Here is a 125,205-nt window from a genome sequence, read left to right as displayed (position 1 = left end):
TTATTTGGACTAGAATTACTAATTAAAAATATAATTTTTTTTTTTTATTTAGAATGACAATTTCGAGCCATTTGATAACTATATGAATATATTCGAGACCAATTTTTCACTATGGATAACGTTTTTTACTTTCATGTAGTTCATGAACAATTTTGATCTTTTATTGATCATGGGTTTGAGAAAAAAAGAGAGGATAATTTTGTTTTCTAATGCATAATCGATGGATTAACTAATTCATTTATTGTTATTTCAAGTTATATACGACATAAAGTTATATGACATAGAATGATATATACTTTTTTGTATTAATTCAAAAGACAAATTAAATACTAAACAAAATAATACTATTTTTTATTGTAAAAATCATTTGATTTATAGGCAACATTTCAATATAATATTAGTTAGAAAATATATGAAGTTTTACTTGTGGAGATGAGTCGATTACAGTTATGATCATATTGAAAATATAAATTTTTCTTTATCTATAACACTAGATACATATTGTGATACAATGAAGTAATAATCCTAACCGTCTCTTTTTATTCACAAGAAACATTTGAAAAAGCTTGTATTCATAGATCATAACTATGTATTAATTGTAGATCACAAAATAGAGTTTTAGAAAAAAGCTAATGAATTTATAGAATAATTAACATCATTACAGATGTAGCCAATCTAAGTTAGCGTTTGACCACAAATTTTTAAGTATTTTTGATAAGTAAATTTTGAATGAAGTTTTGGGTGAAGTTCTACCATGCTTTTGACCATAAATTTTGGGAGAAATGTTTTTTTTTTAAAATAATAATTTATACCCATAAGTTACAAAACAATATTAAAATTACCTATAAGTTTGTATTATCATTTTATAATGAACTTGTTCCATTAACAAATAACCTTATAATATAATTGATGACAATCAATAACAACAAAAATAACAATAAGAGCAAGAGCAGTACAATAATCACATACTAAAACTTCTCTCTGATTCGAGATACATTATAACCCATTAATAACAAGTTATTCTTTTTAATGGAGTTAGTTGTAGATATATATTAATTGAAATTAATAAATTATGAGTGTTTTTATAAAATATAAAAATTTGAAATAATTTTTAAATTTTAAAAAAATTCCAAATACTAGAACTTGGCCTAAATTCTATTTTTTTTATTGAACTTGAGAATTTAGAATGTTTGCAAAATATATTTGGCAAGTAATAACAAATTATATGACCAAATATTAATTCTCAATTTTTTTTAAATTTTTTTTCCCAAATATATTTATTGCCAAATACCACCTAATAATATTTTTCCAATACCATCAAATCAAATGTTTCCAAAGGTGCTTATACCTTCAATCTTTTTGCACTTTCTTGGATCTTTGTTGTACTTAAAAAAACATACACCAACCTCTCTGTGCTATTTTTAATTTCATAAATATCTTTGCTATGAATTATGATTATTTTTTTAACTCTTTCGAAATGTATGCATATTTATACATTCATAATATTTGTTTTTCTTTCTCGGTTTACCTATTTCTATAAAATAACAAACTATTATATAAAAATTCAAACTTATTATAAGTGTATTATATTGTGAAATGTGAATGTCCATTAAGTCATACAACTTTTTGAAGAAAATTGCAATCAAGTAGCTTATTTAGGCAATTTAGTAAAAAATCTTATAATATTTTTTTAGGCTTGCAATCAAAAAAATAACTTCAAATAATTTAAGTAATTTTTTTATCGAATGTCACCAAAAGGACAAATAATTTTAGTTAGCCTACAAACAATTCTTGAAAAAACTTGTAACATTTTTTTTTAGAAAGCCTTGCAACATGTGAGCCCTTTTTTTTTTATAAATACGAAGCATAGGAGTTGTTTAAACATGTGATGTAAAATTATGATTTGAAATTATAAATTAATTTGAAGTTGAAGTTTTGTTTGAATATGTCATTTAAATTTTTTAAGTTTTATTTTTTCTCATAAATAAAAAAAAATCAACAAGTTATAAAAACTATCAAAATTTCCTTAATTATTGCTTCATATTCCCTTTTACTTGTCAAAAATTTTCAAATTTGATTTTTTTTTATTTGTCAAATCAAGAAAATATATTTTTTTTACCTATTATACCCTCAATTTATTGAGAGAATTAATATCTTTGGAATCAAGATATTTGAAATTTGGATTATGGCTTTAGTGGTTAATAAGGATAAAATGATAAATTTACCATATCAATAATTAATTTCTTAATAGGTGTGTCAAGTGAAAATTTGACAAGTAAAAAGAAGCAGAGGGAGTACATATTTTTACAAAATGAGCAAATCACGTCTTGTGACTACTATGAACCCGTTTGGATGGCTTAAAGTTAGTCAAAAATGAAAAATTAATATTTCTAACTTTTTTTCCTCATTCTCAAAGATGTACTCTTTTTTAAGAATAGTTTTGAAATATCACAATATCTTTTTATATTTTTTAAATTTTATATAAATATTGAGAATGAGGGAATATATTTTTCTTTTTCAATATCACTCAATTAATGTCAAAAAACTCTATGTATGACCATGTTGTAAGATTAGTCAAACATCTCTAAAGACTCCCTACTCTAGCTTCTGTTTTCCAGTTTGTTTCTTATGCTTGTAGGTTATTATTACAGTAGCTTTGGTTTCTTCTGTGTGCTCTATGCATAAAGGTACTTTCTCTCTCTCTCTCTCTTCAACTTCATTGTCTCATAAATTCTCGAGATTGGCGTCAAAGGGCAGGGACCTCTGTTCTTTCTTTTCATTACTTAATTCTCTACTGGGGTTTACTGTTTTTTCACTTCAAAAAACAACTCCTCCCACTTTGTGATATATATCTGAGAGCAAGAAACAAAGAAAGGGGTATTAGAGATAGCTGAGGAGAAGGGTTTTTCTATTTATTAAAAAAAAAACGCAGTCTTGATGAGTTTGAGAGGAGGCTCTCTTGGAGTAGAGAGCCTACCTGTTCATTCAAGAACCAGTACCATCATTTCTTGTTGATACATAAAGGGTTTTTTGTATTTCTTGTTTTTTTTTCTGTAATAGATTTTGTGATTGGGGTTTGTGATTGTAGTAACAAAGAGATGGATAGTAGCAAGTATGTGAGGTATACACCAGAACAAGTGGAGGCTTTGGAGAGGGTTTATGCAGAATGTCCAAAGCCAACTTCTTTGAAGAGGCATCAGCTCATTAGGGAATGCTCCATTCTTTCAAATATTGACCCTAAACAGATCAAAGTCTGGTTTCAGAACAGAAGGTATAAATCATCATCCCATTCTAGAAGTAGTAAATGTTGTATGCATCTATTTGAAGCTATTTTCAAGAATCTGTCTTTTGATAATTTTTTTGCTATTTTCAAGAATCTGTCTTTTGATAATTTTTAGTAGAGAGATTGCTAGGAAGTTTGAAAATTTTCCTTTTTACCCCAAATGGGATAGTGTTGTCTTGAAGAAAAAAGTGTTCTTTTTTTCAAATATGTCTGGATGTGAGTTAAACCTTTTCCTTTTCAAGCTTTTCCCCCCTTTTTGAAATTGGGGTCAGATGTGATAAAAGGGCCTTTACAATTTCTAGTTTCATGCTTTTGAATGAATTTCTGTCTATTTGTTCATTTTTTCTCTCTTGTCTTTCTGTGATGGAAGATAAAGTGTGCAACTGCTGACTGTGAATCTTGAGGGAAACTTTTGCCATTGTATATTACTTGGTTAAAGGGCCTTTTTTTTTTTAATAACTTACTTTTTTTGTCAATTTTAGCAAGGCTAGGGGCTGAATAGTTTTGTGCATTTTTTGTTTTTAACCATCTGCATCTTTGATATCTATTTGTATTTATGGAGTGCTGAGTAATTTAGTGCATTTGGTATGTTTTTCACCATCTGCTTCTGTAACTTAAAATGTTTTCTAATTTAATGAGAAGAAAGATGTGGACAGGTTTGATTCCTTCCTGAAAATGGTGTTCCTTTTTTGACCATCCATATATATGCTGCTACTTTTGATGAAGTAACAAGAATTAACTTGATGAAAGAAACTTTGATTTTCTCCTCCTGATCAAGCTGCTCTTTTTTTGGTCTTAGTGTTTTTTTTTGGTAACTCTCGTGGAATCATTTACTTTTTCAAAGCTGGTGTCAGTCCATGAGCACCTTCTCAGTGGTGACCCTTTATACTGTACTCACGTATATTTAGGCTTTGGGTAGCCATGAGCTCTATTTTGTTCCCAGTATTTTGATTACCAAGTTTCAGGAAGTGGTTTAGGTGTAAAGGAAAGTAAAGACTGGATCTTGAACTTACTTTTTGGGTTATCCCTCCACTTATAGACATTGCCTTAATCATTACATAAAGGTAACAATTTGTAATTCTTAGTGTAAGTGAAGTTGAAATTAAAATTCAGTTCCAAGGAATTCCCGTTCAGCTTTGCTTGTTTCTTTCAAGTGAGATGAGAAATCATAAATTACAAGCTTCTGCCTGAAATATATATGGGTCTGTTTATAGTGCAGACATGTTAACCAATTTCTTCTCCCAACTCACACAAGGTAAATATGCATATTCTAATATATTTTGTAGCTATGAAGCTAAAGGGATCCTTCTCCTTTTGGTTTTGTTTCTCTTCGATAAACTAGAAGAGCAAGTTTGAAACAACAGGTGCAATATCTTCTTTTATATTTGTTTTACTAGGTAAAGACAGAAAATTTTATCTGATTTAATTGCCTTATTTAACATTTGTAAGTACAGTGTTCTTTTCAGAGTTGACTTGCTATCTTCAATATCTAAGAAATTGTTTTTAGGACTGGTTGAGATGGCCCATGATGCGAAAGATGCTTTAATGTGATTGACCATTTGCAGATATCCTAAGAGAATAGGTGGTTCTGAAAGTGTTCTTGGTTGCTTGAGTAGGGTCTTTGTTTTTTTTATATCCAAGTCTTTCTAATCTGTTTTCACTAAGAGAGTGGTAGATATGTGTATGCCCCTACTTTTCAGTATTTCTTTTGGCAAAATGTTAAAGTTTCTGTTCACCATTCTCATATTGTCAATACTCTGTTTAAGGCTTTCTTCATTTGGAGCACATGTATAGCTCAGAAGGGTAAATAGCGTAAATCAGTATTTCCTTTACCTTCTGTAGATGTCGTGAGAAGCAGAGGAAGGAGGCATCTCATCTCCAGACTGTTAACAGAAAGCTTACTGCTATGAACAAACTGTTGATGGAAGAGAATGACCGATTGCAGAAGCACGTTTCACATCTTGTGTATGATAATGGCTACATGCGACAGCAGTTGCATACTGTGAGTTCTCTACATGCTTTACAACCTTCACATTTGGTGGAGATTCCAGTGCTTTGAGAAAATTGGTTTTCACAGGGCTTGATTAAAAAATTTAAATTAAACAAAATTTTGTCGTTAGGGGTTTTAATGGACCATATTTCAAATTCTTATGTTTAAATCTGCCATCCTTTGTCGAAACTGTAACTTACAAAGTTGTCCTGCTAAAACTTGTACGAGCTGCATTCAATTCTGTTCCTTTATCCTTCCATAAATCATGTCCTACACTCCGTGCCGTATATTGTACCTTTTTTTTGGTAATGAAACTCAAGATGCATTGTAGCAGGTTAACAGTACGGCCACGGATACCTGCTGTGAGTCTGTGGTCGTGAGTGGTCAGCAGCAGCAACAAAACCCAATGCCTCAGCATCCTCAAAGGGATGCTACCAGCCCAGCTGGGTAATCAGACTTTATCCTTCCATCCATCTGAATTATTATTATTATTTATGGTCGAACAACTAATTTATTTCCTTTTTCAATGTCTTCTTTTTGAAGTCTTCTAGCAATAGCTGAAAAGACCCTGGCAGAGTTCCTTAGTAAAGCTACTGGAACTGCTGTCGACTGGGTGCAGATGATTGGGATGAAGGCAAGACTTCTCTTTGATTCTCCATCTCTAGCCTTTGTATCATTGATTCATTTCATATGTGTTAATTCCCCTCCTCCTTTCCTTTTCTGATTTAGCCTGGTCCGGAATCTATTGGCATCGTCGCTGTTTCCCGCAACTGTAATGGTGTTGCAGCACGAGCTTGCGGCCTTGTGAGTCTAGAGCCCATGAAGGTACTTCCTGTTACTCCCTTTCTGATTGATATTAATTTTCACAGATAATTGCTGTCTTCCTTAGTGTGTCTTGTTTTAGCCTTGTCTTTGAGTTGTAGAAAGTGTTGTTTCAGGTTGCTGAGATCCTTAAAGATCGTCCTTCTTGGCATCGCGATTGCCGTTGCCTTGATATACTGAGTGTAATACCTACTGGAAATGGAGGGACTATAGAGCTCATATACCTGCAGGTTTGTGGTGTTTCCGTGCTTAATGTTTGGTTACTTGAGGCAAAGTGAATCTGAGAATTAAGTTAATTCAGCACTCAAGCATTGGTTGTTGCTATGTTACTTCACTAGACTTATGCACCAACTACATTGGCACCGGCTCGTGACTTTTGGACATTGAGATACACTAGAAGTTTAGACGATGGAAGTCTTGTGGTATGTTTTAGGCATAATCCAAAAACTTGTATTAGAACTTTCCCAATCCAAGTACTTGTCTCCATATAAGCAATGTATGTACCAAGTATTTTCTTGCATTCATGTTTCTGGGCTTTAATTTGCAGGTATGTGAAAGATCTTTGACGTCTACCACTGGAGGCCCTGTTGGGCCTCCTGCTACTAGTTCTGTTAGGGCAGAAATGCTACCAAGTGGTTTCCTCATACGGCCTTGTGAGGGCGGGGGCTCAATCATCCACATTGTTGACCATATTGATCTCAATGTGAGTAAATTTAATTGGTCAATTATTGAGCATGTTTTTACCTGGATTCCTTCTTTCTGAACAAACATTTTTGGTGCACAGGCTTGCAGTGTTCCCGAAGTCCTCAGACCACTTTATGAATCGTCCAAGATCCTTGCTCAGAAAATGACAGTGGCTGTAAGAAATTTCTAATGTTTCTGTCTCGACAACTGGCTATTTTAAGAAGTCAACTTACCTTAAGATATCCATGCAGGCCTTCCGATACATAAGGCAGATAGCACAAGAAACCAGCGGAGAAATTCAATATGCTGGAGGTCGGCAACCTGCCGTTTTGAGGGCATTTAGTCAGAGATTATGCAGGTAAAAGCTCAGATAGCTGTTAGAGATGAATGTACTACACTGCGCTAACAGTCTGAATCAATCTTTTGAGTACTCATGATTAAAAATAGGCACTCTATCTATACGAATATATTAACTATGCACCATTCTCTGTGGTGATTTTCAGATTACAAATAGTTGAGCACTCGTGATTAAAAAATCCTGGAACTTCCACCATCTCAGACCAACAAAAGCTTTTGGCTTTGATTTTTTTATATTAGTTTTGCGTACAATTCTTGTGAGTCGCTTGCTACAGGATATTTTTCATTCTCAATATTTACTGCAGGGGATTCAATAATGCGGTTAGTGGATTTATTGATGATGGTTGGACAATTATGGGTAGTGATGGTGTGGAGGATGTAACAATTGCTGTAAACTCATCACCAAGTAAGTTCCTTGATGCACAATACAACACCTTGTCAATTCTCCCCACTTTTGGAGGAGTCTTGTGTGCAAGAGCATCAATGCTTCTTCAGGTATGTTAAGTTCAAGTACTTATAAGACATATTACTGTAATAGTATCACATGATTCTAATTGCTGGATGTGGTGTTATTCTATTTTTTGCTTCCCTTTTGTAGAATGTTTGCCCTGCTTTGCTTGTCCGGTTCCTTAGGGAGCACCGTTCGGAGTGGGCTGACTATGGAGTTGATGCTTACTCTTCTGCATCTCTTAAAGCCAGTCCCTATGCTGTCCCTTGTGCCAGACCTGGGGTCTTCCCCAGTAGCCAGGTCATTTTACCTCTTGCTCAGACTGTGGAGCATGAGGAGGTAAGTAGGTCTTATGCCATATTTTGTGGTTGCAACTGTTGCAGAAGTTGTCTATGGTCTCTGACCGATCATATAACTGTGTTTTAATCTGAATTTACTATGTTCCTAGTTTCTTGAGGTTGTTCGGCTAGAGGGTAATGCTTTCTCTCCAGAGGACATAGCTTTATCACGGGATATGTATTTGTTACAGGTTGGTAGTTCTGCCCTGCTTAAGATTCACTTTGTTTTTTATGAGGGTTTTTGGTTTCTTATGCTCTTGCTATAAAAATGCAGCTATGCAGTGGAATTGAGGAGAGTGCCACAGGTGCCTGTGCTCAGCTTGTTTTTGCACATATTGATGAATCTTTTGGTGATGATGCTCCGTTGCTTCCATCTGGTTTCTCTGTCATTCCACTGGAGCCTAAATCAGTTAAGTGACGCCTATTATGTATTGTACAAGTTCAATTTGTAATGAATTTTGGCCGAATGCGAAACTTACAAATGCAGAAACTTCAAGCTTTTAGTCACAAGCTTTTTCTGCCTTTCATCTTTTAGAGAATTTAAGATTATTTTTGAAATTTTTGAAAAGTTTATTAGCATCTGAAGGCTCAATTTGGTATTTTGAGAAGTCACCTAGCATCTGAAAACTGCCATAGGATGTGTGGATTAGTTTCTTACCTTATTCTCATAGTTTATTACTGTTACTGTTTATGATGCAGGATTCTCCCAGTGCTGCTCGGACTTTGGATTTAGCTTCAACTCTTGAAGCTAGAACTGGTGGGACACGACCAGCTGGTGAAGTTGAAGGAAGCAATTACAACCATCGTTCAGTCTTGACAATTGCATTCCAGTTTGCTTTTGAAAATCACTATCGAGAAAATGTAGCTGCTATGGCTCGCCAATATGTGCGAAGCATTGTAGGCTCTGTTCAGAGAGTTGCTATGGCTATTGCACCCTCTCAACTCTGCTCTCAGTTGACACCTAAATCCTTCCCTGGCTCACCAGAAGCTGTCACTTTGGCGAGATGGATTTGCAGGAGCTATAAGTATGGGTTCTAAAGGTCTTTGCAGTGTTTTTGCTGTAATTTATAGTTATCTGAGTTTTGCATTACCAAATAGCAATTCCTGACATACTCAGATAAATGTGGTAGTTTGTGTGTAGCAGTTTAAATGAAAGGTTAACCATAAATATCCAAAACTGAGGCCCACTCTGGTCATTTGCACCCTTGGATTAACAAATACTGGAGGGCTTATCCCTTAACTTGCAACCTGATGTACTCATGGAACACTTTGAATTTGTTCCCAGTTTCTCCACCTGGTTTTACTGATTCAATATGTGTTTTCAGGGATCATACTGGAGGAGAATTGCTACAGGTAGATTCACAAGCTGCCGGTGATGCTGTTCTGAAACAACTATGGCACCATACCGACTCAATAATGTGTTGCTCTGTCAAAATGAATGTCAGTAACTTTGCCTCCCGTTATACTGACTTTAAGCTTTTCTGATAGGAAAGGTTTCTCCATGATTCCTTTTCAAGAGAAATGTGATGATAACTAAATGATTTATCTACTTAATGCAGGATTCTGCAGTTTTTTCATTTGCAAACCAAGCAGGACTTGACATGCTTGAAACCACTCTAATAGCTCTTCAGGATATAATGCTTGATAAGATCCTAGATGAAGCTGGTCGAAAGGTCCTCCTTTCAGAGTTCCCCAAGATTATGCAGCAGGTTGGACTACCATCTTACATTTAATTAAGTCAGATTATCTTGAGGAGATTTATCAACACTTGGAAATAGGTTATTCGAGTTCTAATCTTATGGTGCAATGTGTACCTAACCTTCATGTTTCACAAGACGAGGTGTTTGAGATTATTAGCAAACAATTTGGTCATTTCTGATACCCTTTGTGCTTGTAGGGCTTTGCCTATCTGCCGGCAGGGTTATGTGTATCGAGCATGGGGAGGCCAGTGTCGTATGAGCAAGCTGTTGCATGGAAGGTCCTTACTGATGACAACTCCAATTACTGCCTTGCTTTCATGTTTTTAAACTGGTCTTTCGTTTAAGTTTAAAACATATGATCTGTGTAAGGCTGTGGCATTAGCTATCTGACTCGTTACAAGTTATTTTGTACTAAACAATGTCTTACTCCAGTGGCGGAGACAGAAATCCTTGAGGATTCCAACATGTATATGATGAATGAAAACATTGTTTTTATCTTATTTGCGCAGCATAATTTTTCGACAAGGGAATTCAATTAACCTTTCTTTGGTTTTCTTGGATGCATTTGGAAAGTTGGTTGGGTTGCCAACCATGAATGATTTTGTTTTTGCCTAAATATGTGGTCCATCTAATACTAAGTAGGCTGTTAGCCTATTATGGTTTTACTTCTTGTTGGTTGTTAAGTTTCTGTTGTTTTTCATTGGTTTCTTGGAGGGGACAAAATTATTACTAACATCAAGCATCTTTTGTAAAAGATGTTTCATCAAATGTCAAACTAAAGTTGGAAAAATGTTGATTTTTTTGCAACTTTGATAGTGTCATTTGGCCAACTTGTTTGTGTATGATGTGTTTTTCTTAAAGACTAGGAAGAGAATTGTGGAATGTCTACAAGATGCTATTATCCTTTTTCTTTCTGTTGAAAATTTATTGCAAGTGGATTGAATTGATTTTGTAGCTCTTTACAAATTTATTTTTAATTTTAAATAAAATATAAATAACACACTATTTTTGTAGGATCGTTTTCTTTCCTTGAAATTACACATCCGTTTCCTCACAAAAAAATTATGTGCAAAATTCTTTATTGTAATCAACACTTCAAATTACTCTAATTACCCTTGATTCCTCAAATTTCCTCATCAATAAAATCCCATTAAATAAGGTTTGAGAAAGATAAGATGTACGCAAATTTTATCACTACCTCATATTTTATCATTGATCAAAAATCTAAAATTTGAGAATGTTAGCAATGTCTAAAGTTGAAAGTTGAAATTTCAGGAGTACACTTTTTTTTCCCTGAAAATCAGACAATATATATTTTGGAATAAGCAAATTTTAGAATTATGCTTTTTGGATGATAAGTGTAATTTTGCAAACTAGAGAGGCTAGACTTGCAATTCGTCCAAGAAGAAAACTAGAAAGACATGTTTATACAAAATACTAGTAATCGTCTAAAGTAGTTACCCCCACAGAGAAAAAAAATGGAGGAAAGAGAGAAAGAATCCATCAAATCTGCATCCGAAGAGATTTCCAAAGAATTCAAAACCCTAATCAATGCTCAAGATTTGGATTCTTTGAAGCAATTACAAAACCTCATGTACTTCTCTTTGCTACTCGTTATTCTTTTTATTATCTTTTGGAAACTATCTGTTGATAGAAACTTTTCTGAGTAATTTCTACTGCAACACCGATCCTGAATGTGCAATGAATTAAAGGGTTAATTGGGTTTCTTGAATGCTATTTTGTGGTGTATTTGAAGTTGTATTCATTTTTTTTTAATCTGTTCAGTTCTTCCTGAGTAGTATAGTTTTCTGCTACTTGGGCATTGCCCCATCAGGTTATACAGTTTTGGGTGGACCCATTTCTTCTTGTTTTAGATATAATTATTGGTTTATTATGGTAATTTACGATACTGAATGAGTTGGTAGTTCAGAAAATGTTTAATTGAATAAAGCAGCCTTCAATCACAAAAAAGAGTTCTAGCTGTTGTTGGGAAAGAACCCCAAATTTGGCCTTTTTTTTACCTTGATTTTAAATTGTGGGGTTCCTTTATTTTTGCTGAATAAAACTAGTTTGGATAATTAAGATAAGAAGTGTTAAGTTTAAGCAGGAAATGAGAGGATATGTTGTTTGGCTATGTGATTGGCTGATGGATGTGTGCTTTCTCTTTAATTTTTGGAAATTAGAATTTGAATGCATGTATGAGATCTAATATTAGTTTCATAACTTAATTCATGTTGGGACTAAATGATGAAATTTCGTTTTTAGATTTCATTGGCCTCGCCTGATAGCGAATATTTTTGATTATGTTTAGCTCCCTTTGTTTTGTTTAGAGTATGCTGTAATGGAGCTAACAACTTTCCTTTTGTAATCTTTGCATCTTCTTGATGCCAGCAATACAACATCTTACTTTTATCCCAAAAAAATAGCATTTCCAAATTACTTTGTCACCCTATGGGCAAATGTCAGTGGATGCAGTCAGCATTTCCCAAAGGCAAACTTTTATCCCCCAAAAAATCATGTTAGCATTTCCAAATTACTTTGGCACCCTATGGGCAAATGTCAGGTGGATCGGGTAGCATTTCCCAAAGGCAAAGTTTCCTTTGTTGCAAAAAATGAACTATCTTTCTTGGTTGTTGAGTCTAGATGTAAAGCAATTGTTTTATTACGTAAGCACTTAAACCGGGCATGCCCAAGTCTCTCTCCTTCTATGATTAGACAAGCTGTTAGAATTAGGATTGGAGAGCTGTAAAGTGAATTAGTGATACCAATGTTTGAATGCACTTAAGAGTTTAGACTGTCTGTTGTATCTGATTCAGGTTCAAGATCAAATGGTCCGTGTTTTTGTTTGTCAAAGCTCTTCGTGCATCAAGAGTTTAGATTATGGAAGTGTCTTTTGAGATATATTGGCTAACAATTAGCAGGTCTCGAAACATTCAGTATGCAATGTGAGACTGCTTTGGGTTTTGTATGTTAAAAGTATCAAACTTGTACCATCCCCTCTATGAGTATGTAAAATTTCTTGCGATCTATCCATTACAACAACATAAATCATCAAAAAGTTCATGCCTATCATGTGGTGGGGTCTTTACCCCTCAGATTAGAAAGAAAGTTCCAAAAAGCAGTATTGGAATTTAGCAACCTGTTGATTAAGAATTAGAAAATATATGGGAACCAAAAGATCACCTCCTTTGTGATCTCTTATAGTATTTTCATTTGATTGGAGAGATTTTCCTTAAGAAGCTTTATTTCAGTCATTTGTCGGGAAAAAAAGAAGAAGAAAACGAATTTGAGAGAATGCTTATTGGCGTAATGTTCACATGGGGAACCCCTGAAAAGTTGCTTCCTGGAAGATCGTAAAGCATCTAATGTCTTGTTTGGGGCTCTGATTTTTGGTTGAGTCTCGGTTGTTTCTCTATGAAGTCACCCATATGCTACATTCAGAACTTGCTCAAAGCATTTGAAATCATGATTTTTCTTCTGAGCTGTAAAGAAATTTTGTTATTATAGTACTTTCTACTGTTTCCAATTAGAATGTGGTCATGAATATCAGCCCGTTCCTGAACTTTTTGAAGCTGCCACCTCCTTTAAACTTAACTTTCTGCCACCCTTGTGATATCTATTTGTCATAATTCTGGAAGAGGTTTTTTACTATGTGATACATAGGTTCGTTCAGTCCATTTGTTCATTGTCTTATTGTCATTCTTGGTGCCTTTTTCATGATTACCCTATGTCTTGTATGCTCAAAATGCAGATTGGGACGGTTGCAGGACAGCAATGCAGTTCTTTCTCACTTCAATGAATATTCAGAACATTGTTTCGCAGAGGTCTCGGCAGATTTCTCTAGAAATACACGTCTCTTAAAATCTATGAAGTCAGACCTTGATTACATATTTCTGAAGTTGAGGTATGATATTTCTTTTCTTCCCTCATGTAATTCTCCTCTTTCTGAATTTCAATATCAGTTTTCAATAATTTCCGAAAGTAGCGGGATTTGCTTGACCTTTCTGTATGATTGCACCTAATAAATCATCTGTATTAATTTGCTAGAGATAAACTACTCAGTTCATTAGTTGAACTTTTTACTAGAATCTACTCAACCTTTTTACCCAGGAATTCTGTGGAACACAAAAGTAAATGTTACTTTCTTTGGATTCTTCTAAAAGATGCATTTTTCGATCAAAGCCATCATCTTCATTTATTCAATTGTTTCGGTGTGATACTTTGTGCTACCATTCCTGCAGTTTCATCAACCTCATAGTCCTTGAGTGAGCATTTTTGATGATATTGTTATGTTACATAAAGATAACCGTACATTCTTAGGCTATTGTCTCTAATCCCAAAATCAGGGAACTTCTTTGTTTAGTGGTTACTCAATTATTTCCTATTACTTTTAAATGTTTGTTTTATCTATAAGGAACATGAAGGCAAAAATCACGTCAACATACCCAGATGCTCTTCCAGATAATACAACAATTCAGGCACTTGATCAAAGGCCTGATCTTGAAATGCCACAATAAGTAAGTTTGGTAATGTAAATGTTGGGGAAATGTTGGTTATCCTATTTTCTCCATTGTCGATATGGAAAAGTTTGTTTAGGGTGGATAGAGCTCAACTGTTTTTAACTGATAGTTCTGCAGCTGTATATTTCAAGACGTGTTCTGATAAGTTGTGGTCTCTCCTGAACAGTAGTTCTATTTTGATTTGTGCTTTGCATGTACCTTTTCGGGGACAAGGCACTAATCTGTCTATCGTAAAGATTCTGAGTTTCATTAAACTTTGATTGATGACATGAACGAGCAGATATTTGTTTTTGGAATGAAAATGTATGCCTTGTTATTATGTAATGACAATTTTCTCATGCTTATGGCATTTTTCATCTGCTGCACTCTTTTGCCAATGGAGTTAAATGAACATAGAGAGAAAACTAGTTGGCAATGTTAAATCCAGTGCTGATAGAGCTTAGAATAGTGTTGGTTCAAAAGAGCATAGGACAAGATTATCTGATTAAAGTTCCTAGCTTTTAATTTGATTAGTCGAAATTTTTAGTAAATACTATAACAATCATTGTATTTAAAGTAACAATTCTTTTCGCGATTCTAAATCATATTCCACCAGAAGAACTCATTTGAACAGACTTGGCAAGAAGATCAATGGGAACTTTGTTGATTAGCTACATAATTTGTCATCGCTAATTTCTGTTTTTTATTAGATAGTATGTATATATCCATATATTGTCATTAACTTTGCATATAATCTATAGTGAATAGTCGTAATCTTAATTTGTTCACCGTAATTTTCTAATGTGTCTTACAAATGACAAAACACTGCGGTGATGACTGATGAGTGACATATTATAACTTAGTTCCAAAAAATTTGGTCCTTCCTATTATTTGTACACTGAACAATTCGCACACAATTTAGATATTTGGAAATACTCAATTATTTTTTATTCAATGAACCACAATTTCATAACTTTAGCATGATAATGTGTAGAGTATAGATTCTAAAATATTGCAATTAAAATTTAACATTAATTAATCAATTGATATATTTATAATTTCAATAGGATCAGAAGTGTATTAAATACTTTATATCATAGATTGCAATAAATTTAATAACGTAATGTAATTATTGCAACGATTATGGTGGGGGAATAAGTTCACTAAGTTAGCGTTAATTTATCTGTTGACTTGGTCTATCTCCTAAGAAAACTTTTATTAGGAGCATATTTTACTAAATTAATATTATTAATGATATTTTGATACTTTAAATTTGACTTTTACTGTTATTTAATATCAAGAGTAGAAAGAAAAATATAATGAATTTCTCTTGATTTTTGTAAAATTGGACCCCAGAAAAAAAAGGCTCTCACTAGAATGTCTCTCCATTTAATTTTAGGGAGGCGATTCATTCTTGTTCAATTGGCAAATCACCTCTCTTAAATTTAGGAGAAACATGACCTTTGAATTCTTAACTTGTTTGAGAACTTTCTTATAAGGGAAAGCTAGCGTTGTCGAACAAGGTATTTCTCCACTCTCCTTTAAAGTGGAGATTCATTTTTATTCTATCAGTAACTCACATGCTTGAAAAGGGGAAGAGATGTTGGGGGAGGAAACACCACAACTAAAGTTTGATATGATGATAAATAATGAAAATAAATTAAACACGGGAATTTTACGTGGAAACCCTCAAATAAATAGAGGAGAAAAACCACGGGGTAAAAGGATTTTTCTATTATGATATGGAGTACACCGCTCTCAAATACAAGGAGAAAACAACAATTAACACTTCTCTCTTGTAAAAGGAATAACTCACTAAAGAGGACACTCAAGACGAGACCCTCTATTTATGATAGAACGAAAAACGCATAAAGGAAAATTTTTATGCGTTTTCGTGTTGAAAACGCGTAAGCTTGGTTGCCAACCAACCTTTACTTTTCCTTCTTTCAGCTGTCCCCTTTTTTGACTTTTCTTTTTTCTTGCAAGAGAAACTTTGAATTCTTAGCGCACTTAAAAATTTTCTCATAGGAAAAAACTCTTCCTATTAGAGTGTTTCTCCATTCTCGGATTCGAACCCAAAACATTAATTTTGGTTAAAAGTTGAAAAATTATATGCATCTCACCATCTCACGTTTAAGAGAAAATAATAGTCATGGTGATTTATACCAACGCAACTGCATCTCAAATTTGTGCTAAATATTCCTCATATTGTGTCACTACTAGTTTTATCAATTTGATCAGGTTCATCGAAGAAAAAGTTAACTTTGACAATACAATGATAAACAGAAAATATATACATAATCATGTATTGTCAATAATTTTACATGTAATAGTGAAGTGGTAAAATCAGTGGCGGATCCAGAAATTCAAGTTAGGGATTCGATTTTTGGGATTGTTTTTTTTTTGGGATTAAATCCACTATGTCAACACTTGTTTATTTTTAAAAAATAACTAGTATACGTATCCGCACGATGCGCGGATAATATTAAATTAATATTTTTGATCATTTCATATTAAAATATCTCGTTTGAGCATGTTAAAATCATATACCTTTAAAAAAAAATCAATTATCATCATAAATACAAGAAAGAATATGTCTACGCTCACCCCTACACCCAACCCTCCACCCATCATTTTTTTAAAAAAAAAATATTCTACTCGCCTCACACCTCCACCCCCACGACCCCTCCACCACCCCATGATTCTAATGCCATAACCTCTAATCCAATTTATACGAAAAAATATTCATGTAATCGTAAAAAGAAAAGACTTTTATTTTTTATATTTTTTAATTATATTATTCAAAATCTAAAGATATTAGATTGTTAATATCTCCCCCCCCCCCCCTCCTCCTATCTCTAATCAAAATCTCTATGAGTGAAAATAATTATGTAATCAACAATAAAGCTTTTGCGTTTAATATTTTTTCTTATTATATTTTTTACAATATAAAGATTTTTGATCGTCAAAACAATTTAAATTCTTATTTTTCGTTTCTCCCATTTCTTTCATTTAAAATTTATAAATAATACTATGTGCATTATCTAATTACATCGTTATACTATCAAAAATAGTTCACCCCCCTCCCCCAACCCCCTGTTTATATTTTCTATTGTATTTTAATTACTTTACTTTTCTCTAATTTAACTTTGAATTAAATTATTTTTTTGTGTTCAAAGGATATGCAGTTGAGTTTTTCAAATATAATGTATTTATCTTATAATCTATATATTTGAATCAAGATAAATATTTAACAACAATGAAATACTATTAAGAATAATTTTTTAAACAATTATTATTATAATTATTATATTACTACTACTCATATCAGTGAAAGTATTTAGATATCATTTTCTATTATATTTTTCTCTTTTAATATGTATAATGGACTTATCTATATTTACAGAAAAATAAATTTATTTATTAAATAAATATGAGATAATTTTCAAACACACGTAACATCAGAAAAATAAAATAATTGAGCACAATATTTTTTTAATTTAAAAAATAAATTATTATTAACCACATTACAAATTACTTTTTTTATTGTTATTATATATAAATATATGTTTATCTTTTATAAAAATTTAAATTAAATATATTAAATTATATTGATTGAATAAAGTAAATAGAAAAGGAAGTATTTTTAATGTCAGAACTTAAGGTTACTAATTTTCTTCAAACTAAGTTGGTTAAAGAAATTGCATTGTCTTTTGTTGTCTAGAACATAATACCCAAACAACTGAAGCTACCAAAGTCCAAGTTATCTTTCTCTCTAGTTGCTACTTTTCTTTTATTTTTAGATGCATTTGTGAATATTTTAATCAATTGCTATTAGAGAAGGAATATGTTCCAAGAACTTGGATAACAGAGAACCAATTACATAATCGAAAAGGAGCTAACAATATCATTTTTTTGAATTTGATACTTAGGATGCAGTATAAATATTATCGCCTGCTTGGTTATTGTAAATGATTGCACATCATAAGTTTTTTCTTTAAAGTCTTTTATCGCCTGCTTGGTTATTGTAAATAATTGCACATCATAAATTCATTATGTAAAAGACTTTAAAGAAAAAACCTTAAACAGTTCAATAGATGAAAAATAAATAAAAATATTTTTCATTAAAATAAAAGTTATTGAGTTTAGCAGTTGCTCAATCTTAAATTCAATTCAAATATCACATCAATATATTAAAAAAATCAGTTTATTACTCTTCTTTATTTAAATTTTTTAAAATACAATTCAAATATTTTTTTTATAATTAACAATAACTGAATAAAAAGAGGACTTTCCCACATTTTCTCCCCCTTTTTCTCGTTTCTTCTTCCTTTTTTTTCTCTTTTTATTTTTTTTATTTTTTTATTATTATTACTAGTATACGCATCCTCGCGATGCACAGATAATATTAAAGTATTATTTTTAATCATGTAAAATTGTGATATTTTGTTCGAGAATGCTAAATCATATTATCTTACAAAAATTCCTCAATGTACCCCTCCCCCCCCCCCCCTTTTTTTTTTTTCTATTCCTCAGAATCAAACGTATATGAATATAGACAACAAATTATGTAATTATCAAATAACTTTTATTTTTATATTTGTCTTCATTACTTCAAAATATTATCTTTGCACAAATGATAAATCTCCTTCATATACTTCAATTATTTATTGTATTTATTTATTTTTCAAAGATTGAATTCAACCTTTTGAGATATTTATATAAATCACACCTATAATTTTATTTTTTGACATCCGTGACAGAAGATAAATATAATGTCAATTATAGATAATAATAAATAAATAAGCACGAACAACATATCATGAAAATTATTCAAAAAATTTTGTTGTGCGCGTGACCTATAAGGAACTACTCAAGAAGGAACAAAAAAATACCACTTGTTGATATAAGATAAAGGACACGCATAATCAGTAAAAATAAAAGAAAAATTAATATATTATTGTAGATTTTCAAGTAAAATGAAGAAATAAATAAAACAATTGAATATCTAAATGCATGAAAATCTGTTTTATTGTGCTCCTAAAATAGAGGAGATATATGAATATGATGTAGAGCTCATTTGGATGAACTTAAAAAAAATAACTTTTATGTATGGAGTGCTTTTAGAACTTTAAAGTGCTGAAAGTTATTTTTATAAATAAGCAGTGTGTTTGGATAAAAGTGCTTAAATGAGGAAAATGATGTGAATTTTAGAGTTAAAAGAATAAAAAAGGTAGTTTGGGAATTTAGTTAAAATATAAGGGATATAAAAGTAATTTCTATGGTCAAAGAAAATGACTTTAAGCACTTAAAAAAAAAGTTAGGAATCCTAACTTTTCATTTTTGACTGACTTTAAGAACTTTATGGCTTAAAGTTAGCATTAGACAAACACGTCCAAAAGCTAAAAAGGGGCTTTAAGTTGGTTTTGACCAACTTAAAGCCCATCCAAACGGGCTCGTAGTACTACTCCAGAAAATTTTGTTCCTGCTTAAGAGAAATATATTATCACTAAAAAATGTGATATAATAATATTGGTCCAGCATTCACAAAACTACTCTCAAAGAACAAATAAACAAAATTAGAATGAAGTATATTACCTACTCTAATTAAAGCTTTTATATAGTAGAAAAAATTAGCATGTAATGCGATCATTACTCACTTGCATATAATAAATGAAAATATCGAATCAAAAAAAGATTTATAGAAAATGAACAGTAAACAAATTCATTAATAAAGTGTAACGACCCATTAGGTCGTTTTGAGAACTATAGTTTTTTATTTCATAAAAGACTCATTCCGTAATTATTTTTTTATGAATATTTTGGACTATTCGAGAACTATGTTTTAAAATAAGTTAGTAGGGCTTATCTTTACTTTAGCTCATAACTAATTAGAAAAAAAAAAAAAGGGATTGGGCGAGAATACCTCCGCGGACAAACGAGAGGAGCAGGCCACAGGTTAGATGCAATTTGAAGTTTTTTTTGGTCTTTATATAAGTATACAATAATGAATGGATGATTAAGAATTGGTATTGGCAAGTGATTAGAAGGGTAAGTTTTGGATGGGAAAGGAATAAAGAAATTAAAATATTTCTTTGGAGTTCTTGGCTTTTGAATTATTGGTGGCTGCAATGTGGGTTTTGAGGGGATGGATAGATTAGTTAATTAGGAGCAGCAATCATTAAGTTGTAACGATTGGCTCATCATTATAAAATATTTTGATAAGTTTTTTTTTTAGTTTCTGTTGAGATTCTTGCAACCATTAAATATTAAGTATATTAAAAAGGGCAGCCCGGTGCACTAAAGCTCCCGCTATGCGCAGGGTCCGGGGAAGGGCCCAACCACAAGGGTCTATTGTACGCAGCCTTACCTTGCATTTCTGCCAGAGGCTGTTTCCAGGCTTGAACCCGTGACCTCCTGGTCACATGGCAGCAATTTTACCAGTTACTCCAAGGCTCCCCTTCTTAAGTATATTGTATTATATAATTATTATTAGAGTTGTATTATTTGGGTAAATTAAGACTTACCCTTAGGCTTGAGGTTTAGGAATATGATTATAGATTTGGATGGGTTATTGAGTCTAGGCTAGATACATAGTAATATGAGTGTATATAGACTCGTGTATTTATGAATATTATGTACTTGATAGATTGGAAACGTTCTGAGGCATCGAAGAAAGGAAAAACATTGGCGGATTAGCTTGCTTGGCTTCTATTCTTCAGTTGAGGTAAGTTCTGGTTTATTCTATATCATAGATAAACTCTTAACAACAATTGATAGTCGTTAAGTAATGTGTGAAGTTTACTGTGCATTTAATTATTGTGGTTTGAATGGTTGATATATTGTTGTGATTGGTCTGCAATCCCAAGACCATAAATTCCATAATCTTGAACTTGTCCTATCAAAATTGATCTCTTGAATAAAGAATGCTTGATGAAATATTATTAATGAAGTGAAAGGCGATAATAAAGAATGATAAATTAATTATATTTGGATCGGGTGTCACGTCCAACACGGTATATTGGGATCAGGTATCACGTTCGGACACGTTATATTTGAATCGAGTGTCACGTTCTGACGCTGTAAATTTGGATCGATTGTCACGTTCTAACACGATATTATTGGATGGAGTGTCACGTCCGACACGATAATATTAAAGAAAAATATATTAAAATGACTTAATAATACCCAATCTCAAATAACTTATTTACCAAAAGACCATGGTGTGGAGGCCTGGGTCCTCATGTATATTTTTGATATTGGTGACTGATTGTGTGATGGTTCATTGTGTTGTCACTTGATATTGATCTTGTTGGTTGCCACTTGTTAAGTGTTATATATGGTTGATTTTCCGCTATTACTTTATGCATATTGATTTTTATTTTGAGTCGGCCGATGATACCTACTCATTAGATGTTGTACTATACTAACTCCTACTTGTATTCTTCTTTGTTTTATTTTGTGGAGTGCAGCGAGTGTTTCATCGACTTCGACTCGATCTCAGCTATAGCCAGTGTTCAGCACATCAGGTTCCAAGGTGAGCTGTTCCTTCTAGCTCGTGTTGGATTCTCTCGATTATGGCATAATGTTCTTAGTTTTCGAACACATTATGTTATTTATTTATTCTGGTGTTTGATATTTTCAGACTTAGTATTTTAGAATTAGATGTCCTTAAAGTGATGACTTTCAGATTTTGGGGAATGCTATGTAATAGACTTTGGTGGATTGTGTTATTTCTTATTTCCGTAAGTTTGAGCTTCTGCATTTATTATCGTATTTGATAAGTTGAATAGCTAATGTAAGTTGGGGTTTGTGTCATTGGTTTTTTCACCTCGAAGTTTAAGTGTAGATGTCAATCATGACCCATTTTGGGTTGTGACATAAAGCTAATGATCAATATAAGAAAAAAAGAGAATAAGTTTAACATTATAAATTACTTTAGGAGGTATATATAAGATAAGCTAAGAAGTTAAAATTCAATAACAATTCAAATTTCAAATTTAAATTCAAACATATATATCTATTTTTTATATGAAGATCTTGTTGTTATTCTTCTTTAATCTTAATATTTTATATATAATGATATTTTAATTTTCTTATAAGGTATATATTTAGATTGAGAGAAATATTTGAAATCAATAAAATTATAATAATAATAATAATAATTATTATTATTATTATTATTATTGTTGCTACTATTACTATTATTGTTATTATTAATATTATTCTTGCTACTATTCTATTGCCATTAATGATTATTATTATTATTTTATCTTTTATTTTAATATTTAAATCAAATGTACTTAAATTTATTTTACAATATCTGAAAATGATAATTTTATGATATAGTAAGAGTTCATTTAGAAGTTTTTGGCCTAAAAATTTCTATTTTTAAGCTAATAAAAAATATTTTTTATTTAAATTTGAATTCCAATATCATATTTTTTTAATGAACATCATTTGTTATTCTTCCTTATCCTTAGTTTTTTAAATAGGATAATATTTTTCTTATATGCTATATATTTAAATTGAGAGAAGTATTTGAAGTTAATAAGATCCCCCCTCCCCCTCACGTTCTCTCTTATTCCCCATTTGTTTCCTCTTTTTCCTCATTAATCTTCTTTTCTTTTCTTTGTTTGTTATTTTTCTATTTTTAATTATTAATTTTACTGCTAATACTACAACTATTATTATTATTATATTATTATTGTTGTTGTTGCTGCTACTACTATTATTATTACCGTTATAATTATTAATAATATTACTCCTGCTACTATTACAATAGCTATTACTAATGATTATTATTATTTATTTATTTATTTATTATATTTTTATTTTAATCTAATTTTTAAATTAAATATAATTAAATTTATTTTACGAATATCTGAAAATGATAAGTTTATATAACACTGAGAGTTCATTTAGAATTCTTTTGCCTATGGATTTTTATTTTTAAGCTATTAAATATAATGATATTCTTTTATAAGCTATATAATTGAATAAAGAGAAATATTCAGAATCAATAAAATAGTTGATTTTTACCCTTACATTCTTTTTTTTCTCATTTATCTTCATTTCTTTTTTCCTTTGTTTTTTTTTTATTATTATTATAATAATAATTATTATTCAGTTCAAAATTTTTATTATAATATTTATTAGTTTTGTCCTAAAATTATAAACGATTTTTTATTGCCTGCGCATCAATTTCGCATTTTTACTATCTTATTGCCTTTATAATTATTATTATCTTTTGTAATGAATAGATACATATATCATCACCAAGTATAACTTATTTTCACCAAAACAATATAGTAGCAAGAAAATTAGCCCGTGATACGATCATTACTCATCTGCACGTAAAAAATGAAAATATTTAAACAAAAAAATTCTTGAAAATGAACAATACACTATACAGTAAATAAATTCATCATTAAAGTTAATGATCAATAGAAGAAAAAAAGAGAATGAAGATTAATATTATATATAAGAGAGGTTAAGAAGATAGAATCCTATTCCAACTCAAATTTCTTTCTTTCTTTTTTTTGTTTGTTATTTTTCTATTTTTAATTATTAAATTTACTGCTACTACTACAACTATTATAATTATTATTTATTTATTTATTACATTTTTATTTTAATTTAATTTTTAAATTGAATATAATTAAATTTATTTTGTGAATATCTGAAAATGATAAGTTTATGTGATAGGGAGAGTTCATTTAGAATTCTTTTGCCTATGGTTTTTTATTTTTAAGCTATTAAATATAATGATATTTTTTTTATAAGCTATATAATTGAATGAATACAAATATTTGGAATAAATAAAATAGTTAGATTTTTACCCTTACATTCTTTTTTCCCTCCTTTATCTTCATTTTTTTCTTTCTTTTGTTTTATTATTATTATTACTTAGTTCACAATTTCTATTATAATATTTATTAATTTTGTCCTAAAATTATAAATAATTTTTTATTGCCTGCGCATCAATTTCACATTTTCACTATCTTATTGCCCTTGTAATTATTATTATCTTTTGTGATGAATAGACACATATATCATCACCAAGCATAACTTATTTTCATCAGAAAAATATATCTTTCATCTACATGTCACAAAGTTTATTATAAAAAGTTTGATATTAAAAGGCAGTACGAAATTTGTCACCTGCTTGGTTATTGTAAATGGTTACATCAAAAAACTAATTATAATAAACTCATAAAATCCCATATCTTTTAAACTACCTCACTAGATATAAAAAAGTTATACATGCATGTAAAACTATTTTTAAAAAGTATATAATCGATAACCTTCCATTATACATGAAAATTCATATACATAAATGTAAAAAAATAATTTTAATTGTATGATTATATTTGTATGTCGTAGAAAAAATAAAACACAAATAATGCAGGTAGAACTAATTATTTAATTCTACCTTCAAAGGAATATAGGTGCTTCATGCATGAAGCTTATTCCTCATCACCAGTTCCCCAATCATTTTATAAGCAGCAAAAGCACATGAGGGGATCCTTCCATCTTATAAAATGCTTGACTAAAATTCTCAATAAAAGGTGATTTTCATTTTTTATTTAGGTAATTGAATATCTTTGATTTTATCAAAAACAAACAAACAAAATTAGAACAAAAATTATTACTTACTTCAATTCAAGACGGTATATAGTAGCAAGAAAATTAGCTTGTGATATGATCATCACTTATCTACACATAAAAAATGAAAATTTTAAAACAAAAATTTCTTGAAAATGAAGAATACACTATACAGTAAATAAATTCATCAACAAAGCTAATGATCAATTAAAAAAAAAGAGAGAATGAAGATTAATATTATATATAAGAGAGGTTAAGAAGATAGAATCCTATTCCAACTCAAATTTTATTTAAATTTGAATTTAAATATCATATCATTTTTAAAAAGAAGATCTTTTTATTTTTACTTTTTTGATAGTAAAGATCTTTTTATTACTCTTCCTTATCCTTGATTTTTAAAATAGAATATATATTTTTCTTATAACTATAGATTTGGGTTGAGAAAAATATTTGAAAACCAATGAAACATTTTCTTCCTAAAACCAATCAAACATTTTTTTCCTACGTTTTTTTCTCTTTTGATCATTTATCTTCTTTTCTTTTTCTTTTCTTTCTTCTTTTTTTTTTTGTGTGAAAATTATTAGTGAAAATAATATACTACTACTATTATTTAGTACTATTACTATAATTATTATCATTGTGTTGTTGTTCTTCTTATTAATATTAATAATAATAATAATAATAATAATAATAAAAAGAAAATATTTGAAAACCAATGAAACATTTTTTCTTCCTAAAACCAATGAAACATTTTTTTCCTACGGTTTTTTCTCTTTTGATCATTTATCATCTTTTCTTTTCTTTCTTCCTTTTTTGTTTTATTATTTTTCTCAAAAAATAATTAACATTAATTAAAAAGTTGACACGTAAAAACCTAAATTCAAAAAACATGATTTTGAAGATAAATTTAGAGCCCGTTTGGATGGGCTTAAAAAAAGTAACTTTTATGTATGAAGTGCTTTTAGAACTTTGAAGTGCTGAAAGTTATTTTTATAAATAAGCAGTTGAGTTTTTGGATAAAAGTGCTTAAATGAGGAAAATGATGTGAATTTTAGGGTTAAAAGAATAAAAAGGGTAGTTTGGGAATTTAGTTAAAATATAAGGGATAGAAAAGTAATTTTCATGATCAAAGAAAATGACTTTAAGCACTTAGAAAAAAAAAAGGTTAGGAATCCTAACTTTTCATTTTTGATTGACTTTAAGAACTTTATGGCTTAAAATTAACATTAGACAAACACGTTCAAAAGCTAAAAAGGGGCTTTAAGTTGGTCAAACAGATTCTTATTATTAGTGAAAATAATCTACTACTACTATTATATATTACTATTACTATAATTATTATTATTGTGTTGTTCTTCTTCTTGATAATCATAATAATAATATATTTTATTTAATATTCAAATCAAATATATTATATAATATCTGAAAAGATAAGTTTATGAAAAAATTGGAGTTCATTTAGAACTCTACAACTGTAGATTTTTAGTTTTAGTTAAGCTAATGAATATTTTTTTCTACATAAAAGCCTAGTAGTTTCAAATTTAAATAATTTAAACTTTTCAATTCAAAATTTCTATTACCATATTAGTTTTGTCCTAACATTGCCAAGTGGCTTTTTAATAGCTTATCACTTGGCTTAATCACATTGCAAATTACTCTCCTGTATAATATATATAGATTATTATTATTATTAATAATAATTTTTTTTCTATTAATATTATTATTATTTTGATATTTTTTAATCTTTTAATTTAATATTTAAATAAAATGTTTAAATTTAATTTACAATATCCGAAAAATTATAAGTTTATGAAATAGTAAGAGTTCACTTAGAATTCTTCGATCTATGATTTTCTATTTTTAATCTAATAAAATAAATCTTTCTTTTTAAAATCTAGTATGTTTTCAAATTCGAATACTTTTAATCTTTCAATTAAATTTTTTTATTATAATATTTATTAACTCTGTCTTAAAATTGCCAAGTAGCTTTTCATTAACTTGCCACTTGGCTTGTAGTTGTTCGAAATAATAGAAGCTAAAATTAAAATACATACTATGAGATTCAAACATTGAACACAAGGATTCATTTGAAAGACACTATTCACTAGGCTATACTTTGTCTCTTATTCAAGGTGTTCGAAATTAATATATATATACATAAATATAAAAAAATTTACCTTGTATATATTGTGTAATCGCCCCTAGAAAATTTTCTTCGTTCACCATAATTTTTAAGCTGAAATTTACAAAGTGACAAAACATGAGCGACAAAAATTAGGTCTTCTTGTCATTGATACTCTTTGAACAATTCATACACAATTTAACTATTTCATAGCGATAAAAAACAGTTTCATAATTATTATAATAAAAAATTCTCAATTAATTTAATATGATAAAATATAATTTTATGAATTTAACATATAATGTATAGAATTAAGAAGTAGTCTAACAAAAAAAAACATATTAATTATCTAAGAGTCATAAAATAAGATAATGATAAATTGTATGCCTATTGCACGGCGTAAGTTGTATGAGTTTTTTGAATGATAAGATTCAGAAAAATTAATACTACTAACTGATTTCGTAAGATTGTCTCTGCTCTAAGTGTATATATATGTTTTATCCTTTTCACACAATTATTTTACAGTGAGTTCTAGTAAGAGAATTAACATTATATATATTTTTATATAAAAATTAGCTCAGTTAAGGAAAAACATAATCATGATATATAGCTTATGCTAATGTAATTACATGTCGAATTAGTGGAATTATCTCATATTATGTCAGAACTTTATTGTTTGAAAAGTTGTACTTTAACAATACAACGAAATGTAAGATTGTAAAAGAAAAAAAATAATATTTTTTGACACGTTGTAGAAATCGAAATTTTTTGAAACTTTACAAGACGAGTTCAATTTTAATTAGGGTTCTTGAAAATTAATCTACCAAAAATCCTAGCTCATATGATGAAAGACAATTATTTAAAGCCGTATTCACCTCATCTTAACCCATGCAAGCTTTGGCGAGGTTGAACATTGACCCATCAATTAATATAACCCATCTTATTTTGTCCAACTTCGATCCAAATGACCTATTTGGCTTTGCTTCTCGCCCCTACAATAATCCCCGTTATTAATTACCACTACATATGGTCAATCACTCACTATTAACTATTATTATCATATGTCACAATTGACACTAGCCAACTCCACCCCAAATCGATGCCCACAACTGACATTGTATAATTGTTTTAAAATATTTTATTATATATTTAAATATTAAAAAAAAGTCTTAAAAAATTAATTATCATAATTCTTTAAAATATATAAACGAGAAACACAACAAATAATTCAAAAACGGAGAGGGTAAAATTGATCGGAGAGAGTAGAGTAATTAAGGGAGCACACAGTGTTGTGTGCATGATCTAATAATTGTATTAGTAGGAGAGTGATGCCTAATGCTAATCACCACTCCTCCAGTAATTACTCCTTTTACTCTATTCTTTTTATATTAGATGGACATCTTACTAAAAATATTTATTTTTTATTTGATCACTTATTAAATTAAGATATAATTAGTTTAATTTTTTTTATTTTACCCTTATAATTAATATGCTTTGAAAGTTTAAATAAATTTTGAAGATTCAATTTTTTTTTCAAGAGACTAATTAATATAAACAAAGAGCAAAATATAGTAAAATTAATTAATAATTTTTTAATTATTATGTAAAATTTAAAATGCTCATCTAATATTGGACGGAGATGGAATAATCGACTAATATCTCTGTCTTTGAAATAAATGCGAATTCCAAGGGCATGGTGATTAATATTGGGAAAGAAACAAGTCTACTGCTATTAGTATTATTTATAGTTGAAAACTTGCAAGCTCACCGCATTGCCACTGTCCCATTTTCTGCAAAAAGTACAACAGAGAGAACACGATACGCTACCCCAGTAACCGTCTCTGCTTTTCTTTGTTGTATTTGTATTTCTCTCTCTCTTTTTCTCTCCATTCATACATATAAATACACCTCAGGTGTGAATCAACACTTCCATTTTTGGCTTACAGTTGTGTTTTCCCCCCTTCTGTTGAGGTGTACGAATGTTCACGTTTGTTATATGTTTTTCGAGAAAGTGTTTGGTGCACTGAGCTCTCGGTATGAGCGGGTTCAGGGACGGCGTCGACCACAAAGTCTATTATATGCTAGAAAATGTTCTACAGTGTTTTAGGATTTTTTTGATTTTTTTTCTCTCATACAGCTTTTATTTGTCTGCATACTTCAGTAAACACACTATACAGTTTACAGTACTCGTTCTGTTTCTCTTTCCCTTCTCTCTCTCGGTAACTTGTTTTTCTTCATGTATGTATGCAATATGTTGTTTCATAGGGTTTTTGATCATTGCGGTGTATGAATGTTTATATTGTGTATGACAGTATCGTTCAACAAGTTCCAATGACGGAAAAAAAAGTTACTCTATGGGTTTTATGTTTCGAAAATAGGCGAATGGGTCTACAGGGGCTTTTTGGGTTGTGTGTTTTGGTTATTTGATTGGATTTGTCTATCTCTTTTAACTTTTGTTGGATTGCGAGTACATTTCTTTTGCCTTTTTTCTTTCTGGTTGCATTTTGTATATGTCTTGTTTTTTTTTTTATAGTTTCAAGTATTATTTATACTGTGATTTTATTGATCCTTTGTGTATTTGGGTGAACTTTTGGTAAGTGTTTAGAAATTTGTATGATTTGTATTTTGCTCATCTCGTGGATATGTTGGACTTTAGAATGCATAAGATTTACTCTCATGTGGCATTGAACTTGTCTTTCATTTTGGTGGGTATCCTCCTTTGTGCGGGCTGGGCTTAAATGGAGAAAAAGGCAAATGAAGAAAAAATACAAATATATATGTTTAGTCCAAGACTAATACTTATCAGCATGAATATCAAATATATAGACAAGGAATTGATTTTTTCATAAGATATCAATTGTTTAGTATTGTCTTTTCGGGAGATGCTCATTCGCAAGGAAAAGTTTGTCTTAAAGCCTTGATGACGACACTGAAGCTCACAATAAATGAGGCGAAGCGTCCAACATGTTTCGAGGCTCGCTTTAGGGCTTAAGCGTGCTTTAAACGCGCCTTTGACAATTTTGATTTTAACACTGTAATCCTATTTAAATTACAGTGTAGACCTTGCATATATAGCATAATTCATGTATGTCTTTTTTTGGTTAAATATTTATTTTGGAAAACAGCCGATACTAGTAATCATTCTACAATCATGTAAATCTAGTAATCCTTTTTTGAGACTGGTAAAGAATTGTGTATATTAATCAAAGAAATCTGGTACTAAGTTGGTACTAGAGAATTACAATGATCGGAACGTTTCTGCTAGAGAAACAGAAGGAAATGGTTCCATCGGTACAAGATTCTAGTCCTGCGGTGAGTCTATGAAATTAATCATGCTATTCTAATCATCTTTAACATCTTGTAGGTTGCACCAAAAAGCCAGAAGCACGAGTATTTAATTTTCTGTACAGGTTCTAGTTTCTCTTTGAAACATCTTGCATTTCTCTTTCCATGTAGATCTAGTAATCCTCTTATGGTATGTTTTCTGGAATGAGATACTCCATTCATCGCGATGATCCATCTTAGTTTCTAAGAAAAACAAAGTTCTATATATTGTGCTAAGATACTCTTTGAGTTCTGTTCTATGTTCAATTATTGAATCCCTTCTTCAAACTGAAAATGATACTTAAGAGGGAACAAAGAACATTTTTTCTTTGAATGACTTGTTCTTTTGGAGTCTACATTTGTTTGCTTTCTTTGTTTTTCTTCTTCTAAAGGGAGGCCTCAGTGTGTGGGTTTCTACTTTCTTCAAATTCTCTATGAAGTTTGAGGCTTTTGCATAATTATTATGTTTTTAGTAATTGTTGTAATGTGCACATCTACTTTCTTTTAGATGGTTGTTAGTTGTCAATGACAGGCATATGTCCCATTTCAGATCTTTGAAATATTAACATCACTTTGTGATAAGTATCAAATGTTCCCCCTTCAAGAAGCAGAGGAAGAAGATAGTCCTAAATTCAGTTGGGGTGCCAAGAAGGGAAAGGGTGCCCTTCACAAGGACATCCAATTTTACAAGTCATTCACTTATGATGGGGTTGAATTCAACTTATATGATTGTGTTTACATGTGTCGTCGTGGTGAAGAGGAGCCAGACATTGGAAAGATCGTTAAGGTGTGGGAAACGAAAACACGGAAAAGGATAGTCAAGGTGGTATGGTTTTTCCGTCCAACCGAGATAACTCATTGGTTGGATAATATCAAGGTGCTTGGCAATGAGTTATTCTTGGCTTCAGGAGAAGGCGTAGGGCTTTCAAATTGTAATCCGGTGGTAATTCTTTCACTCATTCTTTTTAAAATATAAGACTAGTCTATCTATTTTCAGATGTAATGGCATGACCTCTTTGAGATTTATTACAGGAAGCCATCACTGGTAAATGCAATGTTGTCTGCATATCAACTGATAGGAGGAACCCTCAGCCAAAAGACGAAGATTTGGAAACAGCTGAGTTTTTCTTTTATCGCACCTTTGATGTCAGAACTCGCGAGATATCTGAGGAATTTCCAAATTCAATAGTGCAAATTGAAGGTCGTGACTCTGTTGCTTGATTTTCATTCAGTCCTACAGTGTTATGCATTTATGGTTGGATGAAACAGCTTGTTAAATACTTGAATGGTTTCTGCTTCTTAGATTTCTATGTCATACATTTGGTTTATTTTGTTAGAACTGCTTTAACATATGATACTATCTTTCAGAATTTTGTTTTCTCAAACTTCTGTGTAACTTAGTCAAAGGCAATTTATTTAATTCTCTGGGAAATACTTGAATGGTTTCTGCTTCTTAGATTTCTATGTCATACATTTGGTTTATTTTGTTAGAACTGCTTTAACATATGATACTATCTTTCAGAATTTTGTTTTCTCAAACTTCTGTGTAACTTGGTCAAAGACAATTTATTTAATTCTCTGGGAACCTCAGTTTTAGCATAAGATTATGTAATACATTCGAGGACATTGTCTAAATGAATAAATGAAATGAGTACCAAGGATAAAGTTGCAAAAGTACCATAAAGAATTTCCCACTGCATTGCTGTTTAAAGGGGTAGGGCTCTAATTTAACTGACTCAGGCGCTTATTGGTTTTTCTGTGCTCTCCTCCATGCACGTTCCTTGTTTCAGGATTTTTTTTCCATCACTTGGTGTCTTCTTTATTTTGATAGGCAAAAGAATAATAGACAGAAATAGATAATTTGTGCAGTAGATAACAGAGCATCTTAATATACTATTTCACTAGAGTGGTTTTAGTCAAATTGTGGTATGTGAAGAAAATAGCAGCATTCAGGTTGCTTCTTCTATAGAGGTGGGAGATGGAAGAATAATAATAGATGGATATTGGACTCTTCATGGCTATTCACATTTCATTCATATGAATCCCATTCATAGCCATTTGGTTTCAGCCTGTCTTTTTTGTCGCCTGTTCACCCATTAGTGGTGCCTTTTATCTGATGCACAGCTAGAGAGTTGGGTTTCCTAGGACTCTTCTAAGCTGTATGACTTCTGAGGCGGTATTTCTTCAATGTTCTTGGAATTTAGAGCAAGGTCTTGTTTCTTTCAGTTTTTACCTTGCATTCACTGCTATTTAAGTCATGGCTCCAGTTCTTGAATTTAAGGAGCTTTAGTGATGGATATATCGGTATAAGTTTCTTAGAAGTCTTTATTATGGCTGACAACTTCCTTTAAATGAATTCGTTGGATAAGTACTAACCAAAGAACTGTAGTGGTGGACATATCTAAAGAGATGTAGTCATGTCTATGATAATTTCGCGTTTCATGGTTGGCATTTTGCTTAGCTTTTAATCCAAAAACAAGTTCTGTAAAATTCTCCTCAGAATCTTGCTTACTAACAAAGAAGAAACATCATCCAATGACTCAATGTGAGTGTTTGCTGTGACTTCTGAGTTGTCAGCATAGGGAAGATGCTGGTGTTGACCGAAGTGGACATGTGCTCTTTTTTATTGTATCACACATCGCCAGATAAGTGAGGCATATGATGTAAATTTCTTTGGGATGAACCAAAATGTCTATTGCTTAGCCTACTTGTATGCATGAAGGCTTATATTGAAAAGCTAGCCTCTGAGCTCTTGATAAGTTTGCAGTAAAATCTGCTTCTTCAGTTTTTACAATCTTACTCTTGAGTCATTTAAATACTGAAAATCAATGATTTGAGGCCTTACCTCGCTCCTGCTGCAGTGGAGCACTTCTTTAATAAGGTGACAGATCAGAAGCAGCCTCTTCATTATGGAGGAAAAGGAAGTCTTGAAAAGCCACATTCATTTGGAGGAGCAACAATTAAAACAACGCTGAAAGATGGCCAGCCAGGAAGAAACATTCGTAACTTCTTGTAGACACGTGAGGTAAATTCTTAGTTGTAATGCATGTGTTTATTTTCAATTCGTCTTTTGCAGAGTCGATGCTGCCACCTGTGACTCTGGTCAAACAAACTAAATCCTCCACAAAAGATGTTGCTATGGCAAGAACAGACCAGTGCACTACCATTTCACAGTGTCAGGTGACGGAAGTGGTAGAAAAAGGTGATTACTTGGAAAGATAATGGGTTCTAATTCTTTTAAATTCATATTTGAGCTTAACTGTTAATCTGGTCATTCCCAGAACTGAATAAAGTCACAATTCGTTTAGGTGGACAAGGCAGACAGGGCAATATTTCTGAGACGGATAAAACTGTTGCCAGAACTGAAGTAAAACATTCATATTGTATCTCGTTTACTAATGCTTTGAAGAAGAGAAAGCTTCAAGACTTATTAGGTTTCTTTCTTACCTGTAACTTTCTCTTAGAGTCAGTGAACAAATCATTATGGATGTTGTCTGATCAAGGAAATGATCCTTGCAGATACTACACCATTTGGCCAACATAAGGTCACCAAATCCACGAGTCAGGTCATTGAAGTAACGACAAGGGTGAAAGAGGTATTCCTTTTTCCTTTTTTTTTTTGAGTATTAGGGTCCTGTGAAGGATTTGATTCACATAGAAAGCATTTTTCCTCCTTTCATTTTGTTAACAGTGCTAAGAAAATTGAATACTGAGGTTCCTCTCTATGATTTGAAATCTTTGATTGCTCATACCTGGCCTAGTGTTTCTTTTTTAGTTCCCGATTTTTGATGTACTGCATGTTTCTTTGATGAGAATGGACAGTGGTTTTTTTGTGTTTACTGAACTTGTAACTTGATTATTTGTTCTTTTTTGTATCCGTTTGCTGGCCCCATCTGTTGTATAACTAATCCTCAGGTCGATACCTGATATCAATGATTGGATACAGTAAGGGACCTCTTCACCTGTTTTGAATTTGGTTCTGATATGATATCTTTTTACTTGCAGGGTGCTAGCACATGGTTTAAGGAACAGGTTAGTTTCCTATCTCCATTGTTATATTTATTCCAAAGTGTTTTCTTTCGGTATGATAAAAAAGTTAAGTTGGTTGGGAAAGTGATGTAAGCTTCAACTGTTTAGGCAAAAGTCGAAGATGTACATGATGTGCTTTAGCCTCAAAGCAGTTATTTACTTTATATTTTGTGATTTACATATGTTATTTTGTTCCGCCCAGCCATGGAATGAAAGACTCCAAGTAGCTCAAGAGCGAGGCACACTTGTGTTACTTGAGAATCTTGATCCTTCATATGCATCAACAGAAGTGACGGTACATAAAATGAATTTGTAGTCTATTTCAGTTTAATATGTGCTTTAGTTTGTGCATTTGAGTAATGAAAAATGAAATATAATTGTGTCATTAGGTGTCACTCCTGCATTAATTCATTTTGTAGACATGTGTATGCTTCCATTTCTATTTCGGGGATTATTGTTTCTAAAGCGCTTGTAAGTCCAAATGTATGTGGTAAAAACTTGTTTCCCTTTTTCTTTCTCATTTCTTCTTCGTTGTTTGATGAAAATAAAAGTTTTACCTGAAAATTTCACGAGCAAACTTTTGAATAACCTTACTTAAACTTAGGTTAACCAACGTTATTGCATCTAGTTTCAGATTTGTTCTGTAAATTTGTTTCACTTAACCATGTTAATTCTCATCTTCAAACCACTATCTATAGTGAGTCTATTAGTGGTGAGGGTATGTTATGAACTTAAATAGCAGAATTAAACAAGGAAAACAAACAATAAATTGCAAGTGTGTTTGGGATAATTCTGTCATATATATCTGAAATTGAGATTAGAACTAAGCTAAAATATAATGAGCTCAGATCTGCAGAAAGAAGTAGAAGAAAAGATTATAATGAGAAGAAGAATTAGAGAGGGAGAGAAGAGAAAGAGAGAGGAAAGGAGAGGAGAAAAGTTTGTTATTTTTCTAGAATTTTGGATGCCTCTCTCCTCTGCCATTTCTATTACTTTTACCCAACTGGCTTCATCTCAGACTTGGAGCATCATTAAACGCGAAGTGATCCTGGCCCTTCATTCAATTTCCTGAATGAATTTCCTGTCTAATCACCTCTTCCCGATATTTCTTCGGTCTACCTCTACCCCTCTTGAAACCATACACAACCAACCTCTCATACCTCTGCAATGGGGCATTCAAACATTTCCTTTTCACATGCCCGAACGATTTCAGTCTTGCTTTCCGCACCTTGTCCTCCACCAAAGCCACTCCCACCTTTCTAGATATCCTTATTTTTAATCCTATCTCTGTGAGTATGCACACACAACCATTGTAACATCCCCATTTTTTGCAACTTTCAATTGCTGAACACGAGAATTGACCAACACTCCGCCCCATACAACATAGTTGGTCTAATTACCACTCTGTGAAACTTGTCTTTAAGAATTGGTGGCACCTTCTTATCACACAAACTCCAGATGCAAGCCTCCATTTCATTAACCTTGCCCCAATGCGGGGAATGACATTCTCGTCAATCTCTCCATTTCCTTGGATAATAGACCCAAGATATGTGAAATTTTCCCTCTTTTTGATAACCTGAGTATCGGGCTCACTTTCATATCTGCCTCATATATTACGTCATTAAATTTGCACTCCAAGTAATTTGTCTTGATCATGCTCAATCTGAAACCTTTTGACTCCAGGATTTGTCTCCAAATCTCCAGCTTAGCATTAGCTCCATCGCGAGTCTTGTCAATCAAAATTATGTCACCTGCAAATAACATATACCATAATACCTCACCTTGAATTTGTTGCGTCAATGCATCCATCACCAAGGCAAATATAAACGGGCTTAGGACTGATCCCTGGTGCAACCCCATCAAAAATGGGAATTGCTCCGAGTCTCGTCCCACTATCCTTACCCACGTCTTGGCTCCATTGTACATGTCTTTGATCACCCTAATATACTCAATAGGTGCGCCTCTACCCTCCAAGCATCTCTACAGAACCTTTCTTGAAACTTTGTCATAAGCCTTTTCTAGGTCAATGAACACCATGTGCATGTCCTTCCCCTCTCAGTACTGCTCCTCAAAGTCTCCTTACTAAATAAATGACTTCTGTAGTTGAGCATCCCGATATGAATCTGAACTGGACAACCGAAATTTCCACGCCCCTCCTCACCCTCATCATAGCATATATATTCTTATGTCCTTTTATTTGGTAGAAGATAGATATCTCTGGACAAATTTTTCCTCTCATATTATATTGTGTTTTTCTTGAATTATTCTTTGTTGTTTCTGCTCCTAGTTTTATACTAGAAGAGCTTGTCTATGTATCTATCTCATTTATCTTTCTAAGTTTCTCTTTCACTATATTCTAGGATATTGTCTGGCATGCCTTAAGGCAAACGGTTTGTGCAAAAATGGTGCAACATAACACCTTCTCTAATCCCCTAAATGGTAGGCCGTCGTGTATCTTCTTCTAAAATCTTGAAGTAGATTTATTGACATTTTTCTCAGTGAACTTCATGTTTTTTTCTCAAATGAACACTAGCAGGAAAAGCATTTGTTATCTTCAAATCAAGTGATGCCGCAGAGAACGCCATTTTTGAGTTGAAAAGGAGGTGCCTTGTGTTAGGTGATGGAAGGTACTTGATTGACTTCGCAAGTTTTGTCTCACCCTTTGTTTGTCTTGATGATAAGATGTTTTTATGTATTGTTCTTGCATGCACCTTGCTAGTTAGCATTCCTTTTTGACAAACTATGCTTTGTGCAATGATCTTCAAAGTCCTTGATGACATGAGTTGCTACTCGTTTGGATTGACTTATAAGTTGATGAAAACAACTTATAAGCTGTTTTCAGCTTTTTTAGTGTTTGAGTGGCCAGCTTAAAGCCATTTTATGCTTAAAATAAGCCCCCAAAAATAATTGGGCCCGTTTGACTTAGCTTATTTAAAGCAGCTTATAAGTTGATTTTTGAAATTGTTATTTTTTTTTGAAACTGAAGCAGCTTTATTTTAGATAAGCTAAGCCAAACGGGCTCTTAGTTGAAAATGTTTTAAAAGGCAACGCGTGAGGCAAGCCATTTTGTATAACATGGGGCGAGACTTGAGCCTTGAGATGTGAGGAGTAAGCCCCATGAATATTAATTTTGTATAGATCACAAAAAAGTAAAATTACATTAAGTTGTAGAAAATTATAAAATTAGTGTGTGTATATACATATATACATATATAGCGAAAGATGAAAGATGCATTACACCTATAGCCTGGTGGTAATCTACTTGGAGTTGTAAAATGATAGTTCCTGATAATTCAAAAAAATAAAAATGACAATAGTACAAAGTTATTGTTTACAACATACCCAGTGAGATCCCATAAAGTAGGGTCCCGAGAAGATAGGGTGTACGCAGACCTTACCACTACCTCGTGGAGGTAGAAAGATTATTTTCGAAAGACCTTCACCTCAAAATTATCAGTTCCAAGTAAGAGAGAAAAACAATATATATAGCATAGAGACTAAAACGAAAACTGATGCAAATTCTGCAACACAAGAACAATAACAATAGCAAAATAATGTGATAATCAAAAGGCAATACAACATAACTATAATGACCTCGCTTCTTACTGGTAAGAAAAATGATGTAAATCTAAGTCATGATAGTGGCTTGAGCTTCCTACTGGATAGAGAAATGATGAAAATCTCAGTCATGATAGTGGCTTGTGCTTCTTAACAGTGATCTCTATTTGACATTATCTTGGATGAACTTTTGTGATTACTAATATTTTATTGGAAAAAGCTGAATGAAATATAAAAAACAATTATGGTGAGGGAGATAATGACATTGTTGTTTATGTTTTGTTAAGGCCAGTGGTTGCTCGGAGGGGAACTATACAGGAACCAGTGAAAAGTAGAGACTTTCCTGGCCATCTGTCCATTGGAAAAATCAAATTTCAAAAGCTAGGAGAAGAAATGGTACGCATTTCACTGCACAAATAACCTTCTCCTCTCCCTTAATTAATTTGCCATTTGATGATCCAATTTTCATAGTCCAATTTCTCTCTTGTAAAGAGAAAAGCAGTATCAACATCTCACTACTCCCAGAGCAACACAATCGAACATGAGATGGCGGTTGAATGGCGTGTTCTACAGGAAAAGTCAAGCATGTGGTGGAAAGCTTTACATCAGGTGATTATGAAGTGTTTATTCCCCGTCATTTTGTTTTTTATCCTCTCCAGATTGTTGCTGTTTTTCGCCTGTCCTTTCTAAGTCTATATGATTTTCTTGTTGCAAGGAACAAGCAGCAGAAATTGAACAGCTTAGAAGCAAGTTGAAAAACCCTATTAAGAACTCTGTATAGGATCTTACGTAAGTTTAATCCACTTTTTCGGTCAGCATAATTCATAAACGTGCCCTTCAACTAGGTCTCAATTGACATTTATACCCTCCAACTTTAATTGTGCACAAGTAGGTATTTAAACTTGTATAAAGTTGAACAAGTATATATACATGTCCTATCTGACATAATACACATAGGACACATGTGTCTACTTGTTCCATTTTATACAAGTTTAAATGTCTATTTGTGTACACCTAAAGTTGGAGGGCATAGATGCCAATTGATGGCAAGTGAAACAACAATTTTATGTATTATGCCCTGATTATCCTTTTTCTTGTCCTTGTATTATATTGTCAAGTTTCACCTAGATTGATATTATTCCTTCGGAAAAAGACCTAAAATACCCTCGAACTATTGAAAAGGGTATAAAAATGCCCGTCATCCATCTATTGGGCCTAAAATGCCCTTGATATCCACTTTTAGGTCCAAAAACGACCTTTTTTCAACAGAAAAGGGCTTTTTAGGCCCAATAGATGAATGAGGGACATTTTCGTAATTCAATAGTTCGAGGGCATTTTAAGCCCCTTTTTTGTAATTAAAATTTTGTTAAATAAATTTTGATTTATAATTAATTTTAAATAATTAAATTGTAACCAATAGATGACCGCTACGTTTTTTAAAAACATTATTTAAATTATTTAATTAAAATTTTGATTTATAATTAATTTTAAATAATTAAATTGTAACCAATAGATGACCGCTACGTTTTCAAAAAAATTATTCAAATTATTTAATTAAAATTCTGTTAAAAGAGCCTAAAATTTCTTTCAACTATTGAAAATGGTACAAAAATGTCACTTATCCATCTATTGGGTCAAAAATGTCCTTTTTCGTTAAAGTAAAAGTCATTTTTGGATCTAAAGGTGAATGTCAAAGGCATTTTAGGTCCAATAGATGTATAAGAGATATTTTTATGCCATTTTCAATAGGTTGAAGGCATTTTAAGCTTTTTTCCGATATTTCTTTTGCACAGGACTCCTTTTGTTGGCTTTCTTGTGTCCAAGAGGCATACAGAGGTGTGGACCCTTTCTGGATGTGGGGTTACACCTTGAGTACAGAGATTTTGTTTTTGTCTGATGATAGAATGCAACTTTTTGTGCAGCACAACCAATGCTTCTTGTGTAGTTCACTGTATTGGTGTGACTTCCAGAACTGTAGGCTGATAGCTATAAGGTCGTCATTAAATCCATTACTTAAAATTTTACGAACTTTCTTTTGGTGCACCAGAAGTGTCCCTGTTTTGCAAACTTAAAAGGGATAATTATGTTCATTGTGATATTACAGGGACAAAGTTAAACCAACCCTTAAACCTGAGGGATAATTTTGATCATTTTCTCATGGGTCGTTTTGTTGCTTGTTAGGAAGAAAGTTGTTCATGCATTAGAAAAAGGAAAAATGCTAAAATTTGCTATCGAACTTTAAGAAAAAAATTATTTATGCTATCCGTTAAAAATTTGGCTCATTTATGCCATTTTCATTTGAGAAAAAGACTTATTCATGTCATTATTTGTTAATTGAAATGACATAAATGAATTAAATTTTTAACGGATGACATATATGAGCTTTTTTTAAAGTTTGAGGGCATATTTGAACTTTTTTCATTTTAAAAAATAATTTAGTTAATGATGTGGCTGAATGATAATTGATCACGTGTACAAAATAGTTTTGCAGAACGGAAAATATTTTTAGTTTACAAAGAATAGCATGAACAACTTTTTCTCAAATGAGAATAGCATAAATGAGTCAACTTTGCAACGGATGATATAGATAAGTCTTTTCTCAAAGTTCGATGACATATTTAAGCTTTTTTCTTCCAAAAAAAAAGATATAGCTAATATCATGTTTGATTTAAATTGTTTGGTTATTATTTTACAATTCCATCGAAAAACATGAAAAAATTTAGTAAAAAATAAAATAATTAATATATAAATAACTAAATTATGTATAATTAATTTCCACACTACTAATAAGTTGAATACATCAATAACCCCCCTTAAACTTGACAGTGAGTTTGACGTGCAATTGCACAATTTTAACTAGCTAGTAGACGATCCCTTGGTGAATTACATTTATCTCCCCCCACGTGTTAAATAAATAATTTTTTTAAAAAAAGCTAAAAGACTTTCCGCCCAGTTTCCAGCATCATAACAACCGCTCAACCAGTTTATTGTTTTTTTTTGGCCCTTTTTCAAATCCAACGTTAATCACATATTTTTTGGTTCCAATTTATTCGAGTTTGATTCAGAGTATGAAAAACAAATTAATTAAGTTTGACGTGGACTCATAGAATTTTTAATTTTTTTTGAAACAAAGTTTATATATTTTAAAACTATATAAAAGTTGCTATAATTTATACTGGTGTATGTTATTTGCGGATGACATATTTTTGATTGATAACACTCAGGACAGAGTTAATGATAAGTTGTAGGTTTGGAGACAAACCCTGGAGTCCAAAGAATTCAAATTGAGTAGGACCAAAATAGAATATTTGGAGTGTAAATTTAGTGTTGCGATGGATGAAGAGGGCATAGAAGTGAGGCTTGCCACCCAACCTATCCCAAAGACAAAAAGCTTTAAAGAACATTTTAGTACATTTGATATAATTTTAATTTAGGACTACAAGCTTGAAAATACTTTTTTATTTTTTTAAACTCCATACCAAGTCAAATTAGGTCATTCTTTATGAAACTGAATTAATATAATAGTAAGAAGATAAAAGAAGATTTGTAAAATAGAGAATTCGATTGAATTGGTTGTTTTCAAATATAGAAATCTATATTTAGAGAGTAAAATAGAGAAGAAAAAAGAACACTTATACCCTAAAAAGAAAATATATTTATCCTTAAATGTTCTCATTATTTTCATACCCGCTTTCAATTTTAAAATGACATAAAATTATTTTAAAATTCATGCGGATATCAGCGCTCACCTTATATAATATCTATATGGTATCAATATATCAAAGAAGTATCACATAAGATTAAACTTAGTCCTTTATGTTACTGATATGATATCAATAACCCGACAGAATATCACAAAAAATATATTTTTTACTAATTTAGAGATTAATAAATAAGATTGTGACTTTAATAATTTTTTTTTTATTTCTTAAAAAAAGATTTCAATTCTATATGATACCGATAGGGTATTAATATACAGATAGAGTATTAGAGAGAGTTAAGCACATTCTTATATGATACTGATGTGGTATCAATATATCGATGAAATATCACATAGAAGTAATTCATAGTAGTGATGACGTCATGCGCAAAATAAAAAAAGAAAAAATAAGGTAAGAAGGTAAATAGTTTGGATCATGAATTATTAAGGATAAATAATTTGAATTGAATCTAATTTAAATAAATAATTTCATAATTAAATCTATTTTCTGTAGTTTATAAGTGGGAGATGCTACCTGTTCCTTTCTTCAAGTTTAGCCTACTGGCCATTCCCACCAATAGGGCTGTACAGGGCAAACTGATAAACCGCACAAAACCGACAAACCGAATCAAACCGGAAAAAAAAACCGACTAGTGGTTTGGTTTGACTTGGTTTGGTGTTTGGAAAAAAAACCCGACCATTATAGGGTTGGTTTGGTTTTAACTAAAAAAAGTCAAACCGAACCCAAACCGACCCGATTATAGATATACTACTTTTAAATTATGTTATACATGAAAATATTTATTAAAATGTAATTTATAAATATTTTTTAAAAATTTTTCATAATTTTTTTTTATTTCTTACATTTAGATTTGGACTTGAGAAGTCCATCTAAATAATATACAAAAAAAAAACATCTTATAAAGTTATATTATAAAGTTAAAACTTCAAACAGTGTTCTGCCTCCATCTTATATGTTGATATTTTGTACTATAACTCTTTTTAAGAAGCACTGCGTTGTGCTTTTTATTAGATACTATGAAAAATCCGAGAAACTCGAAAAAATCCGAAAAATCTGAGAAACCCGAAAAAATCCGAAAAACCCAAGAAAAATTGATATAAAAAAACCCGACTTTTATTGGTTTGGTTTGGTTTGGTTTATAGATTTAATAACTTGACACAAATGGTTTGATTTGGTTTGTAAAAAATCCAAACCAACCCGATCCATATACACCCCTACCCACCAATATACCTTTCTTAAAGTGGAATGACCCATTATGAACTTGTCTAGAAAATGCCATTGCTTTTCGCATTATCTAAACTCCAAAATTTTGTACAACTACTACCCCTTTTTCTCACTATTATAAATACCCTCTTCATGCAAGTAAGTAAGTAGAATACCAAAGAAATAAAATACTTACAAACGTACCTTTTTGTTGAATTCCCAAAATGGTTCATCAAAAGCGAATCATTGATGAAGTTTCCGGTTGGCTTACAGTCTTTGAAGACGGTTCAGTAGACCGGACATGGACCGGTCCACCTGAAGTCAAGTTCATGGCCGATCCAGTTCCACAGCATCACCACTTCATTGACGGCGTTGCCGTCAAAGATGTAGTCGCCGCCGAAGATGAAAACTCTGGTGTTCGTTGCCGTATCTACTTACCTGAACGTAAAGAGAGTTCCGTCGATAAACTTCCGGTCATTCTTCACTTCCACGGCGGAGGTTTTTGCATCAGCCAAGCTGATTGGTTCATGTACTATGCTGTCTACACTCGCCTAGCGCGTGTGGCAAACGCCGTTATTGTCTCCGTCTTCCTCCCCCTTGCTCCTGAGCACCGTCTCCCTGCTGCTTGTGATGCCGGCTTCGCCGCCCTCCTTTGGCTTCGGGACCTTTCCAGGGAACAAGGTGACGAGCCCTGGCTTAACGATTACGCAGATTTCAACCGCGTATTCCTCATCGGAGACAGCTCCGGCGGCAACATCGTCCACCAAGTCGCTGCCAGAGCTGGCGAAGAAAACTTATCTCCGATGAGACTCGCCGGCGCAATTCCGATCCATCCAGGCTTTACACGGTCCCAGCGAAGCAAATCGGAGCTAGAACAGGAACAAACCCCTTTTCTAACCTTAGATATGGTGGATAAATTTCTAGCACTAGCTTTACCGATTGGAAGCAATAAGGATCACCCAATAACTTGTCCGATGGGTGAAGCGGCGGCGGCGGTTAATGAGCTTAAATTGCCGCCGTATTTGTACTGTGTGGCGGAGAAGGATCTGATAAAAGACCCCGAAATGGAGTTTTATGAAGCATTGAAAAATGGGAAAAAGGATGTTGAACTGTTTATCAACAATGGCGTGGGTCACAGTTTTTACCTGAACAAAATTGCTGTTGATATGGACCCTGTTACTGCTTCTGCAACTGAAAAGCTTTTTGAAGCCATTGCAGAGTTCATCAGCAACCATTAATTAAAGGAGAAATATACTTACATTCTGTTTGGATGTTGTTAAACTATCGATTTATAATGTATGATATTGTATTGTATCATATTGTATTGTTTTAATAAATATAATATTTGAACAGATTGTATTATTTTCCGTCATTACATTATGTCATACATTAACAATTTTAATGATAGACATATAAGAAAATTAGGGTGTGGATTAGAGCTACAATAAAAATGTAGGATAAAAGATAAAATAAAACAATTAAATAATAAGTAAAGACAAAATGAGAAAAAATATTCAGGTAGATAACAACGCGATCACATTAAATTGACCTTTACACAAAATAGGTTTTTTTTTGTTACCAAACGATGAATTTAAACGATATAATACAATAAAATTTAAATAACCATCAAAACAAACATTGTATTTAAACTAATAATACAATACAATACGAAGGGTAACAACCATCCAAATAAGTTTGGAAATTTATGAGATTGCATGTTGAAGATTTTGGATGATTGTTAGCGTATTGTATTGTTAGTTTAATAATTATGATTGTTACTTAAATTTTATTTTAACGTATCATTTAAATTCATCTTAGCTGATAATGAAGAGTCTCATTGTCCGTGTTTATCTGCTTCTTTCAAACGGAGAGTGTATATGAACCCCAACAAAATTCCTTTATATTATTTGAAGGAAATAAAATTACACAGCGGAATAATATATGTGTAAGTGACCCAACAAAGGTTATATAGAAGAAATTTATTAAGATAGTGAGAAGAGATAACTCAAACTTTACCTAATAATTCAAAACTCTTGAATTTCACTATATTGAAAACATGCAACAAGACACCCTTATTTATAAAATTTATTAAGTTAGAGAGAAGAGATAAGAGATTTTACTTAATAACTCAAAACTTTTGTATTTCACTATATTGAAAATATATAACAAGACACCCCTATTTATAATACTAACAAACCAAATTAAACTAGGACTAGAAAATCTATTCTTATATGAACTAGGACAACAAGTAAATCCTAATTAGGCATGAATTAAATAAATATCAAATAACTAATCCTAAACAACTTAGGATTCCTACTCTTGATTTATTTCCAACATTATTAAACTTTCAATTCAAATAAAGGAATTTTGAATATTTTCTTTTTATTCTTTTTTTCCTGAAAATCCTACCCCTCCAACCTCACTTGTTTGTTGTCGCCAAAGTTTGTCGATATTTTAATTGATTGTTGAAAAATTGACATTGCTTCACCGGAAATGTTATTTTTTAAGGTTTACACAAAAATATTTTCCAAAATTCATGTCATTTTACGTGTTAACATCAAGATGGAAAAGTGTTAACATTTTCAAAGTAATTACCAAGTAAAGATTTTACATTTGTATTCAAGTGTACAACAATGTCAAAGAAGTTTCCTCAAGGACTTAGGTAATTTCACTACAAGTTCAACATTGCGTTTTATGTGCTTCTTAATAGTGAAATTTAAAAGTCTGTTCAAACAAGTCAAATAAACAATGAATGAAGCCAAGTTGCAAAAGCATTAAAAATGGAATCAAATAAAAAAACTTGCAACGTTTGACTTAAAAATATATAACATTTCATCATTGATAAGACTATATAACAACTTCAATATTATAGAAAATTTTAATTGGTTTGAGTAATATTATGGGATATATGTAGTGTGTTCCCCTTTTTAGTAACACATTGATCATCTTTTTACTAAAAAAGATTGGTCCTCATGACAAGCCACCAACTATTGATGAATGTATATGGACACAAGTTTATCACTTCAAGAGATGACCCTCAAATTTTTCCTGCCACCAAAAAAATAAATAAATAAAATTGGTTAATTACATAATAAGACGATTATTTATTTAGAGATAAAACATACTCAAGCACTTCTTAATTTCATATGTAAGAACAAGCATTACTTGATCAGTCAGCCCTTATCATGAATAATTCTTTTTCATAATGAATGGAACTTTCTAAAGAAGAAAATATACATTGTCAAGTGGGCTGTTTAGAAAATGACACTTTGATTGAAGGATTGTTTATTAGTGGAAACATTTTTCCTTTTTGGTTAAATATTTGGGGAGAAATATTAAAGTAGCATACATTTACAACATAGTCAAAAGGTAACATGAGAACAAATTCTAACAACCACAAAGAACTCAACAAGCTTGAGTGTTTTTGGTGTAAGGGAAAATGTTTTTCATAGAAAATACCAGTGGATTTCCTACTTATTTTTTATATACAGTAAGTAAACAAAAATTATTATCTCACAATATTTATATATAATTTAGACAAATATTTTCTCTATTTCATTTTAGTTGTCATGATTTCTTTTTTGAGAGTCAAACTATATGAACTTTGACTAACATTTTAAGATATATTTTTTTATTATATTGATATGAAAAAAATTGTTACTTATAGTACTTTTTGTATAGTTTTTGAATATATAATTTTTAAATTTATAATATTGAGTTAAATAATTTAATTTAATTTTAAAAATTAATCAAATTGACTTTCGAAAAACGCAACATAACAATTAAAATGGGACGGAGGGAGTACTATGAGAAATAAGGTGACGAGGTAGGAGTGTGCAACGGTGGGGGTGAGAGCTACGGGGCTGAGCGTGGGATGAAGATGAGAAAGACACAATTAATATGGAACGTCACTAGTAAAGTTTATTTTCCCTACTTTCATTTAGAGTGTGTTTGGTACGAAGGAAAACATTTTTTGAATTTTTTTTTTCAATTTTCTCATGTTTGGTTGTTTTAAATGTTTTGGAAAATATTTTTCAAATCAACTTATTTTCCTCAAATTTGAAGAAAATGATTTCCTTTCAAAAACTAAGAAAAACATTTTTCAAAACTCTCCTTCAACCTCAAATGTTTTCTTCTTACCCAACCCCTATCACCACCCTACCTCCAAATTTTTTAAAAAACTTTACTTTTTTGAAAAATATTTCAAAATTTAGAAATTTCATTTTTTTTACCCCCTCCCCACCGCTCCCCCTACCAGCCCCCACCCTCATCCCCCCCCAAAAAAAAAAAAATTAAAAATTTATTTTAAAAAAATATTTCAAATTTTAAAAATTTTACTTTTTTACCCACGCCCTACCCCGACCCCTACCAAACCCCCACCCCACCAGTCCCCTCCTCTCCACACACACAAAAAAAAAGTTAAGAAATTTATTTTTAAAAATATTTCAAATTTTGAATATTTTATTTTTTTATCCGACCCCCTACCAACCCACCCACCCCACCATCCCTTGCCCCCCCCCCCTCCCACACAAAAAAATTAAAAATTTCCTTTGAAAAATATTTCAAAGTTTTGAAAATTTTATTTTTTCACCGACCTCTAACCCCGACCCCCGTGCCAGTCCCCCAACTCCCCACTCCCAAAAAAATTAAAAAATTACTTTTTAGAAAAATTAAATTATTTGAAAGTTAGGTCTGAAGTCGGATATTATCGGATTTCGATTCGAAAGTCGGGATAGAATCTAAACTTGAAAGTCAAATCTTGGGTTGAAAGTCGAGTTGGGTCCCAAATCAAAGGTCTGGATCAGATCCCGAGTCAATTACTAAAGTTAATTTTCATGTCAGAAACTTTTTTCCTAAAAATATTTTCTACTCTCTAGCCAAAAATAAAAGATATTTTCATTCTCTAACCAAACAATAAAAAATATTTTTCGAAAAATATTTGTCACTCACCAACCAAATATGAGAAAATAAGTTAAAACCCAACTTGTTTTCCAAAAAAACATTTTCTAGGAAAGCATTTTCCTTCATACCAAACACATCCTAAGTCTTCCTATAAAATGTTTTCCAAAATATTTGACCAATAAAACATGAAAAAATTCAAAAACATTTTCTAGTTTCGTACCAAACATAGCCTAAATGTAAAATAATGCTTTCACATACCCTTAATGTAAAATAATATTTTTTGTTTGTTCGCTTACTAATATTAGGCAAAGGTCAAGAAGTCACTTAACAACCATTATAGCAACTCCAAAAAAAAATCATTTGATCACTCACCACAATTCAGGGTTTTAATTCTCAGTTAACTAAATAAAATTGTTCAACAATTTTTTTTTAAAAGAGTTTATACGGAAACGTTACACATACATAAGAGTAATCATAAAGTTTACCTAATTAAATCTACTTTATATTTCAAAAGTTGAAGGTCAGATACACTGTTGTGATTTACTATCTAGTGATACTACTAGTACTAGTATTAGCTGCTGCTGAATGTAACAATATAGTTCAACATGGTCAAATACAAAAGTTTCAAAAAGAATAAATAACAGAGTCTAGGCAAACCTAATAATATATAAAGTTCTGATGGTGCATTGGAGAAACGTTATGATTTAAATGGCAAAGTGAGAATATATGTGAAAGTTATTTGACAGTAATGAACCAATTGTAAAACAATAATTCCCTAATATCCTACATTACAACGAAAACTAAAGATCCAAATCAAATTCCTCAGAGTAATGTCAAAAGTTTCGATACATAGCTTTCTGTAAACTTGAGACAATAGATACAAGGGGACCTATCATGTAAGGCCTTTTACTTAAAGCCACTAAATACGCTTGCAAAATTAGAGTCCCGGTGAAAAAAAAATTGAACTTACATTTTGGACCATAACTGCTTGGTCAAAAGCCAGGAATTTCTCCAGGCATGGGAGCTAATTCATTATTGCCAAACCTCTCCTCGTCATAGAAACAGGCATGAACAATCCTACCGCCAAAAAATCGACCTTCAAGTTCTATAAGGGCTTTAGTTGCTTGTTCTGCTCTCTCAAATTGAACGAATATCCGAACAGCTTCTTCATGAGGGAAATTCGTTTCTGTTATCTCAAATATCAAGACACGAGTTACGGTACCAAATTTAGTGCACTCTTCAGCCACCTCACCTTCTAGGTCATCATCAACCTCACCAGGACCAACCTTCAAAAGAAGGAAAAGAAAGGAACAAAAGATAGGTCAGATCATTAAAAAAACATGAAGTCAAGAGTGTTAAAGATTTGTTCATGTAATATTTTTGACGAAGTTGTTTCATCATCGTCATCAAGAAGATGCAAAGAGTACAAAAGTATATATGATAGAGAAGACTTAACATGACTATGGAAAGTCTAGAGTTAAAAACCTTACAAAATCTAAGACAGCAGTAGAACTATTCACATATGACTGGTTGGACCAACAAAATAGTCTTGAGTGATTGGTTGGGATTTGTTATATGTATTAATTCCCTACAGATGGTGCATCAGTTTCCTTCGCCGAATAACTTCTCTTTTTGAGCCGAAGGTCTATCAGAAACAACCTCTCTACCCCACAAAGGTAGGGGTAAGGTCTGCGTACATCTTACCCTGGATTACACCAGGTATGTTGTTGTTGTTGTTGTCGTCGTAGATCATGCATCAATTTCATCTATCTCATTTTCTTTTTGGGTCTATTCGTAATTTTTGTTTTTGATAAAGAGATGGTATAAATGGCATCAAGAAGATGCAGGTTAGAGCTCAGTCCCCCAACCCCCTCTCATCCATTCGCTAATATATATCTTACCCCTTTTTTGTAGGTGGTAACAGAGCTCACCCGCCTAGAGGAAATAGCTCAGCATTGCAGATATGAAGCTCTTGGAAAAGTGTAACCTCATGCAAGGCCCACTTTTCATTAAATGGTAAAACTATGATTTTGATCCAAAATGTTTCAGTAAAAACTAAGAGATCCAAAAAAGAAGACAAAATTGTCATTTCTCCATTTGGTTGAGTTAAAATCATTTTACATTTAGAAAAAGGTAACAAATTGGTCTATATTTTTTACTTATGATTCTCTAATGACAAATGGAACAGTTGTCACTGACTTTATCAAATGAAACAGCTGTAATTGAGATATTTAGCTTTTATAAAAGTAAGGTTGAAAAGTTAAAGTGGACACTAATCACCACAGACCACAAATGAAGGTCGAGACTTAATTTGAATGAAAAGTGGAGTATCATACAAGAGACATTAGTCTTCAGTCTCTGGGAAAAAGAACACTCCATAAATCACAATATAAGCACACTCCCTCTGGTTAATTTCAAAGAGAACTTAAACAAATGCACCATCATAACAGGAGTGGAGGTCCATTGAGCCAATAAACCTAAAAAATGTGTACACTAAAGGGAAATTTCTCAATAAGATTTTGAATCTCATATGGATTAGACAGCCCCAGACACAAATATCATCATGCAACCACAACCAGAAGTACTAAACGGAGATAACAAGGCAACTTCTGTACAAGAGATGAAATACAGATGCTTATGTTTGCTGGCACTATGGTGTAAACTCCAAGATGTGCATGATCCTTACTGAATACTAGATTTCATTGCTATGTGCCTACGTCACAGGATTAAATACATTTGTAGAGAGGCAATTCCCTTCATTTGCTTTTGTATAAGGGACTACCCACTTTTATACATTCCAATCACCACCTGGATGTCTGGATCTTACTTTCATAAATAAACTATACTGCTTTCAGATAAAAAAAATTATGAAGAATAAGTAGATGAAGGAGGAAGTTACAGGCACAGGTTAACATTTGACCCAAAAATATTTGAAACAAAAATAAATAAATAAATAAATAAATAAATAAGAAACTTAGATTTAAGAATAAATGATATATATGAACATCATTAATTTAAGAAAGAAAAAATTATACATATTATGTAGCCCAGAAACAAGATTATCAACAACAATTACACCTCAGTCTCAAACAAGTTGTGTCGGCTATATGACTCCTCACTAACCATGTTCCCCATAGAAACAAGAATATAATACACATAAAGCAATGCAGCGGCCATTAACCCACTTATAAGGGAGACATTCAACCCCAAAGGTTAGCTTAACCTAATGCGCTCTGAGTTCCAACCTTCCACCTTATTGCCACCAACATCCGACCACCTCATAGTATGTCTCCACCCTAGTACATCTTCCCCTCATTCCACATAATTTTTTAAACTAAATTTGGTCATATTACTTTACAATTTTGTTTAATAGATTAATACAATTTATACCCCATTAATTAAACAAAGGATACATATATCCAAACCATCCACAATTCTTCGGATACAATTCACCTTAATTCTCTCATTGCAACCAAAGTCACCATCACCCAGCATTACGATCCTTCCAATATCAGGCCTATATCTCCTTCCTCCGCATTGTAATACCATCTATAACCTGAAGGTATCATATGCGTGTGTATCCTGTCCCCAAACCAAACAACCGTACAAGCTAGAGAAGTTTGAGTCAACCTAACCCCTTGGTCCATTCACTAGACTTCCCCAATGAGCAGAACAATTGATCATATTTTGAACCCTAGAGTGTAGTGGAGAGATACTTAGAATCACAAGAATAGAAGTTAAATCAAGAGTTGTACCTTCTTGTTTTGATAAGTCAAGGGCTGTGCCTTCTTTAATGAAGATATTGGTAAAAACCAGCACACCATGAAACCTTAAAGGAGAAAAAACGTTCTATATCTAGGAAAAATGGATCCCCCTTGGTGTAATGTGATAAAGTCAGAATAACTCAATTGAACCAAAATGCATTATGCAAGGAGATATCATGCTGCATTTGGGCCCAGTGTCTACTTGAATTGCCAAAACAAAGACAAAATTCCTCTTATTGAACACAACTACACAAGAATGATGTGTTAGTTCATTTGAATATTACAATTAGCTGATGCATGAATGCATTTCTGAGTAGATGTTTTAAGTAGCCAATGCCAACAGAAAATGATGGGCAGAAGTGGATAATGCTCTAATTAGCTACTTTAGTATTTCACTTATCAGGCAATCGTTAAAGATTGATAAATAACAATCAAAAATTATATTAGTACTCAGTAGTTTCCTTAGCAACCAGTAGTACTTATTGTTAGACCCCAAAATATTTTGTTAGGCACAAAGTCTGCAAAAGAAAACATAAGACTAATTGGTCATTTTCGCTTTTAAAAAAAGAACCTATAGATCGCATAAAACAAGGCTAAAAAGTCCACATAGTACAATATACATAGGTAAATCAGTTTAACAGGTTCAGTACACTATCATAAAGATCAGTCAGTGGACCTTATAAAGAAAAAGGATCTGTGAGTGAATCCAAGTACATTTAGCTACTACAATTAAATAACTTGTCAAAGTATATGAGTTGCATACTGGCTCTCAAGACCTAACAAATGTCAGAAGAATGAACATTGTTCTATAGCCAATTAAACATAACACCTTTTCACATGACTGCCTCTAGAAACACAAATTCAACAATGAACTGTTAACATTCTAACACCCATCACCTAATAAATAAACAATCAGAAACACTCCCTACCAAATATTGGACCTTAGATGAGTTCATCTACATAACCAATCAAAAACTTGTTTCTGATAACAAAGGCAGAATGGTAACTCCTCTGCTATATTAGAAAGATTGATTAAGGTGGATGCCAAATTCTTTATTTTTTTAAAATGAGGTAAATAATTTTATTAGGTGGAGCCCAGATTTAAAACACTATTCTCAATGGCATGGCTGAGAACTTCATTTTTACGTGCCAAAAAATAAAGCAACATTAACAGGTGTGTTGGTTAGAAATCATGAAAAAAAAAAGATTTTTTCTGCTTCATTTTCCTCGGTGGGAACGACTTTGATTCATAACATACCTGAGCCGCAGAAAACTACTTGCACTAAGTGCAAAACTAAGTCAAAGTCCAAAAAAATGAAAGCAACTTAACTATATGAAAGAAACTATTCTATCAAGAAACCATCTTTAATTATGCAGCTAAACAAGCTCATACAGTAAAATCTCAAATCAAACAGAACAAATAAATAAGTTAATAGAACGTCTCAACAATCCATACCATATTCTTAAGCAGCACGACCCTTGTTGGGGGCATATTGAAATTCACACTCTTAACCTTCTTTTCAGGTGGCTGCTGCTGTTGTTGTTGCTGCTGCTGCTTTGCTTCACTAGCCACTATAACCCCACCTCTCTTATCAGTCTTCTTAGCCATCAATGGAGTTGTAATTCCTTGTTCCAGCTTCCCAAGTCCCTGACCCTCCTTCCATCCCATCTTAGCCATCATCCTTTGTGCAGCTGTCATCTTCCCTTCAGCTCCCAATCCCAAACCCCCACTCTCTGATCTCCCAATACTAAACTCATTCCCTGATGGTGGCGACGGAGACCGTGGGGGAGCACTGCCTCCTCCTCCTCCACTCATTGCCGCCCTCCGCCGCCACGCCTCCTCGCCTGAAATATTCAATTCTCTCTCTTTTTCTCTCTTCTCCTTCTCCTCCCTCTCCCTCTCCCTCTCCTTCCTCTCTCTTTCTTCCAACTCTCTCCTCACCTCAGCCTCCATTTGCTTCCTCTTCTTCTCCCTCCGATAATCTTCGTAGTCGTTCGGCCGAGCCGGGTCGTATTCTTCTAATACGCTGCTGGTAACAGCCACCAGGGCTGGTTGAAAAGACGTTGTTGTGAAGGTGGGGTTTGGATTAGTGTTCTCGTCTAGGGGGATCGAGGGATGGGGTTTCGGAGTTACTGAAGGCTGCGGTTTGGGCTTCGGCTGAGGTCGAAGAAGTGTTTGGGGTGGGGCGAAGGGTTTGCGAAGGGCTGAAGGAGCCATCTTAGCACTGCTGGACCACACATTAGCTGTGGTGGCGTTGGTTGGCTTATCATCGTCGCCGGAGGACGACGGCGGTGGAAGATCACCGTACAAGCCGCCGAGCATTGTGACTGGAACTAATCGGAGATTCTAAAATGACGATTACAAAGTTCGGTGGAAATTGGGGTTTAATTGGGTGGAAGTTGGGATTTTGATATACCCAAAGGACCTCTGTGAAAAAAGTGGCATTTCACTCTTTATTGCAATATATTACTACTTTGGTCCCAAATATTTCATGTTTTTTTTATTTTTTTTCCGTTAGTAGTCAAAAACACATTTTTTTTTTTTTTTTTAGTTTTCTATGTCAACTTTTCATTATTTTTTAAAATCGATTTAAATAACCAGTTATTTTGTATTAAAACACATCATACTACTAAGTTGGCCACATATTATTATTTTTTAATGACTGTGGTGTCCACGACAATTTTTGCACATCTCGACTAATTTCACAAAATACGTAATACCTTCCACCAACAATATGTATTAGATAACTCTATCCACCAAAGCAAGAACATACGGAAGAAATCACCTATTTTTTGTCTCTTTTGGAAAGAAATTACTCAATCAACAACAAACACATATAGTCCAAATCAATATCAAGACATATTTTTAAACAAAGAGATTGATAGCTTAGGTAAGAAATGAAACAATAAATAGTTAAGGTATAAAGTTTGCAAAAAGTTATAATTTGGGTGGATTTTTTATTACCACTAACTCTTTTTTTTTAAAAAAATAATCAAACTAGGATTAGGATATGTCAATAATTCTAATTACATAATCAATACTATGGAATAGTATATATAACATGTTTATTCAAACTGAAAGTGTTAAATATATTCTTGTTAGTTAATGCTTAGGGTGGATATGCTACGGCTGTGCTAAAGAATGGCTTGGATCATGATGACTCTATATATACTGTTTTTCTAGGTCATTAGAGAGGGTCATGTAAAGGTTTTGAAGAAAAAGTGCTCAAAAATCATGTGACACAAATAAGCTAAGTAAAATAAAAAATAGAAAACACTAATAAACTTGTCCTTTTTTAGGCCTTGAATGACTATACATATAGGTTGAACGTTGTTGCCTAGTAACTCCATTTTAATTTATAGGGATAAGTGGAGATCTAACTCTTCGTTTCTGTTTTCTCTAAAATGCATACCCCACCCAAGTGTTCAAATGCACGAAGGTTATTTATTTAAACTGTCCTGTGGCCTTGTCTGTTAGGACGAGCTTGTGTTTACATCGCTAAGTTGTGAAAATTATCAAATGATACGTTAACTATGTGAAATATACCCTACATTTTTTGGACTACCTAATGTATGCGCATGAGATCACGAACCATTTCCTTTCCTGCATTTTTCTTTGTCGGCTTCGCGCAGATAAATCTTTGCCGGGAGAGATTGGGGCCCCTTGAGGTATGCCCTTCTGGTGGGTTGTTCCTTTAGTTTGAACTGGAAAGTATACTGGCTGTTTGAGTAGCAAAAGGGCCGTGTTGGTACCTGCAGCAGGGTTCTGAGTCGGCCTTCTATAAGCAACTTGACCGAATCTACGATATAATCAACTTGAAATTGAGAAATTTCAACATAACAAATAGACAGAAGTCATGTAGAGAAGTCAAAAAAGCTCATAATATATTGACATCAAACTTTAGTGAGAAGAGTACGGTGGGAGGCTGGGAGCTACAGAATCAATCGCAACATCTTTATTAACTGGGAACCTGCACTGGAATGCTGTGTATGTATCAAACATAACCTGGTTGTCAATGAAGACTGAGATCAATAGACCTTATACTTCACCAAACATGGGCACTAATTGGCAATGAATGATAAATGAGAGATGTAAAAACAAGATCCTTTCAACTTGTACTGCATACAACTTCCTTTAGCAGTTTGGACACATCTAGAGGCAGAACTGTGTTAATAATAAATTAAGTATGATCTACTGAATCACCTGCACTAAAGGCTTTTAACAAGTGAGAAGAAAGAAAGAAAGAGCACTCTTTAACCTATGAGTTGAGGAAAGAATCATTTGTGGCTAAGTCGACTATTAAGCTCCAGTAATATACATCAGGCTCCAAAACCTCATATTAGTCCCAGCCGGCAGCAAGAGCTGAGACTCTCATCGGTGCACCAGGTCAATGGCAAAAGTGCTGGGTTTTCTCTCCCGCAACTGCACATCAAGAATTCACATTAGTCCCACACTTCACTTCTTGGTTTCTCCACTAGATAATCCTATCGTTCCAGTAGGGGGCTTCTCCATAGTACCAGAACTAGGATTGCTAGCACTTTGGCTCCCACCTGTTTCTGGAGGCTGTGAGGTATCACCTGATGATCCTTCAGAATCTTTTTCCACATTACTGGTGCACCCGTTAGTGGGTGGAATATGAGCATTTTCTTCTTTTGAATGAATAGTATCCTTTGGAGCTTCTGATTCCTTTTTGATGTCGCCATTAGGTAAAGGAGGTCCGACCACATCAGCAACACCAGGTGAATCCGAGTTTTGATTGGACGTTCCAATTGTATCAGAGCTTTCTCGCCATTCAACCCATTCAGGAGGCTTAATGGCTTCATTACTTGTAGCATGATGCAAGTCCTCAGACAAACTACAGGTTGCAGGATGATCAGAACTTGGTTTTGGCTCAGGTCGTTCAGATGTGGCAGTGTCTGCCAAATCATCATCTACATCAGCAGCTGCATCATCATTCATGCTGGGCCGAATAACATTAGTGTCTTCAGTGTTAGGTGAGGGAGAAGCAACCAAGCTAGTGTACTCTTCACGAATCTCTTTGTCATCCTCAAAAGCAAACCAGTTGGAATTTGTAAAAAGTGATCCACTGCAAAAACAATTATAAGTAACTTTATTGTTACTAATGATACTAGGACAGAGACACAAAAAGCATTTTGAACACTTTTTTTTACCCACCTTTCCTGATCTTCCCCCAAACGAAGTGAAGATATCACAACTTCAGCAGACTCGTCATCAAAATAGACATCCTACAGGAAATCAGAAGAGTTTGTTTAAATGAGTTGCCTGAAGTGGCACAGATTACATTGTCACAGGCAAAAAGCATTAAACAACGTCAAAGACTACCGAGACTTTAAGCACAAAGCACAATTAGGTTCAGAGAAGAGAGCCTAATGAAGAAAAAAAAATATAAACACGCACATCAATTATCTGGATTAAAGAATTGAAAAGACTAAAATAAAGTATATGAAGCAAAAATCAGGTCACTGAAGTTCAAAACATAAATTTTAAGTTCTGATTAGATGTAGAGATGCAGTGTTAAGTTTTAATGACATACCAGATTTCACTAATTTTGTAGTCATAATCACTCAACTCCATTCATAAAGTTTTCTTAGCAATCAATCTACTACTTCGCAAACTATATTTTTATTGTCTAGTATGGTCCTCTTAAAGCCAGAGCCATGGTGATGAAGCATAGGCCCTAGCACCTTGGCTGCCGCACTAAAAGGTCATCTAAGCTAGCCAAAGCACCCAACCTGCGCTTCACCAAGCTTTAGGATCAAGAGGGCTTCATGATGTCAGCCTTAGCGACATTGATCATGACAACATAATTAATATTAAATAGGAGAATTTACCAAAAGAAAGAATAAAGTGGAAATATGCTATTGAAATTTCTCGAAGGAGAAAAAAAGCACACAAGTGACGGTTACAAAATCGACCATCATCTCAAAACTGTTATACATGCCCTTTATGAGAATTTTAAAAAGATTTATACAAATGCTCCAAGCTCAAAGCTAAAAGGATACAACAACACTGTGCATGAGATTATCCTTGTAAGTCATTTGTAGGGTCTACTTCTTTAAGACATATTATAAGATGTGACAAGGTGGACATATCAGGTTGCAAGAAAAGTCCATTAGATATTTCCACATGCAATATTATCTCTCTTCATCCTTCCAACACAAAAGATCCTTCCATCACAAAAGACATGTTCATTTAATTAATAAAATAATAAACTAAGTACGCACAGATAACTAACCGCCTTTAGAGCAATCAAAAACTAAGGGCAATATAGGTATTTTGAAAATCTAATAGATGACTTAAGAACTACTCCCTCCGTCCCAAAATACTCACCATCTAATCCTTTTCGACAGTCAATTTGACTAATCATCGGAGCTAAATTGAATTAGATTAATTAAATATTTTACAATTAAAATTTATAGATTCATAAACTATATGAAAAGTATGATAAGTTGCATTTCTTCTAATATCAATATGGTGAAAAAATACATCTTAGAATGTTGATTAAAGTTTATATAGTTTGAACCTCAAAAAAGGAAATGTGACAAGCAATTTGGGACGGAGGGAGTTATTGGAAGTATTGCTAATGACCAAAGGGAAGTTCCTGTTAGCCACATTGAACTAAAGGGAAGATCAGTATTGAAAGTGGAGCAGAGGTGGCCTGAATTACAAATTGACTTAACTTTATGTAATGATCACCATTATGCAGAATGATACCAATCAATCAATCAACTATGCCTCAATCACAAATTAGTTGGACCGGCTAAAATAAATGCTCTGTATATCTTACGCTATATGAAGACCCATTTCATAAATGTGAATAAAAATATGCTTCTAAAATCAGACTTGCAATGTAGAGATGAAAGTGAATATGACCCGATAACAATTTTGAGAGCTGCTAAAGTGGATGTGAAGGAGAGAAGGTGGGCCTTGTACTCTCTCTCGAGCATATGCACAAACAGCCTAGAAGTATGGTAGCAGACATTTTGTATATCTCATTAACTAAGCAATCACTGAAGGATTAAAATTAAACCTCGACAGTTACCTCATCATCCCGCTCAAGCGAACCACGAGCCTGCACGCAGATAAAGTCTTTCTTGAGTACATGATTTGATAATAATATACTTAATGACCATGTGCTTAAAAAACTGATATGTAAAGATTAAAGATGAAGTTGAATAAAAAAAGGTTTAGAACAAGAAAAACCCAAAAAAGAAGCAAAATCAAGGCATCCATTATTGGCACTGTTAAAAAAAGGAGAAGAAAAAGAAGATGGAACTTGTATTATATTGGTTGCATACAATATACAGAGTGCTCCATAGTTTAGGCTACTTGAAATAAGGTTTATTTAAACTACAAATGAAATAAGTCATTTAATAAGGAAGATTACCTAAATACCAATATTCCTAATTATGACAGAATTAGGAAGACTATTCTATGCTATTGACAGGATAAAATTCATTTTAGCCTCACAGGTTTCTGTCTTAACCTACTACATCTAGGCTATTTTTCCATGACCATATAACAGTTACAAAATGCTGCTACAGATTCCAGGACCCTCGGTCTAACCCTGCTACATCTATATTGAACTGTGGATCTTATACCATTTTCAGCAGAGGCTTTTTACAGTCAAAAATTCAACCATGGATTCTGAACATTCCTGTGATTGGGACTTGCAGATAAAACCACAAACCACACGCTCCAATTCAAGTATAAATAATTAGATATGCCAAAAGGTATGGCCACTTTTATGAATCAAAAAGCACATTTACTGTGCTCATTTGCTTCATCTCTAAAGATCTCACTTAGCAGGCAGCTCTAAGAAAGGACTACGCTAAAATATAACAGAGATCAATTCTCCAACAACCTATCAGTGTTCCAAGTCTTTCGTCGTTACCTTCTCCAGCTATAAACACAGGAACCTAGCCTGTACCATTACATGCTAAAAGATAGAGAGAGATCAAGAAATGCACAAACATGTTGTCTTTTGTTAAGGTATGAAGAACACCTCATCAAGTTCATCATTGTTATAGATTCCATAGCGGAAGGCCTGGCTTAAATTATTTGCCAGAGCAGCGACATCATAGTCTCTATCTTGATAATCATCGTCATCACTGTCCCTCATTCGGTCATGCAGTGATGTGGGTCTCCTGAGAGAAGTTACATGGAATAAAGGTAAATATTAAAAAAAAAATTAACAAACTACAATCATGATCAATCCAATGAAAAGATGAAAAAATATCATTAGTATAGAATGGATGTAATGAGTGGTCCCCCACAGGTATTGGCCGCTAGTAAGAAGAAGACACATAATAATCGACTATAGGTAGCAAGGGGAGGGGGGCAGTCGTATTTGATTGATACATCTCCTGAATTAACGAACAAAAGGAGAAGCACAACACTGGACTACACAATTCCAGTTCTCAAGTATTTCATAATCCTGGTAATGCAGTCATGGTATGACATGACATGAATCTACCTAATATCTTCATATTTTCATCACTATCCCTTGTGCATACCTTCTTCTCTGCAGGTAATTTACTTACTCTAAAGCAATCCCCCACCCCCCTGGAAATACTAACCAGCACAAATTGATAGCAGGCAAATAAGGCACTCACCCACAAGCCCACTGGAAAACATTTTCCACAGCATTCCGTTTTTGAAGGATATTTGTCTGCCAATCAATCCATTCACTATTCTCCTGCCAAAAAGTACTTGCATTTAGGACAAGGAATTTACATAAGGTAACTTTTTGATAAAAGAATTTGCAGAAGTCGAGCATAAAAGGAACTACAAAGGGATCCTACTTGATACATATCTGAGGCAATCAATAATGACCTCGCAAACTAATGCGGATAGGAAATTTGACCATATCAAATCACTAAAGTGAAACTGCACTAAAAATAACAATTAAATAGAAGAGAAAGACTTGACGCAAGTAGGTAAATTCTCTAGATAATAAAAGGCATTTTGAAATTAACCTCAAGGTACCCAAGATGATAATCCCCAAAAGAGTGGAGATTTTTTCCTAATGGTCGATTGAAAATCACTCCATCAGAGGACAATGTAATTTCTTAGTACTTATAGACTAAATAAGTATAGGTAATACATTATACAAATTATAATAATGTGGTCATAGTTTAGGTAATGGGTAAATAGATCTTAAAAAGTAGGTAAGTAGGTGAGTTGGATCTTTTTGATAATTTGTGTGCATATTTTGTACTGGAAATTGTTTTTCTACATGAGAAGAATGTGGTCCCACAAAGTGGGGTCTGGGGAGGGTACCTACCGCGGAGGTAGAGAGGTTGTTTCCGATAGACCCTCAACTCAAAGAAAAACAGTCCAAAGCAGTATAAAAAAATAAACGAAAGAAAGCATAACAAAGCATTCTGAACAGTCACTACAACAAAATAATATGATAATCGAAGTACAAGAAACAACAAATAGTAACAAAAATTGAGGTGACAAGAAACTACAGAAGCAATACCAGGATTACTACTATGGACGGTTAGCAAGACAACACACTACTACCTACTTACTTTAGGTACTACAGTGCAATAAATCAATCGTCCACGTACCACCCATGAAATTTAACCGAAAAGAAGTTGTGTTAAGAAATACGATTAGGTATTAGAGAAACTTTGTAGGTAACCTAAGAGAAACAAGAAAAGGAATCACCTCAACATTAAATTCCCAAACACATAGCTTTCCGCCAGTCAAACTTCTCCTAGCAACATAAGTAAACTACCATGAGAATGTAGCGCCTAATGCAACAAATTTGTAAATCTACGCAGAGGCTTCTAGGAGAAGGCGTGACAATCAGGATGTGACACATCAACTAAAACAGGATGGTTGAAATGGTGGAACACAACACCAGTGTATGCAATAGAAAGCTACCTGACAAACACAAGTTTTATAGAATGGTTGTATATATGTTATCGAATGTTGGGTCTCACAAGATGGATGTCATAAAAATATATATCCTAAGATGGATGTGCGGCAATACAAGATTGAAAATACAAAAACATTGCCACAAGGTGCAAATAGCAAGCAAAGGATAAAATCAGAGAAAGTTGTCTAAGATGATTTTCATTATGTCGTATGTAAACCTCCATACGTACAGCAATCTAGGTGCAACACTATAATGATTAAAGGCGCTACGAGAGGAGGTATACCTAAAATCATACAGAGAGAGTTAGAATCTCTCATATAAAGGATTCATATATGCAATACCAACTAGTTGGAAATAAAGTTTAATTGTTGATATGCTTACATTAGGTTTGGTATTTTTCTTAAGACTCCTTAATCTGCATCGAGACTTGCATATCAATGTGCATGAGGGATTTGGTGACTCTTTTGCCTTAAAAGACATTACTTCGTATTGGAATGAAATGGGCTCAAATAGAGCAGAATGCCAGAATGAACATTGAGGATTCATATAATCGATCCCAACTAGTTTGGGATTGAGGAGTAGTTGATTGAACATCTATTACACTACCAGGTAGTATGAGAAGAGCAACTTCTGGAATGACCAACGAAAAACACATAAGAGACCCAACAAAGTTAGAGAAGTCACTTGTGAAAACTCTATCACTCCCTCTATCCCTATTCAATAGTGTCATGCTTCTCATTACTTTCCCTGATTGCACCACTTGATGAAAATGCATCATATTAGTATTTTTTAGCAACTGCCAGAATGGACCTTGAGAAATCTCTATTTATCAAAAGCAAAATTCAGCTACTCGAAGCGCAGACATCCTTGTGCCTTGTGTGGCTGAATAGCATAGTAAAACAGGTCCGATTCAAATTGGAAGAATTACAATAACAAACAGAAAGAAATGATAACACATAAAAACAGAGATCGCAAATACCTGCAGACGCGACTGTATCCCATTATTGTTACTCCCTAGTTGAACAAGTTTGTTAGCTATTCGTGTCACATGCCCAATGTTTCCAATCCTGGGTGGGGATCTTCCCTCAACAGAAGCCGTTGGCTGCATCCACATTAAAAAACTTAATGACCAACGACTTCAACATCTACAGCCCAAGATTTCGGAAAAGGGGAAAAAAAGAGGGGTGTGTGTGTGTGCTGGGGGGGGGGGGGGGGGGGATGTTTTGACACCTAAATTTTGATTAATACCTTGGATGGATCAGCAGCAAGAGCTGAGTTCTTCTCCGCTTCGAGAATTTTCACGAGAAGATTACAGTCTCTAAGAAGATGTTCAACAAATTGAATATTCTTACTCTCTAGGCACGAAATTATTATAGCCTCAACATGATGATGCAAAAAGTTGTTGTATGGATACCTAGATTCAATACCAAAGTAACAGACATCAGATACCTAGACACTATACCAAGTAACAGAAATCAGAAGGTTATTGATAATATAGTAACATAATAATTATAAGGAACACTTACTCAAAAAACAATTCTAGGATGCACTTAACAGCACCAAGCCGAATCAACTCCTTTTCAGCAGCTTCACTGCTAACACCCACTAAGACTGAAACAAACTCTATAATCTGAAATTCCCAGTTGATTGAAATCAAAATTTGAGGAATCAAAGTCCTATTTACCACCCAGCATAACATTAAAACATAGTGCAGGTGGAGGGGAGTTTGTTTCTTCTTGTTTGTTACTTAGATAAAACCTAAGACTTGGAGTTCAGTCAATGTCATAAATGTAAGCAAGCAACAGCAGAAAAGAAATCTCGGGAGAGAGAACAAAAATATTTATAGTACTCTGCTTTGGAGCAGCAGAGGGCATCATAATTCTTTGTATATTTTTTTAGAGGGGTAGTGGAAAAGGACCTAGGTCGGAAACCAAAGCAATATGAAAAATCACTGATAGGCTGATGTTACAGTACAGTCCTCTTATTCATAAACTCAAAATTCTTTGTTTACATGTCTAAAAAAAATTCCAAAGTACAACAAACACGCAAACTTGCCAACCCTTTAATATGAAAGTTAAATATTAATCTGCAGACTGTTATATCCATGAAAATTGACATTATGGAAAGAGAGGAATTCAAGAATTTTTTTAAGATACTACAATTCACTGCAGAAAGTCAAGATGAATTGTATTCTTTTGTTTTATTTTTGGTGTAAAGAAAGCCATATAAAGAGTGCAGATTCTCTGGTAGATATGTTAGATAGTCCGTAAGTATAATACATCACTTTTGATCTATTCTTTTGCTGTAAATATAGTTTAGCACTACCTTAGTGTTTTTTTTCTTATATATACTGTTACCAATTTCAGAAAAAAACAAGCCTACCCACATTACTGACTAACGGTGGATAATCATCTTTCTTAGAGGTACTAAATACAACTCCATGAATGAGCAAAATGAAGGTTGCATTAATGATGAAGAACACTGGGGAAACTGCTAAAAAAAGATTGAACATGTGGGAGGATCCGAACAAATTATCCATGAAAATTAAATGCTGAAAACAGCACATGAAGGATAATATTTCAATTTTTACTGAGACCAAGTGGACATTAATAGATATAAGGGCTTGTTTGATCAAAAGAAAAAATCAGGGATAATACACCCCAAACTAGCCCTCATTTGTCAACTACTGAACTACATAAATAAACTTCGAGGGGGTTTCTATTACCCACTTCCTTGTATCTCACACCACCCACCCTGAGAGGTATTTATTTACCCAAATGAGAAGATGGGGTGTATATACACGTGCTGCCACATGTCATTACCCATTTCTCTTTCTTCCCTATTTTTTGCTTCACTTTCATCTTCCCTATTTCTATCACAAACGCCTCAACTCACCACTCAAATCAACAAATCACAAGCATAAAAAAACTGATCATTCACTGAAAAAGAAAATGAAAATCCTAGCACTAATTCTTACAAGCTTTTAGTAGGAGCTATAAACATCTCTTCAGAAAGCACTATATAGAAGGTCCCTTTAGATGGATCTAGGATGTGGTTTTTGGGTGAAGTCTGCAAGGTCAATGTGTTGGGTTGTTTCTAAAGATGGTGAAGTGAGTGGATCTTATTAAAGGGTCCTTTCCTGCATATGTAATTGTTTGTTTAACACAGCTAAAATAAGGAGTTTTTAGTGTGATAAAAGAGTTGAGCTGGAGGTCAGTAAGATATAAGAGTTGGATTTCTTAAAAATGGTAGATAGAGTGAAGTAGAAGTTGAGTAGTGCAGCTTGGCCGATCAAAATTTGAGTTCCCCAGCCAAGTTACTGATTTTCCAGCCAAGAGAGTGTTTCCTAATGCTTCTCATGCGTTTTAAGAGAGTAAAGTCACTCCATGCTATGTCAGCAAATAGTCCGCCAAAGTGTATGTGTGTACTTGGCAAAACGAGATTAGTATTTGGGTGTACTTATGTCTTATTCCCAAAAAAGAACCCGATTAAAACTCTCAATTAATAAAAGAAGTAAAGATTTGAACACAATTTTCATTTCCTGCAGAAAATAATATCAGCACAATGTATTCAAGAATTGTGTTGCACTTAAAACCTCGTCAGACCCTGGCGTTGTTCTGCACTTTTTGTCTTTGACAATACTGACCGCTCTACGTTAGATCAAAAGTGATATTAGATTATATCTATTCCTAATTCCAAGACAGAACCTTGGGGAGTATTTACTTGATGATTTGAAATAATTACTCACAACATAAAACTCCGCACAGTATTTGGTTAGCCCCATAAGAAAGAAATAATCACAGCATAACTGCAACGTTTGGTTGGAAGTACTAAACAACACATACATTAAGTTATGCGGAAGCTATAGATAGAATGTGAAATGAAAATACGTGTATTAGCAATGCCTGGAATAAACTATTTAGAGACAAAATACTCTCTTAAAGTAATTCATGTATAATAATCTCCTCATTATTAATCTCCGCATACCTAGTGTGTGAACCAAAGGATCCCTTATTTTCCTACAAGAAGATGTTCAATAACTACCTTCAGACGATGCTTCCCAAGAGGCGGATGTAAGCTCCCATATGTTGTTGGCAAGACATTATCCTCTGATGAAATATCCAGAAGCTTCAGTAAATTACCTGAATAAACAAGCAATGATAAAAGTTATTCCACTTGAATCACAACATACAATTTTAAATCAAAGCCTATAAATCGAATTCATATGGAAAACTACCGAAACCTAGATAACTGATACAGCACAATGAATTATCTCAAATTCAGTATTTCCAAAAAAAAAAAGTTTTAAGACTTATCCAGCGGAAAGCAAAAAAAAATACAAGGGGCAGCAGAGAAACAACTGTAAAATCAAATGGATCTCCAATTAATTAGGATGTAAAAGGTTACAGTTGAGGTATGATGCAATCAACCAGCGTACCACTTACTTTTTTCAATGGTAAGTGTCACCGTACTCACAAGAGCATGTGGTCTACCCAACTATGTCAAACCAAAGAGCAATTACACACATATATACAAATATCTAGAAGATCACAAGGCACAAGCCATATAGAACCTAGAACCAAAACTCTGTGTATAAAAGAAAAAGGTTAAATAGTTTTTTTTTTGAACCATGCATATCTTAAACTTCATTTGTGTTTTTTTTCCCTGCAAGAATCCAACTTTACTGAACTACCCCATTTCATTCCATGGTAAGCACACACCGCATATCTATCCTTCAATCATCACTAAGATAGACCAACATATTTGTGTTACAAGTGAAGTCACAACACCTACTGAAATTTGATGCCAATTCCCACCCTTCAATTTGACCAAGCATGTGGGCAACCCCTCCCCGAGCATAAGACTCATAGAAGGCTTCCCCCATTTCCCTACAACATTCAGACTAAAACTTGCTACCAAATGGAGACTCCGGGAACCTTAAGCAGAAAGAAGGCACCACATATTTTTTGTTTCAAAGTGTACTTATCACCGACAAAAGAAGAGAGAATGACATCTGCTGGGTTAAATTTACGAGTGGTATGACTAGGAAAAGCTTGTATCCTGTATATCAAAAGTCAAATGTATTAAGCACTAAAACAGAGCCTAAAATCACTATTGTGCAAGATAAGAATGTCAAAAATTCTTTCTATTTAAGGGGGAAGGTGGGAGTTCAAGAGGATGCACAAAAATATTTGTCTACCAACAGATACTGTCCAAAGACAACCAGTAAATCCATACCTAAGCTTCCCAACATCCCTTCCATAGTCTCAGGATTCGCACTTACTCCAGAGCACTGCATTGACTGGCGACCGTACATGTAATATGTTCCTGAAGTTAGCCTCTTAGGGTCTAATAACGATATGCACACAGATAACGAGTTAACCAAAACGGATTTCGGTCGTGAGTCCTCCAGAGCATGATGAAATAACCTCTCAATGAAACTGCAAAACATCATATAACCAAATATATGTTTGTGAGATCTGAGAAAATACAATAGTATCACAGGACTGAGGCTTCAATCAGAATCCAAAATTAATGAAGGTTCAAAATAATAGAACACCTTGGGCTGGAGATTTTGGCAGCTATCCCAGGAGGAGCATATCGAGTAATGGCACACAAAGTTTCTGCTGCATTAGCATGCACTTCAGGGCAATCCTGCAATTACAGAGAGTTCCATTACCCTAGTAACCTACATCAGCAATTACAAGATTTGTAGTGTACCAAGTCACTAACTAAATAGATGAATACTAGACCATCATTATTTGACCCACCCAAACTAAGACCTCATTTGTTTGCACTTTATGGAAGTCTGAATCTTAATCATTCAGATTCAGTCCATTAAGTGCATTTGTTTTTAAGGTCTGAATCTTAATCATTCAAATTCAACCCATTATTCATTAAGTCCATTTGTTTTGTTTTCTTGTAAAGCCTCTTAATGGGTCTTAATGAGTTTGAACGAATCAGATCTATAATGAAGTCTTAATACCATTCAGACCCTTTTGAATTAATACGCATTATTTCAGAAAAGTTCCACTCCTCTCCACTTCTCTTCTTGGCAAAGTTTCACGTTTCTTGCTCTCCTTTTTCAACCAAATATACATTTTTTTCCTTTTGAATAAGTAAGTTTTCATATTCTTTTACAAGTATTTTGTATAGTATTTTTAATATACACAGTATTCTTGGGTGAATTGATGTTTATCAAGAAATTGTTTGAGAAGACAAACAAATCGTTTTTGTTTATTTTTATTTTGGGGGGTGGGAGGGGGGGGGAGCTTATGATCTTATTCTTGAAACAATTTTTTCGGAAGAAGGTATCTTGGCTTCTTATAATATTTTATTGATTTAGTGTTTAATTCCTAATCTCTATTTGAATTTTATGTTGATTATGTTTAAAAAGATAGCCTTGGAAACAGCCTCTGGCAGAAATGCAAGGTAAGGCTGCGTACAATAGACCCTTGTGGTCGGGCCCTTCCCCGAACCCTGCGCATAGCGGGAGCTTTAGTGCACCGGGCTGCCCTTTTTTATGTTTAAAAAGATAAAGGGGAACCCATTGATGGTCACCTAAAGTTGGCACCAATTTTCACTTAGGCACCTCAAGTATGCCTTGTTCATTTTAACATCTCATGTTGAGGCTTAATGTGTCAATTTTTGTCACTTTTTGCTGAGTTGGCACATTGTGTGTGTTGCACTGATTTTGAGGGCGTGAAAGGCTTAAATTTTGTAAATTTTTATTTTTTTTATTTCTTCTTCTTCCTTCTCTCTCCTTCCAATACTTCCTCCACCATCCACCACCACTTTACCACCACCGTATCCAGCTTTCTCATTCCTTGATGTGGCAAATTAAATCAATAATGTATATATCAGCAAAAAATTTAAGAAAGTACCAAGATATGTCTAGATTTACCTACAACTCCAAGCTGACAAAAGTCATCGAAACTGTGAAACAAATTGATTTGTGAAGTGAAGGCTAAAATCATTGTGAACACTAGCGTTGTTCATTCAATTTAAGCTACTTTTTTCCCCCAAATCCAATTTCTAAAACACTAATTTCTCATTTCTCAAAGCTTCTAACTTTTCTTTTTCGATGAATCCATTTCAAGTAAATTCATAAATGGCCCCAATACCAACACGGGTTAATTTTTTGAAATTTCTAAGTAGTTTTGATGGCAGAGATGTGGAGATGGTCGGAGAAGAAAAAATGGTGGATTTGAAGAAGGTGGTCATGGTGGTAGAGGAGGAGGAGATGTGGAGATGGTGGAGAAGAAAAAGAAAGACGTGCTGCAGATTTTTTTCCTTTTTCTTTATTGAAATGTAACTTTTTTAAAAAATAGTTAACTAAAATAGTTTTAAAAATAGGTTTTTATTCACAATATATTTTTTAATAATTATTTTTGATATATATGCCACATGTCTTCATTTAATTCGCCACATTGACATGTCATCGGCGTGAGTGTCACACACACCTTATAAATTTGGTTGATTGTCAAAGAAGTGTCAAAATGACACAGCGGGCCCCGACATAAGGTGTTTAAAATGAACAAAACCTAGTTGAGGTGTCTAAGTGAAAGTTGGTGCCTACTTTAGGAGGTTGCCGATGGGTTCCGCCAAAATATAATTATGCACATTCAGATATTAAAAACAAACCGTCATAATCATTCAGGATTTACACCTAGAAACAACATCTTAATATTCAAATGAGTATTCAGATTCAGACATATTAATCTTAATGCACATCTAAATATTCAAATGTGTATTCAGATTCAGACGTCTTAATCTTATTAGAAACAAATGAGGCCTAACAATCCCTAATGAGCACACTATGTTGAACATATAAAATAGATGAATTACAACCTTCTCATCAGCCCCAACGCGTTGGTCCCCTAGCAAATATCATCGGGAATGCAATAATTCTTTTTTTAAGAATGGTAGCATAAAGCAGGAATGCAGTATTATCTTAATTCCGCAAGCCAGGTTTGATATCAAAACACATAAATCATGTAATGACATGGCAAATTAGATTGTTACTAAATAAATTCAGGAAATTGACATACTGATGAGCTAAACTTATCAACGATCATCTCCAGCACATCTGAATCTTCCAACCACTGCATGGAATTCGAGAAGTTGCTATACAAATGTTCATCGGTGCCAATTAGGCGAATTAACACCTGAAATCAAAAGCATTAGAACTTCCAGATTTCCTCATGCCAAACAACCAAACATGCCTTAAACTATTTCAAGAACCACAAACCTCCATGATGGATGTAATTCCAATCAGATCAACCAACTTCTTGATAATATCTTGATGAGCCTACAAAAGAATAAATCATAATCATTAGCTTGACTGTGCTTGACTTTTTATTTAAAGCACGGAGAGGCGGTAGAAATCAACGTTTCACCATTTACAAGGGACAATAATTTTTTAAAGAAAAACTAGCCAGATTATTGATACATTAAATACATAAACAATTTATTGGTAGAACATACCAGTTAGTCACACAAAAACTGGCATCTTACACTAAAGAAGATAGAAACAATTGACAACAGGCGAACACTATAGAAACAATTGACAACAGGCGAACACCTCCACCATCTTAAAGAACATAAAAGAAATGGATTGGACACTAAATGGGAGCAAGGTTTCATTGGTACATCCATAGACCATCTTTACCTCAACTGATATAACATCCGATCATTTCCCATGTGTGTGTGTTTTGTAATATAAATCAATCATGAGTAGCTAATAAGAAGCAGCAGACTTACGTGTACATAGTTCATAAATGGTGATGTCTTCCGCAGCAACAAGCATATGACAACCTACAATAAGAAACTTGGGCATCAACTCCAGTGTAGAAACTGACAATCTGATAATAACAGTTCACAGAAAGAAACCTTAAGAAATGGAAGTACTTCCAGAAAATATTAAATGCAGTATTGTTTTCATCCAAAATTCAGTGGGTAAAGTCCTTCATTCAGTCTTACAGTAGTATCTAACATGCAACTATCACCTTGCTTTTGGTTGCAACAGGAGCAAAACGATAGAAACTTGACAGGATAAATTGAAAAATAAAAATAGTTTTTTCAACGAAAAGTTGTTTTTGGAAATTAAAACACGGCATGCCAAAAGAAAGTTGTCAACCTTGCAAACTTATAAACCACTCCCCTTCCAGTTAAATATATTTAGAGATGTAAACAATGGAATATATAGCTAAGTGAAGCACTAATGTGGCTAGTGGTCAATGATAAATACCTTGCTGAAGTAACCAGCCAACAGATTACTATGTGCATGCTCAGGTTCCAAAAATGAGAATAGCAGGTTCATTAGCTGACATCCAAAATGAGAAAGCCAATTATAAAAACAATATTCAAGGAACTAAGCATATAGAACAAAGGCAGAATAAAGATGCATGACAAAAATAAGAGTGAATACCTCCTCATTCTCAACCAAAGCTTTAAGAATTATGTCCACCTCGCATGTAAAAATTTCACAAGCAATAAAAGGAAACCTATGGCACAAGTCAAACAAGAAATATTTTAATATATGCACTTGGGTCAAAGAAAAAGAGAACTCATATTCTCATCCAAGGAAATATTCAGAGCCTATAACATATGAAATGAAAGTAACTTTACAGAACCATTCAGACGCTCACTTAAAAGTTCGTTTCTTCTCAGCATCTTCTGGAGCCTCTTCCACTATGTACCTGACAAGTTGTTCAACTTGAGCTCTTTCTCGCAGACTGTCAGAAAGAAAAGCATAAGAAGATCAGTTTCTCCCATGAAATGACTTCCTTTTTCGACAGGTTCTTCCACGAAATGACCTTTAAATCCTACAACAAGAAAAAAATTCTGCAGAGATGGCACCAAAAGTTTCTTAATCTTTCCAGTGTTTTTCTTTTATAATGGTAACATTCTATATATTAACAGGTATACTATACCAAACAGTATAGTGACCCCAAAATTAGACAGTTACAAAATAGAAGCCTGTCATCCTATGATACTTCTTACATATTGTCTAAAACGTCAAAAATACCTTACCCGTGGTTTTAAAAGCAAAAGCGAAAAGAGAGCGACAAGGTCCATGATGCTTGAAGCAAAAAAACGGAAGTCAAGCATATGCTTCTTTAAAGTCAAGTTCACAATTCACAACATTAAAAAGATCACCAAAATTACATGGATTTAGTACAATAATGATCAGACGCAAATTATTATTTTTTATGACAAGGGAAACCCCCAGCTGCTACCCTTTGGGTGCGTACAGGGAAAAAACCCTGCTCGCTCCTATACAATAGCTCGCAAACCACACAGGAGAGGTAACCCACACTACGCAAACCCGATGAGACGAGCTCGACCCAGAAGGCAAACCCCTTGCTTGCGCTAACAAGGGGTTTCGAACTTGAGACCTTCTCCAACATAGAAGTCCCAAGCCCAAACCACTGGGCCATCCCGAAGGGTAATCAGAATGCAATTAAAATAACTAATTTCACAATCCAATATAGACTATTCAAAGTTGAGATTCAAATAACCGAGACTATTTCATGTTGGGATCACATTGCTTGTCATTGTTTCAAGTGGCACACTTTTATGAAGCCCATGGCTTCACCCATGAGCTATAAACCCCTCACTTTGCATTGCTTCATCACTTTAAGCGATAACTTGTAATAATACTGATCTTTACAGTCTATAATGAAAACAAAAAGTTTTGTGAAAATCCAAGCACTGTGCGATAAGTTTTAATAACACTGACCTTTACAGTCTATAATAACTTGTAATAACACTGCATTGCTTCATCACTTTAAGCGATAACTTGTAATAACACTGATCTTTACAGTCTATAATGAAAACAAAATTAAGTTTTGTGAAAATCCAAGCACTGTGCCAGCCCAAAACCCCCAAAAAAACTGAATTTAAGAAGAATATCTAACTATCCTTGCACTTGGCATGTTTATTTAGTGCACACTAGACTTTTTGTAGTCCTAATTAACAAACCAGAATTACAAAAGTTAACCACTTGTTCTTACTAAATCCAGACTAGCCAATTTTAAAGCGTAAATAAAGCTTCAAAAGCACGGCAAGCATCACCAGACTCCCTCAGATAAACCTCACCATACAGCAGCAGATCTAGATTTATCTTTCAGAATTTTTAGATAGTTTTTAAATGGATTTTCCATGAAACGTCAATGGTTGGGAGATACTTTGTAGTTTGTACATCACATGCAAAATAAATTGAGCTTAATGTTATTACAACTTATACCTAGTATACCAACAACCCCGTGAAGAACCACGAGTACATAAGGTGCTTACAAATTAATAAGGCGTCCATTAAGAGCTTTACATTCTTGAATTATTTCATCCTCGTCCAAGAGCTCATCCAGTGCAAAATTTTCCTTATCCAAAATTGTCTCCACCTGAAAATAGTAAGTGTATCCAATAAATCTATGCACATTATTTTTCTCATAAAAATATCTACACACATTATTTATTGAGAAACATCATTAGTTGAACACTGATACAATGAGTAAGCAATGTTGAAAGTCAAGAGAAGTAATGAACTCAAATATTAAATTGCGCCTGCATCCATTAAATTTAAGTAGAAGAATATTTCTGAAATACTCCAAAGCAAAAGTTGCAGATTATTTTCAGATTCCATAATATATGATGAAGAATATTCAATTTAATTATTGAGGGCGAAACTAAAGATGTGCTTGAGAGATAGTTATCATACATTCGCAGCCTACTTACTGTTTAGATAACATTAGCAAGATCTAACTAAGGTAAAGAACCTAGCGTCTTCCAAAGGACAAACTACTATACATGGACCCCCTATGTTGTTACCAAAGTCGATGAAAAGTTCTCTTTTTTTTCTCTTTCTTATCCTTGATATCAGAAACTCTCAATCCTTGTAGAATTGCCATATGTTACCTGCACAGTGAAAGTTTTTTCTTCTTTTATAATTCCTCTATTCTCTTCTCTTTTAACCATCTTGATGACACTGATTCCTGGGGTGAAACCGTGTATCCTTCCGGGCAATACAATGTGAAAACACATCTACACGTCCACATTGTCTAGAAGCAGATCCATCAGTCCCCGTAGCTAACATATAAAATCAGCACTCTACAACTACTTGTTAGGAAAAAGTACATCTCAATTTACCTGTCAAGTCAACAATCTATATTTGTCCAGTTAACTGACATGTTCACTCTACATTATCATCATGAAACCATCCCTTTGTGTCACATCATTTTTTATCAAGTAAACGTATTTCATAACATAAACAAGGCCATATACAAGTGGTATGCCAAAAGGTAAAGAATCTACACAATCAATTGATTCTCCATAAACTCCGCCCAATTGTCTGTGCAATAGCGGACTTTCTGAGTGCACCAAAATAAAACAAGGAAGCGAAGGCTACTTTGAGGGAAACTCGACTCTACACCTTCAAAATCTCTTCTATTCCTCTATCTCCAGACAACCCACATTAATGCAAGTGGCACCACATTCGATGCTCTTCGTCTTCTTCTCCTCCTGCTCTTCCAACTGAACAACAATTCTCTCCCCATTTTTGGCATCACCCATGGAGTGCAAACCACCTAAACATATCCCACCATAATCTCATTGTCAACCCGCAATGTAGGAGAAGATGATCCACATCCTCGCCCGCCTCTTTGCCCATGTAACACTAGTTGATGCATACAACCTTCCGCTTTTTCAAGTTCTCTGTTGTCAAAATCGCCCCTCTTGTGGCTAACCAGGTGAGAAGCACACCTTCCTCGGAGCCTTCGGATCCATATTGCATTACATGGAAACACTTGCTCCTCCCTAACCAACAAATTCTCATAGAAAGTCTTCACAGAAAACACGCCATTATTCCCCAAATTTCCACCACCATACATCAGGCTTATCAACTGGGTTGTGTTTCCTATGTAATAAGACTAACAATCTTTGGAGGTCACCTACTAAAGCTCAAGTTCCATAAGTCTCTCCACCTTGTGTCCCCTTAATTTGTTGAACTGTAATCTCTCTCTGGCAAGAAATTCTATACAAACTCTGGAAATCATCGTTCAAAGTGTCACCACCGCACCATCTATTTCCCCAAAAATTAACCCTGCTCCCGTCTCCGACCTTGAATGAGATGTTTCCCCAGAACACATCCCATTCCTTCAAAATATTCCTCCACAAACCACACCCGAAAAGCAAAGTGATGCCTCTAGTTCTCCAACTCCTTCCAAAATTCCATGTTTATCTTTTATTACCCCCCCCCCACACACACACACACACAAAAACAAAAAAAAAAAAGTTTGTGTCTCCAACCCGAGCCCCTATAGCCATTGTGTCACAACATTATTCACTCAGTTAAGTCTTTATCAAGAAGCAACAACAACAACATACCTAGTGGAATTCCACAAGTGGGGTCTAGGGATGATAGGGTGCAGGCAGACCTTACCACTACCTCATAGAGATGGAGAGACTATTTTCGAAAGACCCTCGGCTCAAAAGACACATTCTCAAGTAAGAAAAAACAAATATGAATACATACATATATATATACATATATATGTATATATACACACACACATAGAGAGAGCATAATGGCACAAAGACAAGGACAATAACGATAAAAATGTAATGTGGTAATCAAAACACAGCAACTATAATGGCACGTTTAGACCTATGACCACCCTAAATCGACATATGGCAAGACACCATTCTACCCCTACTAGCTTTCTACCCTAATTTGCGACCTCCACTCTTTTCTATCTAAGGTTATATCCTCGATGATATGGAGTAGCGCCATATCTTGTCTAATCACCTCTCTCCAATACTTTTTCGGTCTATCCCTACCCATCTGCATAACCCCCAAATCCAACCGCTCGCACCTCCTAACTGAGGCGTCGACACCCCTCCTCTGCACATGCCCAAATCATCTCAGTCTCGCTTCTCTCATCTTGTCTACCACAGAGGTCACTTCCACCTTCTCCCGAATGACCTCATTCCTAATTTTATCACTCTTAGTGTGTCCACACATCCATCTCAGCATCTTCATCTCCGCAACATGCATCTTCTGGACATAAGAGTTCTTTACCGGCCAGCACTCCACTCCGTATAACAACGCCGATCTAACCACCATTCTGTAGAACTTACCTTTAAGTTTAGGTGGTACCTTCTTGTCACACAGGACTCCAGAGGCAAGCCTCCATTTCATCCACGCTGCACCAATGCAATGCGTGACATCCTCGTCGATGTCCCCACTGCTCTGGATGATGGATCCAAGGTATTTAAAGCTTTTTGTCTTAGGGATAGGCTGAGTGGCAAGCCTCACTTCTATGCCCTCTTCATCCATCGCACCACTGAATTTGCACTCCAAGTATTCAGTTTTGGTCCTGCTCAATCTGAACCCTTTGGACTCCAAAGCTTGTCTCCAACCTCCAACCTATCATTAACTCTGTCCCGAGTCTCATCAATCAAAACTATGTCCTCCGCAAATAGCATACACCATGGAACCTCCTCCTGAAAAGACTGTGTCAGCTCATCAATCACCAAGGGAAAAAAAAGACTCGGTACAGATCCCTGATGTAGTCCCATCTCTACAGAAAACTGCTCTGAGTCACTTCCCACTGTCCTAACTCGAGTCTTGACTCCATCATACATGTCATTTATTGCTCTAATATACACCATTGGGACACCTTTAGCCTCCAGGTACCTCTAGAGAACATCCCTCAAAACTTTGTCGTAGGCCTTTTCAAGATCAATGAATACCATATGAGGATCCCTTTTTTCTCTAAATTTCTCCAGCAGTCTCCGCATAAGATGGATTGCTTCAGTAGTTGACCGCCCCAACATGAATCCGAACTGATTCTCTGAGATTGACACTCCTCTTCTCACCCTCATCTCCACCACTCTCTCCCAAATCTTCATAGTTTGGCTTACCAATTTGATCCCTCTGTAAGTATTACACTTTTGGATATCACCCTTGTTCTTGTACAATGGAATCATAGAACTCCACCTCCATTCATCGGGCATCAATCTTTAAAATAACATTAAACAACTTAGTCAACCACTCCACACCTGCCTTGTCAGTGCTCTTCCAAAAGTCCACCGAAATCTCATCGGGCCTGATAGCTCTCTCCCTCCTCATCCTGCTAATAGCACGTCTAACATCCTCAACCCTAAAACACCTACAGTACCCAAAATCTCGAAGACTATAAGAGTACGCCAAATCACCCAGTACAATGTCTCTGTCTCCTTTTTCTTAAATCCATTTTCATGCTTAGACTGTGGAAGTACACCTGCCACCTTTGCTTGATAGAAGCGTCATCCACTAACACTTCACCTTCCTCGTCTTTGATGCACTTTACAAGATCCAGGTCGCGGGCTTTTCTCTCTCTCACTTTGGCGAGCCTATACAATCTCTTATCCCAACCTTTTTTCCCTAACTCGACATATAAGCGTTCAAAAGTTGTTGTCTTAGCACTGGTGACCGCCGACTTCGCTTTCGTCTTCGCCTTCTTATAGATATCTTTAAGCCTATTCTTCTCCTCCTCATCCACGCACTCCATCCACTTCATATAAGCAACCTTTTTGGCTTTCACTTTGCCTTGTACTTCTCCATTCCACCACCAATCTCCTTGACGACCACCAAATATACCTCTCGATACCCCTAGAACCTCGGTAGCTGTTTTTCTAATGCAACCAGTTGCCATGTCCCACATGTCATTCGCATCCCCACTACTGCTCCAGGCCCCTGAACCAGTCAACTTCTCCCCCATCTCTCGAGAAAGAGCGGGAGTTAGCCCCCCCCATTTAATCCTCGATTGGTCATAGAGGGTCTTCTTTCTCCTATCTCTCTTAATCTCCAAGTCCATCACCAAAAGCTTATGTTAGGTAGTAATATTTTCACTCCGAATAACCTTGCAATCCTAACAAAGGCCTTTATCACCCTTCCGGAGGAGTAAGTAGTCAATTTGAATCCTAGCTACCATGCTACTAAAGGTGATCAATTGATTATCTCTCTTCAAAAAACACGAGTTAGCAAAAACCAACTCAAAGGCTTTAGCAAACTCCAAAAGAGAGACCCTGACGCCATTCCTTACCCCAATACCAAAGCTTCCATAGACATCATCGAAACCATTAGAAGTTGTACTGATATGACCTTTGAAGTCTCCACCAATGAAAATCTTTTCGGTACTCATATACTTCTCACTACCTCCTCCAAACCCTCCTAAAAGAGTATTTTGACTTCTTCATCCAGGCCCACATGGGGCGCATACACACTAACAACGTTCACAATGAGCCTGCGTATAACTAGCTTAATCAACGTCATTCTATCCCTGATCCTCTTTACCTCCACCACACTCCCTAAGATCCACGTCGACTAAGTCTTTATCAAGTTAGCCCATTAAATAAGCTAGCAAACAATTGAGTCAAAAAATAGGTGGTAGATATTTTATATTACCTTCATCCATGCTTCAATAAATAAGCTATATTTTATGTGTGGTTTAGGCAAACATAACAGGTTTGAACCCTACTGCAGACAGAGGGGCAGGTCCATTATCCATCGAGTTTTTAACCGTGTGCCAGTGTGCCACTGACCCTCGGGGAATTCTGGGGTATCAAAAAAGGAAAAAAATAAGTTGTATTGTACTTCTTTAGCACAATTCTATGCGTTGAAGTTTTAGAGCACGAAGAGATGGACTTTCATTCCCGGGATTAGCTCCTCTAACTTCCATAAAACAACCAATATCCTAATGAAAGGCTATCTGGAGATGGTTAGAAAAGGCTTCTAGTATGGGCAAACGGTGAATTGCCCAAGTATGTGGCATAAGACTTCAAAATTGCCTATGTATGTGGTACAAAGAAATGGACTTCCATTCCCCGGGTCAGCTCCTCTAACTTCCATAAAAACACCAAATTCCAAATGAAAGGCTATCTTGACATGCTTAGAAAAGGTGTCTAGTATGGGCAAAAGGTACATCGCCCAAGTATGTGGCATAAGACTTCAAGTGAAATGGTGAATTGGAAAGGACATAATTTTACAAAGAGATACTAACTTTGCTGATGTCAATCTAAAAAGCAAAATAGCTTTAAATTTGCAACATAATCTAGCACTTAGTTCAGACAAAAAGGAAGTTACGAAAAGTACATTCCTTGAAAAAATCCGCAACGCTGCACTTCATTTTCTTAATGATAGGTGCTACATACAAAGGTATCATAGCAGTTCAACATTGAGAACCTGATAGACAGGAACTTCATCAGCACTATTTTCTTTGACTAGCAAGTATACATGTAGGATTCATCAAACCACAGCTGTTTGTTCAAGAAACTACATCCAATCATAAAGCCCACCAGTCCATCATAAACTTCTCCTCTGCCACTGTTCCATTGCTCTATGATTCAACCCAAAAAAAAAATCTAAAAACGCCACCATCATCCAAGTCAATCTAACACTCAGTCTCTTCCTTTTTTCCCCCTTTGATAAGGAATTTAACACAGTCTCTTCCAGTTGCATAATTAAGACAATCAGAACCCCCAAAACATTAACTTCCACTAGAAATTCAGTCCAAAAAAGTACTCCCCACTCTAAAAGTCCAGAACAATCACATTATCAATTTTCCTCAACACAATTCTGAATTCCAAATTGTGATTGCTACAACACAACATACATAACACGAAATTCAACAAAAACCCAAACCCATTTCCAATAATCAAAATCCTTAATAAATAAACCACCCAATACAATTCCAATCAATAAACACTAAAGATAGTAACGAAAACATTCAAATCATACCCAAACATTTCACTAAAAGTAAAAAAAAATATATATATATATAAGCCAGGGAATAAAAGGAGTTACTGGAGAAGCAGTGGAGAGGCCAGCCATACGCCAAAACATGGCCATTTTTTCACAATCAAGAACCGACCCAGAAGAGAATTGTCAACAACTTGGATCTAAGGAAAACAAAAAGAGAACAACCCCAACAATGATCTTGAACCCAGAAAGCCCTAGAAAAAAGGGGGGAGCAGAGTCTTTGGTCGAAAAGAAAATTTCGATAGGATTGGATTCGGTTCAATTGTTATCATTGTGCTAAAAGAATTATACTTTGTAGCAATTGTGAGACGGTGGGAAGAGGCATTTTTCCTTCTTGTGTTTTTAGGGACCTTTGAGAAGAAAAGGAAGCCACAAAATAAATTTTATTAAATAAAAAAAAAAAGGGTTACTACTTCTTTTTCAAAGAATGAAAATTTAAATTGGTTGGATCAGTGAATTTTAAGAAATTAATAATAATTTACTCTAGAGGAAGAAAATATCAAAGTAATAAATTTTTTAAGGAAGAATGACTTGCTTATATATTTTTCAGATATAATTCTTTTGGATACTTTGATATTAAAATTGAATTTTGATTAAAAAAAAGTGTTTATGTTCATAATTTTATGCTTTTGGGTATAATATGTGTTCATAACTTGATTAATCGAAATTTGCTATTGTTACTAAGAATTATGGCCTTCGTTGTTGGTGTATTTGGATCAAGAAATATATAATAGTTCGTAATGTCCTTTTCTTTTTAGAAATTGGCATGCTAATTTGTTTATAGTGTTTAGATGTATATTTTTTTTAGATGAAATGAATAAAAAGTCAAGTCTAATATAAAAGATAGTTTTTCCATCCTAAAAACAAGTGGAGTTGATTGGTGCAACCTGGATTCTATTTCTTTGAATTTTCTTTAATAATAATAATAATATCTTTTTTTTAAAAAAGTTGTTTTTTATAATTAGCATGTATGTTACATTTTAAAAAATGAAAATCTAGTGGTATTTTAGTTGATTCTGATTATGGGTTTAATTTTGCAGGAACCAGTGAATACTTTCTCTTTTTGCTAATAATGTTGAGGCTTTATGTCTACTTGTAATAATAAATTTATAATTTAAGGATTAAAGTTCCAACATATAAATTATATAGTTTATTGAATTATAAAAATTTTGCGTTCAAATTTCAGCGAAGACATAAAATATTTGGGTTTTTTTCATATGTGAAAGATAGTAGATGTCTTATAAAATTAATCAAGGTACACCTAAACTTGTCCGAATGTCCAAACTTCCAAAACAAAAAAGATTTATACAATTTATTATTCTTGAATAACAATTACAAGTACAATTATATTATTGATGATAAGACGTCATATAAACATGTGACACTTTATGTTCGACGTTGACAAATTGAACTAGTTCATTTCTTTATACTAGCCACAGAAATCTCATGAAGACCACAATTTTTAAAGATTTATACAATTTATATTCTTGAATAACAATTACACGTACAATGATATAATTGATGATAAGATTTCATATAAATTCGACGTTGACATATTGAGCTAGTGCATTTCTATATACTTAGTAGGTGTTTGATCATAGATTTTAAATATTTTTCATTTTATTTTCGTGATCAACTTCGATTTTCAAATAAAGAAAAAATTGTTTTGAGAAAAAGTGAATATTTCTTATGACCAACCAGGTCATTATTGTGGATTTATGGCCTCTAGTAAGGGCATCATACATGCATTATTTTTTGGCCATTCCAGCAGGGACCAGTGAGTACCAAAAGTCATCTAACAACATTTATTCACCTGTGCATTGCAAATGAAGACAACTTATTTCACTTTGCACTTTTTCCAAATGAATATGTGAAAACAAAGAAAGAGTCTCTATTGAGTAAAGAGGTCTTAAAGATACTGAACTTTTCATTTGCAAATTATGATAAAGGTGGAAGCTGGTTAAGAAAACTTTTCTCCCCTGAGTTGCATTTGATTTTGGTTGTTTCTTGAAGAGTACTACTTTTTGTGGAGTTCAAAGGTAGGTAAGATGTGCGTACACTCTACCATCCACAGACCCCAGTGTAGTACTACACTGGGTATGTTGTTATTTCTTCAGAAGTATAAGTAAAACCTTCAAACTCTCTGAAGCCATGTGAATTTAAATTAATACACTAAAATTGTTCCTTACATCGCTATTACGTAGCTGATTCAATATGAACAAAGGTGAAAAGAGAGAAGAAAATGATATCAAAATTGATAGATCAAAATTTTTGCCAACATAAAAATAAATATTGACCTCACAAGAAAGTACACGGAAGGTTATTCCTCCTTTAGCATGAGCCAAAATGGACAATGAGCAACGAGCTCAATATCACGAATGCTTCAAAGGATGCACAAAAACTCCATTTCGAACATCAGCAATACGTCCCCACCTTCCTAGGCGAGGTTCCTGCAGTAAAAACATATCAGATCAGACGACGGTATAGACTATCAACGACAGATGTGAATTCAATGCATCCCTGTGCTAGAGAATATTGGATAAGTTTTGCACATTATCAGGAAATTATATATCCCAAGGGCTCGTAACAAAGAAGGTACTCAGATCAATAGCCCAAGTCTGACTCAAAAACATTAGCATTTTTTCAACCCAGATCAGTCATAGTATCCAGATACAGTTACCCTTATATCCAAGAAGCTTATTGGATATCGAACTAAACATTCTTTCATCCACAAGGGAGAAAAACTAGTCACTTTCAACTCCAAAATGTGTCATCTATGCTGGTTTTCTGCAACCGACTCAAAAGGGTCTTATCATTTCCACATTCTGCTCCCCATACCGTAAGAACACTTGTCCGAAATGGCCTTTGTGCAAATAAGGGAGGGAATCTTGTTACCATCATCACAATCAAATTTCAAGTTTCAGGCAGGCACATCTTTGTTAGCAAACAGTTTTGAACTTACTCAAGGATAAAACTATCAGAAGAAATGAAAAGGAACGGCAAAAATATAACTTCAGGAAAAACTAAAAAAGAAAAGGATTTGGTTTTTTTAAGGACAAAGAAGAATTAAGACTCTTCCTGAAAATGTCCAAGCAAGTAACAGCAAAGACAGGAAATCATATTAAGAAATTATAACAAATTATCCCAAAATAACAAAAATTATTCTACTCTCTTTACAAAAGAATTAACTTGTCATCCCAAATACTGATAGTCCTAAGATGACACTGATCTCAGTCAAAAAGAATTAGCCAAGCAAAAATTTGTTGAGTGATGTATTGTATCAAGAAGTTGGATTATCAAAACAAACAAATATGGAAGAAATTAAATCTTTTTGATCTGTTCTGCAAAGTTGGAAAACATTGAAACATAAAAATGGAGAAAGAACCATTCACCTGCCCTACTCCAGCAACCAAGAACTGTCCTGATTTTGAAAAAACTAAGGAATTTATAAATCCAGCCTGCATTAAAACAATGATCATATCAGCATTATATTGTTCTAAAGAAGCAACATCAGTTCACAGGCAGTATACAAATAGCCCCGGAAATATTGTTTATTAATTAAGTCCAATGAATTGAGCACGTTAAATCTCATTTGCCAATTTCATTGAGCATCAAGATCAGTGAGCAAGGATACAGAAGCGCTATACAAGTATTAGGCTTCTTCAAATAAACAGAACAATGTAGTTTATGATTAAGTACATGAACAGCCATTATTAGCTAGAAAATTCAACTTTTTTGTTTTTATTGATAGGTAAACAACCTCGTACTATTCACAGTTCTTCGAGACCGCAGACCTTTATTCTTTTTTTAGTCAAGTAAAAGTATTTTCATTCATAAAGATGACCAAAGGCTGGCAGTATACAACGGTAACCCAAAAGGTAGAGAACCGCAAACCTTTATTCCTATAGGAAGGATATATCCTTTTCCAACATACCAAGACGAAGAGCAGATACTGCATTTTCTTGGGGTTCAGGAGGGAGGGAGGAGGGGGAGGGGGAGGGGAACTTGCAACGTTTTGTAGAGTACATATTTGGTGAACTGATTAAGAAGTTCATTGTAAGACTTCTAACTGGAAGATTTGACTGAGATTAAAGATGTCGAAGAACTCAACTGCACATAGATAATGCAAAACTAACTAGAAAAGGCAATCTATAAACAACATTGCGGACAGCTGCTAAAATCAGTTAACTTCTAAAAGCTCTATTTGTTCTACATATCCAGAGGGAACTTTAGTTTAAAACAGTGATAAGGGAACTTTAGTTTAAAACAGTGATAATGCCAAAAAAGGGCAGCCCGGTGCACTAAAGCTCCCGCTATGCGCAGGGTTCGGGAAGGGCCCGACCACAAGGGTCTATTGTACGCAGCCTTACCTTGCATTTCTGCCAGAGGCTGTTTCCAAGGCTTGAACCCGTGATCTCCTGGTCACATTGCAACAACTTTACCAGTTACTCCAACGCTCCTCTTCAAAACAGTGATAATGCCAATGAGTTGAAAATATAAAGGTGTTGAATAATTTACTTAAAACCTTCACGGGTTGTCTTGTTTGCTGATAGGAAAAGGTCAGACTGTATTACCAATGGAGATGATAGTAAGAGACCTTTTTTTCTAAAAAAGTTGTCTCCAAACAAGCTTGTGCTTGCATCTCGACCAATCCAACCACGACTTACAGAATGGGATGATTCACCTAATGTGGCCTCTACTGAGATTTCGACCTTGTTCCTAAGGCTGTTACTCCAGCTCTTTTTCATTTTTCTTATTGAAACGGTCATCTCTTCTTCTTTTCTCACTCCAGATCTTTAATAGCTAGGTCAGCCCCTTTGGGATAGTTAGGGAGAGTTAGTGAGGAGATTATGGATAAAATTGCAATACTGTCACATTTTTTGGCAGGGAAAGGGAACTATGTCAAATCAATATCCCCAGTAAAAATCATAATACGCTTCTCTCACTACAGGTGTGGTGCAACAGTCACTATAACAGATTTGGGAAGTGGATATGCAAATGAAAGTTATGCTTCTCCTGGTTGGTGGCAAAAGAATCATGCTTGACACAAGAAAATTGGTAGAACAGGGATTTTCAGCTGTGCTCTAGGATGAATTTTTCTGTCGGAGGAACCCAGAAACAGTAAGCCATTTATTCCTTCATTGTCCAATAACAGATCAACCTTGGCATCCTTATTTAGAAAAAACTGAAAGCTTTTGTTAAATATGGTGGGTCTAAAATGGATGATGCCTAGGAATACAAATGAACATTCTTAGATGCTGGGGCAGAAAAGGAATTCAAGGAGGCAGAACAAATGGTGGAACGGCATCCCTGCATGTATATGGTATGTTCTGCGGAAAGAAAGGAATACAAGGTATACTGAAGCCAGAGTCAATCCTATCCAGAAGATCAAGTTAAATTGCATACATGTTTTCTCTTTTGGTGTAAAAGAAAAGAGATTGTAAATGACTCTGAATCTTTGATAGATCTCATTGAGTCCCTGTAAGGATAGAGAACAGACTAACTACACTCTTTGCCTTGTAATACCTGTATAGTTCAGCACTTTCTTAGTGCTAATTGTGCAATAGCAATAAACTGTTACCTTCTCAAAAATAATCTTATTAATTGCTCTTTAGTGTTTCAGAATAAACTTCAGTGTGATTGGGACTGACAAAGCTAATCTGATATCAGATGAATTGTGTTGGTAGTGGCAGAATTTGTTTTAGTTGGCAATTGCTTGGAAAGGGGAGAAGAAGAACGAGTTGGCAGCATTTGCCCATTTCAGCATGCTGGAAGGACAGCCAGAGATTTGAATAGAACTCTTAACAGTCTAAACTCTTAACTTTTTTCTGCATTTTATGGCCAACCTAAAAGCCCTGCAGAGTCATAATTTCTCTATTGAGACGAAACCATAATGATGTAGGGCTTACATATGTCACTAGGTCTGTACAAGGTTGGTAGCCCAGTATGCTCTTCTAACACAATATTTCCCGCTTTTGTAATACTAGCAGGTTTTATGTGAGCCACAAAATCCAGTACTACTCACGCACAATATCCCCTCTGCTCCTGGGTATGATTAAATCACAGACTCCTAGGATCAGCAAACTAAATCCAAAGAAGTTCCAAAGAATCAGATGGAGACACACTGATCGAGTCCTTACCACTGGGAGCTCAAACAATGGCCGGATGCCTTTTGATTCATTTTCAATTGTCCACAATCGAACAGACCCATTGCCAGCTCCTGATGCTGCAAGATCACTATTTCTGCAGACTGTCAGTGCACTAACCCAAGAGAGTGCTGATGATGAATGACACTGAGGATTAAGGGTGCCATTTTCTGCAAGATTGAACACGCTTTAGTTATTTAATTATCTTTTAGTGAAAGAATTCCTATTGAAGCAAAATATCGATACTAGAACATACAGCTAAAAGAATTCCATCATAGGAGAGAGATAATAGAAAAATACAAAAACATTAAATCTTACCCATGTGGCCATTTGATAGAGCCCCATTTCCCTGTTCAATTCCCACTGATTGCAATGAAGCATGTGCATTTTTTACAATGTGGACAGGCTTCTTCCTTGTTACATTCCAGTGCTCAATACTTCCATCATCAGAACCAGATAGAAACTCATCATTATTGATGAAACAGCAGCATTCAAGGGAAGTTGCTGGAGCACGAAATATCAATTGAGATTCCTCTGGGACCTATTGGCAGGAAAGAGGAAGGCAAAGTGGTAACAAAAATTATCACGAGTCGGAACTATCTGTGGATGCATTGGCAAAGTTTAGCTTGTAAAAAGAATTTAACTTGTTAACAAGGACACTTCAAAACTTGTTCTTATTAATTCATGAAAGAACCTTGCGCATTCAGTGGTACCACGAGTGGAATCTAGTCATAGAACCCTCTTAACTTAACTTTCACTTATGGAACTTCAAGGCTATATCTATGATGATCACTGTCGTGAACCATAATACACTAAAAAGAAATTAAGTAATCATGTTTTAAACAGAAAAATGAGATCCCCAAGGCAACTTCATAGTAGCACAAAAGAACTCTCAGAAGAATAGATCAGCAACACCCATAACCTGAACATATAATCTTCTTAAAGATTTTCTAACATATCATTGAATCTGGGAGTAAGCAAGCAAGAATGTTTCATTTGCTATTCTTACAACCTTAGTAGCACAACTGCACAAGAGATCCTCTCAGAAGGAATGGATCAGCAACACCTTTTTTTAATCAGGTAAACAAGTTCATTTCATAAATCAAAAGGCCAAAGTCGGTTGTATACAAGAAGTATACCAAAAAGTAAAGAACCTACATAAAGATATGGTTCTCTGCAAAAGACACCCGATCTTCTATACAACCCGGGACTACATCAGTGCACCAAAAATAAATAAGGGATCAGAGACTACTCCTCAACTGCCAAAAACTCGATTCTACCCCTTTGAAAGCCCTTCTATTTTTCTCTCTCCAAATGTTCCACATCAAAGCCAGAGGAATAACATTCCATGCCTGCTCTTTCTCCTGTTTTTTTCAGCTTTCCAACAAAACAATAGTTCCTTCACAGACCTTAGCATCACCCAAGGTATACCAAACCAACTAAACATATACCACCATATTCTCGTTGCTAGGCTGCAATATAGTAGAAGATGATCTACTTCTCCGCCCGCCTCCTTGCGTAAGTAACACCAGCTGATACACACAATCTTCCTTCTCTTAAGGTTCTCCTCCATCAAAACCACCCTCCAGTAGCTAACCATGTGAAAATGGACACCTACCTCGGCGCCTAAGGATTCCAAATTGACTTGACAGGAAAAGCCTCATTCACCCTCACCAAAAGCTTCGCTTAGAGTTGACAGAAAACACACACTTGTTCCCCAACTTCCATCTCATTGTATCTAGCCTTTCAACTCACTCACAATGTTGATGTATTAAATCTAGCAACGTTTAAAACTCATTCACCTCCCAATCCTGGAAATCCCTCCTGAATCTCAAATCCCAAAACGTCTCTGCTCCTTCTGTCCCCCTAATTTGCTGGACTACCGTTTCCCTTTGACAAGATACTGTATACATACTCGGAAACTCATCATTTGACAACAAATCTCCACACCATAAATTTCATAAAAATCTACCCATCCCTTCATGATATTCCTCCACACCCTATGACCAACATATAATCTTCCTAAAGATTTTCTAACATCCCATTGAATCTAGGAGTAAGCAAGCAAGAATGTTTTTGTTTGCCACTCTTACAACCTTAAAGTAAAAAAGGATTCACCAACTTAAATTTGACAAATTGCAAATCCTTAAAGTTAGGTTAACCCAACTAACATGCCTTAATGCCTTTAAGTTGGATATTCTCAAACTCAATAATTAAGAATATATTGCTCTTTTCAAAAGACATGAATCTAATATTTTTACTTTTTTTTAATTGAAGTTATCTAACATCAGAGACTCATTAATAGTGCTAGAGCAACCTTCAAGGAATCCTGCTAGGAGTTTTGAAAGACCCTTAGATCCTAAAAATCTCAGGACCTCAGGTACTAAGGAAGGACATGCTGGATGACAACTCGGAGTAAATTATGCATTTTACTAGAAAAATACACCTGTCATGAGAAGGACTTCTTCATCAACAAGGCAGGCACAGATCTTCGTTTAAATTCTTCATAAGAAAAAAATCATTGAATACTTGACAAACAATCAGAGTTTCTTTCACTACACAGATACATAGCTAGCGAAAAAAATAGACTTCCTGAAAGCAGATGAAAGGCCATGAATTACCTTCCATAAGTGCATGGTTCGGTCTCGTCCGACTGTCAACACCCTTTCTTTCCTCAAAGAATCAATGGTTAGAACTTCACTTTGATGACCAAATAAAGTATTTACATAAGCTCTATCTTCCACATTCCATATCTTGATGGATCGATCAAACGACCCCGAAAACAGTTCAGAAGATCCTTGTCTGAATGTCAAACATGAAACAGGTCCCTTATGACCAGGGAATGCCTGTAAAAAGAATCATTTTCAAGTTAGAGTAGCAATGAAGAGTTAAATAAGGAATCAGTGAATCAGCATCTTTCAGATTTGAAGAGCGCAACTAACTCCAAACAATTGAACTTGCAAAGGAAATGTCAACTAAGTCACTTGAGTGCTACTGCACTTGCAAGGAGAATTCTGACCAACACGAGTTCCAAGCTATCACCTAGCTCTACAGATTTAATTTGAGATATGAGAGAGAGAGAGAGAGAGAGTCAGAATCTAAAGTTGATCATAATACCTTAATATGTTGCCGTGTTCGGACATCCCACAAATGAACATGACGATCCAAGCCTCCACTTGCCAGATAGCGTCCATCAGAGCTGACAGCCAGAGCTAAAACATGCTTACTATGTTTCGTTGCTCGACCTTGTGGCTCCTTTGCACCATGTGACTTCAAAGCTTCATCAGTAGGCCATGCATACTTTTCTGTCTTTCCACTGTCCACGTCCCAGCTAACAATAGTACCATCTTTAGAAGATGAAAAACCTTTTAAGTCATCCTCAGATAACGTCACGGCAGTTACAGACTGTCGATGTTTCACTAAAAGGTGAAAACCCTCGGTAGGCTTTTGAATCCTGGAGAATGAACAACGATACAACTCAATAACTATCAAAAACCAATGTCCTTTTTTACTCAACCACTTGCAAAAATTGAATAATGTAGCTTATATGGTTATCCTGGAACACACAGCAGCTTACATAGCAATTATTTGATTCTCCAGATAGGAGATAATGAAGTAGCAGCTATCAACACAAAAGAACCTCAGCTATAGCCTATGTGCAAGCACAACACTTCTAACATTAAAACAGAAACAAAGATGGGCTTTAATGGTGCTTCTACTCAATTTGGTTGACCTCTGAAATAAATCAACATATTCAATTCATCAGCTCAGTGATGATGGAGTCTAGGTCAGCTTGTGCATGGGATTCGAACATGGGCTATTTACTTTAGATTGTAAGACATATAATCTCACACTAAAATTAGTAGTAAAAGTTTATAAAATGTTTGGTTGGAATTTAAGGAGATTAATCTCCAACTAGAAATCAACATTATAATGAGAAAATGTTTATTTTGTTAAAAAAGTAAACAAATATTTTAATAATACATTGTATACTAGTAACATGTAATATATGAAACTAAACATTCAACGAGACATCATCTTTACATTATACACACCATGCATTACAATCCTAAGATTCCTAATCACTCACATATAATCCCTACATACCTCGTCTCTAAACCAAACCTCTAAGTTGTTACTCATATACCTAACCACACAGCCATCCCCTTGGGAACCCGGAATCCAGCAATTATATGAATTAGTAAAATCCATCCAGCTATCCATGCCACAACAGGGTAAATTCAGGTAAAATGGAACAGTAATCACACACCTGGAAGCAATAGCTCTTCTGGAACGACCACTATCCTCCATCTGCTCCTTCTGCAACATGTCTACCATCCATGAGTCTCTCATTGCTTCCCTCTCCTCTCTATCATATTCATCTCCACTCTCTCTTTCTTCCTCTTCTTTCCTCTTCGACTCCCTCACACTATGCAAAAATGCCTCCGCCAGCCTCTTTCTCTTCTCAGCTGCTGTCTCCTCCTCCTCCTCTTCTTTTTCCTCCTTCCCCCCATTCCTATCCACTCCTTCATCATCAGACCCATAAATGTCCTCCGAATCATCACTGCTCTCTATATCTTCATCATCTCCAAATCTCTTTCGCCTTTTCAAGTCGTTGTCTTCATCGAAAAATGGGTCTCTTTCAATTGAAAATCTCTTCTTGCTGCCCTTCTGGGTATTTTGAGCTGAAGCTTTCTTCTTTTTCAGGTTCTTGGTCTTCATGATTCAATTGTGAGCTCAAAGTACGGAACTTCTGATAGAAATATATTACAATCAGTTGCAAATTTGGATTGAAACTGAAATCAAATATACTGGACTAGGGTTTTAGGACCAGTGTACAATGGCAGCACTCAGAGTTTAGGGTTTAAGGGTAGTAGAAGAGATGAAAAGAAGGGGGATGTTAGAAACGGGTCAATGGGCCGTGCGGATTTGGGCCCTCCGGCTGAGGTAAAATTGGGGAAAATTAGACAAAATGTTTAGTATAATTTACATAAATTTCATAGGGTTAACAATCAATTATATTTTATTTTTATTCTTTTTAAAACTATAAAAATTCCTTATCTTTTGAGAAACTCGGATACATAAGTTATTTTTTTTGATACATAATGATGCCTTTAATGTTGTTGCGGTATAAAGGGAAAATTAATGAAAGATATTTTAATTGAATATTTTAAAAAGGAGAAAAGTAAATAATGAAAGCATAAATTATGGGAGAATTTTATTGGAAATGGGATTCAATCCCTAGCAAATTGAAACATGCTAGTACAATTCAAAATTTAAAATTCTTCTTCCTATTCTTCCAAAAAAAACTCTCAATTTTTGAATCAAAATTGTCGACAAATAGTACTGATACAATATGAACTTGTCGATCTTGTTGAGACATTCCGAAATCTGAAAAAAATAAGGTGAGGTATGAATGATACAAAAGTGATAAAATTATTGTTGGTCAAAAATACAGGAGTTGGTGGTGGCTCCAATAAGGGCTTTGAGTCAAGATCCATGAACGGCGCCATTGTTGAAAGTGAAAAAAGTTACGGAATTGGTATAGAGCAAAGAAGAATGTGTAGAAGGATTTCGTCATCACGTGTTTTTGTTTTCTACAAATCATATTATTGATTTCTTTTCTATTTTTTGTTGTTTATCTTTTTTGTGATACATATAGGTTCAGGTTTTTAATGTATCTAGTTGTTTTTCTTTCTTAAATTAATGTATCATGCATTCGTTTCAATATTATGATACATTACATTTTTATCATGTACAATATGTCGTGTTCAAATATTAGCTTTGATACATAATCTTTATTTATTAAAACATAAATTAGTATATATCATATTCATAGTTATTTGTTTGATACAAAACTATTACAAATTTCGTTATTTTTTTACTACCAGATACATACGCCTTAACTTATCCAACTAGAGTGTTATGTATCTGCAGACATTGTCAAATATAATTGTTGATATATAAATATCAATGTTTTTATAACAATAGTAGTTTGTATCATATTCATAGTTATGTATATGACACAGCATTGATAGAATAACTGATTATTATTTTTTTTAATTTTTTGTTATTAATATTTTTCTGGTACATATGAGTTTTGGAGATGATACATAAATTCGAATTTATAATAAATATATCTGATACATAATGACTACCAGTAATGTATCTATCTCAAATATAACATTTTATGGCAATAATTACCTATTTAATGTACTAGTAGAAACAATGCACTTAACAATTCAAGCAAGGTACATAAATAGCAATGTATCATGATATATCTATTCATCTCGAAAATACAATTCAAATATAATGTATCATAATGTCGAAATGAAGGCATTATACATTAATTTAAGAAACAAAAATAATTAGATACATTAAAAATGTGAACCTATACGAATCACAAAATGATGAACAACAAAAATTGACCTTGAACCATATGTATCAACAATTTTTTAAGATGAAAAAACTAAAAGAATTTTTTTAAAAAAACTCAACTGATGGAAAGAAAACTACCTCTTGAATAAATTGAAATCATTAATTAGAAAGGGAAAAAATTGAAATTCAAAAACAGATTAATGGATATAACTATGGAGAGATTTGTGGAGTGAAAAAAATAAAAAAATCATGGGTATGATATTTTTGAAATGATGTATCTAAAAAGGGGGATGTTGGGCGCAAAAGAAGAGATTTTTGATATTTTTTGAAACAGTAGGAAAAATAAGAAAATATGATAAAAAAAAGTGTGTAGTTAAGTAATTTTATCAAATGTTTATAGAGGGAAAGGTCAAAATTTATTATCAAGAGCCCGTTTGGATTGACTTATAACTTACTTATAAGTTGTTTTCAGTTTTTTTGAGTATTTGACTGACCAACTTAAAGTCATTTCATACTTAAAATAAGCCTCAATAAATAATTGAATTTATTTGAATGGACTTATTTTAAGTACTTATAAGTTGAAAATAACTTATAAGTAAAAACAATAAGTCGGGTTGCACCTACTTTTTTTTTAACTTATAAGTTATTTAAAATAAGTTCATCAAAACAGGCTCCAGATTGGACTTGATGTTCATTAAAATCTGTTATTGAAAAGTTTTAAAATTCAAATTTTAGAATTTGACTTGCTGCAAACGTGAATTTTCAAGTGAATAATATATGAAAAAGAGTCAAAATGCTCTTAAACTGTATGAAATTGAGTAAAAATACACTCAGTTAATAATTTTATTCAAAAATACCATTTGTCGTCAATAGTTTAGTCCAAAAATGTCCTTATTACTAATAGTTTAATACAAAAAAACTACTATTATTATTTGATGGATCAAAAATGTCATTTTTTTTTATAAATATATTATTAGTATTTTTATTTTAAAAAAACATATTCTATTCCTAATAAATTGTATTACTATTAAAAAAACTCATTTTCTTGTTTCTTTTCTTTTAAAATCACTCTATCTAATAAATAAGTAGGAAATAATTTTTTTCCCTTCTTAATGTCATTTTTAAATAATTAAAATAAAATAACTTCATGTACCTTTTCAACTGATAATATAGGTCATATATATAAGATCATAGTCACCATGTCATTAATTTTCAGTTAGATAACGACAAAAAAATTATAATAAAATAAAAAACATTTTTATATCTTACTTTTTCTGAACTGAAGTAGGATAAGCATTTTCTAGTTTTAAAATATCACCATTTAGAAAAAGAATATGTTTAAAAAGAACAAAAATAATATTTTTATTTGAGAAAGGAACATTTTTGACCCATTAAATAACAGTATGAATATTTTTAGACGAAACTATTAACTGTGTCATTTTTATTTAATTTTGCATAATTTGAGTACATTTTTTACCCTTCTCCAAATAATATATAAAAAAGACTCAAAATATCGAAAAAGAGTTTATGTCTAAAATTATGGGACTGTTTAATGGAGATTTTGAGTTGGTCATGATTGAAAAAATTCATTAGCCATTAAAAAAAATATTCAAAGCTTGATTTTAAAATTCAGTGTGACGCAATGAATCGTTTCGAGTGAATAATACATCAAAAAACTCAAAACATCAAGAGGATGTCATGTTTACATTTGGGACTGTTTAGAAAAAAATTGAATTAGTCGAAATCTAAATAATTTCGTTCATTAGAAAAGATAAAATGTTGTAATGTATAAACATTGCATAAATAGTGTTTGTGGATGTATATATACTTAAGTTTTTGTATTTGTGGGGTGATTGAAAGGGGGAGTTTTTCATCAGCTTTAATATTATTTTCTTTACAATTCCAATTTTCTCTCTAGAACAATTTCAACTATAATTTCTTCTATCCTCCTACGATTCATCATCTTCAAAATTGTTAGAAGAAAACAAAACATATTTCAAGTTTCTTCCGTTTCTTAGTTTTTATAGGTATAATCAATGGACAACATGTAAATATTCATTTACTACCTTTGTTAATCTTATATAGAATCTTCTTTGTTTTTAGTGTTTTGGTTTTATTTTCTTTTTCAAAAATGAGCCAAAAAGGTGTGTTTTCTTTATTAAAAAAAACACGATCTACTATTGTTAATGATTTTCAAAGTAACAAAACAGTTAAATTATTTTTCTAATGTATTAACTCTGTATATCCAGCCTCTTGTATATTTCTCCAAATTTGGATATACGATCATCATAACCATTGCAATATGAGACGTTCATTTATCAAGTAGTTTTTGAATGCATACTAAATTTTGACAATCTCGCCGGTCATTCTATTAAACTTCATCTTACTGAAAATCAGACTACGATACCTAATCCTCCTATAAAAATAAAATAAAATAAAATATGAATCTTCACACAAATAGTCGAACAAATTTACTATTTACTTTTCCATCAAGTATACGTAAATTATACATTTATTATATATCCGTTGGCTACTTTTAGTTTAACCAGCTGGTGAACGACTATTTAGGTTAATTTTTTAAAACTAAGTTGGTTCTAGAAAATTGATGTAATAGTGATACTCACTGCAAATTACAACACTGAATTTCAACTGTATTATTGTAGACCGTTTTGCCGTGAAACCTTGCAACTTCGACGAAGTAAAATAGTTGAAATATGTATTGGATGAAGAGAAGGCTATTTCTGTAAGAGAAAGGCAAAGGAAATTGTAGACAAGTAGTGTTTGAACGTCCTATCAACATTTGATACTTTAGCTATGGTGCCAAACAAGAAACAAGAGAGTATGGATGATCTCAAAACATTTTCTAAGTCAAAAGACTGCTATGTCAAGATTGGTAAGGCGTGGAAGCACAATTACTTCTTTATGGTCCTCCAAGGAACTGGTAGGTCTAGCATGATTGCTGCTATGGTTAATTTTTTATTCAATATGATGTCTATGATTTTGAATTGACACCCGTTAAGAATAACACAATACCACTAGTAAGTTCATCATTGTGATTGAAGGCATTGAGTATTCCCTTGATCTTACTGGACGACATCAAAAAGGAGTTGAAAAAAGCAAGAGAGGAGAAAAAACAAAGTGAGGTAACTTTATCTGGGGCTTTTGAACTTCATTGATGATTTATGGTCTGCTATTGGTTGCCAAAAACTTATTGTTTTCATAACCAATTTTGTGGAAAAGGCTTGACCCTACTTTAATTAGAAGGGGGAGTGGACAAACATATTGTTGCTTTAAATCCTTCAAGGTGCTTGCAAATAATTATCTAGACGTTGGGTCTCATGATGATTACTTTCTTGAGATTCGTCGTTTATTAGGGGAAACTAAGAAAAATTGAAGGCCAAGGAGATTATTTATAAATGTCATTATTTGTCTAAAATATATATTTTTTATTTTAAATAATTAATTTTTATTTTAAAATTTTAATATAACTTTATAATTGCACATATATACAACAAAACAGTACACTTATAATTACAGTACATTATTCTCTCTATTCTATATTAATTGAATTTTTAAGACTTTTTTTATAGTTTAAAATAAGTGGAAATTGATGTTCACTTTACGTTCTAAATTTTTTTCTTTAATAAGTGTACATTGCCTCACAAATTCAGTCAATATGGAATAGAGAAGGAAGTATGACTAGGGGTGTTTATGGGTCATTTTGAATTGGTTATTGGTCAAAATAAAAACCAAACCAATTTAATCGATTTTAATATTATTAGAACCAAACCACAAACCAAATAAAATATACATTCATCAGTTTTGTTGTTATCAGTTTTGGTTTGGCTATTCGTGTCACGACCTAGCCCCGTGGGCCGTGAATAGTGTCCGAATTGGACACTCGTATACACACATATTATCTATTGTCAATCGACAATTAAACACGATATAGAATTTATATGGGTAGCACGTCGTCTCAAACGGTCACTTATATATATACCAAAATCAGCTATTTCTTGGGGAGTCTTAATTGTCAAAAATAAGATAACAGAATATGTAAGCCGACAAGGCTTCCACTCCGAATGTAAACGTCCAAAAACATAAGCCATACTAGTACACCGGACAATATCTATATACAACCCACTCATATGTCTACAGACCTCTAAGAGGATTAACAATAGCATATGACGGGACAGGGCCCCGTCGTACCCCTAAATACACAAATATATACATTATAAGGATTAGTACCCAAAGTTTGGGCTCCGAGACAATGGAGCACTTCAAACTCGTTGAGTAGAATCCTAAGCTGGCGGCTCTCCAAAATGAGTATCTGTACCTGCGGGCATGAAATGCAGCCCCCCGAAGAAAGGGGGTCAGTACGAACTATGTACCGAGTATATAAAGCATAAAATACCGTAAAGGAGATCACATCTGCAATAAAGATTCAGGAGCTAATCACTGTACCTGTGTCTTATGAAATGAATACATGCATATCATCATCATATATCATACCCGGCCCGTTAGGGAACTCGGTGTCACAATTATATCAATATATCGTTATATGTATATATATACCATACCCGGCCCTCTAGCAAGGGACTCGGTGAATAGAGTAGTGTACACTGATATCGTACCCGGCCCATTATGGGACTCGGTGCCATAATCATATCGTCATATCATCATAATATCATATTATCATATCACGTACCCGGCCCTCTAGTAAGGGACTCGGTGAATAATATAGTGGAATCCATACATGATAACATACCCGGCCTATCGTAGGACTCGGTGAATAATACCATAACAATATGCACGAATAAGGTATCATTAGCAACCTTGTGAAATTTGATCATTATCGAAGACTTAATAGAATAAGCAAAGCAGTCCATCATTTGAAAACCAAGACAATAGTCATTATGAATCACACCAATTATGGATTATACTAAAATATGAATTATACCACAACATGAGTTATACCAACTAGGATGGCTGGAATCATACACATGAGTCAAGACATAACAATATAAATTTTGAAAATCAAGAACGGTAGCCATCCGAGTATATCTACGAATAAGAGTTTCTTTGGAATTTAAGCATACGTCATTCGTTCGTTTCATATGGATCATGCCAAAAGAAGAAAATGTTAACTTTACATACCTTTAGCGTTTATACGTATATGTTGTCCAATATTGTCTCAACCTATATTAAAACGTTAAGCACTATGGTTAAGCTATGGACAAGAATAAAACGTAGTCTATCGTTAGTAGGTTATTTCTAAAAAAAATTGGACAGCACCTCCCCTATACCGCTCACTTTCCCCACTTTCAAACCAGCCATATAATCATCAAGAAACATCAACAATCCAAAATATTGACACAAAGTAAGATTTATTATTGACAATAAGCCTAGAATGTTTCCACCCAACTCATGTTACTAAAGCAGTAAATTCGAAAAGTCAAGTACCTCACGTTGTATCTAAATTTTGAAAATGAAAACGGCAAAACTGGTCTTTATGACCTTCATGAAACATTTAGATATCTGTCTTAAGTTTCCAATGCAAAAGAAATCAACTCAAAAATCATTTTCTACAAAGAGATATCATCAAAATACGAACAGCTATACATGAAGGATTTTTCATTCCAGAATCTGGACAGAATTTGTCTTATGATTCATCCTCCGTTTTCGATATAATAACAGCAGATATAGACTAAGACATAAACATAAGAGTTGTAGGTACGTATATTAGCTTTCCAAAACATGTTTAATATCTAAAATCTAAGGTCTACACAATGAGATATTCCAGAATTACTACCAGCTACTCAATTCCAAAAACGGGTTTGAACATTCACAATCTTCATACACCTTTTTCCTCCAAATTCAAGAACAACAACTCATCAACAACATCAAAACAATATCAACCATTATTATACATCATCACTAAGCTAATTCCATTCATTTAATCTACCTAAAACAACCCTTTAACCTATAAATCTCAACAAATCACCAAACTAGTTTATAACACTATTTTCTCCGTTCTAATCCGTTAAAACTCTAACTAAACTTGTTAACAATGAAAATGAGACTTTAATATTACCTTAAATTTGCAGCATCACATTGAATATTCTCCTTATTGATTGATATCTACCTCAAATTGAAGCTAACACGATGTACAATAATTTTCTCTTCGTGAGCTTCGGATTTCGGGACTTGAATTTTGGTCGGATTTGATATTTCTCTCAAGAACTCCCTTTCTCTCTCTCTCTGGAAAATTCCAGAATTATGTTGGTCTAAAGTATGAAGGAATAGATACAAAAAATCAGATTTAATTTCGTGGGCATTGGGCCTGACCCGAATTAGAATTGGGTTGGGCCGAATTCACTAATTAGTTTGGCCTGTCAGACTTAAAATATCTATATCTTATTACTCCGATATCACATTTCGTCCCACGACCTATGGTTAGAAAGATATTTCAATTATCTACAACTTTCATGTTGAGAGTTTTCCCAAATTCTTAAATTATAAGAAGGTTATGGCCTCCTGAAGTCAGCTTACCCGAAACGTGACTTTAAAAAAATATATTTGATGGCTTCTATTTTGATTTGGCTTAAGGGTCCTTCTTGAGATGTATTTTACTACACATAAATTATTCATATAACTTGGCATCTACAACAAATCATGTCCTTTTAAAATTCAAAATTAAAAGTCCTTGAATTTATAATCGTTAACTTACGAATAATCCAAAATGCAAAAATACGGAATGTAACAATTCGGTTATTAACCATACACAAAAATAAAATAAACGATTCATTTAAAAGAGAAAAAAAAAGACAATAATTCATTCAAAAAGAAAAAAAATCATCTTCGTGTCATTTTTGATCTTATAATTCTTATACTAGAACTTTAATTATGTTTAACTTCGTACTTATATTGTTAGCTAATTCAATGTACTAAACAACATAAACTTACTGAATAATGTATAAGCTAATGATATGATTGTACAAATAAAAGATGCATCGTATTTTACTAATTTAAATTAAGGGAAATTTACATAAATGTACAACATCAAGAAAATATTTACTATTTATAGCAATAATATTTTTTTTTCACTGAACACTTATAATACAATTATAATACAATTTTAATACATATTAGCGAAAATAATTTATAAAACTCATATAATACAAGTTTTATTCATGGATACTTAATTTATCACATACTTTAATTCACTTATAATACATTGTGTCAATTTCTTACCAAACAAGTATAATATATTTTAAAACACTTATAATACATTTATATTGCATGCATAATTCACTTTTAATACATAGTAGATATATCATAATATTGTTATATATTGCTATAAATGGTAATAAATAAAAAGTATCGCTAAAATCAGTAATTATTTATTAAAAAGTGGTTTTTCTAGTAATTTTTCCTTAAATTAATGTTTTGTATTTTTTACATAAAAAAGTATTCATTAAAATAATATATTATGTATATATAATTATAAAAGAATATATATATATATAATTTTTCGGTTCGATTCGGTTATTTTTAAATTTTTTTTAAACAAAATCAAAATCAAACCAAATGTGTTGTTGGTTTTAAAAATGTAAAATCAAACCAAACTAAATCAAAACAAATAAAAAATTGATTTATTTGATCAGTTTAATTTAATTTTTTAATTTGAATCGATTTTTACCCAAACCCTAAACACTCCTAAATACAACAACAACAACAACAACAACAACCCAGTGAAATCCCACATCGTGGGGTCTGGGGAGGGTAGAGTGTACGCAGACCTGACTCCTACCAATGTAGGACGGCTGTTTCCGAAAGACCCTCGGCTCAATAAAAGTATAGAACAAGGTTAGACAAGAATATTAGAGTAAATAAGTAGATAACGAAAACGGTCCAAACAATAGTATAATCAAAGCACAAAAAACAGTAGATATTATAATTGGATAATAACATAAATACCATAAATAACATACAGCAGAGTACCAGAAATCATAGTGCGTTAATACGCCTACGAATAAGGGAGAATAAAACCACTATGAACTAGCCTTCTACCCTAATGTGTGTCCTCCACACCCTCCTAAACACTCCTAAATATGACAAACAAATAGATTATCTGATAATTAAACTTTATAATTACTAAACTAATAATTACACCAAGTGACCAATATTTCTGGACAAAATGTCTTTTCAGCGAAAAGTTATCAAATTACTTTAGTTAAACGATAACCAAACGATCTCTGAAATAGAGAGCTAAAATAATTGGCTATTTTGTTTGCTCAGATGAACTATCGAGGAAGAAAAATTCAGAAATTCTGAATTTATCCTCCAAAAAAAATGGCTAATTACTCCAAGGTTCATGTTTGTCTGTCGACGGTTCGCCGGAACTCAACGGTGATGATAATGGGAGAGAGGAGGAAGGCGGGCATGGAATTTGTTGAGGGAGTTTTGGGCCTGGCCCATGGGCTTATTCAGTTGGGCCTTAAGCCCCGTGACGCCGTCGTCATTTCCGCTCTTAACAGGTACTTACTTATCTGCTGCCATTTTAATACAATCTTTAATTGCATTATGGATTGAAGAATCTTTATTTATGATCTAATTATTCACTTAACATAAATTTAGATAATTTGTTAGTTTAAATTGGACATGATTTGTGTTATATTATGATACAAAAATATAAACTTATTGATTTAACAGTTTTCAATAACGATTTTAATTTTTTTATATCGGATTATTGGCTTTTAACAGTTTGAGTTTTTTTTAACGGGTTAACTGACAACGCGATAGTAAATTAATAAATGACATTTATATCATTCGATATATATAAAGTCACGATTTAGTTTCATACTTTCATTTTTTCGGTCTCATGCTCACAACTATTCTAAAAGATATCAGTGTTTTTATTTTTGAGCAAAATACAATTTGTCAACTCATGTGCATGACTTATTTGATTTGTCATCTTGTTTCTAAGTGCTTTTAATAAATTTTTTTGGTGTGAAATTTTAACAGTTAAATCAAGTAAAATTTTCAGATATGACAAACCTTTTAAGCATAATTACTCCATATGAGTATAGTTTTCCTAAATAGTTATAATGACAAACTACTTATAATGGCAAACATAAAATTGACACTATACAAATGTTGTAGCGAATTATACAAAAGTTGTAGCGAATTATACAAACGCTATACCCACGAATTATTTGCATACCGAAATATACAAACACTGGTATACATATGTATTTGTATATCTGATAAGCGAGATTGAGAGAGAGGAGGAGAGAGGTGAGCGAAATCGAGAGAGGGAGGAGAGAGGCGAATTGTATATGTATATTTGTTAAAAAATTATATATATGTAACTGGTATACATATGTATTTGTATATCTGACAAGCGAAATTGAGAAAGAGGAGGAGAGACGCGAGTGAGATCAAGAGAGTGGGGAGAGAAGCGAGCAAGATCGAGAAAGGGAGGAGAGAGGCAAGCGAGAGGCGAATTGTATATATGTATATCTGTCGAATTGTATATAAATTTGTATAGCTAGCAAGCGAGATTTGTCATACCGCGTAAATAGTTAGCTATGTTTGCTGCGAGCCGTAATTATTTTTAAACTATACCCTAAATGCGTAATATAGTAGTAAAATTTGGGACAAATGAGGGTTGCTCAGTTGGTAAAACACCTTCCCCATGACCGGTGGGTCCTGAGTTCGAGTCACACTGGAGGGGAAGTATGAAAACACTATAAATCCTTCAAAAATGGGGGGTAAAAAAAATAGTAAAATTTGTCATATCGCGTAATTTTCCCTTAAATCAATAATCGAACCAATAATGACCCTTTGGGGTGGTCCAGTAATTTGAGCTTGAGACTTTCATGTTGGAGGTCTCAAGTTCTAAACCCTTTCCAAGGATCTTAACGAGAATAGCCATAGTACGACCTCAATTTTTTAAAACACATTTTTTGACGAACAAGTTAGCCATGGTATGAATTTAGAAACCGAAAAAAATCGTACTTAAAGGACAATACGGTGCACTTAAGTTCCCGCTGTGCGCAGAATCCGGAGAAGGACCCGACCACAAGGGTTGTACGCAGCCTTAACAATTATTATTTTGCGACAAAACATTTTTATGTACTTTTAGTAATCCATAATTTAGTCGACTTTTATTCGGCATTCAGTGACAAAATAGTTAAGTAAATTATTTTCTGATATATTTACTGTATATCCGACCCCCTGTATTTTTTTGTGCAAATTTAGATACACATCATTCATCATGAGTCATAACCACTGCAATATGAGACATTTATTTATCAAATAGTTTTTGAGCGTATATCAAATAGTTTTGGAGTAACTGATAAAATTGTTGCCATGTGATCAGGAGGTCACGGGTTCAAGCCTTGTAAACAGCCTCTGGCAGAAATGCAAGGCAAGGCTGCGTACAATAGACCCTTGTGGTCAGGCCCTTCCCCGGACCCCGCGCATAGCGGGAGCTTTAGTGCACCGGGCTGCCCTTTTTTTTGTTATATTTTATTTATCTCAATTTATGTAGTATAATTCAAAATTTAAAATTTAAATATTTTTATTTTCGAAAATAAAAGCTTTGGATTTTTTTTTATAATAAATTTTTTATATTTGGAAAATATGTAATATGTTCTGTTTGAAAATCTGGAAAGATGCCACGTGAGGCAATCAATAAGACCCACGTATATTCTGTTGATGAAACAAATATAACTTCAAAAACATTTGGCAGGCATTTGATTGAATGTGATTCCATGGAAAATTCAGCATCATTGAAGGAGGAGGAGGACGTGATTCCCGAAGAAGCGAAGCTGAAATTGAAGAAATTGGCATCAGAATGGGACGATATAGTGGATCCGAATGCATTAGATGTATTCAGATTGAAGGGGGCGATGACGAACGAGGTGTATCAAATCAAATGGCCCAGTAGGAACCCGGAACAACAACGATCTAGGAAGGTGTTGGTGAGGATCTATGGTAAAGGTGTTGATGTGTTCTTTGATCGGCAGAATGAAATTAGGATTTTTGAGTTCATGTCTAAGCAAGGCCAAGGACCTCGCTTGCTTGGTCGCTTTCAGAATGGGCGTGTTGAGGAATTCATTCGAGCTCGGGTCAGTTTTTGCTTTTTCTTCTCCAAAATCATTTTTTTTTCTTGGAATTGAAGTTTACAATTAGAATTTTTAGGACTACTGCATTGACCACTAGGCCCCAAGCACTTGGGTGGTATGATGGATAGTTTTAGGACGGATGGAGTATGTGATGGTGATCATCATCATCCTTGTAATTATATGTTTTTCTTTTTTTTTCCTGCCTGCTGTTGCTATTGTTTCTGTTATTGTTATGACTGCTACAAGAATGGTGTGTGATGGTTTTTAGCTGATGCTTTGTGATTAAGAAGTGATTTTTCTGGCAATTTGATAATATGGTATGCAGTATAACTCTCAATGTTGTATATGTGCTTTTGTTTCTCGCTGTTACTCCAATTCCCTGTTAAAACCAAAGAACCTTTTTTTGGATGAAAATGCAAGCTCTAATGACCAAAAAGGGACCCTAGTATGATATGATTATGTTTGACATATGGTCTTGCTTGATGACTCTATGAGACGAAGGGGCAGAGTGTTACCTTTGGCGGTTTGGCCTATCATGTGATGTTTAGTTGTTAAATTTGTTACTCAATTGCAATCATTGTTATTTGAGGCACAAGATTTTTAGGTTTTAATTAGAGTTTAATACTCCCTGTATCTAAAAAATTTAGAAGTATCTAATTTGGCCATCATTTTCTTCTCCATTCCTCTAGTTGGCAAATTGATTTGTTAAATGCTAACAATTCACGTGTAAATGAGAAAGAATTTAGGTTAAGTTGCACTGGTACTCTATATTCATCCTTCTCTTCTAGTGCTGTGTAAATTTCCCATTGTTTATACATCCTTGTAGATAAGCATCTGTGCAATAGAAAATATAATCGGATTTCTCTCTTGGTATTTAGAATTTCAAAATTTTGACAAGATTCTGATAGTTTTCATTGATCTGATAGTATCTTTCTCTAGGAAGATGCTTGGCTAAATCCTGATATTCTCATCTAGGACCCAGAAGAAAGTTGTCCTATAGATAGTCAGCTTAATCAACTGATTAATTTCATAAATTTCTGCAATATGCTTACCTTTATCCAAATTTGAAGCAAGTTTCTTAAATGATAATTTTTCTGGGCCTTCACAGGTGATTTTATTTCAATACCACCTCTTCATAAAGAGTTACACAAATTTCTTTTCTCTTTACTAAAAGGAATTTACATCCGTTTGCTGGTTCTGCATAATAACTCGAAAGAATGAGTGGTTTGGTAAAAATTTAGATCAAGTAATAGCTGCCAATGTATAATTAACCATTGTTATTCATATACAAATGGAAACAATTTTTCTTGTTTGGTATGAGCTGAACTAATAGGTCTAATCAAACATAATAATCTCGACTTTCCTGCCTGTTATCCTAAAAAACCGACAGAGGGGTTCCCTAATCCACCTCCCTCACTACTGGTTACTGCTGTCTCCATGTTTTGTGTCTATCAATAAGCTTATTAGCATAGGATAAAGAAGAAATTAAAGGTGAAGTGTTACTGCTGAGATTAACTTAAAGACAGGTAAGAATTTTGAAGGAAGAAATTCGAAACAGATGAACAATTTGGGACACATAAAAAATATTTCTGTTGAGATGAAGGATGTATATGTGAAGTGGGCCAAGGGCAGCTTTTTCAGGTCACAACCAAGTGACCTTATGCTGCCTGGGGAATGACCTACAGGATTTAAGGATACCAAGAGAGGGGTTGGGTGAATGCTGAATGATATTAGAAGCGATCCAGATCAACACTTAAATGCCTAATATCCACTTACGTGTTACTATCATGATTTCGGTTAGTTCTTGATTAAACTAAGAACTCCAAGTTTTCTGTTAGCTTCTCCGCCTCTCCTTAGGAAAAAATATATTTCTATTTATGGCCTTGAGTCCTATCCTAGTGGTTTCTTTATATAATGCATTCAAGTTAACCCACTATTTGGGTTTGTTTGTTGTTTGAAGTTCTGATTTGCCACCTCTGAATAAACCTGATGTGACTGGCTGGCTTAGATGCTCAAAGACTTATGTTTCATGTTCGTTCATAGTGATACTTTGACAAAAGCATCTGGCCTCCTTTTGTCAAACCTAATTATTATGAAGCCAAGCAGATTTAGGTTCTTCAGAGTTCAATGATCGTCATATTGCAGTTTCTTTGTAAGTGCTCCTAGGATCTTCAAAGTTTGCCTGATTCCTCTAGGATTGCCTAATTTCCCTAGGAATATCTCGTGCTTCATTGACACTATTCTAAACCTACCTGTGATCTATTATTATCTGTGATGCACTTGTAATTACTGATACTTCAGGAGAATGGGGGCATTCATTAAATATACAATCTCCATGATTGGTATTTCAGACATTGTCAGCTCCTGATCTGCGTGATCCAGAGATATCTTCCTTGATAGCTGCCAAAATGAGAGAATTTCATATGCTTGATATGCCTGGTCCTAAGACTGTCATCCTCTGGGATAGACTGCAGTATGCTCTTCTTCTTACTGCATATATGATGAATAAAAACTGCTAAATTATGTTTATCTTATACTAAAATGTCTAAACAACCTTTTGTTCTCGTAATGCTCTAGAAATTGGCTTAATGTGGCCAAAGGTCTGGCTTCTACTGAAGAAGCTAAGGGCTTTCAGTTGGACCTTCTAAAAGACGAGATTGTATTGTTGGAAAGGAATCTTGCTGGCAATCATCTAAGCACGGGATGCTGCCACAACGACTTGCAGTATGGGAACATAATGATGGATGAAGAGACAAGATCAATAACCTTTATTGTAAGTACTAAGTTTCTTATTCATAGATCTGTTCAGATGAAAAGTTAAGAGGGCAAATACAATTTACTTAATGAGATGCATATCTCCCTAGATTTTAGCTATAGCAGTGTTTGCATGTATGTTGATTACATCTGAATACTTTGGGCTTCCATGATCAAAATAACTAGGCAGTGCTTTGTCCTGACATGTTTGCTGCAAGATGTAGGTGGTTCCCGGATCAAAAACTTCTTCAAGCTCTTACTTATTTAGGAGCTGCACTTTTGTTTATTGCCTTTATATTTTGTTTCAGTTATTAATCATCTGCTTGGTAAGGAGCAAAAGGATATGATAAATATTTGAAAAACCTAGACATTTCAAAAAAAATTGAAGGCCTTGTCTTTTCAATGATAAAGTTCTGTTTCCTGCCGGGTTGGCCATTGTCTAATTTCTGCAAATAATTCGTGCTGTTCGTACAGTTATTATTTGGACTTAATTTCTGGTATTTTCTTAAATCATTTCCTATTAACAGGACTATGAATATGCTGGTTACAACCATGTTGCATTTGATATAGCAAATCATTTTTGTGAAATGGTTGCTGACTACCATACAGAAACACCTCATATTATGGACTTCAGAAAGTATCCTGGTGAGTCACTAGTAAATCATCTTAAGCAAATCTGTTTTGTTGATCTGGTTCCCTTAAATGGCACGAGCAAGCACTTTCTAGATATTTACTTTAAATCTAATTGAACCCTTACAATATGTGGCAGGTCTGGAGGAGCGCAAAAGATTTTTGAGTGCATATCTTTATAGTTCAGGTAGATGAAAACTTGCATCTTAACGTATGTGGAACCATTCAAATTTCATGATGGTGCTTTCTTAAGCTCATATCTGTATGCCAAGAGTAGTAAAAACTATATACATTTAGTTAATCTCAAGATTTCGATCATTATTTATCTTTTATTCATTACGAATCTCTGATGTATTAGTCTGGTAAACAGGTCGCTCTCCCAGTGAAGAGGAACTGGAGAAATTAGTTCAAGAAGTGGAGAAGTATACTCTTGCCAGTCATCTTTTTTGGGGTCTATGGGGAATAATATCGGTACTTCTCCTGACCTTATCTATTCTGTAATGATAAGAGTAGTTATGAGTCATGTACACAAAAGAACAGTCAATAGTCTAAGTAGGAACTTGGAACTGTACACCTAGTCTGACTGTAGAAAACTTAATATTGGAAGTCTGTCAACAATTAATAGATTACATGGTTTGCCACAGTTTGTGCCCAAGCCGTAACATATTTGGCTCTTTTCTACCTTTTTGCCTTCGACAACAATGTTGTTATGAGCTGCATAGGCTTTTCTTAACATCACTCATTTCCTCCTCTTTTTCAGCATCATGTCAATAAGATAGACTTCGATTACTTGGGGTATGCTAGGCAGAGGTTCCAGCCATATTGGTCAAAGAAACCTGAGCTATTGGGATCATCAGGTTCCAAGAAAGGTACTTCAATTATGTTGTTCAATTCCTTTTCCTTAAACAGGTCTATTTAAAGGTTTTAAATTTGGTTTTCTTAAACTGAGCACTTTGGTCTTGCAGGTTAACATGAAACCAATGACTTCTTTGATCCATTTGTTGATTTACAGAGAGTAGTAGTTGTTATCCCTTGGGGTTTTGCTTGAAGAAATACTTTTTTTTTCTCTTTCAAAAATCGAGTCTCTTGATGGAATTTTTCTGGTGATGAAGTTTATCAGCTAAGTCTAGGATTAGATCATCAAGTGTATTAGCATTTCTGTCAATTTTGCTTCCTTTTCTTGTGTAAATCTCTACAGAGGTGCTGTTTTTTTTTTCTTCTGAAATAATGCATATGCAAGTCTATTTGTTTATTTGAAAGATTATACAGAGAAATAAATAAAGATCTAATGGGTGTTTCTTGGATGAACTTAGTTACAGAGAATAACTAATTGGAGAATAACGTTGCACCCCTTATCGAACGTAAAAATGATAATTTGTACGTAAAAATTATATTAACTTTTAGTCAATTCAAACATTATGTTCCCTTTTATCTTGTCTGGAAATCTTACATTTTACATCAGCACATTGTGATCGAAATTAACTGTATAGATCCTTGAATCGCAAGTTTTTGACAGTATAATCAACTTTTTCCCAAATACAAATAGAAAGTTGAATCCTGTTGGATTCGAGGGTCAGGTTAGAAGGACCGAGATTGATGTCAGAGTGAGGTCTGTAGAGTTTCATTTATCGCTAAATTATGAAGATGAATGGTGATATGAAGTGTCTTTCCTATTAAATCAATACCTTGAAGCGGATTTAAATATCATAGCTTTTTACCTTTCTTGCTCGCTCTGTTATTATTATTGGAAAGTTTGATTAATAGAAACCTCTACATATGCCTCTTGTGTGTTTGTTGGAGTTTAATACTAACTAACTAAAAACAATTACAATTATTACACTTCAATCCTAATTCCCAAGCAAGTTGGGTTAGCTATATGAATCTTCGCAGACCACATGTGTAACGAATGACAATCAAATCAAGATGAGGTTGGTTATATTAATCCTCATTGGAAAGAGAACAATATGATCAGATCATGTCTTGTTAGAAAACGAGACATTTCTAACAAAATAAGAACTTATTTCAGGAAATTGAGATTCAACTTTTTCTTTTCTTTTTCTACTCATATCAAAGGAAAGCAAAATGCAGTTGTTCTTTGCAAAATAATTCTCAAAAGCAAAAACTTTACTTCTATACCATGACCAAGCGCAACTAACATGTCCTACGCTACTCAGCCCAAGATCCCTCCCCCTCCTTATGTTAATATTTCAAAAGAATTAAGCTGATGAAGACAGCCCTACTAAAAAGAATGAGAGATCCCAAAATTTACACTTTCCTCTGGATCTCTTGACTCAATGTTGCAAATGCTATTCTCCACTCGGGACTTGTCGATCCACTGCACAAGATCTTGTGCATTATTCTCAGCTCTTCCGGATCTGCTTTACTCAGAAGCCGCCTAAGTACTAACTGTAACTCGGTGTCAGATGAACGATAATTAGCACGCTGCTCCTCTGTAGCCACCTTGATTCCTGAACACTGACCTCTTTCCACCACAGAAGATCTTGCCATGTCAACAGTACTCTCCGATGAACCTGATGGCCCTTTGACATTTACACACTCGTCCTTGAGTTTGAGCTTGTTGTTCCAGTACTCCAGACATTGACGGTTTGTATCAAGAGCTTCAATGGACTGTATACAGCAAAGTTAGCACAATGTAGGAATAGTTCACTTGGAAGCAAGTCTTACTTGTTGAAAGAGTCAGAAATAAGAAAGTTGAGTAAGAAGAGATTCCTCTCAACATCGAAGAACTAATCCTAGGTTTCAGACGAGAAGTGCGCGTAAGAATCTAAAATTAAAGTTGATAACAATAAGGTGATTCCGCTAACAAACCAATTACAAGATCACAAGATAGAAGCCTATTTTCCTTGGTGGGATTTGTTTTGTCTGGAAATGTAGTGTTAATCCTGCTCATTTCTACCGTGCAAATCCAACTATGAATTCTTTTCTTGTTTAATCTCAAATCGCATGTCAGATTATTCGTTGATCAAACTAAAGCCAGTTAATCACAAACTTGAAAGAGCAAAATCATGCACATAGCAACATAATATAGGTATACCTGAACTATCTGTGGGGAGAGTAACCCAAACATTCCAAGACCATTGATGCTTTCTGTGTCAGGTTGCAATGGTGGCAGATCTTGACTTCCTGGATTTGATTTCGTTTTTAGTTCTTCAAAGACTCTATGCGAGACCATTTCCCAGCATTTCTGCGCTGATGAACCCACAAACTTCGTATCTGGACACTCTTCTAAGCTAACCTGAAATCAGAAACTCCAAGTAGACTAATTAGCATCCCGCAAATTCATAGAAAACTAGAATTCAAGTAGACAATCTTCTTTTGCAAGGCCAATAACAAAAATTCAAATGCAGAAGGCAAGGCGACGGCCTCAATAAATAAAATTTTAAAAGCAGCACAATTGCAAAAAGTTCGTGTATAAAAGGTCTAAAGGCTCTTTTTTATGAGCTCATAAACATAAAAATTGTTAACGGAATGACTTAGAGAGGGTGAGTAGTCGAGACTAAGTTTTGGAGACCAAGTGCTAGATTCTTAGCTGCGACAAACAAGGTAAATGTACTTCCTCTACACAGGAAATAATATGAATTTTTCCTTACAAAGGCCACTATGCAAAAATAATGAGAAATAACTCACATATTTCCTTCCAAGTACAACTATGCAAATAGAATAAAATAACAGTAATCCTCATTATCCAATTTTTTCTCAACTCACATATTTCATCCGGCAGAGTTATGAATAACATCTTACCTTGAATAGAGGTCCAAGGAGCCCACCATTCACGATCTCACATATATAGCTACTAGTTATCTCGGGATTGCGTGCATCGAAGAACTTAACACGACTTCTAAATCCTGTTAAAGAGCATCAACGTTGAAATATATAGTGAGGGCATTGAAATTTGAATAAAATGTTGTATCAAATGAAAATGTCTTCTTAGTATGAAAAGTATATTCAACAAACCTTTAGGGAATATTGCCTGCTTACTGCACCAAAGCTTTCCCGAGGCAATTGACCCTAAACTTAGAGGGTCAACATGGTACAAAAGCTTTTGTTCAGAAATCTTGGTGCTCAGGGAATCCTTTTCTGAGTCAAGTGTTCCGTTTTGTTGAACACTAGGAGAACCCCTGGAAAGATCAACCCCAAATAACTTCTTGTCACTCAAAGCATACGAGGTGGTCGCATCATCAGAGCATGAGCTGCACTGCTTCTTTGGATTATGATTTTGTTCTCTCAACAAACCTGATGAACCATCATTTTTCATTGAGGGATCCATTTCCAATCCATCACTCTCTGAATCTTGCTTCACAGAGTTATGCTGCCTCCTATTTAAAGAATAATTATCAGAATCCTTGGAAGTCCATCGTTCAACGGCATCTAATTTCCCCTCCAATGCTTGTACCAGTGTTTTTAGTTCATCCCTGTTGTAACGGACGAGAACTGTTTTGTTCTCTGGTTCACAGGAACACATAAGATTGGCATGTTTAAGGCATGAAAACTGCCCCGGGGAACACTTGCATTTAACTGCAGACAAGTGTAAGTCATAGTAGCAGGAAAAGCATTCCTGCTCATCTTTCAAGCCAAAATCTTTGTCCATTGTCTGAAGTTGTACAAGAGGTAAAAGACGCTCCAGTCTTTCCTCCTCTATCTCAATTCTACCCTGTAAGTAGGAAAAAATCAGATTACTAACAAAAAATGTGCTGCTTTTACACTTCTAAGTATATGAATCTTTGTAATATTGCATCTGCATACATCCTTAAGAACTTAATTCTATGATAAGAAATCAATATGTAACAGACACCTTGCTGACTGGTCAGTTCTTATTCCTTGAAGATGGCACTCTTAAAGTTGAGGGTACTTAGTCATATCCTAATCCTAACATGTGTTGTTACTTGAAGGGATGTGTCCACAATTACCAAAAAATCTCATCGAAGTGATTGAAGTTACTATTCTACTTGTAAAAAAAAACTAGTTATTGTTATCACTGTTCTATCTCTCCTTTCTTATCCTATGTTATTGTTGGTAAGTCATAAAAAGAGGAGGTGAATTCTATACTTCAACCCAAATAGAATTTCATTTTGATAAAGAACTCAAATACAAGAACACATGAACCTGACAATGGGAAGTATCAACTTTTTTGATCAGAGGACAACATAAATTTCAAATGAAAACTGAAAGTACATCTAAGGGAATTTTTGCCATACATCTAGGGGAGTTAATGCCGTACATACTTGGACCGGGATGGCAGAACCTTACAACACCTAAGTGAAATTATCCCTCAAGTGCGAAGATACCTAATCTATGGGGTCAAAGCACAATGACAGATGAATTCAAATCCACAACCATATGTTTTGATAGACATACTCAGAAATTTACCTTAATAGCTCTAGTTAGCATGCCGTTCTCCCCACAAAAACTTCTCCATCTTAAGTTTATACTGTTAAGATTCTTAACAGCTGAGAGCTCCCACAGTGATCGGATAGCTTCACTAGCTGCTCCTATAAGCAACTTATCATGTGAAAGCGAGGTTTTACGACATTGCTTACTGTAGAGCTCCACAGCAGTTAGTCCATGCTCTAACCAATCAACAGGGCCTAGATTAACAGCCTCTGCGCAGTTGAACCCACAGTTAAATCCAGAATGATAGGCTCTTGGGAATGTGAGCACAAACTCCCCTGCATTCTGAACAGCGCGGTACACTGGTACACCCTCTGACTTCAAAACTGAAGGAGACAACTGAGTCACCTGAAAGAAAGAATAATGAGTTTGACAGGAGCAAGAGCCCAAATTATACCACTCAAACAATCAAGAAATGTGCCAATGCACTGGAAATAGATTAGAGGACTGAAGGGAAGCTGGATTAACTCAAGAAAAGAATCTTGATGGCAATTGGTATAATTTACAGTTAAAAAATGTCAGAATAGAACGTCAGGTGTTTCACATGTGACGAGCCAAACATTCTGTTACAATATTCACATCTGTAAGTTGATGAACAGACTATTAAAATTAGGTGTAAAGTTGAAAACAGTAACTCGTAACTAGATGAGGTTGGTGAGCAGGAAAAAGGGCTTGCACAGCTCATCATTGCCCGATTTAGTTGACTAGAACTTATAGAACACTGTATGTAGATGTGATTATTTCTCAAATACAATTAGGATGACTAGTGCTTGCTCAAGATTTAATTTGTATACTTACTAGTTCGTGAAGCAAATCAGGTTGTTCCTCAAACAGATCTGGCAAGTGCTTTCTCATTGCATCCTCCAGGGCTGCAGCATGACTTCCTGGCACTCCATACCAAATCTTCGGCTCACCCCAATGCATATAATTCAGAGAATAAAGATGGTGGTCCTCAACATGCTTTAAGAAATCAGATAAACGGAAATAAGTATATAGTGAGTGTAAAGCAAATAACTTGATCTAATAATAATAAAGGAACCAAAGAAAAGAAATGGGGGGGGGGGGAAGAAAGACGGACCTAAGACACAAGATGTTCCCTCAAAGAACAGCCGTCAGTAACAGTAAATACTTGGAGAAAAAGGATCAATACTATTCAGGTTTATATGTATGGGATGCAACAAAGAAAGAATTCATATATGCAGAGAGTTTGCTATCTTTGATAAGTTCAATTGGTCAACTATACATTAAGATTAAGCTGAATGCTTAAACAAAAAAAATTCATGACATACCCAACAAAATGATGAGAAGCACATTCCAATATACAGCCATGGGACCAGAACTCCTGAGATATTGCACTCCTCAAAGCATAATACAGAACATGGCAGGCGTGGCAAGTTGTTTAAGTTCCAACCAGAAGTTGCATACTGATCTAAAGTACTAGCTTTTGGAGATGAAGATTCTAGAGGGAATCCACTGCCAAATACTCCGGTTTCCAGATCAGCTCCATAATACACCTATTCATCAGATGAAGGCCAAAAATTTAGTCTCATCCAACTAGTGAGCACGTAATAGATATCTCAAAAGACAAAGTAAATATCAATCTAGATTCCCTTACCTCAACTTCATCTGTTGGCTTCTCAATGATGCGCCAATACTCACCTTCAATTTCTTCAATGGAGGGTTTCCAAACCTCAGTATCCTTCATCCCAAAATATAACTCTTTAAACTCTTTGGCAAATGTCTGAAATTCCTCAAATGTGAAGTCAGACCCTGACTGAAACCCAAACTTGTCATCGCTACTTTCTGAATGAGTATTTGATTCAGAACCTAGAGATCGGGGTTGTCTCCTTGTTGATCCCGTCTTTGAGTGCCATCGTCTTTTCCTCTTCCTGGTTTTTTTCTTTTTCATGGGCTCCCTATTCTGAAGTAAATCAACTTGCTGGATTCGAGTCGAGAACTTAGCATGTTCCCACACATTCTTCTCTCTAAGTGGACAGATTGGACTCCAAGATGCAGGTGGTACAATTCTGCATATGCCATATTGCTGTGCGTTGTGGCGAATGCTTGCAATATAACCAAGTGGATCTTTGAACTCCTATAATTTAAACACAGGATGAGATTAACCACAGGCTTTAAGTGATCACAAGGGAATATAATAACTCTTTAACATGACGATTACCTCATAATTTGGATAGTACACAGGAGCTTCCTTTAAGATGGGCCTACGCGCTTCACCAGGACTCCATATTGCTGATACCTTTTCCAGAACAAGAAAGAAGTACTTGTGTAAAGAAGGAGAGTGAGATCATGTGAGTGGCACAATAAGGTGAAAAATAGATTATTGAAAACTCCTGTCCCCCCACCCCCGGCTCCACGGGGAATGCATTAGACAACAAAGGGATCAGGCTTATCAATATCCACCAGATGTCAAGAAATGAGAACACATGCATGAATATGCTTCCTAAGACATCAAATGTGGAGAATGGGCACATTTTTACACACAGTACATGACTAATCATATTTCTGCAAGCTACGCGATGATGAACACCAAATTGAAAAGGACTTATAGATATGTCATTTTTACCTTCCGTCTACGAGGGCTTCCTGAACTCTCAATGTTATTTTCACCTTTTGGAGCCTGTCTAGAAGGATGTCCCTGCAAGAGAAGGTAATAGATTAAAATTTGAATCAATTGAATGAATTCAGTCTTGAAATGAGTTTATTTTCAGAATCAAATGTGATTTCTACTTAAGAAATTTTCTTGTAGTCAAAAAACATTAAAAAATAAATTGTTCAAAATTTGTTTAGTATGGCTGGAAGCATGTAAGATCTTTGCCAGTACGGAATACAGCATAAACTGTGTAGGACGAGAACAAAAGAATAACAATGGATATACCAGTGTAAATTTTATCAGTCAGACACCCAGCCTAAAATATTCATAAAATAACGGTGTTGGGGCCTTTGTAAAGGCAAATGAAAGAATAATGGAGATTCTGCAAAAGGTGGAGCCTTTTGTCACATATGGGTATGTATAAATTTCTTATTGCTGCAATGGAGTTCACTCAATTCATCTCTTTACGGGATATCCTTGGATCACACAACCTTTTATCAGTTAATACCAGACCTAATGCTTGCTGGGAAAGGAGACCTTTCCAAAGATTTTCCCTAATTTCACCTTATTAACATTTACTACTTCATATGATTACTTGATGATCTGCACCAGTAACTAAGTATGGACCAGTTCATAAGTTAAATCTAGTTCCACAAAAAGCCCCCTCTATCTTCCAAAGGGACTAATCACATGGTTTCTTTTCCTTATCATAAGTTCCACCCTAGTTGAGGGATCAAAAGGACAAGAAAACATGATTATTTTATCAGCATTATCTTCATTCAGAACGATCTTCTAATCAGACAAGATATTACTCAACAGATCTAACTCTTACAGATATAAGGATCTGTTGGAATGAACAGCGGGCAGTTTGTATATTAGGAACTTGTCACTTTTCCCTTTTCTCACTAAAAGAAAATTCAGTAGAGTGATGAACATCAAAATTTGAATCTTGCTAGAAAGTCTTAATAAAATATTGCTAGGAACTACTACAAGCAACAGACAACCAGCTATGCATTTGAGCATTGGAAGATATGACAAAGCACTTAAAAGTTTTAGGAGATATACAGTTTATTAACAAAATGGATCTTGCGCTTAACTCAACCCCACAAGCTAACCAAGAGGTAAGAATTGCCCAAACCATATGAAGAGATCACTCATCCCTTTTTTATACAACGTAGGACTCTTCAACACCCTCATTAGTTCAAGAGGGAAACCTGATGAAGCGTTTAGGCCCATCTTACATTCCAAAATGTTTTTTACTTATATGCAGTTTAATTAATCCTCGAGATATCCAATTCTTTTTTTAACTTTTGTGTTTCTTTTACAAATCGCATAACAAATCCAAGATCTAAACAAGTTCAGGTCTAAACTGCGCATATAAGGTAAAGGCCAAATAACACATCCCAAAACAAGATAGATACAGGAAAGAAATCAACGCTTCAAAATCAATCAAAATACATAAACAAGTTAAAATTCAAAATCCGAGCTTCAAACCTTCATTCTCCTATTTCAGATTGCACGCCGGGAGCACAGAAACCCCTAATTTTATGCCTGAAGGATTAGGATATAACCTTCACCTTGTCAGATATCTTAGAATTGAGTGATGCTTATTGAACTGGTGCTCTCTTCAGTTATAAAGGCCTCGCTCTGCAAATGACAAACCACAGTTTCTGGATTTCAAAAATTTGTATTGATGATACAGATAACAATTTTCAACTGTCAATGAAGAAAACGACAAGGTAAGAAAGACCGGAAGGCAAAATTGATATAAATGACCACTGACAAGAATCTTCCAAGGAGTATTGTTGACTTAATTATATGGTATTGATGATACAGATAACAATGTTCAACTGTCAATGAAGAAAACGACATGGTAAGAAAGAACGGAAAGCAAAATTGATATAAATGACCATTGACGAGAATCTTCCAACGAGTATTGTTGACTTAAATATATGGGTAATGGAACAGAAAAAAACTTTATTCAAAGAATGAAACATTATTTACATTTTCCTTAGTAATTCGAGATCCTGAAAAATTCTCAAAATGCAATATGGTTTTCCGAAAATACGTCTGGCCGTGCAGGGTAGGTGCATTGGCGGTGCGCCATACGGGTCTGAGCTGTGTGTTCCCTTTATATCAATGTGTCGACCAAGTATTTTCAAAATATACTGGTGATCTTCCTAAATATGCCTAGCACCCAATTAAATTAGAATTCTGCAATAATGTAATAGCCAATAAAGGCCTTCATAAATCTATCAACATTTCGAGGCAGATATTGTTTTAAAAACGATATCTGGAGAAAGTTCCAAAAGTTAAAGAGACTAAAGCTACATTTGTACTAGTATTCACAATAGAACTCGTTCCAAAGATTGGCAGGAACAAGGTCAGATTTGCCGAATACATTCCAAGCTAAAGAGACTAAAGCTATATTTTTTCCTTTTCTGTTTCTTTACAAATTACAAAAGTACTGATATAAACTGTGCATATAAGGTAAAGGCCACATAACATATCCGAGAACAAGATAGATACGGGAAAGAAAGTAACACTTCAAAATCAATCAAAACACATAAGCAAGTTATAAATGAAAAGTCAAGCTTCAAACCTTCATGCTCCTGTTTACAGATTACTCCTGGAGCACAAATACCCCTACTTTTATGCCTGAAGGATAGAATACAACCTTCACCTTGTCAGAAATCTTAGAATTGATCGATGCTTATTGAACTGGTGCTCTCTCTCTTCAGTTATGAAGGCCTCGCTGTGAAGATGACAACCCACAGTTTCTGGATTAAAGATTTGTCTTGATGATACAAATATAAATTTTCAACTGCCAACAAAGAAAAACGACAAGGTAAGAAAGAACCGAAGGCAAATTGATATAAATAACCATTTTACAAGAATCATCCAAGGATTACCGCTGACTTAAATAAACGGGTAGTGGAGGCAGAAAACAACTATATTCAATGCATGAACCATTATTTACATTTCCCTTAGTAATTCAAGATACTGAAATTTTTTCTCAAAATACAATATGCTTTTTAGGGAATATGCTTGGCCGTGTAGGTAGCGTGCCTTGGCCGTGCGCCACGGAGGCCTGCCTTGGCCGTTCTCTGTAAATCAATGTGTTGACCAGGTATTTTCAAAATTTAATGGTGATATTCCTCAATATGCCTAGCACCGAATTAAATTAGAGATATGTACTAATTTACTAGTCAATGGAAACATGGACTTATAGAATGGAATTTCTAAGGCCTTCTTTATGCCCTCGATGCATTTAGAAGTGAATTATGAATCCTCCAAATCAATCATAAAAATCTTTAGTGCTACCTTTGTGCAGTTTAGCTACATTAATTAGTGATTACACCTCCTGCACCCAATAAGATCAATGAACTAATTCTGACTAAGCTGATCTCAATCTTTCACCGCCCTTGAGTTCCTAGGGAAGGGACTTAGGATAGAGAGGCAAAACCATTAATTCTAAGCTGACCTAATCGGGATTGTTGAGGCTAGAATCCATAAACTCGAGTAAATTCTTCAGAGGACACAAAATGTGTCAAAATACAATTTTTTGCTAAAGAAGCAAAAATGAGACAAATGGAAGCCATGCTCATGATATCTAGAGTTGTTCAAAGGAAAAAAAAAATTCCCCACCCCACCCAGTGGTGGAGCCAGAATTTTCCCTAAGGGGTTTTAAAGTATGAAGAACGAAAGATATTCTACCCATAAAGTTCACTTATATGGCAATACTAGATTGGTGAGACAAGAGAGAAATCTTAGTAGTAAGGTTTCTATGGGGCTTGCCTTACAGGTAGTGGCTACACCACTTACATATCAGAACAAATATTTACTCTCAATGGAGTCATTTCGATATGACCTAGGAACTTACAAAATATCAAACTTGGATAATCGGTAGAAGAACGATTGGCTAGATCATTTGCTTCACTACGGAAAACTCCCTATTTCTTCAAACATCTACATAAAAAATAATTTTAACAATGAATAAACTGTGAAATTTTCCGCCGAACCCCTCGGCCATACCAAGCTCCGGGCCTGTCCCCACCCCCACCCAACCTCTTCCCCCTTCCCCACCTCAAAAAGACAAAACTTCTCTGTGGAAACCACCTTCAGGAATTAATTCACAAATATTACAATGCAATAACAAAATGGAAACAATTAGACAATGGCAGATTATATACAAAAGATTGAAGCTTCATACCTCCAAGATCATAAAGAAATTCAGCTAACTGAAACTGTAATCACTGATTTAATACAATTCAACCCTAAATTAACCAAACCTGCAGAGACACACGATTTCAGTCAAAATTCATTATAACAGAATTCTTGAATATATGCATGAATAATTCAAACTGCAAAAAAAACAGAGAATATATATATATATATATATTAACAGAAAATCCCAAAATTAAAAATAATAATTAAAAAATAAAACAGAGAAGCAATTGTATACCAAATAAACCTTCTCTATAATCAATGATTTCACGTAAGCAAATTCTTGTACTGATAGAATCAAGAACAAATTATTCAGACCTCAAATTTCACCAAATTAAATTCCAAAAAGAAAACAAAAAATCAATCTTTTTTACTTGATTCTAATAAGGAGATAAAATCAATGGGTAAAAAACAAATCTTGGAAAACTAGGTAAATTTAAGGAAGAGTTACAAAATTACCAAAATAAATAAATGAATAAGAATAGGAAAGACCAACAAATTCAATTAAATTAAATTTTTTTAAAAAAATTATAATAAAATCAAGAATCCCCAAAAAGACACCAAAAATTTTCTATTACTTTTTTTATATAAATATATATATATATCTTCATGGGTTTGAAGGTTTTTCCACTAAACATACTACGTGATGTACATTACATAACAAGAAAGCCTCAGACTGAAGAAAAGAATGAAAGAAAATATTACCTCAAAAATAACAGCTCCTTAATTCCTCTGATAGAGTTAATAAAAAGTTTTTATAGTAATTAATAAATGTCTATCCTACTTTTAATTTGATTGGGAAGAGATTATAAGAAATAAAAATATTTCTTATTTTGTTTTGGAAAAGGAATTAACTTAAATAAAAATAATGATGGAATTACTATTATTTTATATATATAAACTATATTATCAGTTCAAAAATTGATGTGGGGTTATTCTATTTTGACCGGTAAAAGGAGATTAAGAAAGGAAACAAATAATTTCCTTTTTTTATCAGTTAAATTAAGTAATCTAATAGAGATTTTTTTTTTTTAAATAATAATTTTATTAGAATGAGAAAATATAAAAGCAAACGAGGAAGTTGGATCTTGAAAGAGAGAGACTACTGAAAACGTGTTTCTGTTTTTGTCAGTCAAGAGAAAGAGGAATTGTTCGTTGAGAAGTGAATGGCTAAATTTATGTGGAAAAAATCTTTTTCATTTAATTTTCTATTTTTGGTCAAACTTCATATTAAAAAGTGTTATTTTTACTTAGGCGCATTGGCGCACTAGATAAGAGGTTGTGAAGGGCACGGAGTAGTCTGTTGTTTTGTTATTCATGCAGTAGTCATAATATTGCTCCTATTATTGTCTGTTACTATCTACTATATTTTTTTTTATATTTTAATTATCATATTATTTTGTTGCAGTTATAATTGTTCAGAATATTTTTTATTTTTTCTCGATCACTTTGAAATATTTTTCATTGAGTCAAAGGTCTACCGAAAATAACATTTCTACCTCTATAGTAATATAAGATTTATGTATATTATATTTTTCTGAAACTTCACTTAATGAGACTACATTAAATCTATTATCGTTCTTTTTGATGTAACTAAAAGTACTTATGATAAAAAAAAGCTGTTATTCAGCTTTGAAGTAAAAGCTGAAATACTAACTTCTCTGAAAATTTATTATTAAGAGATTTTGATTTTTTTAAGGGTAAGATTAACTTTATAAAAAAATATATAACAATAATAATAGCATATTCAGTATATTTTACTCGGTCAAATTTATTTTTAAAATGTATTTGTCAAATTAGAATTAGCAATAACTTTAAAATAAACAATCTAAACTCTTCAATAAATATTATGAATAGTAGTCTGAGCTATTTTTAAGAATAAACAAGAAGCACGAACAATGAATTGTGTACCTTAAAATAGTAGTGAAAATCATTGACCTTGCTATCAAAAGGATAGCCCCAATTTTTTTGGAAATCTTTGGAAACAAAGCTTTGATTCACAAACTGAATATCCTCATGTAACTATGTGTTTCTGTTTAGCAAAAGTTTTTTTTTTTCTTCTTCATCTATTTTGCTCTTCTGATGGACAATATATATATATAAGAGTGGACTTAATTAGAAAAACTATCAATTGGAAAATCTCTCACGTTTTTACTTTTTGTGTTTTTATGGGGTAGTTTTCTTTAGGATATTGAGTAAGTTTCTAGTTAACCTTCTTTGGCATTATCTCTTTCAAATGGGTCGAATTGAGTTAATTCACATAAGTGACCCAAGACCCAAATCAATTTCCAACAATAAAAAAATCAGGAATAATGTATAAGTATCCTTGAATTATAATCGAAATCTGACGCATCTTAGCTTAACTACGGTTCTATTACTCCTCTCCCCCTCACTCCCCCCGAACTCATTTTTTTGCATTTTTGCGCACGTTTTGTGCTGACGTGTGTGTGTGGGGGGGGGGTGTTTAACAATATAATTACTAACAAATATAGAAAATAATAACTAATTATTTAGATGATGAAATTTTGACTACTCTATCTTTATTTAAATGTTCTTTTTAGGTGATTGAATATTTTTACATGTGTAAGGTATTAGTATAATATAATTGAGACGTTTCTTGAAAAGTCAAAGTCATAATTCGTTATTATGTGAATATATGTTAGTTAAAATCTCATTTTCTTAATTTTCGTATGTGTAAGAATAAACAAGAAGCACGAATAACAAATTGTGTACCTTAAAATTGTAGTGAAAATCATTGATCTTGCTACCAAAAGGATCGCCCCAAATTTATTTGGAATCTCTCGGAAATAAAGCTTTGATTCACAAATTGAATGTCCTATTGTTACTGTGTGTTTCTATTTAGTAAAAGATACTTTTTTTTTCTTCTTCACCTTCTTTTGCTCTTCTGATAGAAAAAATATATATAAAAGCGAACTTAATTAGAATTTTTTTTCACGTTTTCACTTTTTTGTTTTTATGCGGAAGTTTTCTTTAAGATATTGAGTAACTTTTTGAGTAACCTTCTTTGGTATTATCTCTTTCAAATGGGTCGAATCGAATCAATCCACATGAATGACTCGTGATCCAAATCAATATACAACAATACAAAAGCTAAAACATTTAATTTTGGACAAAGAAGGTATAATTTTTTGTATAGTTTTAAGCTATGTATATGTTGAAATAATGTTAAAAGTTGGAGAATCTTCTTTTACTTCTAAATTGTTGTTTAACATCTATACAATAGCACCTTCTAAATATTTAAGTTTAGAGTGAAGCCATTTTAAGTATAAAAAGATCATAATAGGTAGTAATTTTTTGCTATATGAATTTTTGGGGGTGGGCATGGTAGATACCGAATATTATATTGAAATCAAATTTTTGAACATCGCAATTTAAATATGATGATATTTAATATGGTATTTGGTATGTATTTTAAAAAATATTAATATTTGATATAGTATTTAGTATTTATAAAAAAATATCAAAATATTGAATATCATACCAAAGTATATAACTACACATAAAATTCATATATATGTAACTATATAATACTAGCAAATATATAAAATAACAACTGATTATTTAGATGTTTTGATTACTCTATCTTAATTTAAATATTTTTTGGGCGATTGATTAACTAATAAAATGGCTTGTACTTTATTTAAATTTTTTGCAAGCATAAGATATTAGTATGTTATAATTAAGACGTTTTTTGAAAAGTCAAAATTATAATTCTTTATTATGTGAATACATATTAATTGAAGTTGTCTAAATTATGATAATCAATTTATCATATCATAAAATATCAAAATCAAATTTTAAAATATGATATTTTTAAAAATCAAAATTAATAAACTAAAATTTTTAATATCATATCATACTATGCTAAACCCTATGAATCTTATACGAAACGAATATAGATTAATCGAAAACCTATAAAAGAGAGAGCCACTAAAGAAAAAGGTAAAATAGTCATAAGGGTACAAATTTCGTATTGGAAGTGGACCCCACGTACGCACACAGTTTGTCACAAGAATTAACCGATGGGTCGGTACCAGTGGGGCCCTGTTAAAGTACTATTCTATATGGGCCCACATTTTGGAACTTGATCTAATGACGTGGCACCTTTATGTCCCATTTAAGTGCAAAAGCTAGTACTTTTTCTTTTCCTTTTTTCTTTTCTTTCTAGAACTAAATTTAAATGGTAAATTTAAGTACAATGTTGTCTGTCAAAAAAATAAAAAAGGTAAGTACCATGGTGCTAATATGGCATCACGGAAACTTGTAATATAAAATTAGTTATAAAAGAGTTTATGTATATCTTATATAGAGATTAGTTATTTAGAATTTAATTATTTCATATATTTTATCTTGCATGAAATGATGTATAATTTTTTTATAACTTATATATTTATTAATTATGTAATTTTTTAAATTATAAATCAAACACTGTATTAGCTTTGAATTAGCAAAGCCCACAGAGCGGTATCGATACGACTAGCTTGAGGAAAACAAATTATTTTCTTGTTCTCGGATGCTACATAATTAACAACTCTTTAACGCACTCCCTAGATGAATAGTAATTATTTTTTAATCGTAAAATATTTGCACAAATAGTTATATCAAATAGGAATTGTCTTTATTGATTTCAAACGAAATCATAAAGGAATTAGATTGGAAAGAACTAACCAAAATATTTTAAGTGGATAGTTTTCCGAAGTTCATTCGCATATATATAAAGTCACAAGATTTTCTTAAAAGTAAATTTCTTATCTTTCTCTTTACTCGATAAATAAAGTCGTAAACCGACCAAAATATGAACTTACTTGCTCAATTTAATTCAAGACCTCAAACAATTCACTCGAACATTTGATCCAAAAAAGGATTTTTTTTCATACTTGTTCATCAAATGCAAATTAATTACCCGCGCTGCTTCATTTACTTTGATGTCCATCCAAAGTAATTATCTGACTACCCAACTCCAACTTCTTCAAAGCGGCGTCAGCATAACGTTAGCTTATTTTTTTTTTCTCTATTAACTTATTTCATGACACGGATTCAAGCCTTGGAAACAGCCTCTGGCAGAAATGCAAGGCAAGGCTGCGTACAATAGACCCTTGTGGTCAGGCCCTTCCCCGGACCCCGCGCATAGCGGGAGCTTTAGTGCACCGGGCTGCCCTTTTTTATGTGTTATACATGGTTATCGAGTCATATAATCAAGATAATTAGATATTACTTGACGTACAAAAAAATATGTCGTGGTAGATATTTAAACTTATGCTTTATTTATTATTATTTCAAAAAAAATAAAAATAATCCAATTTCAATCACATAAAAAAAAATATTAATCCACATTTATGTACCACAAGAGATTTATTCAATTAAATTTTTTACTGTAATATAAAAATGATTAATTATTTAATTAATTTCCATGTCTAGGATTCCAATCACATAAAATCGTAGGCCCTTGTAATCGTATTTGCTTCCAATAAAAAAAAGATGCTAACATGAGGAGGTTATGGAGACTGCATAGTCCGTTTGTTATCACAAAGAACCTAATTAATTTTTTAAAGGGTAAATTCGAGAAAAAAAAATAACGTTGAAGGCTTTTATGATTCGATGATCAAGGAAGCACATATATAAGACAAATTGCAAACTTTAAAAGAGCATTTCAAGCTATTTTTCGTAATTTATGTGATTAGAGCATTAGATACGTAGCCCACTCCCCTTGCACCCAAGGGTACCGTGGCTTAGCGGACAGAGTTATTTAGTGATTTTTCATCGTTTATTTAAGTCTTGGTGATTTGATATACAGTTATACACTAGGTGCAGTGCCGATTCTAAGGGGTCGTTTGGTTTGGATACAGGTTATGATGAGATTAGTTATGATGGAATAAATGATGCTGAAATAAGTTATGTTGGGATTACTTATGCGGAGAGTAGTTTTTATTGTTTGTTTGGTTTGTCATATTCAAAATTATATTCATTGTATAAATCTAAGAAAAAATTGTTTGTTTACAAAAATACCCTCCACCTTATTTAATTTGTTTTTTTTACATTTACTTAGCAAGCTTTAGTTATTCATTCTTAAAAATAAAATTTTCATCTTATTTAACTAAAATATTTCAGTGTATGCATTTTCCATGATTGTGCAACGTATTCTTAAAATTAAATTTTCATCTTATTTGACTTAAATATAAAATTTCCATCTTACTTAGCTTTAAATAAAACTTTCATCTTATTTAGCTTAAAAATAAAACTTTCATTTTAAGTTTATTAAAGTAAAACAAATTTTATTATAAAAATTATCTACATTTTAAAGTTATTTTCTTTTTAATTGATATATAAAATATAATTTTTAAGTGAGTAATAAACTATTTAATTAAAATATATAATTTATAGTGAAGTGGACATTTTTAAGAGGAATCAAAATATAAATAAACATAAGAATTAGATAAATAAATTCAACTTATAATATAATCATAAATAGAAATTGTATTTATAAAATATAATTTTTTAATAGAAAAATATATTATCATAAAAATAACATTTAATTAAGGTTGTGAATGTTATTATAAATGTTGCTAAAAATTATGTTAATATACATGAATGTAAAGTGGTGTATAAAAGAAAGTTTAAGAGGATATTTTTGTTATTTAACATAGTTAATCCCAGGATAAGCTATTTTGGGATTACTATTCCATCCTTTGAAAGGGATAACTTATCCCAGTATTAATTGTTAATTCTGGGATAAGTTATCCCATCCATTGCAACCAAACAAAGGATTAAAAGGCACTTAAGAATTATCATGGGATTAATCCCTTTTATCCATCACACCAAATGACCCC

General features: G+C 33.6%; 9 protein-coding genes across 22 annotated transcripts; 5 read left to right on the top strand and 4 right to left on the bottom strand.

Moving 5' to 3' along the window:
* The first annotated feature begins 2,591 nt into the window (after positions 1-2,591).
* Positions 2,592-10,122, top strand: LOC129873414 (homeobox-leucine zipper protein ATHB-14-like). Of its 3 annotated transcripts, XM_055948507.1 has the most exons (19): positions 2,592-2,687; positions 3,089-3,271; positions 5,126-5,285; positions 5,605-5,720; positions 5,817-5,907; positions 6,003-6,098; positions 6,212-6,325; positions 6,434-6,517; positions 6,643-6,798; positions 6,880-6,954; positions 7,031-7,137; positions 7,442-7,631; positions 7,735-7,923; positions 8,033-8,113; positions 8,197-8,331; positions 8,622-8,947; positions 9,248-9,362; positions 9,482-9,631; positions 9,820-10,122. In XM_055948507.1, the coding sequence occupies exons 2-19, from the start codon at positions 3,099-3,101 to the stop codon at positions 9,964-9,966; spliced, it is 2,505 nt and encodes an 834-aa protein (XP_055804482.1). In that variant the 5' UTR covers positions 2,592-2,687; positions 3,089-3,098; the 3' UTR covers positions 9,967-10,122. The 3 variants fall into 3 exon arrangements, with proteins under 3 accessions (XP_055804482.1, XP_055804483.1, XP_055804484.1); XM_055948508.1 differs by lacking the exon at positions 2,592-2,687 and having other exon boundaries at positions 2,896-3,271; XM_055948509.1 differs by lacking the exons at positions 2,592-2,687; positions 9,482-9,631; positions 9,820-10,122 and having other exon boundaries at positions 3,009-3,271; positions 8,622-8,962; positions 9,248-9,341.
* An 838-nt stretch (positions 10,123-10,960) lies between these two features.
* Positions 10,961-14,507, top strand: LOC129874757 (kxDL motif-containing protein LO9-177). Its single transcript, XM_055950105.1, has 3 exons — positions 10,961-11,216; positions 13,374-13,526; positions 14,037-14,507. Exons 1-3 carry the CDS (start codon positions 11,101-11,103, stop codon positions 14,137-14,139), a joined length of 372 nt encoding a protein of 123 aa, XP_055806080.1. The 5' UTR covers positions 10,961-11,100; the 3' UTR covers positions 14,140-14,507.
* A 14,865-nt stretch (positions 14,508-29,372) lies between these two features.
* LOC129874006 (protein ANTI-SILENCING 1-like) lies at positions 29,373-39,883 on the top strand. Of its 7 annotated transcripts, none has more exons than XM_055949215.1 (15): positions 29,373-30,163; positions 30,726-31,118; positions 31,208-31,376; positions 33,037-33,177; positions 33,252-33,377; positions 33,457-33,609; positions 33,695-33,771; positions 34,181-34,207; positions 34,407-34,499; positions 36,565-36,643; positions 36,738-36,831; positions 38,050-38,158; positions 38,255-38,371; positions 38,478-38,551; positions 39,556-39,883. In XM_055949215.1, the coding sequence occupies exons 1-14, from the start codon at positions 30,095-30,097 to the stop codon at positions 38,541-38,543; spliced, it is 1,713 nt and encodes a 570-aa protein (XP_055805190.1). In that variant the 5' UTR covers positions 29,373-30,094; the 3' UTR covers positions 38,544-38,551; positions 39,556-39,883. The 7 variants fall into 7 exon arrangements, with proteins under 7 accessions (XP_055805190.1, XP_055805193.1, XP_055805188.1 ...); XM_055949213.1 differs by having other exon boundaries at positions 29,374-30,163; positions 30,708-31,118; XM_055949219.1 differs by having other exon boundaries at positions 29,374-30,163; positions 30,695-31,118.
* A 2,927-nt stretch (positions 39,884-42,810) lies between these two features.
* LOC129874709 (probable carboxylesterase 6) lies at positions 42,811-44,020 on the top strand. Its single transcript, XM_055950039.1, has one exon. The coding sequence runs from the start codon at positions 42,912-42,914 to the stop codon at positions 43,923-43,925; it is 1,014 nt and encodes a 337-aa protein (XP_055806014.1). The 5' UTR covers positions 42,811-42,911; the 3' UTR covers positions 43,926-44,020.
* Positions 44,021-48,390: 4,370 nt separating this feature from the next.
* On the bottom strand, positions 48,391-53,787 carry LOC129874045 (DNA-damage-repair/toleration protein DRT111, chloroplastic). The gene is made up of 2 exons (XM_055949269.1): positions 52,810-53,787; positions 48,391-48,875 (listed from the first exon to the last, which is right to left on the bottom strand). The coding sequence occupies exons 1-2, from the start codon at positions 53,674-53,676 to the stop codon at positions 48,582-48,584; spliced, it is 1,161 nt and encodes a 386-aa protein (XP_055805244.1). The 5' UTR covers positions 53,677-53,787; the 3' UTR covers positions 48,391-48,581.
* A 1,657-nt stretch (positions 53,788-55,444) lies between these two features.
* On the bottom strand, positions 55,445-79,430 carry LOC129875150 (uncharacterized). Of its 2 annotated transcripts, none has more exons than XM_055950588.1 (19): positions 79,113-79,430; positions 72,566-72,669; positions 70,915-71,001; positions 70,695-70,770; positions 70,515-70,589; positions 70,028-70,081; positions 69,516-69,575; positions 69,316-69,432; positions 66,825-66,919; positions 66,503-66,705; positions 65,309-65,406; positions 62,791-62,894; positions 62,513-62,678; positions 62,244-62,366; positions 59,991-60,073; positions 59,381-59,522; positions 58,406-58,447; positions 56,530-56,600; positions 55,445-56,440 (listed from the first exon to the last, which is right to left on the bottom strand). In XM_055950588.1, the coding sequence occupies exons 1-19, from the start codon at positions 79,155-79,157 to the stop codon at positions 55,810-55,812; spliced, it is 2,376 nt and encodes a 791-aa protein (XP_055806563.1). In that variant the 5' UTR covers positions 79,158-79,430; the 3' UTR covers positions 55,445-55,809. The 2 variants fall into 2 exon arrangements, with proteins under 2 accessions (XP_055806563.1, XP_055806564.1); XM_055950589.1 differs by having other exon boundaries at positions 58,418-58,447; positions 79,113-79,429.
* Positions 79,431-81,207: 1,777 nt separating this feature from the next.
* On the bottom strand, positions 81,208-90,068 carry LOC129873897 (U3 snoRNP-associated protein-like YAO). The gene is made up of 7 exons (XM_055949084.1): positions 89,484-90,068; positions 88,331-88,667; positions 87,835-88,059; positions 85,532-85,754; positions 85,208-85,383; positions 82,460-82,525; positions 81,208-81,517 (listed from the first exon to the last, which is right to left on the bottom strand). Exons 1-7 carry the CDS (start codon positions 89,933-89,935, stop codon positions 81,440-81,442), a joined length of 1,557 nt encoding a protein of 518 aa, XP_055805059.1. The 5' UTR covers positions 89,936-90,068; the 3' UTR covers positions 81,208-81,439.
* A 9,767-nt stretch (positions 90,069-99,835) lies between these two features.
* LOC129873448 (probable choline kinase 2) lies at positions 99,836-107,418 on the top strand. The gene is made up of 9 exons (XM_055948547.1): positions 99,836-100,131; positions 102,351-102,729; positions 105,078-105,199; positions 105,304-105,499; positions 106,008-106,125; positions 106,250-106,297; positions 106,481-106,581; positions 106,871-106,979; positions 107,076-107,418. Exons 1-9 carry the CDS (start codon positions 99,947-99,949, stop codon positions 107,078-107,080), a joined length of 1,263 nt encoding a protein of 420 aa, XP_055804522.1. The 5' UTR covers positions 99,836-99,946; the 3' UTR covers positions 107,081-107,418.
* A 722-nt stretch (positions 107,419-108,140) lies between these two features.
* On the bottom strand, positions 108,141-119,145 carry LOC129874746 (lysine-specific demethylase JMJ18-like). 5 transcript variants are annotated; one of them, XM_055950093.1, is made up of 14 exons: positions 119,063-119,145; positions 118,344-118,422; positions 116,733-116,954; positions 115,625-115,777; positions 114,104-114,175; positions 113,699-113,776; positions 113,135-113,614; positions 112,809-113,033; positions 112,318-112,479; positions 111,499-111,867; positions 110,086-110,782; positions 109,873-109,976; positions 109,166-109,366; positions 108,141-108,738 (listed from the first exon to the last, which is right to left on the bottom strand). In XM_055950093.1, exons 4-14 carry the CDS (start codon positions 115,628-115,630, stop codon positions 108,376-108,378), a joined length of 2,757 nt encoding a protein of 918 aa, XP_055806068.1. In that variant the 5' UTR covers positions 115,631-115,777; positions 116,733-116,954; positions 118,344-118,422; positions 119,063-119,145; the 3' UTR covers positions 108,141-108,375. The 5 variants fall into 5 exon arrangements, with proteins under 5 accessions (XP_055806068.1, XP_055806067.1, XP_055806070.1 ...); XM_055950092.1 differs by lacking the exon at positions 119,063-119,145 and adding an exon at positions 118,596-118,694; XM_055950095.1 differs by lacking the exon at positions 119,063-119,145 and adding an exon at positions 118,596-118,694 and having other exon boundaries at positions 116,808-116,954.
* Between the last annotated feature and the right edge of the window lie 6,060 nt (positions 119,146-125,205).

The sequence above is a fragment of the Solanum dulcamara genome, chromosome 11 (genome assembly GCF_947179165.1).
Source record: "Solanum dulcamara chromosome 11, daSolDulc1.2, whole genome shotgun sequence".
Taxonomy (NCBI): Eukaryota; Viridiplantae; Streptophyta; class Magnoliopsida; order Solanales; family Solanaceae; genus Solanum; species Solanum dulcamara.
Note: the sequence above shows the minus strand (reverse complement) of the source record. Positions and strands in the feature narration are given on the sequence as shown.

Excerpts from the sequence above, each read along its gene's own strand:
- LOC129873448 (XM_055948547.1), top strand. The coding sequence starts at position 99,947 with ATGGCTAATTACTCCAAGGTTCATGTTTGTCTGTCGACGGTTCGCCGG. Across the intron at positions 100,132-102,350 it reads GTCATTTCCGCTCTTAACAG|GCATTTGATTGAATGTGATT; the intron begins GTACTTACTTAT and ends AACATTTGGCAG. Across the intron at positions 105,200-105,303 it reads ATCCTCTGGGATAGACTGCA|AAATTGGCTTAATGTGGCCA; the intron begins GTATGCTCTTCT and ends GTAATGCTCTAG.
- LOC129874746 (XM_055950093.1), bottom strand. Across the intron at positions 113,034-113,134 it reads AGCCAACAGATGAAGTTGAG|GTGTATTATGGAGCTGATCT; the intron begins GTAAGGGAATCT and ends TCTGATGAATAG. Across the intron at positions 109,977-110,085 it reads GCAGGCAATATTCCCTAAAG|GATTTAGAAGTCGTGTTAAG; the intron begins GTTTGTTGAATA and ends GCTCTTTAACAG.
- LOC129874709 (XM_055950039.1), top strand. The coding sequence starts at position 42,912 with ATGGTTCATCAAAAGCGAATCATTGATGAAGTTTCCGGTTGGCTTACA.
- LOC129874006 (XM_055949213.1), top strand. The coding sequence starts at position 30,095 with ATGATCGGAACGTTTCTGCTAGAGAAACAGAAGGAAATGGTTCCATCG. Across the intron at positions 31,377-33,036 it reads TTCAATAGTGCAAATTGAAG|TGGAGCACTTCTTTAATAAG; the intron begins GTCGTGACTCTG and ends CTCCTGCTGCAG. Across the intron at positions 38,372-38,477 it reads GGTGGAAAGCTTTACATCAG|GAACAAGCAGCAGAAATTGA; the intron begins GTGATTATGAAG and ends TCTTGTTGCAAG.
- LOC129874757 (XM_055950105.1), top strand. The coding sequence starts at position 11,101 with ATGGAGGAAAGAGAGAAAGAATCCATCAAATCTGCATCCGAAGAGATT. Across the intron at positions 11,217-13,373 it reads AAGCAATTACAAAACCTCAT|ATTGGGACGGTTGCAGGACA; the intron begins GTACTTCTCTTT and ends CTCAAAATGCAG. Across the intron at positions 13,527-14,036 it reads TACATATTTCTGAAGTTGAG|GAACATGAAGGCAAAAATCA; the intron begins GTATGATATTTC and ends TTTATCTATAAG.
- LOC129873897 (XM_055949084.1), bottom strand. The coding sequence starts at position 89,935 with ATGAAGACCAAGAACCTGAAAAAGAAGAAAGCTTCAGCTCAAAATACC. Across the intron at positions 88,668-89,483 it reads AGAAGAGCTATTGCTTCCAG|GATTCAAAAGCCTACCGAGG; the intron begins GTGTGTGATTAC and ends TTCATTCTCCAG. Across the intron at positions 82,526-85,207 it reads CATTGTTTGAGCTCCCAGTG|GCTGGATTTATAAATTCCTT; the intron begins GTAAGGACTCGA and ends GTTTTAATGCAG.
- LOC129873414 (XM_055948507.1), top strand. The coding sequence starts at position 3,099 with ATGGATAGTAGCAAGTATGTGAGGTATACACCAGAACAAGTGGAGGCT. Across the intron at positions 5,286-5,604 it reads TGCGACAGCAGTTGCATACT|CAGGTTAACAGTACGGCCAC; the intron begins GTGAGTTCTCTA and ends GATGCATTGTAG. Across the intron at positions 9,632-9,819 it reads TCCCCAAGATTATGCAGCAG|GGCTTTGCCTATCTGCCGGC; the intron begins GTTGGACTACCA and ends TTGTGCTTGTAG.
- LOC129874045 (XM_055949269.1), bottom strand. The coding sequence starts at position 53,676 with ATGCTCGGCGGCTTGTACGGTGATCTTCCACCGCCGTCGTCCTCCGGC. Across the intron at positions 48,876-52,809 it reads TCGTGCTGCTTAAGAATATG|GTTGGTCCTGGTGAGGTTGA; the intron begins GTATGGATTGTT and ends CTTCTTTTGAAG.
- LOC129875150 (XM_055950588.1), bottom strand. The coding sequence starts at position 79,157 with ATGGCCATGTTTTGGCGTATGGCTGGCCTCTCCACTGCTTCTCCA. Across the intron at positions 69,576-70,027 it reads CATTTATGAACTATGTACAC|GCTCATCAAGATATTATCAA; the intron begins GTAAGTCTGCTG and ends ATTCTTTTGTAG. Across the intron at positions 69,433-69,515 it reads GAATTACATCCATCATGGAG|GTGTTAATTCGCCTAATTGG; the intron begins GTTTGTGGTTCT and ends TTTTGATTTCAG.